The 144,179-nt window shown below is 46.6% G+C and overlaps 1 long non-coding RNA gene and 1 other non-coding gene across 2 annotated transcripts; both read left to right on the forward strand.

Annotated features, from left to right (window-relative positions):
* The first annotated feature begins 2,619 nt into the window (after window positions 1-2,619).
* LOC148773056 (uncharacterized) lies at window positions 2,620-104,820 on the forward strand. The gene is made up of 3 exons (XR_016036990.1): window positions 2,620-2,923; window positions 8,453-8,641; window positions 104,634-104,820. It is a non-coding gene; the product is annotated as an uncharacterized LOC148773056 (long non-coding RNA).
* An 8,976-nt stretch (window positions 104,821-113,796) lies between these two features.
* LOC148773057 (U6 spliceosomal RNA) lies at window positions 113,797-113,901 on the forward strand. The gene has a single exon (XR_016037020.1). It is a non-coding gene; the product is annotated as a U6 spliceosomal RNA (small nuclear RNA).
* The last annotated feature ends 30,278 nt before the right edge of the window (window positions 113,902-144,179 follow it).

Genomic DNA, 144,179 nt, shown 5'->3' on the forward strand with positions numbered 1-144,179 from the left:
AGGCTCCGTCAGCCGGGTGTGTGATGCTCAGATGACACACGCTGCGGTCCCGATAACCACCCCCACCCCACCTCAACTTTCTCTCTTGCCTCGCGTGTGAATCTTTAGTTACTCCAGCATGGCAATAGGAGCCTAGATTTTACAGACCCACGTACCAAAGGTGTCTGTATAGTTATGGCTGTGGTCTTCCCAGTAGGCGTGTACGGATATGAGAGCTGGACCATGAGGAAGGCACAGCACCGAAGAATCGATCAAGAACTTCGAAGGCTCAGAATATGGCGCTGGAGAAGACTCTTGAGAATCCCTTGGTCTGCAAGGTGATCAAACTGGTCAGTCTTAAAGGAAATCAACCCTGAATATTCATTGAAAGGGCTGATGCTAAAGCTGAAGCTCCGCTACTTTGGCCCCTGGATGTGAACAGCCAACTCGCTGGAATAGGCCGTGATCCTGGGAGAGCTTGAAGGCAGAAGGGGAAGAGGGCATCGGAGGGTGAGATGGCTGGATGGCATCACTGACTCAGTGGACCTGCGTTTGAGCCAAGTCTGCGGGACAGTGAAGGACAGGGAAGCCTCGCATGCGACGGTCTGTGGGCTCGCAAAGAGTCGGACACGACCTGGCGACTGAACAGCATGAAAGAAGGGGTGTGCCTTCTTGGGTCTTCTTCCCGGCCCAGGGATCAAACACGGTCTCCTGCATCACAGGCAGCTTCTTTACCATCTGAGCCACCAGGGAAGCCCAGAGAAACTCATGACTCGTTGTCAAACAGATTGGAGATAAAATCAAATGCGAAGTCACTACATTAAATCTCTGTACCTTTCACGTTGCAGTGTAAGTGAAGCAGCTCTCAGTTTTAATAGTTCGAATAGACGTTTTTGGGCTTCCCTGGTGGCTCAGTGGTCAAGGATCCGTCTGCTCCTGCAGGTGACGTGAGTACGACCCCTGACCCAGGACGATCCCGCGTGCCGTGGGCATCTAAGCCCCTGTGCCACACCTCTTGAACCTGTGCTCCTCAACAGGAGAGGCCACCGCAGAGAGAAGTCCACGCACCTTGACGAAGAGTGGCCCCTGGCTCTCCGCAGCCAGAGAAAAGCCCTCCCCGGCAACGAAGACCCGGCACAGCCAAAAATAAATAACATAAATGAATAGCTTTTTTCAAGTGGACTTTCTACGAGCCCGAAAGTTACACAACAGTACTTTCAACAACAGAGGTGATTTGGCTCCGCGTATATTTTGCTCAAGAGAAATTCTTTACAAATTAAGTTAAAAAAAAAAATATAATGTGAAAGGGCATGTGACTTGGAAATGGACGTCTTGGGTGTGGGTGCTGGGTTTACCTTTGAACTGTTGGTCTTCAGCAAGTTCACTGTGACACGTGACTTTCAGCCAAACCACTGGCGAAGAGGTAGCGGGAAAAGCGCTGCTTCCTTGGGAGAGCTGGTGTGTGTGTGTGTGTGTGAGCTGGTGTGTGTGTGTGTGTGAGCTGGTGTGTGTGTCTGAAAGAAAGTAGCCAGCTACAGAGTTCTGTGTGAATTTAGAGACGTCATAAAAGTGTATCGCCCTTGCTTTAAGTCTCAATACATACACATTTCTCTTTTGGAACTTTATTCATGAGGCATTAATGTGAATAGTAATAGCGATTCTATGACTCCAATAGTAATTATCATTCCTTGAGTAGTAAAACCGCCTGTAGTTTTTTTTTCACGGGTATGCCATTTGATGGAAGACAATGTTGAAGGCTTTCATAGATTTTATAGATGACGGAGGTTAGAACTCTTTTAAAAAATGATTATGTTTGTCCTTGAATAATAAAAAGGCGCTGTAGTCAAATTAGTATTCAGTTGAATTTTTTTTTTTTTAATCCCAACTTTCTGAGCTGTTTTCCTAAAGAATCATTGAATATTTGTCACCTCTTTTGAAACCCACAAAATGATACTTAGGGAAGGATTCTGTTTCAGAAGGACACTCAAGGTAAGTACCAGTGAATGAGTGTCTGTAGAGTGCAGACTGTCTAGGAAATATAACGCATCTGGACTTGTGATGGAGCTCAGATTGAGAATACGGTGGAACTTTCTGGAGAAGCGAGGTAAAGTTGAGACTTTGCCTTCCCGTGCAGGGGCTTCCGGCTCAATCCCTGCTCAGGGAGTTAAGATTCTAGATGCCTCATGGCCAAGAAACCAAAACATGAAACGGAAGCAGCATTGTAACAAATTCAAACAAGTCCACATCAAAAAAAACAAAAAAACCAAAACTTAAAAAAATGCACGCAAGCAGTCTTTCTTCCTTGAGGATAGTTTGTGTGCATGCTCAGTCACTTCAGTCATGTCAGACTCATTGAAGGCCCAGCACAGCCAAAATTGAAGGAAGAAAAAAGGATCAGTTCAGTTCATTCGTGTCTGATTCTTTTCAACCCCATGGATGACAGCACACCAGGCTTCCCTGTCCATCACCAACTCCCTGAGCTTGCTCACACTCATGTGATTGAGTCGGTGATGCCATCCAACCATCTCATCCTCTGTCGTCCCCTTCTCCTCCCGCCCTCAATCTTTCCTGGCATCAGGGTCTCTTCCAATGAGTCAGCTCTTTGCATCAGGTGGCCAAAGGATTGGAGCTGCAGTTTCAGCATCAGTGTTCATACGTTGACTATTCAGGACTGATTTCCTTTACGATTAACTCGTTCAAAAAACTTTTATTTTTTAATTTGCTATTGCAGTACATAATAAATGAGCGCTGTCTCTTCTGGGCCTCTTTATGGATCACTGCCTGGTCATGGCAAAGCGTGTGTGACTAAATGAAGCCCTGAGCCATGCCGTGTGGGACCACCCAAGACGGACAAGCCATAGAGGAGAGTTCTGCCAAACTGTGATCCACTGGAGGACGGAATGGCGAACCACTCCAGTATTCTTGCCTGGAGACCCATGATGGGGTGAGGAGGGAAAAAGAGACGACACTGGAAGATGAGCCCCTCGCGTCAGAAGGTGTCCAGTCAGGTCGGGGGGTGGGAACCTGATATTTTCTTTAGCTTAGCTCCTGTCTTTCTGTCATGGTGCTCAGAGGCATTCTGCAAGGGTCTACAGGTCGTTCTTTCCATAAAGGAATCCTGGAAAGAAACTGTGTAACTTTATTTTCACTCAATGGTTCAGAAGACATCTGCTCTATCAGTTCAGTTCAGTCACCCAGTTGTGTCCGACTCTTTACGACGCCATGGACTGCAGCACCCCAGGCCTCCCTGTGCATCACCCACTCCCGGAGCTCACTCAAACTCATGTCCATTGAGTCGGTGATGCCATCCAACCATGTCATTCTCTGTCGTCCCCTTCTCCTCCCACCCTCAATCTTTCCCAGCATCAGAGTCTTCGCCAGTGAGTCAACTCATCGCATGAGGTGGCCAAAGTATTGGAGTTTCAGCTTCAGCATCAGTCCTTCCAATGAACACCCAGGATTGATCTCCTTTAGAATGGACTGGTTGGATCTCCTGTTGTGTCCGATTCTCTAAGATCCCTTTGACTGTCGCTCACTAGGCTCCTCTGCCCACAGGATTTCCCAGGCAGGAATACTGGAACGGCTAGCCTTTCCCTTCTCCAGGGGAATCTTCCCAACCCAGGGATCGAACCCAAGTCTCTGCACTGCAGGCAGTTGTTTACCAGCTGAGCCACAAGGGAAGCTCAAGAATACTGGAGTGGGTATCCTGTCCCTTCTCTAGGGGATCTTCGGGACCCAGGAATCAAACTGGGGGTCTCCTGCATTGCAGGTGGATTCTTTACCAACTGAGCCACCAGGGAGGTCCTAAGTGGGAATTAGAGGGGGCTGCCAAAAAAAAAAAACAACCCTCAAAAAACAGAACTGTTAAAGACACAAGGGTTCACAGAGCACCTAGCTCTGAAAGAGCAGAGTGTGAGGGGAAAACGAGACAGGAAGAGGCTGTCCCGATGTTCGGGGTGCCCTCTCGCCGAGCTCAGGAAGAGGCTGTCCCGATGCTCGGGGTGCCCTCTCGCCGAGCCCTCTCTTCATGGCCTCTCCTTTCTGTTTGTGTGTTGTGAGATAGGGTGTCATTAAGTTTCTTGGGCTTCTCTCACGTGCTGCCTGCAGGCAGTTAAATCTGAGCACCTTGGTTGCAAGGCGTATGGCATCCCCTTTAGCAGGTGGACAGAATGCATCTGGAGTGATTGAAACATTGGTTCATCTGCTTCAGAACATGGGGGAAGAGTAACCACTTGCCTTTTTAAAAAAAAATTTAAAACACCTGCAAAATTTACACTCGCCATAAACTGTAACAGCTGGGAGGAACCGTGCTTGCCATCAACCTTTACCACTAATGAGTTCATCAAGGTTCTGTGAATTTGCAATGACTTTTTTTTTTTTAACTGCTTGCATTTAAGGGGTCACTGTGTTTTTGGTCCTTCGCAGGATCTCCTAGTCTGCAGATCGCGTCCGGCCCCTGGAGGAACGACATGAGCTTCACCCCTCACCCCTGCCTCTCGCTTCTGAGACTTTCGCTTCCATTATTTTTTTGGGGTGGGGGTGGGGCTACGCCTTTTCCTCCTGTCTCCCCTCCCCACCGTCCTCGTCAGCCTTGGGAAGCCGTGTTCAGCCCCTCCGTTATTCCCGGCTCCTTAAGCCCCACCGCCCCTGCTCTGTTGACCGTGTTATGTTCCTCCCTGTCCGTCACGGCATCATTTGTGTTTGCACCGAACGTGATGGTTGATGAAAAATAGCCCTGTTGCTCTTGCTTGTCCTTGGGCTCAGCCTCCCCACCCCCACCCCAACCCCCTCCAGGGAGCCGGAATCATCCATTATCTAAAATGCCCGATAAAGATTTCTAAAGCAGGAGTGGAAAGAAGAAATAATGAGGTCATCGTTCACTTCCACCCCCAAAGCCCGCTGTCTTTTTGAGAGCCTGCAGTGAAGCTGGTGATCCTGAAAGGCAGGCTTTCTCGGGGAGAAAGGGGATTTTTGTTCACCTCCACTCCCGAAGCCCACTGTCTTTTGCAGAGCCTTCGGTGAAGCTGGGGATCCTGAAAGGCAGGCTTTCTGGAGAAAGGGAATTTGCGGCCAGCTTTGCATATCAAAAGGAAAGTTGGGCGGCCAGCCGGTCAAGTCTTACTTAGGTCCTAGAATATAGAGAGACTGGAAGGTTACCTTTGAGGCTGGGATCAGCGGGCTTTTCCTGTTCTGTAGTAAATACTTTACTCTTTGCAACCACTGCACTCTGCACTGTGCTGCAGAAGCTTCCGCCGAACCCATGAGGGTGTCCGAGTGCTTGTAAAATGGTGGTTGAGGACTGAAATTTCAATGTCAATAATTTGCGTGTGTCACCAAGTCTGCTTTTGATTTTCTTCAACGATGAAAAAAAATTTTTTTTAAATATTCTTTATCTCTTGGGCCATAAAAAACAAATGAAATAGCAGGGACTGGCCTGGGTCTGCTCCTCCTTAGGCTAGTTTGCCGACCCCGTGGTTTCACTGAAGAGTCTCCCTGCATAAAAACTTTAGGCAGGCAGAGGAGGCAGGGAAGGAAACAGCAGTTTATTCTATTTTTAATTTTTTTTTGTTTCTAAATACTTTATTTCACTTTTTTTTTTTTTATAATGTTCTTTCTTTATTGGAGGCTGTGCTGCGTCTGCGTTGCTGCTGAGGCTTCTCTGTAGTGGCGGCAAGCTTTGGCTCATTTCGGGGGTTCTCTGGTTCTCTCGTTGTGGAGCACGGGCCCTAGGGCTCCTGGGCTTCGGTAGTGGCAGTTGCCAGGCTCCAGAGACAGACTCACAAGTTGCGGCACGCAGGCTCAGTTGCTTCGAGGCATGTGGGATCTTCCCCGGACCAGGAATCGAACCCACGTCATTCTGCTTTGGCAGGCAGATTCTTTACCACTGAGCCACCAGAGAAACCCGTAGTTCATTTTGTTTTAGGTTGGCATATGATTGGAAGAAATGATGTTGAAGCTCCAATCCTTTGGCCACCTGATGCAAAAAACTGACTCCTTGGAAAAGACCCTGATGCTGGGAAAGATTGAAGGCGGGAGGAGAAGGGGACGACAGAGGATGAGGTGGTTGGATGGCATCACTGACTTAATGGACATGAGGTTGAGTAAACTCAGGGAGTCGGTGATGGACAGGGAGGCCTGGTGTGCTGCTGTCCATGGGGTCGCAGAGAGTTGGACACAACTGAGTGACTGAACAACTAGTTTATGCCAGATGTCAGGGGTGCTGTGACGAGCTCAGCATGTCATGGATGGCGTGCATACATGCTGAGGGCTGTGACTAAGGATGTGCAGTGACTCGCAGGGTGAAGAGTCTGGGGGCAGGGGAGGGACTTCCCGGCTGGTCCACTAGTAAAGACTTTGCCTTCCAATGTGTGAGATGCAGCTTCCATTCCTGACGGGCGAACTAGGATTCCACACGCCCTGGGACCAAAAGTCCAAACCAGAACACAGAAGCAGTATTGTAACAGATTCATAGAGACTTTAAAAGTGGTCCACGTCAAAAAAAAAAAAAAAAAATCTGAAAGAGATGGGAAAAAAGACTGGCAGTCGGTTTTATTGGGATTGCAATAGTTGTCAGTCACTAGAACCATGGATTTGTGGAGACTGCACTCACCAGAAGATCTCTAGTGCACCTTTAGCTATGAGGGGGAGAGACAGAGGGGTGGGGGGACCCCCCCCCCACCCAGAGGGAGAGACAGAGGGGCAGGGGGACCCCCCACCCGGAGCTCCCACAGTTCCCAGCACATGTGTGGGAAGAAGAATTGCACAGCAAAGAGGTGAGCCCTCCGAGAAAGTGCTCTATTTTCTCAGAGGGTGTTTACAGCATTGGAAATGAGGACTCCATGGCCAAGATGACAGGGTCTCCCCTAGCTTATTTGGAAAGAGATCCCCTGTTAGGTACAGATGCATTGGACCATCCTGCAATGTGGGACAGCCGGGTTCGATCCCTGGGTCGGGAAGATCCCCTGGAGGATGGCATGTCAACCCACTCCGGCATTCTTGCCTGGAGACTCCCCTGGTCAGAGGAGCCTGGAGGGCTCCGGTCCATGGGGTCGCAAAGAGTCACACACACTTCCGCGGCTTTGCGGCGCTTTCCTGTGGGTTGGGGCCTCTCTGGGGACCTTTCAGGAGGTGGCCTACAGTCAGTTTCCAAGGGAACACACAGAGATGTGTGGGACCTCTTATTCTCAGCAGTCTCTCTCCTGGACCTCTGTTGCTGCCCGCCAGGTGTCTGCCCTGGACACCTGCAGAGCGTCCTGTGTCTTAGCTGGGACGGAGCTGTAGAGGACAGGCCACCCTCACTGCTTGCCTGCTCTGAGTTACCTGGGGATGCTGGTCGTTGTTTAGTTGCTAGGTCGTGTCCAATTCTTTTTCAACCCCATGGACTATAGGCTGCCGGGAGCCTCAGCCCATGGGAGTTCCCCCAGACAAGAACAGTGCATTGGTTTGCCATTTCCTCCTCCAGGGGATCTTCCGGACCCAGGGATCAAACCCACATCTCCTGAATTGGCGGGTGGATTCGTTACCACTGAGCCACCTGGGAAGCCCTACTCACTTAAATACACATTAGTTAATATTTTCCTCCCCCAAACCTTGACTGGAAGCGATGTTTTAGGGGGAAGAAAATGGAGTTGATGTGGCTGCTTCTTAAAATGTCTGTTTTTAGAGACAGTATTCTGGACTTGCTACTCATTGGAAAAAGGAAAAAGCAACTTGTGTTCAATTTTTCATTCCCAGTTACCCACTCACTTGTTACGGATGTTGAAATCATTCCTGGGTAGACTTCCCTGATAGCTCGGGTGGTAAAGAATCTGCCTGCAAGGTAGGAGACCTGGGTTCGATCACTGGGTCGGAATGATTCCCTGGAGAAGGGAATGGCAACCCACTCCAGTACTCTTGCCTGGAAAATCCCATCGACAGAGTAGCCCGGTGGGCTACGGTCCATGGGGTCACAAAGAGTCAGGCACGACTGAGTGACTAACAGTTTTACTTTTCCCCATAAGTAACACCCTTAGACTTTTCAAAAACTGTTCTAGAGCTAGCCAAGCTCTGAGCTGGTGGAAACCATCTGTCTGTAACTGAGAAGGAATGCACCACACTTGCCTGAATCTTTGGGGACTTGCAGCTGATGAACCATTGATTAGAACCTCTATTAAGAGATAGACACATACACACACAAAAAAAAAAAAAAAAAGAGAGAGGAAGAGAGATGGCTACATGCAAGGACTTTTTGCAAACATCCTTTCAAATATAGAGAATGTGGATGCTCCATTGGGGAGGTGACAAATAGACTCACATTATACAGAAGCGAGATAATTGAGTTTGTGAAATTGGCCGTGGCAAGGATTTAATAGGCAAAATGTTCCTTCCAGGGTTCTTCTTAACCTCTTCTATTATGTTCAAGCTTTTTGAAACTTAAGATCAGGAGAAAAAAGATCCCAGACCCTCGAACCCATCTTTCTGTTTGCCCCGCCAGGCACAGTCTCCACCGTACCCTCTCAAAAGTCCTGGTGCGCCAGAGAATCTTCATTGAAAGGGTGGTCTGCTACCCCTGACCTTCGCCTGGGACTCTTCCCCGAAAGCCGTGGTTGACGGTGACCTAGTGACAGTGAGACAGAACTGGAAACGGACGTCTGGAGCTTGCAACGCCTTCTCTGCAATGCAGGTCAGTTTTCTTCCTAGGACAGAAATCGCCTCTGTGCATCAGAAGAATGACTTCAGGGCCTGAGACTTCACGGATGCCAAGCCTAGCTTCTCAAGCCGTGTCTTAAATCATGAAACGCAGCTCGGGGACTTGAGTATAGATGGCCTGTCTCAGCAGAATGAGCTTTGGCAAACAAGGGAACGCTCAAGAGTCAGTAACTGCTCAAGTGCCTTCTCCTGACTGCGGAGGCTGTCAGATCCTGGCATTAATGGGAAACCACTGTGTCTCTCTCTCTTGCCCTAATACCGTGTATGGTTTTTCACGTGGTCTGTCTGTCTCACCTCTCGCTTTCCTAGTGTGTGTAGATTTGCAAAGTTCTCTAAACAAACACCCGCAAATCCTTGGGCTGCCGTCTGTGGGGTCACGTAGAGTTGGACACGACTGAGTGACTGAACTGAACTGAACTGAACAGAGTAAAGCGTGCAAAGGCATCTCACTTTCATCGAGGTTAGAGACCTTCCGTCGAGGTCCACAGAGGTTTCAGAGTGAGAGTGTGGTAATTTGGTGAGGGCGTGGTGGAACACACCCGGGGTTGATGTCCTCAGCCTCCTGCAGGATGATCCTGCTGTTCCCGCTCTCAAAAATACAGCAAGGCAAGGGGAGGGCCATAAAAATTGCAGCGTACTGTGTATACAATAATAAGCTACACAGAGATATTGTCCAGCACAAGAAATATAGCTAATATTTTTTTTAATAGCTATAAATGGAGTATGGGCTTGCATGGTGGCTCAGATGGTAAAGAATCTGCCTGCAACGCAGGAGACCCAGGTTCGATCCCTAGGTTGGAAAGATTTCCTGGAGGGGAGGGTATCACTACCCATTCCAGTATTCTTGCCTGGAAAATCCCATGGACAGAGGAGCCTGGTGGTCTACAGTCCATGGGGTGGCAAAGAGCTGGGCACAACAGAAGTCACTTAGCACACACATAGCCCTGACATGGCCCATCAAGGCTGCGCAATCAAATTTTCTGTATTTTCCGGCACACAAGTGCCTGAATACAATGTGAATGGTTATTAGAGTTTTTAAACCAGATTTTAACGGGGGAAAATATTTGGGGCAAATACTTCACTCATTTTATGAGACAGGAATAGATAACAGTTTTGGGAATTGATTGATCCAGTCAAGAAGCATAGAAGAGTTGGAGAAAGGCAACAATCTGTCGAAAGTCAGAGTGAAAAGTGTAACATCAACAACATTGTTGTTAGTCTGAGTTTTTTTTTTTAAATAAGTAGGCCAGCTCTGCGCAGAGGTTTCCCTTCTTGGTGTTATTGTGTGATGCCCATAAACCCTGTGTAAAGTATAATTACATACAATAATTATACTCATGCTAGAGCGTACAGAGTGTCCCTTAGGGTGCAGCTTTGCATAAAGCCCTGCCACTAGTAAGTGGTCAGCGCCCAGGCTTTGAACCCAGACGTAACGCGTGTTCTACTTCACCCTGGCTACCAAGTTCTAAAACCCATGGAAATCTTCCCGAAACTATGCATGGCCTTTAGGGAGGTCGTGAGCATCTGCAAACCGCACGTGCCTGTCCTATGGCTGCATTTTTCTCAGGGAAGACACCTCAATATTTCAAATTTCTCGAAGGTTTTATAAGCCGTACGAGCCACCTAAGAGAAAAAGCAGAGGAAATGGAAACCTTGTAAAACTTAGCAGAGAGGCAGTTTCCCGTCTTTCCCGTTTAAAAAATGTACTCTCAGAGAATGACCTTCAGAAAACTGCTTTTTTTTTTTTCACACTAGTAGCCTATTGATTTTATTTTTTTTCTTAATGATGGCTATGGAGATAATGGTAATTAAATGTGGTGGTGTTTCTTTACCATATGAATGATTTCTTTCTCTTGTGCAGTCATGTGAGTGATTTATAATTTGTATAGCATTTCCAGCAGTCGAATATTAGATACTAGTTTGTCCTGATGGAGATTACTGGTGATGTTCCTTTCTTTCTCTCCAACGCCAACCCTGAATACTAAAGAGCATCTCTGAGCCTCTGTGATGGACTTAGCCTGTGAGCACATGTCTGACTTTCTGTAACCCCAGAGACTGTAGCCCACGAGGCTCCTCTGTCCATGGGAGTCTGCAGGCAAGGATACTGGAGTGGGTCGCAGTGCACTCCTCCAGGGGATCTTCCCCACCCAGGATCGAACCCCGAGTTTCTTATGTCTCCTGCATTGGCAGGCGGGTTCTTCACTACTAGTGGCCCCAGGAAGCCCGTGATGGACTTGGAGATGGTTTTATTCGGGAGAGATGCTCCTGGGCTGTGTTCTGAAAAAACGGCACCCACGGCTCACATAGATAATCCTTTACAGAGTGCGCCCCCTGGTGCTGGACACCGTGGAATTGCACGTCTTTCTGCCATTACCCCGTTTCTATGAGCAGAAATGGAACACGGTGTTAGGGCCAGAATCTAAGAATAGACAGACTCGGGAATAAGAAGCTAAAGCCTGGCCCCGCGTCACATGGAAGCCGGACGATACCCCGGTGTCAGAGCAGAAGATAAATGAATGACTGAGAACTAAGGAGCCCTGGGTCTGGGAAAGACTCTGATGCTGGGAAAGGTCGGGGGCGGGAGGAGAAGGGGACGACAGAGAATGAGATGGCTGGATGGCGTCACCGACTCTGTGGACATGAGTTTGAGTGTACTCCGGGAGTTGGTGATGCACAGGGAGGCCTGGCGTGCTGTGATTCATGGGGTCGCGGAGAGTCGGACACGACTGAGCGACTGAACTGAACTGAGGCTGGGAAGATTTGCTGCTGTCCTTCAGGGTATGGCTTGTCATTCGGTCGCTCAGTTGTGTCCAACTCTTTGCCACCCCGTGGACTGCAGCCCGCCAGGCCTCGAAAGGGGGAGGTGAGGAAACCGCGGAAAGCGGCCATTGGTCTTGCCAGTGTCTCCTGCAGGGGCAAGCCTCGGGCAAGGGGGGGTGTTAATTCCTTCCTTCCTGCCGTCCCCAGGGGGACAGGGCTCTGAACAAAGGTGCTTGCTTTGGTTTAAGGGCCAGGCAGAGCAGCAGGATGCTCTGAGGCAGGCCGTTTATGTACAAAAAGCAACGAAAAGTCAAGGAAAGGGTTCCAACAGGGACTCAGAACTCACCTTTCCCTGCAGCAAGATGACCTGGGTCCCGGAAAGCCCGACTCAAGGCGGGAAGGTCTTGTTTCAGAAAGAGGGATCCCCCGTCGCCCAGGACCCCCGAGAGTGGGCTCTCGTCTAACCCTCGGAAATGAATTGTCTGAGGAGACACACACATGCTGATCATCCTTGTTTAATGATGTGGGCAAGAAAGGAATGGACTTGGGAGATGCGAGCTACAGCGAGAAGTGAGGCTTTCATGATAGTCTTTGCAAGATCAGCTGCCTGGTGGGAGGCTCACCCAGAGTCGTTACAACGGGGGTTTTTATCCACTTGGCACGCAAAGTCCCCCCCGAATTTTTTTATTGGGATGCCACAGGGTTAGGAATCTCCCCGAGAGGGTCACCTGGATTTTTTTTTTTTTACTCTCCCTGAGCCCTTCTCGTTTTTTTATGTTTTGAATTTACCCGTAGAATGAAAATCCTCGGCATTTCACTCTCTCCCTTGGCCTGGCTTTTCCTGTGCAAGGATCCTAAAAGTCTGTTCCATCAGCAGGCTGTCCCTCTAGGCTGGTTGTCCCTGAAAAAGGACCCCATGATGTTTTTTGGTGTCACTTGATAACGGTGGCTGATACTGTGTTCTCCAAGGAAGAGGTGCCTCAAGGCTGCACGCACCAGAGGGTAGCGTTCGGGGCTCTGGCCTCGGTGAGGAGGATGTGTGTGGCTCCATCAGGGAAGCCAAGCGGCCGGCAGAGGTGACCCCTGAGGTTCAGAGGTCGGACGGTAGACGGGTGGGGGGTGTGTAGTGTGAGATGTGCTGCTGGGAGCCGAGGTTTCACCTCCTGACTTAGTGCTGAATTCCCCTCCTGGAGCAGAGGCCAGGTTCTAGAAGAGACGGACTCGATCCCTAAACAGGGACGGAGAACAGAGGTGGACTGGGCTGCCCCTTCCGGGTGCCCATTGTGGGTGGGTGGGTGCGTGGGGCACGGTTAGAGTAAGGTATAGTTCGGGCCGAAGCAGAAAAGGAGGAGAGACAACCTCGGTGGAGGTAGGTGACCTTTATTCAGGCAGGGAGGGGCGACAGTCAGCCTGACGAGAGGGATGGGGAGGGCTTCGTGTTTAAAGGGAGGTTTGTGGAAGCGATACGGGAAACGGTAGGCAAGCAGGACGTTTTGGGTAATCTTTCGTTGAGATGGCATTTGTCGTTGAACAGGGGGTGGGACGTTTCTGGGCCGGCGGTGATAAGTCCCAGGTAGATGCATCAGGGCAGGACTTAAAGTTGGGTTTGGTTTTCCCCAAAGTGCGATGATGCAGCAAGGGCCTTTGAGACCCTTGTTTTCTTTTCTAGGTCCAGGGACTCGGTCAGTTAGGAGTTGCTTCAGCTGCAGGGCGTCCCTCTGCCCAAGGCTTTGTCTCTGCTGGGGTGACCCGCATCTAAAGAGCACTTGTGGTCGGGGGAGGCACAGCCCTGCCATGCCAGCCAGCGTGAAGCAGGAGAGGACTCTCAAAGGCTCCCTGCTCTCCAGTTGCCTCCCCGATTCCCTCAGGCTGGGCCAGAGCGCAGTCTGTTCAGCCTTCCCCATGGACCATCCTTCCTGGGTCTTCTCCCTCCCTTCCACCCATGTTGATAGAAGTCTTTCGGATACTCATCTATTTTTTTTTTTTTAATTATCAACTGGATAGACAAAATATCTATGTTTAAATTTAATATCTTGACATTTTAATTCTTAATTTCTTATCCCCCCCCCTTCGGAATTGAATTATGCTTACTCAGAATACACTAGATTTGTGGAATTATTTTATGTACCATCAATAGAATGTTGGGGTAAACCTGTAACTTTAGAGAAACCGATATCCTGGTGGCTCAGATAGTTAAGAATCTGCCTGCAACCCAGGGTGCGATCCCTGGGTTGGGAAGATCCCCTGGAGGAGGAAATGGCAACTCACTCCAGTATTCTTGCCTGGAGACTCCCATGGACAGAGGAGCCTGGTGGGCTACAGTCCATAGGGTCGCAAAGAGTGGGATACGACTGAGCGACTAACATTTTCACTTTCTTTTCAAACTGACATTTTAAAGCAAAAGCAAATATGCAGAAATACGCTATGATGAATACACTATGATGTATTTTAATTTATTCTCTGACTGGGATTCATTTCATCATTGCAAAATGAAGAGACGTGGCATGTGGTAGTGAACTTTAGTTTGTATTTTTTATTGCTTTAAAGTAGATTTATGTCTGTCTGTTATATATGGTTGGCAGACAGCTTCCCTTTGTGGAAATTTTTTTATCATGTGGTTTAATATTTTCTTCTGGAGAAGAAACTAAAGATTTATTTTTGCCCATTGTCTGTAATCTGAACGAATGTTCCAAACAAAGTATGATTTCAAAATGAAATCTCCTAGCCGACTTTTAACTACCTGCTACTTTACTACGTAACCAAACCAAATGTGACACGGGAAATTGATCTGGCTGAAAATGTAGCCTCTTTGAAATAGAGAACATTCCTTGTTCCTGCAGGGGGCGCTGTGTCACAGTATAAAAGACCCATCTCTGCTTGGATAGCTGGGCTTTGCCCTACCCTCTGGTAGTTTAATACCGGGCTTCTTAAGTTAATTAAATAACGTTATTTTTCTTACTGTGGTAACAGGCACGTTTGTTTGTGGAAATTACACTAGCAGCTGATCTCAGTTCTTTATTAAAAAAGGAGATATGTATATGTATGGCTGAGTCACTTCTCTGTATTCAGCTTGAAACACTCACAAAATTGTTAATTGGCTATATACCCCAATAGAAAAGAAAAAAATTATAATAAAAGTAAAGAGCAAGTTTCTCCGGAAAAAAAAAATAGGAATAGTGTGATTGTCACAAATGTGATGGTTAGATGGAGTTTTGATTTTCTATAATGTTGCTTGTCTCCATTTATTAAATGTTTCAGTGCAGTTCAGTCGCTCAGTCGTGTCCGACTCTTTGTGACCCCATGGACTGCAGCGCGCCAGGCTTCCCTGTCCATCTCTGACTCGCGGAGTTTACTCAAACTCCTGTCCATCGAGTCGGTGATGCCATCCACCCATCTCATCCCCTGTCGTCCCCTTCTCCTCCCGCCCTGAATCTTTCCCAGCATCAGGCTCTTTTCAAATTAACTGTTTATACTTTGAAAAAAATATATATAGTTTGAACTTAGAACATCGGTATATATTTTAAAAAAGGAATCCAGATGGTAAAATACTGTTTCAGCTTTCTGGGATTCATTTATTATGATTGTTACAAAATTGACAAGTCAAAAGTGTTAGGGAGTCACGTCGGTAAATTGCTGGTCTCTAGAGGAAGATGCTGGAGAGGGCGCCTTGGTGCTCCTGTGGTTCTCAGGGAGTTGCTCATTAGGGCTTTTCTCCAATCTGCTGGAAGACTCAATGTCTTGGCAAGTGCTTCTCTCTGTAGCACCTCAGAGGACTGAGGAACTTAATCCTACGCCTGAAGCCTTGGAGTCTGTCCCTTTGGCAAGACCAAAGTGGGAATATTGTTACCGGCTTGAATTTCCACTTCAAGAGAAAAAAGAATGCTTGTCTGTTTTCAGCCTCCCGTGCTGAGATTCAAATGCAGATCTGACTTGGCCTGCCCGACCACAGTGAGGGGAGCTGAGGTTCCGAGAACTGGGCGGAGGCCCTCATTTTATCTCCCTTTTTTCATTTTTTTTTTCTCCATTTAATCGTCTTTTCTTTTTTTTCAGACCTGCCTCAATATATAGAACTCACGGTTCCCTGGTGGCTCAGCAGGAAAAGAATCAGCCTGCAATGCAGGAGACCTGGGTCTTGATCCCTGGGTTGGGAAAATCCCCTGGAGGAGGGCGTGGCAACACACTCCAGTATTCTTGCCTGGAGAATCCCATGGACAGAGAGGAGCCGGGCGTGCTGCAGTCCATGGGATCATAAAGAGTAGGACATGACTGAGCGATTGAACAGAACACGAGACAAGTATCCACTGAGGCTTGTTAGGGCTGGATCTTTTTTTTTTTTTTTTTACTTATTTACTGTTTTATTTTTGGCTGGGTCTTGGGTGGCGTGCACAGGCTCCCTCTCGTTTCAGCGAGTAGGGTCTATCCTCTAACCGGTTGTGGTGAGCAGGCTTCTGATGGCAGAGGCTTCCCTTCTTGTGGAGCACAGGTTTCCGCGGTTGCGTTTCTCAGGCCCTAGAGTGCGGGCCTCAGTTGTGGCTCAGCATGGCCTTAGTAGCCCCGAGGCATGTGGGATCTTCCCAGACCAGGGATGGAACCAGCGTCCCCTGCATTACAAGGCAGACTGCCAACCACTGGACCAGCAGGGAAGCCCGCTTTGACGTTCCTCATCTTGGCACAGTAGACGTTTACAAGCCAGTCGTTGTGTGGAATGCCCCAGAGTTTACCTGGGATTTCCTCGTCAACCTGTGCGGGCTGCCCGTCTTTGCCGGAAGGGTGACACAGAAGTGATGCTGTGTTCTTTTCATAGTATTCGCTCGCAGACCATAGTGTTTGGCGCGTTCCCATAGCTGCTGGCGATTTGACGAAGTGAAGGTGAAAGGCACTCAGTCGTGTCCGACTTTTTGCGACCCCCACGAACTGTATACTCCATGGAATTCTCCAGGCGAGAATATTGGAGTGATACTGGAGTGGGTAGCTTTTTCCCTTCTCCAGGGGATCTTCGCACCCCAGGGATCAAACCCAGGTCTCCCACATTGCCGGTGGATTCTTTACCAGCTGAGCCACCGGGGAAGCCCAAGAATGCTGGAGTGGGTAGCCTATCCCTTCTCCAGCGGATCTTCTAGACCCAGGGATGGAAACGGGGTCTCCTGCATTGGAGGTGGATTCTTTACCAACTGAGCTAAGGTGGTCCTCAGTTTTAGCACTTTAATTTTTAAAGGATGCTCACTCAGCCAGCAGATTAGATTTCTGTGATGAAATCATGCTGTGAGAGTTGTGGAGATGAGAAGCAGCAGTTCCTTCCTTTGACAGGGACCCTGATATCTAGAAGGCAGAATGAGTGCTTACCCGTTTGTTTTGTTCACTTCACTTTTAATCTTGTCCGTGTGGCTTATTAAAAGAAACTGAACAGAGGTTGAATGTTTCTGATTTCATTTCACTTAAGGTTTGAATCTTTTTTTTTTTCTGGAAAATTCATCAAACTGAGATGTTTTTGGAGTAAGAACTTCCTAAGTGCTCCTTTAGGAAACTAGGAAATCATAATTTGGGAAAGGGGATTTAAAGAATTTTACTGTCCAGAAGACTATTTCCTATCCCGTGTCTAGTTTGCTTGTATTTCTGTACAGACCCTCAGAATACATAATATTTAAAGAATATATTTTCTCATGTTTTAGACCTTACTTATTGAGAAAGGATAAATGCTGAAAGTAAACCGTGGTTTCTCACCTTTAGCATGATGATCATTAGGGCTAGATAATTGTGGTTTTTTATTTATTTTTTTATCGGAATTTAGTTGCTTTACAGTGTTCTGTTAGTTTCTGCTGTACAGCGGAGTGAATCAGTTATTTGTACACACATATCCGCTCTCTTTTTTTGGATGTCCTTCCCACTGAGGTCACCCCAGGGCACTGAGTAGAGGCCCCCGAGCTACACAGTGGGTTCTCATAGTTACCTGTTTTATGTGTGTGTGTCTGAGTCTGCAACCCCATGGACTGCAGCCCACCAGGTCTGTGGATTTCCCAGGCAGGAATTCTGAAGGGAGTTGCCATTTCCTCCTCCAGGGGATCTTCCTGGACCGGGGCTCTGTTTTACACATGGCATCAATAGCGTGTGTATGTCAGTCCCATCTCCCGTTTCACCCTATCAGCAGCCCTCCCCACCTTGGTATCCATGCGTTTGTTTACTGCAATCTGCTTCTCGATTTCTTTGGCTGTGTGTCTGTAGTGGGTCCGCTCTCTGAATTACAGGCCATTTAGCAGTTTCCCTGGCCCCTGCCCACTAGATCCAGAGGTTCCTCCCAGTTCTGACAACCAGAAATATCTCCAAATACTACAAACTGTCCCTTTCTAGGTAACAGAAGCATGGACAAACAAACTCGCCTCTGCTTGAGAACTCCTGAAGCAGATCATATAATTGTTATGTAATTTTTAAACTTTCTCATATAGAAACTGTGGGTGGAATTATAGACTTATAATTCAGGTTTTTATTCAAGTAGAATTTTCAGCATTTCCATTATTGAGTGTAGGGAATTTTAAGTATAAGTTTCAAGAAGAAAGTAGACCAGATAAGGTTGAATTTTAAGTGTTTCTAGAGATATATCTTTGCAATATAATATCAATATATATTAAACTATAATATCTATATAAAATATTAAAGTGAATATATATTAAAATTAATGTGTGTTCTCAAGGCGGGCTCAGTTGCTCAGTTGTGTCTGATTCTCTGCGACCCCATGAATTATAGCCCGCCAGGTTCCTCTGTCCGTGGGATTCTTTAGGCAAGAATACTGGAGTGGGTTGCCATGCCCTCCTCCAGGGGATCTTCCTGATCCGGTGATTGAACTCATGTCTGCCTGCATCTCCTGTACTGTAGGCAGATTCCCTACCCACTGAGCCACAGCAAGGTCTGCAGCATTAAAATTAGTATATGTTAAAGTATCAACATATATTAAAACATTACAATTTTAAGTATTTCTGGAGATAGGTTTTTGCCCCATAATATATATTAAAATAGGTGCTGTGGGGAGGACATTTATTTTTTGCTAAATTTCGTCAGCGTTTAGACAGCAAATTCACCTTTTTCACATCAGTTTCGCCAGTTTGGGTTTCCCTGACTAGACTTTGATAGAATTTCTTGTCCCACAGAAGGAGGAATTCTCCGCTGCTGCGTTCACCGGACTGACTGTGTGCTGGTGCTAACTGCCAAGAAAGCACAGCGTCGAGTCCTGATGAGGGAACTTCGGTGGGAATGTTTCCACCCGGGGCGCTTCCCCGTCAAATCGAGACCTGCTGTAATTGCTTTTCAGTGGTGCCAAGTTTTAGTTCTTTTTCGGTCCTTTTCTGTCAGATTGCCGCCGGGAGGACTGAATTGGAAGGACCTGCACATAATTTGAACTGGGTGTGTGTTCGCTACAAAAATCCTCTTGGCAGACGAAAGACTTTTTACTGCCTTCACTGTGTGCTGTAGGAAGGAATGAACAAATACTTTCCCACAGTATCTCCTGAGTCTTTGGACAGGTCAGACATGAAGCTTGAGTAGCCACAGGTGCCCAGAGAAGGAATGCAAAAATTTTTCTGATGTGTTGTTTGCCCGTTATGTGAATATTTGCTTTATTACAGCTATTGAAATACCTTCGCACATATTTTCTGGCACAGCGAGCATTTATTTTGGAAACATTTACTTGGCTTTGAAGGTTGCTCTTACTCAATTGTTTGCTCAATAGAGGGGAAAAAAAAAAAATGGGAAATGCTTTCGACTTAGTTGTTACCTGTGGGTCCTCTAGTCCCCTCATGAATAAATCTTTGGGGTTAGGCTAGTGTTAAAATGGTTCAGGAGTCAAACGCCTGAAGAAGTGAGACAGAAGCCAATCTGATGGCTCCAGGAAGATGTCAACTCGGTAGAGACTTAAGAATTTTTAAAAAAAAAAAGCAGAAGAGCTGCGAAGATGAAAACGGGAGAAAAAGCACAGGCAGATATGACAGTAATGGCAATTAGCAACAGAGGGAGCTTCACGGGGACAAGGGATTTCACTTTGTTCTAAGATTCCTTGTGTTCACGGTTCCTTCCTCGGGTGTCAGAGAGGATCATGGAAATTGAGTAGGTAAAGAGGATGAGGCTGGCTTTGGGTGAATTGAACATAACTTTCCACTAAACTGGATTTATGAACGAAGGAGAATGCATGCGTCGACTGGAAAAAAAAAACGGACAATGTGAGAGTTGTGAGTTAGGTTTTATTGGAGTCAGTGAGGACTGTGGCCTGGGATACAGCCTCTCAGGTAGCTCTGAGGAGCTGCTCCCGAGAGGGCAGGCGGAGGTCACTGTGTATCTTGGCAGAATGTGGTTTTGGTGAAGGGGGATTTGTGTAATGAAGCGCACACGTTTGGCAGAAGGTGGTGGCCGGTCACAGAGTTTTGCTGGTAGCCACAAGGAGCTGCTAACTCCGCCAGTGATTTTAGGGCCTTTCTAGAGCTGAGAGGACTGGGCACGTTAAGCCTTTTCCTTCGGACTTCCCTGGTGGTACAGTGGTGAAGACTCTGCACTTGCGCAGCAGGGGACATGCGTTCTGTCCCTGGTTGGGAAACTAAGGTCCCATATGCCACACGGTCAAAAGAAATAAATCAATAAATACCAGGAACAAAGCTTCATTATAGAAACTAGGTAGCCACTGAAAGATCTGTTCACCGAGCGGCAGTGGGGACGCAGACATCGAAAACAGACTTACGGACAAAGAGGCAGGTAAACGGAAACTGTTCGTCGCTCAGTCGTGTCCGACTCTTTGTGACCCCGTGGACTGCAGCCCTCCAGGCTCCTCTGTCCGTGGGATTCTCCAGGCAAGAATCCTGGAGTGGGTTGCCGCTTCCTCAAGAGGGAGAGGGTGCGATAAATAGAGTAGAATGGATGCATGTACACTAAGATATGTGAATAGAGAGCCAATGGGACTTTGCTCTCTGACTCAGGAACTCAAACTGGGCTCTGTAATAATTCTAATTAGAGTTCTAATTCTCTGTGCGTCCTAAGTCGCTCCAGTCGTGTCTGACTCTCTGCGACCCTGTGGACTGTAGCCCTCCAGGCTCCTCTGTCCCTGGGATTCTCCAGCCAGGAATGCTGGAGTGGCTTGCCCTTCCCGTCTCCACTAATTCTCTATAATAATCTGTAATAATTCCCACCCTAGAGGGGTGGGAATGGGCGGGAGGTGGGAGGGAGATTCAAGAGGGAGGGGACATATGTACACCTCTGGTTCATTCATGTTGATGTATGACTGAAACCAAACCAATATTGTAAAGCCATCATCAATCAATTAAAAATAAATGCATTTTAAAAGTATTAATAAAAACAAATACTTAACAGGACAAAAATTAAAAAAAAAAAAAAAAGAAACTAGGTATCCCGGCCCAGTCCCCAACATGTTTAAAAAAAGAAAAAATGTTTTCCTGAAAATATCTAACTATCTGCAGACCTGGTCTGCCTGTCTTTCCAGAGCACAGATGGCTCAGTTCCTGACCTCCACCCTGAACTCCTTTCAGCGGGGCATGGAGGTGACTGCAGTGGCCAGGGACCTCATCCTAAAAGAAGCAGACGACAAGGGCTGGTTTTCAGTTGGCAGTCCTAAAGACAAGAGCACAATGTTTTTAACCTGGGTCTCCTGCATCGCAGGCAGACGCTTTACCATCTGAGCCACCAGGGAAGCTGCTGCCGCTGCTGCTAAGTCACTTCAGTCGTGTCCGACTCTGTGCGACCCCACAGACGGCAGCCCACCAGGCTCTCCCGTCCCTGGGATTCTCCAGGCAAGAACACTGGAGTGGGTTGCCATTTCCTTCTCCAACCAGGGAAGCTAACATGTATTTATTCATTTGGCTTTGTGAGGTCTTTGCTGTAGCCTGCAGGGTGTTAAGTTGCTACACATGGGGTCTAGTGTAGGGATCGAACCCAGGCCACCTGCATTGGGAGCTTGGGGTGTTAGCCACTGGACTGCCAGGGAGGTCCCCCACATCAGTTTGATCATGGGATCCCATGGAATGTCTTGGCTAAAGGAAAAGAAACGGTCATTCAGCGGATGCTATCAGTCAAGAAGACTTGGTGAGCTGAGGTGAGCTGACTCATTAGAAAAGACCCTGATGCTGGGAAAGATCGAAGGGAGGAGGAGAAGGGGATGACAGAGGATGAGATGGTTCGATGGCATCACCGACTCCATGGACATGAGTTTGAGCAAACTTCGAGAGTTGGTGAAGGACAGGGAAGCCTGGCGTGCTGCAGTCCATGGGGTCGCAGGGAGCCGGAACACGACAGAGCCACTGAGTAATAGTGACCAGCTCACTCTAGAAAGGACTCATTTCTTTGATCCTGAGGAGGGAAAATCCTTTGATGGGTAATAACCAAATAGCACCTCATAAACTACAAAACGCACGATCCTTTTATGTCTACTTATGCATTTCCGGGAACTTTGCGCATGGAAAGCTCTTAATAAACGTACACCGAAATGAACCAATTTACGTTGAAACTGCTGTCTCTAAAGCTCCAGTACTCTTGCCTAGAAAATCCCATGGACGGAGGAGCCTGGTAGGCTGCAGTCCGTGGGGTCGCTAAAGGTCGGACACGACTGAGCAACTTCACTTTCATTTTTCACTTTCACACATTGGAGAATGAAATGGCAACCCACTCCAGTGTTCTTGCCTGGAGAATCCCAGGGACAGGGGAGCCTGGTGGGCTTCATCTATGGGGTCGCACAGAGTCGGACACGACTGAAGTGACTTAGCAGCAGCAGCAAAGCTCACGGTAGAGCGACAGTTTGGGCTACGAGAGCCCCAGGCGGCATCTGTCATCATGCAGATAAGCATTCCTAATAAAGTTTAAATGCTGGAGGCATTTGCCTTCATTCCAAGCCTTCTGTGAGGGCTCATTTGAGGGTCCGGAGAAGCTGAGACGTCTTGTCAACACCACATCAGTGGGGACACACATGAGTTCCTTCCGCCCTGAAATGTTATCCGTGGCCACGACTGCCCCTGAATAGGAGCTTTTGAAACCCAGGCTTCGAGCTACCCAGTACAGCATCGATACCATCAGAGCTTATTATCGAATTTCCATCCCCCCCAGAAGTGACACCCCCAGGCCAGTCATAACAGCAACAGCCTGTTTCTTGGATGAAGGAGAACACGTTCATTAATCGGAGGTGCAGAGTGCCTTCTGCAAGGGGAACGCGAAATGCCAGTGCTTTCAATTGCATTTAACTTCTCTAATGTGATGATTGAATGTTCTGGCCATTCTGACATATCAAAGTATTCACTTGTGTATTGTGACACTTAAGATTTGAAACGTGTTATCTTTGTTTAACGCCGTTTCACATTAAATAAGTGAAATAGATCAGCCTAACAGTTTATATCTAAGTTTCCTTCAGCTGAATTTCCTTGAATTCTCACAAAACATTTCCCACTAAATTTGTTTTGTCGATGAGTCGCTCACACTCGTGTCCGACTCTTTGCGACCCCATGGACTGCAGCATGGCAGGCCTCCCTGTCCTTCACCATCTCCCAGAGTTCATTCGTATTAACCTGGATAATAAAAATATAACCTATAGGGACTTCCCTGGAGGGGCAGTGGTTAAGATTTTGCCTTCTGATGCAAGGGTTGTGGGTTCAGTCCCTGGTCAGGAGCTGAGATCACACATTCGCCATGGCCAAAAAACCCAAATGGAAAACAGATGCTTTTGTAACAGATTCAGCAGAGTTTAAAAAATGGTCTACATGAAAAAAAAAATCTTAAAAAAAAATCACCTGTATTTCTTGCTGAGGAAATGTACCTGTGTGTGTTACTAAAAACAGTGTCCCTTGGAAAATGTCATGGATTATCCATACAAAGGTAAACGCAGGGGTGGATGAAGGACTTAATGAAAGGAGGAAAAAGTGAAGAATATGAACAGATTGTGTTTCAAGAAGATACAGATAAACAGAAAGATCAGGAAAAGAAACAGCATTCTAGTGCTCAAAGGTGATGGTCAGAAAGGCTAGAAATGGGTGGAAAGAGAATCAGGGGTTTTCATGTGGGAGACCACTGCTTCCCAAGGTGGGGGTGAAATTTGGAGGGTAGGGGTCATGCTTTTGGAGAAGGGCATGGCAACCCACTCACGTATTCTTGCCTGGAGAGTCCCCATGGACAGAGGAGCCTGGCGGTCCACAGTCCACGGGGTCGCAAAGAGTCGGACACAAGTGAAGCGAGTTAGCACGCAGCATGTCATGGTTTAGTTGCCACAGGTCTTAGGGGAATTCCACAGCCACTGAGATGCCCCAGGACACGGGCCTCAGACTCATACGACTTCTGAGTGACCCATAGGGTCCACTTGTGTATGAGTCTCCAAAACCCACAGCTGGCTTTATGATACGTAGATACCCAAGGCTTGCTGTTTGTGGTTCTGCTCTGTACTGAGGATGGCAGGCCCGCAGCCTGCAGGTGGTTCGAAGAAACATTTTACTTTCTTTTGCTGAGACTATCCCTGGGCGTCCTTGTGCAGTGCTTGAGGAAAATCTCTCCGTTTTTGACAACGCCCCTTGTTATCTGAGTTGTGAGTGGATAACTCGTGTATCAGCTGCTCCTGATATCATGTATTTATGGTAGATTTATAACGAGGCACCAAACTCATCTGATTTCAGAATGTCAGTGTTTTTCAGAAGTATCATTATTCATTTAACAGCATCTTACTCCTCCTGTATCTAAGTTGTTCTTTAGAAACAGGAACAAACATACAACCTCATTCTGCATGCTATTGTCGCTGTGCCCAAATATTTACATGTTTAAAAACAAAATCGTAAGAGATTATAGTGTCTTGCTTTCTGCTTTAAATTGCAATGGGCATTGTTTCCTATAAAGCTGATAACAATATCTGTGAAAGTGAAAGTTGCTCGAAAAGTCGAAAGTGAAGTCGCTCAGTTGTGTCCGACTCTTTGCGACCCCGTGGACTGTACAGTTCATGGAATTCTCCAGGGCAGAAGACTGGAGTGGGTAGCCTTTCCCTTCTCCAGGGGATCTTCCCAACCCAGGAATCGAACCCAGGTCTCCTGCATTGCAGGTGGATTCTTTACCAGCTGAGCTACCAGGGAAGCCCAAGAAGACTGGAGTGGGTAGCCTATCCCTTCTCCAGTGGATATTCCCAACCCAGGGATTGAAGCGGGGTGTGAATTTTATTTCAGGAGAGTTAAGATAGTGTGATGAAACATTTATGGTACAGAGGAGGGGTGGTCCTGAGAAAAGAAGGATGCAACGAGTTCGTAACTCCAACAGCCTAACACAGTCAGCTATATAGTACTGTTATTGGAATGAGTTTGTAATGAAAGTCAAAGTGTTAGTCGCTCAGTCGAGTCTGACTCTTTACAACCCCAAGGACTGTAGCCCCCCAGGCTCCTCTGTCCATGGGATTCTCCAGGCAAGAAACTGGAGTGGGTTGCCATTCCCTTCTCCAGGGGATCTTCCCAACCCAGGAATCAAACTTGGGTCTTCCACATTGCAGGCTGATTCTTTACTGTTGAGCTACCAGGGAAGCCCTACTTTTCACACAAATATTTAATACATAAAAAACAAGCACAGAAAATAAATACAAAAGTTTGTAATCTTATAGTACAGCACCTTGAAAGTACAGTACTACCAGCTCTATCACCACTGGTTTTATATGAGCTTCCAGACATCCTGGGCTTGAAATAAAGATACTGTATTACTGTACTCTATACAGTCCTGCCTAAAGGAAATCAGCCCTGAATATTCACTGGAAAGACTGATGCTGAAGCTGAAACTCCAGTACTTTGGTCACCTGATGCAAAGAACGGACTCAGTGGAAAAGACCCTGATGCTGGGGAAGATTGAGAGCAGGAGGAGAAGGGGACGCCAGAGGATGAAATGGTTGGATGGCCTTACCGATTCAATGGACGTGGGTTTGGGTGGACTCCGGGAGTTGGTGATGGACAGGGAGGCCTGGTGTGCTGCAGTCCATGGGATTGCAAAGAGACGGACATGACCGAGCGACTGAACAGCGACAACAATGAGAATATGGTAACCATACAGTAAAGCACAGCCTTTTGTAGAGGATGCTCGCCTGTGACTATGTACGCCAGACGTGTAAACTAACTGATGTGGCTGGACACTCGAGCGCATGTTCGTGTCTTTCAAAGATTGAGGCTTGAAGGTTTCTATGTAGGGGACTTATTTGATACAGCGTTTTTGTTTTTTTTTTGTAATCCTAAGTAAAAATCACCTATTATTTACAAAGTTGTGCCCTGTGGTGTAGACACAGGTGACTAAGAGTCCTCCTACTTAGGAGGAGTTCACATGTTGTTTCTGGTGAAAATGTGTAAAGACTGATATAGGGGCATACGGTTAGCTTAAATGTTTAAGAGTGGAATTCACATTTGTAAGAAATATGACGGGTAATGTTGCTAAATGCGCTGATTCTCAAAGGGAGTAAAGAAATAAAGAAATCTTTATAAGTTTCTAAAATCTTCTGACCTAATTTACATTGTTGTTGTTTAGTCACTAAATTATGTCTGACTCTTTGCAACCCCATGGACTGCAGCGTACCGGGCCTCCCTGTCCATCACCAACTCCCGGAGCTTGCTCAAACTCAGGTGCATCAAGTCAGTGATGCCATGCAACCATCTCATCCTCTGTTGTCCCCTTCTCCTCCTGCCTTGTATCCTTCCCAGCATCAGGGTCTTTTCCAGTGAGTTGGCAGTTCACGTCAGGTGGCCAAAGGATTTGGCCGGATTTATATATAATTATACATAGCAGCAGCAGCAACATACATATATGTGGGCTTCCCTGGTGGCTCAGCTGGTAGAGAATCCACCTGCAGTGCGGGAGACCTGGGTTCAATCCTTGGGTTGGGAAGATCCCCTGGAGAAGGGAAAGACTACCCACCCCAGTATTCTGGCCTGGAAAATCCCATCGACAGAGGAGGCTGGTGTGCTCTAGTCCATGGGGTCGCAAAGGGTTGGACGCGACTAAGCACACACACACACACATACATATATTTACACTTGCTATGTGTCATTATAATAGAAAATGAATCTTTTCCCCCACTTGTTGAAAGATGAAAAACCCTTCACCTTGAAGACATCAGACACCCATCTGTGCTTTCTTCTTGACATTTTTTTATTTTTAATTAAATTCTCCAAGGCATTCAGGATTCAAGTTAGTGTTTGCTATGCTGTAAACCTCTGAATCTTTTATTTTACTGAGATAGCTATCCAGTTGTCCTGATAACATTGATTGCACAGTTCTTTCTCTCTTAATAAGATAGTTCTGGGTCATTAATCCTCCTCTGCCTGTCCTGCCAAGGAGTTGTTTTATGCATTTGACCAGTTTCAGCTAAGGAACATACTGATGAAAGCCTGACTAAAGTCCTGACAGTGGAATACGTATGGGCTTGTTGGCATGCTCTGTCTCATTCCCTGGTCATTCACTTTTATTAATGCTTCTTGAATTTGATAGATGAGAAATACCTCATTATATTGGTTAATAATGTTGAGATTAAATTGTTTTAAATTTAGCTACGGAACCTTGTTAAAAGCTATTTTTCAAAGATTTATTATTTTATTGTCTTATTTTTGGCTGCCCTGGATCTTCAATGCCACGTGGGCTTTTTTTTTTTTTTTCTCTAGTTTCGGTGAGTCGTGGCTGCTCTCTAGTTGCAGTGTATGAGCTTCTCAGTGCTGTAGCTTCTCTTACCGTGAAGCACAGATTCTAGAGCACAGGCTCAGTACCTTTGGCACATGGCCTTAGTTGCATGTGGGATCTTCCCGGTCAAGGGATTGAACCCGTGTCTCCTGCACTGGGAGGCAGATTCTGAGCCTCCCAGAATTCTGAGCCACCAAGGAAGCCTAGGCACATATTTTTTGCTGTACACAATTTGACAGCACGTTCCTGGTGATTTTTTGGAATATTCTTAGCTTATTTAAAGGTATATGAACTTCTCTCTTAGCTTGGGCTGCCGTAAGAAGACACTGTAGGCTAGACAGTCTTAACAATAAATTTATTTCTCACAGTTTTGGACTCTGGAAGCTATAGATCAGGGTGCCAGCATGTTCAGGTTCTTTGTGGGTGAACTCTTCTTAGCTCAAATTTTATTGTTCCAAAATGTATCAGTGAATACTATAGTTTTCTTGGAGTCATTATCTTTAGTGGGATGCTTGAACCTTGACCCTTTGTAAGGAGATTAGCCATTTGTGCCATTAATATTGAAAATACTCCTTTGAATCTGTGTATTTTATTGTTATCATTAGTTTTGTGTTTATTTGCCTATTAGGTGAAATAGGAAATTATATATGTATTTTCCTATCTGTGACTTTTAAATAGATGAACTTCAGGGTTTTTGAGCCTAATATAATAACTTATATGGGCTTCCCTGGTGACCCAGATGGTAAAGAATCAGCCTGCAGTGCCGGAGACCCGAGTTCAATTCCTGGGTCGGGAAGATCCCCCTGGAGAAGGGAATGGCTACCCACTCCAGTATTCTTGCTTGGACAGTTCCTTGGATGGAAGAGCCTGGCGGGCTATAGTCCGTGGGCTCACAAAGAGTCAGAACAGGACTGAGGTACTAGCACCCACATAATGGCTTACACATGCACAGTCTTAATTCTGCCATGTTTTTGCACGTATTACTTTACTTGTGACAGTTTCTTGTGTGTGTGTTTGTGTTCCCATTCCCCCACATATACTCTTTTTTTTTTTTTATGTCGTTCTTCCCGTAGAATTCTAGAACGCTTATGGTTCTTGTGGTCTTTCTACTGAAGGTCACCTTCATATTTTAAAGAGTACACTTCTGTCATCACCATCATTAACAAAACTTTACTTTTCAGTGTTCTTGTGTGTCGTCAGTCTTCCCAAGAGTCAGGGATCATGTGTGTCCTGTAGAATTTTGCATCTGAATTCTTACTAAATGGCTGTGTTACGTTGATTTTCCACAATTATTTGTATATTTCTGTGAAGGTTTATGTCCATAGAAATAACACGTGTGTGGTGCTTCTTCTACTACAAGGTTTTTGACTTGGCACGACTCTTTTCATTTCTACTTTCCTGTTCTTGAGTTCAGGTTTATTGGTACGTGGGTGGTTAGTGTAGTTTAGTTTCCATGGACGGTGTGCTCCCAATCTCCTTCATGTCCTGAAATGATCTCTCCTTGTTCCTTTCCCTGAATGACAAGTGAAAAAATTCTTGGATTGTGGGGCAGAAAATTCTCGGATCGTGAGCTGTTTCCTCAAGAGCTTGGTAACTTGGCTCGAATGTCTTTGGTACTTAATATGTAGGGAGAGAGTTTTGAGTCAGTCTGAGTTGGTTCTTTTGATATACATTTTTTTTTTTTACCATTTTTAAATCTTTAAAATGTAGATGAGGTCTGTCACCTTTGGAAGACATGCATTTTGTCACGTTGGGTTGGGGTCTGGGTCGAACACTCATTGTGTTCTGCAGGAAACGATCTCCACACCATTCTGAATTCCAGCTCAGGAAAATCCCCACCTCAGCCCTCTTCTCTTCTCTGTGTACTCCTTCTTTTTGGAGACGTTCTGTATACTTGTCATATCCCCTCTTTGCTGTGTGGGCGTGTGTGTGTGCGTGCATGCTAAGTTGCTTCAGTCATGTCCGACTCTGCGACCCCATGGACTGACTGTAGCCTGCCAGGTTCCTCTGTCCATGGGATTTCCCAGTCAAGAATATGGGAGTGGCATTGCCATGCCCTCCTCCAGGGGATCTTCCAGACCCAGGGATCGAACCTGCAACTCTTCAGTCTCCCGCATTGGCAGGCGGGTTCTTTACCACTGGGGTGCCTGGGAAGCCCTCTCTCTCTCCTAGAGGGTGCTAAGGTTTGTCCTTTCTCTCAGGATCGTCTTTCTTTGCGTCATTTTTCCTCTGTGTGTTTTGTTCTTCTGTCTTTTTTATTTTTCTCATCCTGTTTTTTGGCATTGTTATTGATAATTCTGCTTTGTGTTTGGGTGTCACAATCCCGGATGGATATGGAAGCACTTGGCAGGGGGAGTGGAGTGGACCAGCACACTGGTATCTCAGAGCCTGCTTCCTGTGAGTATTTCTTCCTCGAGGAATAGTCGCAGTGGACTCTGAACTACACATAATTCAGCCAGTTGCAGGGTTTTTTTGATTTATGACTTGTCTCCAGGAATTCTGAGAATTGAGTGAAGCCGAAGACCAGCCAGCAAACTCCCCAGAATACCAGCTCCTGAGCCAAAAAAATTAGATTGGAGGAAGGTAGTCAGTTAATGCCCTTTTTTTTTTTTTTTACACAACCTTCTGAAGTGACTGAAGAAGTGTAATTGGTCTCCCCCTTGAAGCAGAAGCAGTGTCTTCAAGTGGAGACATACTGAAAAAAAAAACACTCTTTCTGTTAAACAAAGACTTCTGGCTGACCCTCAAGCTCTGCTGCAGTTGACAGTCAGCTGAAATATTCTCTTTCAGTCATGTGAAATCCTGCAGATTCATAATGCATGGGACAGCTCGGCAAACTCAAGATAGACTGTGTAATTCTATCCACAAGGCTAAAACTCTGTCCTTACCAAGGATGAGTGGTTACTTAACCTAGTACCAGTCTACCCAATCAGCTAGGATATTATGTTGCATGCGGGGAATACATTTCTTACATCAAACACAGAAGAATATGCACGTGACTGTTTGTACTAACATACTTTTCCTTCATGTTGGAAAGAAAAAAATAAGAAAATATAACATAGGTAGCTTCTCCATTGTATTTTAATGTCATTCAATCAATAATATGCCCTGGTACTGATTCTAAGCCTGTTTAGAGCTTCATCTTTGCTTATTGGTAACAGAGGTATAAGACTTTTTGTGTATTTGTAGCATAGTTTATGCAGCCACTTTGCCATGTATGGGCGTTTAAGTTTCAGATATTTTGCAGTTACAAGTGATGATGCAGTGAATAACTTTGTTCCATCTATATTTTTGTTTCCTTGGAAGAATCTTCAGAGTAGATTCCTAGAAGTAGGATCTATGAGATATCTTTTTATTTGTTTATTTGGCTGCATCCAGGCTTAGTTGTAATATGCAGGATCCAGTTCCCCAACCAGGGATCAAACCCAGGCCCCCTTCTTTGGGAGGTGGAGTCTTAACCACTGGACCGCCAGAGAAGTCCCTTTAATGGGCTTATCTTTGCTGTATTGCTGTTGTCCAGTCACAGAGTCGCGTCTGACTCTTTTCGACCCCACGAACTGTGTTACACCAGGCTCTCGTGTCCTTCACCATCTCATGGAGTTTGCTCAAATTCATGCCCATTGAGTCGGAGATGCTGTCTAACCGTCTCATCCTCTGTATGGTCTCTTTTAAATGTGATAAGCTCTGTTTTTTAAAGTGACATATATGGATTTATTTCTTCTCCATTTAATAAACAGTGCACACACATAGATATTTAGGGAATAAATTTTATGCCACATGTGTGCTAAGTCGCCAATTCTGCGACTCTGTGGACTGCAGCCCACCAGGCTCTTCTGTCCGTGGGAGTCTCCAGGCAAGACTACTAGAGTGGGTTGCCATGCCCTTCTCCAGGGGATCTTCGCAACCCAGGCGTCGAACCTGCATCTCATTTTGTCTCCTGCACGGACAGGCGGGTTCTTTACCACTAGTGTCAACTGGCAAGTCCTGAATATGTTATCAGTTCAGTTCAGTCGCTCAGTCCTGGCTGACTCTTTGCGACCCCGTGAATCCTATTTTTACATTATGAATAATGGCCGTATTACTTGATTTGGCTTTAGGTAGCTACTTACTGTTTTTTGCTGTTGCCTCTGGAGAGTCTTGTTGCCTCTTCTGATAGCAGTTTGCTGAGAGGGCTTTCAGCAGTAGTGAGACAAATTTTTTTTTTTTTTTTTTGCTCAAGGGTATTTCAGCGAGAAGTTAGAAATTCCAGGAGTCAATGTTGGCAGGCCCGGCTGCGGTCTCGGAAGAGCTCTGTGATCTGGGGCTCGGTCGTTTCTTAACCTTGTTTCCGTGAGCATGCTTAGGAAGTCCCGGTGTCCGCCTCCGATGGTCGTTAGCCCTGGCTCCAGCGCTTGTGAGCGTTTGGTGACTGGTAACCGCCGTGGGCATTCGCCGAGTAGGGAAAGGCGTTTCAGAGACGACACGGCAGCTGACGGCTTGTGCAGGAGCGGTTCCGTAAACAGTGTGGAAGCGTGATCTGTGGATGCTGAGGGGTCTGCTTACTAAGGAAACAGTAGAGCTAGGGGAGGGATAGACGTGGCTGGACCACACCTCCCCGCTTCCGCCCGGCCGTCACTCACCTCTCCTATGGGTCTTGCAGCTTCTCACCCACAAAGATGAGCTTCAAATGTGCAGGCTTCCAAAAGCCGCATAATCTGGGTGGTCCCTCCGCATCACCATTGGTTTTCCTCTGAACTTTTCTCCACCACATCTTGACCCCCTGGTCCCCAAACTGCCTGCCTTGTTTGCACCCAAGGTGAGTCTTCAGATGCCGAATTTTTGCAGGCCCGTGTCTGTATCCTCAGTCCAGTTTTCCCCTGAGGTTCTTGACTTGGGTTCAGTTCCCCGTGGTTCTCCATGACCTGAAACACAGTATTCGTTTCCACTGAAACGTCTGAGATCTGATCTGTTTCAGGGGAGCAATGTTTCCAAGGTACTTTGGATATACAGATGCTGATTGTAAGTGCAAGAATGGTAGTATATAAGAAAAAGGAATTTTATTAGTAGTGGTGGTTTAAAAACCTGTTATTTCATGCAAATGGAAGGTAGAAATCAAGTGGTGGTGGTGATTTTGTCACTCAGTCGTGTCCGACTCTAGTGACCCCATGGACTGTAGCCCACCAGGCTCCTCTGTCCGTGGGACTCCCCAGGCAAGAATACTAGAGTGAGTTGCCATTTAAGCATAATACATCAGTTTGCATCAAGGAAAAAGAGCTGAAGTTGCCTGAAAATGGGGAAAACTCATATATTTTTTAAAAAATTCTGCTTACTGAGAGATACGTAAATAAATTTGCTTGTTGTTTTAAAACTTGATTGCGGATAAGCCCCACTTTAGAGAAACTTGGTCAGAACCCCACTCACTGTCACAGTTAGGAGTGGTCCTAGACCATTATACGGCCCCACGTGGTTCCCTTTTTATTTATTTTTTTCTATTTTTAAATTAAAAAACCACTTTAAAGTCATCATTGGTTTAAACTTGTAAGCAAAGCAGTAGGAATGGGCTTCAAGCAGCAGTTACCGGAACACTGTGAAGATGAAAGGGAATACGTGCACACCTTTGTTTTGAGATGGTAACTTAACTTTTTGAGACTGACGTGGCGAAGATCAGTAAACAGTTACAAGGCCTCCTAGGTGGCCCAGGGGCTAAGACGCTGTGCGCCCAATGCAGGGCGCCCAGGTTCGATCCCTGCTCAGGGAACTAGATCCCACATGCCCCAGCTAGGACCCTGCATGCCCTAACTAAAGCTCCCAGAGGCTGCCACCAGGATCACAGGTCCTGCCTGCTGCGATTAAGACCCAATGCACCCATATAAATAAACATTTCAAATAGATAGCTGTACAAATGCTGTTAAAAATTATAGAGAAATCTACCTTTATTCTGAATTTTCATTTTCGCAAAGTTGAGAGTCTGACTCGAAGAGCAGAGAGCTTCTCTGTATCACTGAACAAAAAGAACTTTTTTTTCATAACTCCAAAGATCAGTAACCTATAACCTGTAGTCTAGAATATGTTTCTTATGGACAGACGCTTGTCAGACTATTGGCTTCAGAAAATGTTTTGTTTGCCTAAGTTTTCAAAACATGTTTGGTAAAAGAGGTTGGCCACTAGCTTTGCAGACGGTCTTTCTCGATGACCTCACTGATGTAGTTAAACTTAACCAATTTTTTTTTTTAAATATGTTTTCAGTATAGTTTTATTGAAAGTTTTATAAGGCTACTTTCACATGTAATCAAATGCAGAATCTCACTTTTTCACGTTAAGTCCCAGTAAGACATGTTTTTGTTCAGTCACAAAGTTGTGTCTGGCTCATTGTGACCCCAGGGACTGTAGCCGCCAGGCTCCTCTGTCCGTGGCATTCTGCAGACGAGGATACTGGAGTGGGTTGCCACGCCCTGCTCCAGGGGTTCTTCGCGACCCAGGGATCGAACCTGGGTCTCTTACGTCTCCTGCATGGGCAGGAGGGTTCTTTACCACTGGTGTCCCCTGGGAAGCCCACTTTTCATGGTAAAGTCCCCTTTTAAGATTAAAAATATATATGCCTCTAATACATTTCTCTTCCTTTTCAAGCCGTCGGTAGAGTTATGGGACGCCCTATGTCTCCCAAGCACAATAGCAAATAAATCCTAGGAGCAGAGTCATTCAATTATTTAACACACGATCAGAAATTTGGTTTTCAGAGTCAAGCTTTCAAGGGTTTGGGGAAATGTTCTGTGGAGTAATGTCAGTTCTCAGACTGGCATTTAGGAAATGCCATTTCCTATTTTTTGATAGGTATTGGCAGAGATGCCTGGGGTGAGTTATAAATTTATTCAAACCATGATTTGGGGAAACTCTTGTGATTGCTGTCAAGTGTTATTTCGATAAAATTTTTCGTGTTTATATATGTGATGTATGTAATAATATATTATTATCTATATTATATAATGTGATATAGATAATTGCACATTGGTGTCATACGTATATAATTATATATAATATATAGTGTAATATATATTATATAATATATATTTCATGTTTATGCATATAATTATATATATATGTATATAAAATTGAATTAGCAGTCATTACCACATCTGCCAGACTCTCTGTGCCCAGAATGATTTTTGGCTGTGTATCATCAAATCCATCATAAAATATTACGCCACTGATAATATTCTAAAAATCTTCTATACAGGGACACGATAAAAGAGGAGAGAATCCCAAAGTGATTGAGGGAGGGGAAGTGCGTTTAGCTAAGTGACGTGTTAAAGAGGAGTGTTCCCTAGGATGTGAGTGAATTTGGTGTCAGTTCAGCGTGTTGCCAAAAACCTGCTGGCTTGGAGGGACACCCTGCAAGTGGTTTAATATCCTGGGTCTTCCTTACGTAGTCCTGGGGGCCTCAGGCTCCTCAGTTAAAGGCAGAGGTGCTGTTGGCCGTTTTCCTGGATGGCAGTCTCCCCATCCTGGTCTCGGGTGCCGACCCAGCTCTCTGCAGGAGCACCCGTTTGGCTCCATGCTATCCTATGTCGTCCCCAGGCGGGAAGACCCTTAAATGCGTGCTCGAAGGAAACACATGAGCCTTTGTTGGCTTGGAGAGGTGTCTATTTAAATGATTTTCAGGTAAGTTAGCTTTGGAACATTCTAGCTGGGCGGTGTAGAGATTCCCTACCTCAGCATAACAAACATAAAAATTACGGTGTGATTCATATGGTGCCTTTCAGTCAGGTGTTTAGAACTTGCATTTGGCATCATGAAATTTGGACTTTTTATGATCGTCGTTACAGTAGGAAATTTCAAGGGAATCATTTTACGATATGTATTTTAGTTCTTACAGCTTGGCTGCTAAGCCTGTAACGTCCACTTACGTTTAACTCTGTGAATCAAGTTCAAATATTTTCAAAACCCTCTTTGTGTTCTAATTGTTTCTGGCTTCCACCGCTTCTACCAAAGCCAAGTAGAATAGAAAAAGGAGTGTCAAAGAAAAATGAGAAAATACTCGATTAGCCAAATGGTTTCTCCTCCGTTGAGCTGAGAAATACTCTTATGTTTTGCCAAAAGTTGAAACAGAATTCCTTTGTCCTTTAATACATCTCTTTTTGGTCACTTGATTAAATGTTAAACGTTCTTCCTATGCATTAGAAGAGAGGGAAGTGTTTCCATGAGAAAAGCAGGGATCCATGCCCCAGTTTCCACATTTTCAGAGAGCTATAGCAACACATTTCTGGAGAAAGGGCATGGCAACCCGCTCCAGTATTCTTGCCTGGGAAATCCTCTGGACAAGGGAGCCTAGCGGGCTACAGTCCACGAGGTTGCAAAGAGTAGGGCATGACTGAGCAACTAAGCCACCACGGCCGCCAGCACCACAGCAACAAATTCTAGAATGATCTAAGGAAGAAAGTCATAGATTCCCCTGGCTCATGAGGCCCTGGTACTCATTTTCACAGACTTCAGTGGGAGAGTAGGCGGAAGAGAGAAGGAGAATAGCACGTAGATGTCATTTTTAATTTCTGGAAATCTGTATCTCATCAGAGTAGAGATCACAGAATGTTGTATCTGGAAGGAATTTAATTTTTCCAATCCAGCTGTCTACGCAATTCATAGATTCTCTCATCAAAAACCCGCGACAGGCCTTCATTAACGATTAAGGAACTCATTGCCTTCTGAGACATTCCCTTCTAGCTTTGCACAGATTGAAAGTTCCTGCTTGTTCTGAAACAGAAGATCTCTCTGAAGTGTCTCTGCCTGATTTCTCAGGGAGTCTTTGGCAGCAACGCCGAACAGCTTTTAATAAAGCAACTTGTGTGATTCGGGGTCTTCCCTGGTGGCTCAGATGGTAAAGACTCTGCCTGCAATGCGGGAGACTCGAGTTCCATCCCTGGGTTGGGGAGATCCCCTGGAAGAGGGCATGGCTACCCACTGCAGTGTTCTTGCCTGGAGAATCCCATGGACAGAGGAGCGTAACGGGCTACAGTCACAAAGAGTCGGACACGGCTGAGCGAAGAACACAACCCCACAGCCGTGTGTTTCGAGGACTGTTGGTGTGTCTCTCCACTCCAGGTCTGGGCTCCGTGTTTCCAAGCTCTTTTCCAATGGAGGACTTTCTGTACTCCAGCTGTGAAGGTCACCCTTTCCAACATCTGTCCACATTCTTAATAACCGTGTTGAATGCGTCAGATGGCTCAGAATCGAGAATAGCGCCCTCGGGGCAGTCTAAACGTGAGGAGTGGAGCTATTCCTTATTTATTGTCCTCGTGTTCATGGATTCGTTAATGAAGTCAGAATTGCACTAGCGTTTGATAGATTTACACTGTTGATTTATACTGAACTCATAGTGAAGTAACTTTTTTTAAAAATAATTTTTATATACTACTCTCCCACATATAATATTTATGGATTTGTTTTTCTTTTTTAATCATGAATTCGAGGCTTTATATATTTCATCGTTATGTTAAAGTAATATCCGTGAGTAAAATAATGTTTAGGAAAACCGAGTCAAAAATATATACAAGGGTGCAGGATTGATGGCAGAGTCTTTTTTAATGTTTGTTGTTATTTTTTAAACTAATTAATTTTTATTGGAGAGTAATTATTGTGATTTTTTGTTTTTGCCATACAGCAACTTAAATCGGCCATAGGTATACATGTGTCACGCCATCCTTTTTTATTGTTACTTTTTAACTTATTTTAATTGGAAGATTATTACTTTATAGTATTGTGATGGTTTTTACCATACGTCGATATAAATATTCATTGAAGGAATGATGCTAAAGCTGAAATTCCAATACTTTGGCAATATGATGCGAAGAGCTGACTCATTGGAAAAGACCCTGATGCTGGGAAAGATTGAAGGCGGGAGGAGAAGGGGACGACAGAGGATGAGATGGTTGGACGGCATCACCGACTCCACGGGCATGAGTTTGAGCAAGCTCCGGGAGTCGGTGATGGACAGGGAGGCCTGGCGTGCTGCGGTCCATGGGGTTGCAAAGAGTCGGACACGACTGAGCGACTGAACTGACTTGACAGTATGAATCGGCCACAGGCATACATGTGTCCCTCTCCATCCTGAGCCCCGCCCCCCACCCAGACTTCCCTCCCCATCCCACCCCTCCAGGTTGGCACAGAGCACCAGCTTTGGGTTCCCTGCATCATATAGCCGACTCCCCCTGGCTCTCTGTTTTCCGTTTGTCATTGCGTTTGTTTCAGTGCTATTTTTTATTTTTGAGTCTCTGTTAGTGTCGATATAATATCTGTGCCCTCTCAAAAAAGTTAACATCTTGTGCCTCTTAGGGGCTTGTTCCAAAGGGTTGAGATATGAATCCTCTTTTTTTTTTTTTTTTAATTAATTAATTTATAGCAGTGTCCCACCTTGGTTGCCACACTCGGGATCCTTACTGTGGCTTTCGGGCTCAGTAGCTGCAGCTCTTGGGCTCTAGAGGGCAGGCTCAGTAGCTGAGGTGCCAGAGCTTGGTTGCCTCCACTACATGTAGAATCTTAGTTCCCCGACCAGGGATCGAACCCGCACGCCTTGCATTGGAACGTGGATTCTTAACCACCGGAGCTCCAGGGAAATCCCTGTTTTATCCTTTTTGCTAACTCATTGTCTGTTCTTTCCAAATGACATCCTCTGGAACAACCATATCGTCACCCAGGTAACCAAAGATACTGTCACACAAGCTGGAGTTGAGGAATGTATTCATGGCCACCAGGCCCCGTATCTCTACAAGTTCAGCATCGGCTATAACGCTGGCCTGTTAATCAGCCATCCGTTTGTGGAGTCAGTTACATGTCCACCAAGGGCTTCCCTGATGGCTCAGCTGGTAAACAATCCGCCTGCAATGCGGGAGACCCTGGTTCAATTCCTGGGTCGGGAGGATCCCTTGGAGAAGGGAAAGCCTACCTACTCCAGGATTCTTGGGCTCCCCTGGTGGCTCAGCTGGTAAAAAAAAAAAAAAAAAAAGCTGCCTGCAATGCAGGAAACCTGGGTTGGATGCCTGGGTTGGGAAGATGCCCTGGAGCAGGGAATGGCTCCCCGCTCCAGTATTCTGGCCTGGAGAATTCCGTGGACTGTGTAGTCCATGGGGTCACAAAGAGTCGGACACGACTGAGCAACTTTCATGCACTGTCTACGGGAATGGAAATTATGGCAGCCACTACAGAAAACGGTATAGAGGATCCTCAAAAAAAAATTTACAAAGAGAACTACTGTGGGATCCAGCAATTCCACTTCTGGATATGGATCTATAGGCATGGAAATCAGGATTTCAGAGCGATCACTGCATCCCCGTGGGCCCAGATTCAATCCCTGGTCACGTAACCAGATTGCACATGCTGCAACCAAGAGTTTGCTTGCAGAAACTCAGAGATTCCATGTGTCTCAGCTAAGACCCAGCACAGCCAAGTCAACAGATAAATAGAGACTTCCCCGATGCTTCAGTGGTTAAGAATCTGCCTGCCAGTGCAGGGGACACAGGTTTGATCGCTGCTCTGGGACGATTCCATATGACACGGAGCAACTAAGCCATTCGCCAGAACTGCTGAGCCCCCATACCTACTCTGTGCAACAGTAGAAGCCTCTGTAATGAGAAACCTAGGAAAGTCAGCTAGAGAGTAACCCCTGCTCGCTGCAACTAGAGAAAACCCAGGTGCAGCCACAGAGCCCTAGAGAAGCCAGAAATAAAATAAATTTAAAAAATGAATAAAATTAAACAAATAAATATACATGGGCTAAACAGGCTATATATAAATTCTCCATCACTACCCAAATTCTTGTTACCTGAATGCTCGCCCTCCAGATTCATGAACAGAGTGGATTCAGAGCTGCTTTGGAAGACAGAAAGCCCCTGTCTTTCTGTCCTTCATAAATGGAGTCTTGTGGGTTTTTAAATTTTTCTCCAGAACCAGTGACCAGTTAAGAGATAAGCCTTGCAAGACGGGAGTGTATCAAATAAAGGAGGACCTCAAATAGAAAAAAACAAAAGGAAAGCAGTGTGCCTTGGACAAAAGCAGTCATTTCAGAATATAGCTTTTTAAAACTGTCACAATTTCTGTGGCTGATTCAGGTCGGGGTTTGGTTGAACCCAGTCATCCTTCAATTAAAAATAAATAAACGTTAAAAGCAAAGCTGTAAGAATTTATCAAAATCATTAGTGTACAAGCAGTTTACTACATAATACTGAGGTGAGCCGAAAGATTAGCTGTAAAATGTAAGCCTGCAGGTTCTTCACGTGGACGGGTCTGCACTGCACGCTAGCCGAGTCTAGTTCAGTAATCCTAAGCTGAGCGCCAGAGTTCCCTAGTGTCTGTGAAATAAACCAACCCCTGTGTAGTAGGGCAATATAGTCACACTCCATAAAAGGCGTTTCTTGGATTTAAGGATCTGGAGATGTGTCACTCTTGATTTTCACGCACGCTGGCAGGAGAGATTCTGCCAATGTCTCAAGAAGCGATTTCAGGATTTGATCGACGTTGGTTTTGGCACAAGCTTTGGTATGTCTTCAAAAGTGTCTTTTTTTGGACATTCTCCTCCTCCTTTGTTTCCAAGTCTGTCTTTGGTTTGGTTGAGTTACAAAGAATTGTATTAATGAGGTTGTGACAGTCGTCGTCGAGAGGCCCTGTACCTTAAAGCATCCATTGGGCAAAGATTTCACTCATCTTCCTGCCCGCCTCTCCTGTTATTCCTGACGGCGCTGTTGGTGCGCTCTCTGCGGCTTTGCTTTTACTACCACCAACTGGGATAACAGAAGCATTTCTGGGAAGGGTTTACTCAGTGAAGAGTGCAGTAGCTAGGAAATCCTGTTAATCCCGTGAAATTTTGGGAATGTGATTTTCTAAAAGAAGTTCGTTATCAGGACCATTGTACCAGGGCCTCTTGAAGTGAAAACAGTATATTGATACCGCCTGTGACTTTGGCCTCAAGTGATGGAGCATGTGCCTTTGAGGTCTGTTGCTGTCGAGATTTGCGAGTAACGTATTGTTTAGTTGCTTCAGTCCTGTCCGACTCTCTGCGACCCCATAGACGGTAGCCCGCCAGGGTCCTCTGTCCATGGGATTTCCCAGGCAAGAATACTGGAGTAGGTTGCCATGTCCTTCTCCTGCAGGTAACGTAAGACGCCTCTAGAAACATTAAACTGATCCTGCTCCTGGGGAAAGCAAACTGACAGAGTGTTTCATTGTATGTGGATCCATGATGAACACAGGTTGAGTCAGAACTCACTGAGCACCGCTCCTCTGTCCGAGCCACACCTCAAAAGCATTTTTGATTCATCTCAGAGGTAAATGCCTAGATTTTTTTTTCCCCCCAGATACAAATGGTTCAGATTTTTGAAATGACATGTCAGAAAACATCCCTTCAGTGTTCCAGTGGAGGCATGTAAGTGCATGTAAAACCGTATTTTTCTTTTTTCTTGTAATTAAAGCAGGCACCTGGGAAAGCATAGAAGACTTTATATTATTACGAAACTCTTTATACTGCGATTAAAAATAAAGCAAAAGCCAAAAATAAAGCAAGCGTCTTTGACAGAGGCTTCCCGTGTGTGTGAATTTCATCGAAAACAGAAGCCTCTGAAGACAGGTGTGTTTTTAAAAGCATGTTATCCATTTTTGCAGAAGGAAAAATACTTATAAAATGTTTCTGTTTTAGAGGACAGCCTGGACACTGAGGTGTCCAGAGCGCCAGCATCCCGGCCGTGAGCCTTTGGTCCTGTTTGAGCCCGTTTTTCGGAGGGTGTCCTCCCGGTAGGCGTGGCTGCCGCAGACTGTTGGCCTTCATGTTCCATGGCCCCCAGACGCCTTGTGTGCCGGCTTATGGCTCTCAATTTATAATTCTCCTGTCTCCTTCTTCTCCTTCACTCCAACATCGGCTGTGTTTTTGCAGCTGATGGAAACTGCAAGCCCGTGAGACGTCTCCATGTTTTGTTTTGTTTTGTTTTCTGCTGTTTTATCTGAAATGCACGTTTAACTGTGAGCCCTATAGTTTACCTGGCACCTTTATCACACCCTTTTCCAGGAAACCCTAAAGGTAGGAAGCCTGCTTCTTCCGTAGGTCCTAAGGGAGATAGCAGGCAGCATAGGGCCCCAGGGACTCCCAGAAAAGAGTCCCATGCCTAGCGCAGACAATACTTAGAGTTCCTGTGATTCTCTGCCTTTTCTTCTTTTAATATAGTTTTGTTTCTCTTTGAGCGGAGGGTGGCTGCAACTCTTCTTTTTTTGGCACAGAGTTGAAGATGACTGAGCGGCTAAGCACGCGTGCACATTTCCTTTCTCCGTCCCCGTCTCTGCTACCCTCTTCCTTCTTCTCTTAGGTTGTGTCACATCCTCGAAGAGAAAGGCTTGTCAAGGGCAGAAATATTAAGGAAGTCTGGGAGCAGAGATACTTAAGACGTCTGGGGGCAGAGATACTTACAAAGTCCAGGGCCTGGTCTTTTGAAGTTTGGGGTTGTACTTTATTTTCTTCTGTAGAGAAGTCAACAATCCAAATGCTCGACTAGGGTGTCGTCGTTTAGTTGTTCTGTCATCTCTACCTCTCTGCGAGCCCGTAGACCTTACGTAGCCCTCCAGGCTCCTCCTGAGCCACCGGGGAAGCCCAGGCTAGGATGCCTGGTATCAAACTCTCAGGCTTTTCCCTGTGTTCCATCAGTAACAAGGGACAGCAGCTATCACTTGCTAAAGGACGTCCATTCGACAGAGAAGTTGGTTACTTAAAGTAGGGCAGTTACCAGGAAATACGGGGAGAAGAACAGTAGAATCTCTGGGTACCAGATTGGACTTAAAGAAGGCGAACTAATGTAGTGGATGTAGTCTTTCAAAATACAGGGTTTAATCTCCTGCTTTAAAGTACAGGTCCCAGGACTTTACTGGTGGTGAAGTGGTTAAGAATCCACCTGTCAATGCACAGGACACGTGGATCCGGAAAGATCCCACGTGCCACAGGGCAACTAAGCCCATGTGCCACAACTCTGCAGCCTGTGCTCCAAAACAAGACAAGTCACCCCAGGGAGAAGCCCGCATACCACGGCTGGAGGGTAGCCCCCACTCAGTGCAACTAGGGAAAGTTGGCACACCTCAATCGAAACCCAGCACAGCCAAAACCAACCAGCCAACAAACTAAAAGTACGGACCCCAAACTTATCTGTAAATTTTTCAATATGCTCAATTTTAAAAAGTGAGCTGACGTCTATACACAGTGTGAGCATAGTAGATGGCATTTGTGATTTGAGATTCGGATATCTGCTGTGAACAGCCGACTCTGGAAAAGGCCCGATGCTGGGAAAGATTGCAGGCAGGAGGAGAAGGGGACGACAGAGGAGGAGATGCTTGGATGGCATCACCGACTCAACGGACAGGAACTTGGGCCAACTCCGGGAGATGGTGAAGAACAGGGAAGCCTGGCGTGCTGCTGTCCACGGGGTCACGAAGAGTTGGACGCAACTTGGCAACTGAACGACGACATCTACTATGAAAATGGCTTTTCGACACCAGCCCCCTAAGCACCCTACAAGACCCGTGCTGAAGTGAAAATTTGAGTCCCAGACAGGTTTAACGTGGACCAAACACCAACCAGGGTGCATCGTGAAAGCAGGAAAAGACCTCTAATAATCAGCTTCAGTACCGTACATTTTTTTTTTTATATATAGATCCAAGGGTTCTGATCACTTCACTTGCCCAGTTGTGTTCAACTCTTTGCGACCCCATTGACTGCAGCACACAAGCTTCCCTGTTCATCACCAACTCCCGGAGCTTACTCAAACTCATGTCCGTCAAGTCGGTGATGCCACCCAACCATCTCATCCTCTGTTGTCCCCTTCTCCTCCTGCCCCCAATCCCTCCCAGCATCAGAGTCTTTTCCAGTGAGCCATCTCGTCCCATGAGGTGGCCAAAGGATTGGAGTTTCAGCTTCAGCATGTCTTTCCAATGAACACCCAGGACTGATCTCCTTTCGGATGGACTGGTTGGATCTCCTTGCAGTCCAAGGGACTCTCAAGAGTCTTCTCCAGCACCACAGTTCAAAAGCATCAATTCTTCGGTGCTTAGCTTTATTTATGGTCCAACTCTCACATCCAGGCATGACTACTGGGAAACCCATAGCTTTGACTAGATGGATCTTTGTCGGCAAAGTCATGTCTCTGCTTTTTAATTTGCTGTCTAGCTTTATATATGTAAACATTTATTTACTTGGCTGCCTCGGGTCTTAGCTGTGGCAGGCAGGACCTTCGTTGTGTCATGAAGAATCTTTCTTTCCGTCACTCAGGCTATCTAGTTGTGGTGTGTGGGCTCAGTAGGTGCGGAGTATGGGCTGTCTACTTGTGGCGCTGGAGGGCTTAGTTGCCCCGAGGCATGTGGGATCTTCATTCTCCGACCAGGGGTCAAACCTGCCTCCCCTGCACTGCACGGTGGAGTCTTAACCTCTGGACCACCAGGGAAGTCCCAGTACCTCATGTTTTAACGGCAAACCAAAACTATGGCTCAGATGTTCCCACGTGGGAATTGTCCAGGAAAAGGGAGTTTCTCTGCTTCTGTTTGGAACTTATCTTGCAAGGCATAACACATCTGTACACCATAAGATTTATAAAATTGCCTTGGAGCTCTGGGGAGTTATGGCTAATTGTGCAGTATTTGGAAGAATAATGCTTGAAAGTTAGTTCCCTTACTACCTAGTTAATTATTGTTGTTGTTGTTTAGTTGCTAAGTCGTGTCCACCTCTCCTGTGACCCCGTGGAGTGTAGCCCGCCAGGCTCCTCTGTCCATGGGATTCTCCAGGCAAGAATCCTGGAGTGGGTTGACATTACTTTCTCCAGGGGATCTTCCCTACCCAGGGATCTAAGCTGCATCTCCTTTTTGGCAGGCAGGTTCTTTACCACTGAACCAGCAGGGAAGCCCACCTAGTTAATTAATCCAGGGTTAAATAGGCACTTTACATTTGTATTTGCGCGTCCCAGGTGGCAATCGTGGTCAAGAATTTGCCTGCCCATGTAGGAGACACAAGAGATATGGGTTTGATTCCTCGGTTGGGAAGATCCCTTGGAGGAGGGCATGGCAACCCACTCCAGTATTCTTGCCTGGAGAATCCTGTGCACAGAGGAGCTTGGTGGGCTGCACAGTCCATGGGGTCGCAAAGAGTCGAACACAACTGAAGTGACTTAGCACTCCCATTTGTATTATTTTTTACATTTATAGTTTTAAGTATCGACTTGCGTTTTACCTTCTCACCCCTCTTTCTGCAAATAGAACCAGATCATTTGAATACAAATATCTTTCTGTTTTTCCTTTTTTCTTTACATTATTATTCTGGGTAGTTTGAATGAAGTTTAACATAATTTGGAAAGAGTAAATATATATGATGCAATTAGCGTTATTCCCTCGTGGCTACATGAACCACAGGTTTACGCCTCCACTAAGGGCTTCCCTGGTGGCCGCAGGCTGTCAAGAGTCTGCCTGCAACGTGGGAGACCTGGCTTTGATCTCTGGATCGGGATGATCCCCTGGAGGAGGGTATGGCAACCCTCTCCAGTATTCTTGCCCAGGGAATCCCGTGGACAGAGGAGCCTGGTGGGCTCCAGTCCGTGGGGTCACAAAGAGTCGGACAGGACTGAGCAGCTAACACACAGGGCGTTATTTACATTGGGCGGGCCCCGTGGTTTGTGATCATCCTGTCATTTTCCAAGCAGGCTGATGGTATCTGGGGGGCTGCGGGGAGCAGGTGTTCCCCACTGCGGGGTGGGCGTGCGCATCTGAGTTTGTCTTGCTGGCTCCGCGGTGCCTATTCTGGTTCTCCAGCATGCCAGCTTGCTCCCTCTCTCAGAAGCTTCCTGCACGGCTGGCAGCCGCAGACTGAGGCTGACACGGGCCGCTGCGCCCACTGAGCGGGTCATGCTTCCTGGACAGGTCCCACCCTGGCAGGGACCGCTGCTGACAGGTGCGTGGCCGAGACTGCGGCTTCCTCAGCAGACCCCCCACAAGCAGGGCTCCTGTCTTGATGGCCCTTATCACCGAGCCATCAGTAACAGGGCGGATTCCATGGGCTGAGCCAGACAGATTAAAGGTTCCGTTTGAAGGTGACCGATGACACTCGCCCTCAAAGAGCCCTGCTTTGAAAGATGACACAGGGATTGCGTTTCAGAGGTCGGAATCTCCTCGGGCTGTCTTTCATCTCTCCCAGGGACTCCCGTCTGTGACACTCAGCCCTTGTTGACTGCTGAGAGAGAAACCGCTGGACACGATCAGACCAAAGAGCCCGAGGCCCTCCTGTTCCATCCTGCCTTGCCCTTGGGGCCATCCCAAAGCTCCCTGTCTGGATCTCATTCGTGGTGGCTTTCTCCTTAGGGAGCTGCCTAGAGGTTATGTCACAGCCCCGTGAAGAGCAGCGTTTGCAGATTTGCTGTCGTTCAGTCGCTAAGTCGTGTCCGACTCTTTGCCCGCCAGGCTTCACTGTCCTTGGGATTTCCCAGGTAAGCGTCCTGGAGTGGGTTGGCATTTCCTTCTCCAAAGGAACTTCCGGGCCCAGGCATCAAACCCGCGTCTCCTGCACCGGCAGGTGGATCCTTTGTGAGTGTGCCACCTGGGAAGCCCACAGAGCAGCAGAGTCACCTACAGACACCTAGCTGCTGTAATTTGCACATAGCGTGACACCTGCTCTAGCTTGACGCCTGGTCGGCACGGTTTCTTGTCCAAAGACCAAGTCAGAGAGGAACCACGTGGCACCTCGTGCCTTCGGCAAAAGGGGCTGAAATGGAGACGCTTCACTTGATGGCCCAAAGTACTGAGAGTACTTTATTCCTCACTGTCCGATGATGACCCATGAGGTTAACTTGTACGTTTTCCCACATACCCCGGCAAAAGTTTGCAGTTTCTAAAGTCAGGCAAAGGGAGATGCTTAATTTAATGACTCCTGCTATTTGTAGAAGCCATTCATAGCCTCTGAACTCTCAGTTGTTGGGCAATTCATGTAACTGGAAAAGCAAGTTCGACAGTTAATGGGTGAAATCGGCCTAAAAGGAACTAGCTAGCCATTTGGGTTTAGGCAGAGTATACATTTTTAGCTTCTTTTTACTTGCTAAGTTCTTATAACATTGGGCTTCCCTTGTGGCTCAGGTGGTAAAGAATCTGCCTGCAATGCTGGAGACCTGGGTTCGATCTCTGGGTTGGGAAGGTCCCCTGGAGAAGGGAAAGGCTACCCAGTCCAGTATTCTGGCCTTGAGAATTCCTATAATCCATGGGGTCACAAAGAGTCAGACACGACTGAGCGACTTTCACTTCACTTGTTATAACATAGTTGGGAATTCAGTGTATAAAATATATGATGTTGGCAGTGATACGCAGGATTGTTTTGCAGTGCCAGAATATGCCAGCTGTAACAGCAAATGAGGTCAAAGAGATGTCATAAAGTAGGAACTGTTAAAGATTATTTCATATTTAATAATATTTGAATTGAATATTTAAATTAAAATATTAAATTTTTTTCCCTAAGAACAAGAACATAGGTAGTTCAGGACTGCTTTGCAGATGCATGACTTGGGAATTTAGACTCTGGGAATCTTCCTGCTCTGAAATAAGGAGTCTTTCCTGTTGACTAAGGAGAAAAGAATTGGCTGTTGAGATAAACAGAGGAAGGAATAAATCAAGAGAATATTCCAAAAAAAAAATCTTGCCCAATACTTTGTGTTAATAGGTATGCAGCGAACTTGTGCCAACAGAAGTGAAAGGAAATAGAACCATCGAAGATAAGCGTACGTTCTAAGTATCCTACTAACCGGCAGAACTGTGGTGTGACCAGCAAGAAAGTTGGCAGGAAGAAACACACGGTGGAGGAGGGCAGGGAAGCACGTTCGGGGCAAGCTGATCATGATCGATTTGGCGAAGACGAGCAGTGTGCTCAAGCTGAGAAATAAGCAGGCAGGCAGTCGACACCAAGATCGTAAGGGCAGAGCAGAGCTGAGAGTTGGGGTCTGGGACGATCAGATGAGATTTAGCAGCAGCAGAAGCAAGACCAAACTTGAGTCACTGTTTATTTATTTTTTTCAGATTTATATGTATATTTTTATTTGGCTGTGTGGATCTTCGTTGCTGCACAGTGACTTTCTTTATTTGTGGCGAGTGGTGCCTGCTGTCTCGTTGAGGTGCAGGGGCTTGTCGCTGGGGTGGCTTCTCTTGTTGCAGGCTCTAAGGCACGCAGGCTTCAGGAGTTGTGGGGCGCAAGCTTGGTTGCTCCACGGCATGCGGAATCTTCCCTGAGCAGGGATTGAACCTGCGTCTCCTGCGCAGGCAGGCGGATTCTTAACCACTGGACCACCAGAGAAGCCCCTGTTTTGCATCCTTGACGGATATTAGGGCTTTTAATACCAGAACATACTAAAGAACGAAGGGAAATATCTTGTCACAAAATACACGTTCTTTTTGAACGTAGTTGGTTACCACGGAGAGGAAAGATAGATTCATTTCTTAAGCAATAGAAGTGCCATGTAGTTAGTTTCTGTCTGAGCTTCCCAGATCCTCAGTAATGTTGCACAGTTTGCTTGCTGAAAGTTTTAGTTTAATGGGACCAGGACATTTGACTCTGAAGGTTGACCTCTGCACCTTCATGAAGAATGTAAGCTTCTGTGGGACCTGGAGAAAAATAACAACAGTAATAAAGCTTTTGGTTTATTGATTGATGCTTTTAAATTGTGGTGCTGGAGACGACTCCTGAGAGTCCCTTGGACTGCAAGGAGATCAAACCAGTCCATTCTAAAGGAGATCAACCTTGAATATTCATTGGAAGGATTGATGTTGAAGCTGAAACTCCCAATATTTTGGCCACCTGATGTGAAGAACTGACTCATTGGAAAAGACCCTGATGCTGGGAAAGATTGAAGGTGGGAGAAGGGGCCGACAGAGGATGAGATGATTGGATGGCTTCACTGACTCGATGGACATGAATTTGAGCAAACTCCAGGAATAGTGAAGGAGAGGAGAGCCTGGTGTGGTGCAGTCCATGGGGTTGACAAGAGTCGGACGCGACTTAGCAACTGAACAACAGCAGCAAGATAAAGCTTAGAAAGTCTTAGGAGAGTTGCTCGTTGGCCAACCAGTGGCTTCCCTCTTACATTCGGAACTGACATTAGAGCTGATTGTGAATGCTTGCAACACACGCGTCTCCCCAAATGCAAAGCTGACTGAAAGGACAATTAAGTTACCTTTTAATGTAGCTTCCCTGGTGGCTCAGATGGTAAAGCATCTGCCTCCAATGCGGGAGACCCGGGTTCGATCCCTGGGTTGGGAAGATCTCCTGGAGAAGGAAACGGCAACCCACTCCAGTACTCTTGCCTGGAGAATCTCATGGACGGAGGAGCCTGGTAGGCTGCAGTCCATGGGGTCGCAAAGAGTTGGGCACGACTGAGCGACTTCACTTTCACTTTCTAATGTAGCAGCTAAAGCTAGCAGATCAGAGTTATACATGTAGACAAATTCAGAAGAGAGTATATTGTATCCATCTGACTGTGCTTGTCCGCCATCTGCAGATACAGAGGCACTGCTGACTCATTGAAAAGATTGGGAAAGTGGCCAGGAACATTCTTATCTCGACATTAAAAAAGGTGATGGATTGAGAGAAGAAACAGCAGGAAAAGTCACCTGTGCTGAATGTGGGTAGGGGCCAGGCTTAGAGGTGCAGAGACATGTTGAAGCAACAGAGACAGGCAAGGATGGGGATGTGGGCAGTGCCTTGCTGCTCCTCCCATCCTGGGAGCCACCCCGTTTAAATTCATCAGGAGGACGTCCCTGGTGGCTTGGCAGTAAGGAATCCGCCTGCCAGTGCAGGAGACACGGGCTCCATCCCTGGACCGGGAAGATCCCCACTTGCCTCAAAGGCAACTCAGCCACAGCCGCTGAGCCGATGCTCTGGAGCCTGGGACCTTCCACTTTGGAAGCCCTTGCACCCTAGAGCCCGTGCTTTGAAACAAGAGAGTCCACTGCAATGAGAAGACCGAGCATTGCAGCAAAGAGTAGCGCCCACAGCTCTCTGCCGCAGCAATGAAGACCCAGCACAGCCAAAACGGAATAAATATAAGATCAGTTCATCGGGCATAGAGTGGGGCGAGTCCTGGGTGACCCAGGATTCCCAGCCACCTGCTTTGTATTCCTTTTCTCCAACACATTTGCGTGTACGACTTCTCCTGAGCCTCTCCTCAAGATGTAAAGATCAACCTATACCTACTCTAAATAAATCGATGAAACCCTTAAAAGACAGCTCTTTCCGTGCTGGATGTTTTCCGTTCCTGATGCATCTCAAATTTTGAGAGCATCTGACCTTGACTTGATGTGAAAAGAAGGAAGTCTTTGCCAAAAAATGAATATGTGTCTGTGTATACGCATATATTCACACATACATGTAAGTGTGTATATATTTACACACGCATATAGGTACTGTGTACGCGTGCATACTCAGTCACTTCGGGCGTGTCTGACCCTGCAGTTCCATCGACTGTAGCCTGCCAGGCTCCTCTGTCCGTGGGATTCTATCCAGGCAAGAATGCTGGAGTGGAAATGCCATTCGCTCCTCCAGAGGATTTTCCCGACCTAGGGCTCAAACCAGGGTCTCCTGTGTCTTAGGCGTTGCAGGCAGATTCTTTGCCACTAAGCCACCTGTGAAGTCCCATGTATTATGGTGGTGGCATTTAAAAATATATCTATTTATTTGTCTGTGCCAGGTTAGTCTCAGCGTGTGGGATCTCGCTGCCCAACCAAGGATCGAACCCAGGCCCCCTGCATTGGGAGCTTGGAGTCTTAGCTACTAGACCAGCAGGGAAGTCTCCTCATGGTAGAGTTTTTATGTAGAAGCAATTCATAGCCCTAAGCTGTCTCATCTGAATATAATATATCCTGTAAGAACTGATAATGGTACGTAAGTTCCAAGCAAGTAACAGGTTAGGTATACAACCCATTTCCTTCCTAGCTAGCGTGATCCGATTCCATTTTAACTTCTGTGAGCTTCAAATTCTTTATCTGGACAACTGAAAAATAGATTATAGACAGGGACTCTGAGACTTTGCAGCGTTCAGTAAGGGCTTCCCTGGTGGCTCAGTAGTAAAGAACCTGCCTGCCACTGCAGGAGACGTCGGTTCGACCCCTGGATCAGGAAGATTTCCATGGAGGAGGAAATGGAAGCCCACTCCAGTGTTCTTGACAGGAGAATCCCAAGGATAGAGGAGCCTGGTGGGCTCCCGTCCGTGGGGTCACAGAGTCAGATGTGACTGAGCGACTAAACAACAACAATGTTCAATAAATTTTCATTTATTTTATTCCTGTCTATCATTTATGTGTGTGTGTGTCTATCATGTCTACAGTGTTTATATGGGTATTTATCATCTATCTTTGTGTGTGTGTATATATCCATATATATATATATGGATAGATAGATAGTGTTCTTGGGCTTCCCTTGTGGCTCAGCTGGTAAAGAATCTACCTGCAATGCAGGAGACCTGGGTTCGATCCCTGGGTTGGGAAGATGCCCTGGAGAAGGGAAAGGCTACCCACTCCAGTATTCTGGCCTGGAGAATTCCATGGACTGTATAGTCCATGGGGTCGCAAAGAGTTGGACACAACTGAGTGGCTTTCACATAGATATGCATAATGTATATATGTTTGTATTTAAGGCATTTCTGAAGATTCAGTATGTGGTTAAGAGACACCCGGTAACACAGGCACAGTCAGATGGAAATGTCAGTTGGAAGGTTATGGCTTCAGCAGTTATAACTTTGCACAAAGCTCGTAGCAGAGGTTGCTAAATACTACCCCCAATTTTTGAAGAATTTTAGTGCACATTTCCTAAATCTCTGCACCCAGAAAGCAGTCCAGATGTTGTCCTTCTTACCCTTAGCTTTTCTCTGCACGCATAGATTTTTTTCTTCGTTAACGAGCCGCTGGGAAAACTCATGTACGTGGCGGCAGGTGTAGCAGTTACAGTGAAGACAGTGTCACAGGCTTTCCTGGTGGCTCAGTGATTAAAAAAAAAAAGAGAAATATCCACCTGTCAATGCAGGAGACACCGGTTCGATCCCTGATTTGGGAAGATCCCACACGCTGCGGAGCAACTAAGCCTGTGGTCTAGAGCCTGGGAGCCGCAGTTACTGAGCCCCCGAGCTGCAAATACTGAACCTTGCGAACCCTTACCCACAGCAAGGGAAACCCCACAAGGAGAAGTCCACAGACCACAACGAACAATAGCACCGGCCCCTGGCAACTCGAGAAACGCCTGCGAGCAGCAACAGACACAGGGCAGCCAAAAATTAATAAAATGAAAAAAAAAAACCAAAAAAGCAGCAACACAGTTTCATGCTGTTTTTATAGGGAAACCCATGCCTGACACCCGGCCCTACACGTGAATGAAATTCCCGTGGTTCAGAATTTTTTTTCTCAGTAAACATGAGCTTTGTCTGTGTCATGTTGGTGTTGTGTTCATGTTTGCTGAGCGGTGAGCAGTTTTCCGCTCACGTACCTGCAAGCCCTGCTGTTGGTAAAGGGTCCAGAGCCTCAAGTGTTTCTATGTCTGGGTCGGGGGTGGGGGGCAGCCCTAAGGTTCTGCTAAATTAATCTCTTTGAGGCTGGCCTGGGGGAGGCTTGTGAAATCTGTTCGCCCTGAGCTCTGAGTTAAAGCCTTTCCAGACAGTGTCTTTGTGCCAGTCGAGAGGGAAGGGAGCTTTTATTTCTCGTTGGAGTGAGGGACACGTGGAGAGCACACGACCAGAGACGGCAGGAGGCTCGTTATAAGACGCGGAAGGCAGGCGTCAAGGGTTTCTGCCTAACAAGCTGCTGAAGCATCTCCAACAGGGCTGCCCAGTGCCAGCCTCGGATCACCGCTGCTCGTCTCTCAGGAGCCCCTCTTCCGTCCGAAAAATGTGTGTTTAAGGGACGTGACCTTCCCCAGGTGGCTTCTGATTCAAGCCAACCTCGGTGCATGCGATCGCTGTGCATTCTTGAATGCAGTCTGTGAAGTGCAGCACCGCGGAAAGAGATGATCAGCATCAGAGCCGGCCTTACTCACATTTCGAGGGCAGGACAGCTTTTGTGGGAGAGAGAGAAAAAAATGTCCCGGTCTGATGATTTTTTCTTTTTCGTTGAATATGTTGTGTTTCGGCAAGTACTATGGGGAAAGTGAAAGTGAAGTCGCTCAGTTGTGTCTGAGCCTTTGCGACCCCATGGACTGTAGCCAGGCTCCTCCATCCATGGGAGTTTTCCAGGCAAGAGTATTGGAGTGGGTTGCCACTTCCTTCTCTAGGGGATCTTCCCGACCCAGGGATCGAACCCGGGTCTCCCACATTGTAGGCAGACGCTTTACCTCTCAACCACCAGGGAATTGCTATGGAGGGTGGGGGGTAAAATATTAATTTACTGTGATGCAGTCTTTTTCTCTTATTAGCCGAAGAGCAGTCCGAGGAAATGAGAAAACACTGTGCTCGTTGAGTGCCCATCCTGCTATTGTGGGCGTTGGCACACCACAGCCTCTGGGATGAGTCTGGCCCCCTGCCTGTACTGTCAATAAAGTTTTATTGGAAGACAGTCACGGACACTCCTGGGCAAGCTGTCTATGGCGACTTTTGTAAGACAAAAGACTTAAAAAAAGACGTTTGTTAGACAGCAGTGTTGAGCTGTGAAAAAAAAAGATTCTTTGGCCTACAGAGCGTACAATATTGACTCTCTAAATCTACAGAAGAGTTGGCTGACCTCCTGAAAGACCCTTATGCTACTCAGGGTCTCCCTTTGACTGTCTTCCTGTGAATTTCTCCGCGATGGATTCTAGTCCAGCAACTCTTTCCCAAAATACCTTTCACCAGCTGCGTGTGGAAAGGAGAGTATTTGAACTGTGCCTGCCATGACTCAGGAACTGAGCTTTCAATTTTATTTAATTGTATGTGATGAATTAAGAATCTTTTTTTTTTGTAATTTGTTTACTTGTGTTTTGGCTGTGCTGGGTCTTCATTGCTGCATGCTTGGTCTTTCTCTGGTTTTGCCGTGAGTGGGGGGCTGCTCTCCACTTGTCTGCGGGCTGCTCATTATGGTGGATTCTCTTGTAACTCACGGGCTTCAGTCATTGCCGAGCACTGGCTTTGTTGCCCCTCGGCACGTGGGATCTGCCCGGAGCAGGAATGGAACCCACGTTTCCCTGCATTGGAAGGTGAATTCTTAACCACTGGCCCACCAGGGAAGCCTAATTTTAATTAATATCAGTGCCTGTGTGGGACTTGCTGTGGCTCAGACTCTGGGTAAACAATCTGCCTGCGATACCGCAGACCCAGGTTTGAGCCCTGGGTCAGGAAGATTCCCTGGAGAAGGAAATGGTCACCCACTGCAGTATTCTTGCCTAGAGAATCCCAGGGACAGAGGAGCCCTGGCGGGCTGCAGTCCATGGGGTAGCAAAGAGTTGGACATGACCGAGAAAGATTGAAGGCAGGAGGAGAAGGGGATGGCAGAGGATGAACTGGTTGGATGGCATCACGGACTCAGTGGGCGTGAGTTTGAGCAAGCTCCAGGAGATGGTAAAGGACAGGGAAGCGTGGCGTGCTGCGGTCCATGGCATCACAAAGAGTCAGACACGACCGAGCGACTGAACAGCAAGAACAGAAAGCGCCTGTATATGGCTGTTGGCTCCTCTGTTGGGTGCATGGAAGGGTTTTTTGATTGCATCACAAACCAAGGGAAGAAGAAACCTAGCAACCTCTGGTCACACTGTGACATTTCTTTTCTGCGTATTTTCTGTTTTGGTGCAATTCCAAACTGTATCATTTTTTTCTGCATTCCATTTCTTATATTTCATTATTAAAGAAATTAGTTGACTTCTGTGTATTAATCTTGTATCCTTCTACCTTGCTGTAATAATTATTTTCTGTTTTTTTTTTCTTGTGAGTATAACACATGCACGCTTTATACAGAAACATGGTTATACCATTTTTATTTAATGTATATCTAATAATGTAGGATTTCAGTTTCTCTTTTAGTTTGCGTTAATGTCTTTAAAGGAATGTGTATGATTTAAATTTTGAAATATTGAGTATAATGTTATCTTCCCAGTTCATTTCCATCATCAATTATGTGTGCTTCGTTTTTTTTTTTTTTTTCTTTTTTTCTGGGACAGTTTTCCAGTTGATTTTTAATTTTACGTTTCTGTTAAAAAATTGAACACTCAGCTCTGTTCTAACTCTGTTTCACGTGTTTTTCTCTGTCGGTTGGTGCTATCTTTATTATTACCATCTTTTCGCTTTCTTTGAATAGTTTTCTTGAGTTGGTTTTATGTCTTCAACTGCTTTGAGTTCTTAACACAGGAATCATGAACTTTTTTTCTTTCTATTACTTGCATTTTACGGTCAAAATTTCTGTCTCCTTGTGTTTGATATTACCAATTTGGCTAGCATATGATTAGACTTTCTTTTTAATCTTGCAGCTTAAAACTGGTTGGTCTTGGATTCTAAAGATTTTTGTCTTTCACCAAAGCTGCAGAGTTGTCCACCATTTTCTTTTAATATTGCCTCTTCTGTATTTAAAAAAAAATCCATTTAAATATATTTTGGATCTTTTTATATATTTACTTAGTTGAATCTAAAACTTGCGCTTAATTTTCCGACTTCATTTTTCTGTAGCTCACTCTGCATTGTTTGTATACATCTATATTATAATCCATTAGCATTCTCTTCAGCTACCTTAGTCTGGAATTCTTCCATTTAGTTTTTTTTTTTTAAGTTTGAACTATCTCTTTTTTTCACTTAAAATTTTTGCTTGCTAATCTCTCAAAAATCTTCCTGGCTATTTCTATGATATTTTGTTTCTTATGTTGTTAATTCTATTTTTTTTAGACATTTAATGCATATTTATTTTGCATCCTGCATTGACAGTTTTAATGCCTGATGTCTTTGGGCATGATAGCCTACTGTTTAATGCTAATGACTATCAATCTTGGTAGGGGGGGACATCATATACTTTGTGATTTTTTTATTGTAATATTTTGGATCTATCTCTATGAGGGAGAGACACTTTATGAACATGGTGTCTCTGAACCTTCAAAACGTGAAATCAATAAACTATATGCATGGTTGGGACGAGGGCTCAGAGGTAGAGACTACAAGAAAAGCTCTTGACCGCTTTTGAGCGTAGCCTAGTATCCAGAATCGTTTAAATGTTGATAGTGTTAGTCTGGAGCACATTCACCATCTTCTATCCTGACAGTTTTTCTCTAATCGAATGGCCTTGTCTTCTTAGAATAAAGAAGGTGACTTTGCTTTTCTGACAAAAGCGAATTTTCTTAAAGGTAATTGGGCAGTCAAAAAAGATTTTTTTTTTAATTTTTAATTGAAGGATAATTGCTTTACAATGTTGTGTTGGCTTCTGCTGTACAGCAAGGTGAATCAGCCATCAGTATAAATATATCCCCTCCGTCCAGTGGAAACTTCTTATCGTCTTCAAACTTAGGAAGGTTTCACAGAGTTATCTTTTTGCTTACATAGTTCAGGTCAAGATCTGGATGGAAAGTTTTTACAAAATCATCTATATGCCTGGGGGATTTTTTTCCCCCTCCTTTTAAGCAGTCAAGTTACAAAATTAATATATTTGGTTGTTGGAAATTTGCTAAATTGCAGATGCAATATATTGATGGACAGATGTCTGTTTCTCTCTTTTTTAAATATTTTTGGTGAAAGCAACTGAGGGACCATAGACTAATACGACACTGTGTGTTTTTTTTAATTTATTATTGTTTGTCCTTGTTTTTGTGTGTGCCTTTCTCTACTTGTCCTGAATCAACAGGGATTAGTCAACTGATAGACTAAGCAAAGCAGGAATGTGATTCTCAAAGACACTTAGCTTTGCTGTTCCCAGGCTTGATATCCAAAGATCAGTACTTTTTACAAGTGCCCCAAAGTGCTTCTTATCATCAGACAAGTCAGGGAAGCACTGATTTAGGGAATTCGCTCTCCATTAACCACACACTCAATTTACAAAATGACCCAAGTGCTCGTCAAATGATTTTTTTTTTCCTGTTAAGCACCAACGTCAAGATACAAGCTGTGATAGCTTACGATGAATGGTGTCGGATTCGAGATCTCTGAAGAAGAAGATTTAGCTTCAGGACCAGAGACCAGGCTTGACCACTCAGGGCTCTTGAGTGGTGGAAGTTTCATTACAGTGAAAAGGGTCAGAGAAAGCTTCTGACATAGACATCAGAAGGGGGCAGAGAGTGCGCCCCTCCCTAGTGTCTGACAAGGGAATTATATACTTTTTTAATTAGCTATTACAATAAGTCAAAAGAATGTCTCAGGGTTGTAAAAATTTTACCAAATGCACTCCCATAATATCCATTCTAAGATATCAGGATTAGTCAGAAGGTTCCCTGTCCATCTCTCAAACTTTGAGCAGGTTTCGGCTTGCTCAAACTCATGTCCATTGAGTCGGTGATGCCATCCAACCGTCTCGTCCTCTGTCGTCCCCTTCTCCTCCCGCCTTCAATCTTTCCCAGCATCAGGGTCTTTTCTAATGAGTTGGCTCTTTGCATCAGGTGGCAAAGTATTGGACTTTCAGCTTCAACATCAGTCCTTCCAATGAATATTCTGGACTGATTTCCTTTAGGATGGACTGGTTGGATTTCCTTGCAGTCCAAGGGACTCTCAAGAGTCTTCTCCAGCACCACAGTTCAAAAGCATCAATTCTTCGGCGCTCAGCTTTCTTCACAGTCCAACTCTCACATCCATACATGACCACAGGAAAAACCATAGCCTTGACTACACGGACCTTGGTTGGCAAAGTAATGTCTCTGCTTTTTAACATGCTGTCTAGGTTGGTCATAACTTTCCTTCCAAGGAGTCAGCATCTTTTAATTTCATGGCTGCAGTCACCATCTGCAGTGATTTTGGAGCCCCCCAAAATAAAGTCTGACACTGTTTCCCCATCTATTTCCCATGAAGTCATGGGACCAGGTGCCATGATCTTGGTTTCTGAATGTTGAGCTTTAAGCCAACTCTTTCACTCTGCTCTTTCATTTTCATCAAGAGGCTTTTTAGTTCTTCTTCACCGTCTGCCATAAGGGAGGTGTCATCAGCATGTATATTCTGACCTATATTGTGTGTGTGTATATATGTATAAGTGCAGTCAGATATGTGTAGTTCCTGTATGTACCTCAGGTATTTATAGCCATACACGTATATATGTAGTTGTGAGAGAGTCAATTCCTAGGCAGATTGATAAGAAGTACAGGATCCCGGAGGAGGAGATAGGGGTCTGAGGTTCTTGAGGAGATAGGGGTCTGGGATTCTCAAGGAGGAGGAAGGGACAAACATCTTTTTTTTCCTTCTTCCTCTGCATTCCTTAGTCTTAGTCACATAAAATGTTTTTTTCTTTAAGCCTGAACTGATTATTACACAACAAACAGCTCAGTTTAAACTCTGTACTAAGGATTATAAAACAGCAATGTATACTCCATGAAACTTGCTCAGTCGTGTCTGACTCTTTGCTACCCCATGAACTATACAGTCCACGGAATTCTCTAGGCCAGAATACTGGAGTGGGTAGCCTTTCCCTTCTCCAGAGGATCTTCCCAACCCAGGGATCAAACCCAGGTCTCCTGCATTGCAGGCAGATTCTTTACCAGCTGAGCCGAAGACTCTTGAGAGTCCCTTGGACTGCAAAGAGATCCAAGCAGTACATTCTAAAGGAGATCAGTCTTAGGTGTTCATTGGACGGACTGATGCTAAAGCTGAAACTCCAATACTTTGGCCACCTCATGCGAAGAGTTGACTCACTGGAAAAGAGTCTGATGCTGGGAGGGATTGGGGGCAGGAGGAGAAGGGGACGACAGAGAATGAGATGGCTGGATGGCATCACCGAGTCGATGGACGTGAGTTTGAGTGAACTCCGGGAGTTGGTGATGGACAGGGAGGCCTGGCATGCTGTGATTCATGGGGTTGCAAAGAGTCGGACAGGACTCAGCGACTGAACTGAGCTGAACTGATACTCCATGAGGATGGTTTCTCCTTCCTGAAAACCTTCTGAATAATCCTCATATCTTAGAATGTATATTATGGGAGTGGGTCTGGTGGGATCTTTCTAGTGATAAGTTCTAATCCTGTTATCCTAAAATGTAAATTGTGGGTCTGCTAAAATTTTCACAAATGTGAGACATTCTTTTGATTTATTGTAATAACTCATTAAAAAAGTATGTAACTCCCTTGCTAACACTAGCGAGGGGGGCATTCTCTGTCCCCCTTCTGATGTTTGTGTCAGAACATTTCTCTGTCCCTTTTTCTTACTTTAGTGAAACTCTGCTACACAAAAGCTCTTGAGGGATCAAGCCTGGTCCCTGGTCTGGAAGCTAAATCTTCTTCTTGGAGAGCAGGAATCTGACATTGTTTACTGTCCTAAGCTATCAGTTGTAGACACACACACACACACACACACACACACACACACAGAGGATCCAAAAGGTGCATTGCAGGGACACAGGAAAGAGAAGGAATCAGCCCCTTCAGTTCTGTTGCTGGAAGTAGATCACTTTAATGTAGAATTTTGTCATGTGAATTTTTTAACTGCAGCCCAAATATTTTCTGCCAGTATCCCTCTACCAACTGTTAACTAAAAATGGATGATCAATGTAACAGTTGTGAGTTCACTTCTATTTGGGGCAATGTGAGGACTGCAGCCTGGGAGACAGCACCTCAGCTGTTCTGAGAGCCTGCTTCAAAGAGGCAGTGGGGGAAGGCCCCTATATAAGGTTTTGGTGAAGGGGGAGTTCGTGCAATTAAGTGTTCATTTTACAAAAGGTTTTCTGCCAGTCAGAGGAGCCGATGTCACCAGGAAGAGATCTAGTGCTTCTCTAGATGTGAGAAGATCCTGAAATCACCTCCTGAACATGTCTGACTATCTCGAGACCTGTCCCACCAGATTCCCTGGAGCTCAGAGTGCTTCACTGGGCCCTGAGCTTCCCTCAGAGGGCGTTGAAGCTCCACAACTGCAGAGCACAGGGTTCCCTCTCGCCAGAAAAAGTGAAGGAAATTGAAGTCGCTCAGTTGTGTCAGACTCTTTGCAGCCCCACGGACTGTAGCCCACCAGGCTCCTCGGTCCATGGGGTTCTCCAGGCAAGAATACTGGAGTGGTTTGCCATTTCCTCCTCCAGGGGATCCTCCCGACCCAGGGATCAAACCTGAGTCTCCCGCATTGCAGGCGGATTCTTTACCATCTGAGACACCAGGGAAGCCCTGGCAAATGCTCTTATCAAGCGCCAATTTGTAGTTGACACAATACTCATCCAGAACAATAAAATAATTATAAACAAAGTTCCGCTTATATGGACAATGTGGTGAAGATCGTCTGTAACTCAGTAAGGCTGTATTTCTGTTCTTGTATGCTGGGTACATTCTTTGTACTCGCAGCATCCTTTGCTTGGATATTTTTTTCTTGTTGAGTTAGGTCTGGGAAGACAATGGGGGTGGTGGGGGTTGGTCAATTTTCTACTTAATAAAACAACAGGTGATTGAAATATATTTGAATTCGCTTGGAAGAATCAGTGAGATCTGTTAGTATTCACCCCTGGACCAGAAAACATACAATTAGAGTCTTCTTCCTCCTAGCTTTGGCTGCAGGGATAGAGCAGGGTAGATGGGGAGTGCAAAGATTTAAGATAAGAAGACACTCTGGGATCATGCTAAGTTGCCTGATCACGTCAACTGTGGCCATATAAAATGGCAGAAATCAAGGCCATAGGATAGTTCAGCTAGCTGTCTGTGCGGGGCCATTCGGTTGAAAGGCTGAGGGACTGATTGTGGTCAGACAGGAGCAGTGAATCTTTGTCAACCAGGAGAGTGAGTCTGTGAAGCCAGGGGGTGACGGGATCAGGCAGATTGTTGACATCCATCAAGTGAGGCTGGGCGATACTAAGAAAAAAAAAAATCCATAGTGAAAAGCAGGGGATGTGCCTGCAGTATTTCATTATGATACATGCTCTAAGGTGAAAGTGATCTAAGATGTTGAGAAGACACATTTGTAATTTTAAGTACAGGAGATAATCCTTTAGGGAGAGTATAATGAGAGTATAATTCATGAAAATCAAGGACTAGAAAAACTTTTTTTTCCCCCAGATTCCAGTGAATATTCCATATACCACATTAGTTCTTGTTTATCTTTTTAAAAATAATTGAATAATTGTTAAGAAAAGCTGTGACAAGCCTGCTGCTGCTAAGTCGCGTCAGTCGTGTCCGAGTCTGTGCGACCCCATAGACGGCAGCCCACCAGGCTCCCCCGTCCCTGGGATTCTCCAGGCAAGAACACTGGAGTGGGTTGCTATTTCCTTCTCCAATGCAGGGAAGTGGAAAGTGAAAGTGAAGTCGCTCAGTCGTGTCCGACTCTGTGTGACCCCATGGAATGCAGCCCACCAGGCTCCCCCGTCCCTGGGATTCTCCAGGCAAGAACACTGGAGTGGGTTGCTATTTCCTTCTCCAATGCAGGGAAGTGGAAAGTGAAAGTGAAGTCGCTCAGTCGTGTCCGACTCTGTGTGACCCCATGGAATGCAGCCCACCAGGCTCCCCCCGTCCTTGGGATTTTCCAGGCAAGAACACTGGAGCGGGGGGTGACAAGTCTCGACAGCATATTAAAAAGTAGAGACATCCCTTTGCTGACAGAGGTCCATCTAGTCAAAGCTAGGGTTTTGCCAGTAGTCATGTACACATGTGAGAGGTGGACTATAAAGAAGGCTGAGCGCCAAAGAATTGACGCTTTCACATTATGGTGCTTGAGCGTCCCTTGGACTGCAAGGAGATCCAACCGATCCATCCTAAAGGAAATCAGTCCTGAATATTCATTGGAAGGACTGATGCTGAAGCTGAAGCTCCAATCCTCTGGCCACCTGATGCGAAGAGCTGACTCATTGGAAAAGACCCTGATGCTGGGAAAGCCTGGAGGCAGAAGGAGAAGGGGACGGCAGAGGAGGAGACGGTTGGATGGCATCACCGACTCAATAGACATGAGTCTGAGCAAGCTCCGGGGGTTGGTGATGGACAGGGAGGCCTGGCGCGCTGCAGTCTGTGGGGTGGCCAAGCATCAGACACGACTTAGCGGCTGACAGCAACAGCTAAACTTTAAAGCAACCCAAGGAATAGCCATCTAGCATGTGTTAAATTTTCCCCATTGATTTTAAACACTCAAGTATATGTAAAGTATACGTGGGAAAAAAAAAGTATTATTTTGAGCATGCTACCACTCAGTGAGGGCTTCCTTATGCACGTCGCCGTGACAAATGGTGTGGTCCATCCAGTTCTCCATCAAATAATGATCCCTTTAAACGTCTGGCCTTGCTCCTTAGGGTAATGAATTGAGATGCGTTGCAAAGGTCCATCTCATGCGCTTAGCACGTGCCCTCTTCACGTCATTGTTTAAAGCAATAACAGCTTTCCCAGTACACAGGTTTTTCCTCCTCTCATTCCAGACAGTTTATTCATCTGATCTGGCTACCGCTGGTGTTCGTGACGTGACTTTATTGCACTTTCTGAAAGTGTTTTTGGCTCCTAGCATTCATTCCCACCCGTGTTCAGGTGAAAATATGGTCTGTTAGTGAGTTTCAGCAGTCAGCAATCTCTTATTGTACACCTATAGAAGTTTGTTTCATTTCAGCGTTGGGCCCTTTAAGTCACCAGTCCCCAAGCTTCTTGGCACCAGGGACCAGTTTCGTCTCGGGTATACACTAAGTCAAGCTACCCAGAAAGGCTCAAAACCCATAACCCCCTTGCTTGTATAAAAGAGACGTATGGATTTGAACCTTATATATATATATTTTTTGAGACATCATTGAATTGTACACTGTAAGTTTTTTGTCTTAACCCTGTTTGTGGTCCAACTCTCACATGTGTATGTGACTCCTGGAAAAACCATAGCTTTGGCTATACAGACCTTTGTCGGCAAAGTGGTGTCTCTGCTTTTTAATATGCTATCTAGGTTTATCATAGCTTTCCTCCCAAGGCGCAAGTGTCTCTTCATGTCATGGCTGAAGTCGCCCTCTGCAGTGATTTTGGAGCCCAAGAAAATAAAGTCTGTAACCGTTTCCACTTTACTCTCTTCTTTATAGCCATGAAGTTACAGGACTGGATGCCACGCTCTTGGTGTTTTTTTTTTTTTTTTTTTTGATGTTGAATTTCAAGTCAGCATCTCCACTCTCCTGAACAGGGGAGAATAGAACTGTTTATTGATTTTAGTACATTGGCCAGTCGCAGTGCTGGACACTTACCTGTTATCTCTTAAATGTATTTATTTGAGAGAAGCTCGATACACACGTAGGGAATAGAACAGACTCCCAGTTTGTCCTGTGTTTTTTCATGACTGTTGAAACATCTTTGGTTTTAGATAATGAATTTATAGTTACATATGAAGTCAAAATATGTTAATTTTTTTACAATGGAGCATTGAAAGAATAAACGTAAAAAATAACAGATGAAAGTTCTAAACAATAGCACAGCGTTAAGGGGGGACATTTATCATTGTGTCAGGAAGAGAAAGCATTGGGTAAGCAAGGAGTAAGTCCCTTCATCTGTGCTAACGATACTCCATGACAAGCATTTCAAGTGTGGGAGAAGCAAACAAAAGTTACTTTAGAACCTCATCGTACCAGCGTATACAGAGGTTCACCAGGCTGCCATGTCACCCGAGTCAGCCTCGGTTGCTGTCGCCGTGGATGACATATTAATATGTCCTGGCTCGCTGCGGGGAGATTTATACGGTTACGTCATCCGTACCCTCTCTTGCCAGCGTCCTGCCTCAGATTAAAATAGAAACACTGCCTCGCGCCCGCCCCCTGGTTTTAAAGCATCATTTACTTTGTCTGAGGGCACATTTGGTTATGAGCTAGTAAAATCCTTACGCGTGATATTTAAACAAGATGGCACTGACGTATGACGTTCAGTTCACTCCTTTTATCTCACTCTTTAAGTTGGACAAGCTCAACTCTTAAGAGTCTGGGCTTGGCCAGATCAAAGCTTGGTCTCCTGTAGATTAAAAGGATGTGTCTGTTCCCTGCATCCTTCCCCCTTAAGTGGGAACCTTAAGTTAGTTCTTGTAAGTTTGTGAATCTGTTTCTGAATTTGTTTGTAGATAAGTTCATTTGTACCATTGCTTTTTAGATTCTGCTTATAAAGGTTGTCATACTATAGTTAGGGAGTTTGGGATGGACACGTACACACCGCTGTATTTAACATGGAGAACCAGCAAGGACCTGCTAGACAGCACAGGGGACTCTGCTCAACACTCTGTGATAACCTTATGGTTCCCAGGGGGAAGGATGGGGGAAGGAATAGTCAGGGAGTTTGGGGTGGACATGGACACAGGGCTGTATTTCACATGGAGAACCAACAAGGACCTACTGGACAGCACAGGGAACTCTGCTTAGTGCCATGTGGCTGCCTGGATGGGAGGGGACTTTGGGGGAGAATGGGTACATCTGTGTGTATGGCTGAGCCCCTTTGTTGTTTGCCTGAAATTATGACAAGACTGTTAATCAGCTATCAGTTCAGTTCAGTCGCTCAGTCGTGTCCGACTCTCCGCAACCCCATGAATCACAGCACGCCAGGCCTCCCTGTCCATCACCAACTCCCGCAGTACACTCAAACTCATGTCCACAGAGTCGGTGATGCCATCCAGCCATCTCATTCTCCGTCGTCCCCTTCTCCCACCGCCCCCAACCTTTCCCAGCATCAGAGTCTTTTCCAGTGAGTCAACTCGTTGCATGAGGTGGCCAAAGTATTGCAGTTTCAGCTTTAGCATCAGTCCCTCCAATGAACATCCAGGATTGATCTCCCTTAGAATGGACTGGTTGGATCTCCTTGCAGTATAAGGGACTCTCAAGTCCAGCACCACAGTTCAAAAGCATCGATTCTTCGGCAATCAGCCTTCTTCACAGTCCAACTCTCACATCCATACATGACCACGGGAAAAACCATTGCCTTGATTAGACGGACCTTGGTTGGCAAAGTAATGTCTCTGCTTTTTAATATACTATCAAGGTTGGTCATAACTTTCCTTCCAAGGAGCAAGCGTCTTTTAATTTCATGGCTGCAGTCAGCATCTGCAGTGATTTTGGAGCCCAAAAAAATAAGGTCTGACACTATTTCCACTGTTTTTCCATCTATTTCCCATGAAGTGATGGGACCAGATGCCATGATCTTTGTTTTCTGAATGTTGAGCTTCAAGCCAACCTTTTCACTCTCCTCTTTCACTTTCATCAAGAGGCTTTTGAGTTCCTCTTCACTTTCTGCCATAAGGGTGGTGTCATCTGCATATCTGAGGTTATTGATATTTCTCCCAGCAATCTTGATTCCAGCTTGTGCTTCTTCCAGCCCAGCGTACCTCAATACAAAATAAAAAGTTTAACTTGCAGTAAAATAGAGGAGTATTTCGGGAGGCAATAAAGAAAGAAAGGGGAAAAAAAAAAGGTGTGTCTCTGCTCTAACCACTTACATCTCAGCAGCTAACCTCTCTTTCAAAACTGCCTCTTCTCCACTGCTCCCTTTAAGCTCTGTGAGTCTTGCAGTGGCCACCTGGCTGGTCAGTGTCTCCCCAGAGCTCTACTTCCTCTTTTTTTCCAGTTTGAATTGCTTACTTTGCCACTGGCCCGTCTCAAAACCTCAGAACTATCTCCACTCTCCTCTCCCACTTCTTAGGGTCTCGTATGAACCGCTCCTAGTTGGTTTAACCATGTCCCAGCTCAGACTTACACCCTCTCTCCAGAAGAGCTGCACTGACTTTCTGACAGCTGTCTTTGCCTCCAGTCTCTGCTAATGAAATCTTTCCTGAATAGGCCAGAAGATTTACCTTCATACTTCTGCCTAGTTGCTTCAGTCATGTCTGACTCTTTGCAACCCCATGGACTGTAGCCCGCCAGGATCCTCTGTTCAAGGGATTCTCTAGGCAAGAATATTGGAGTAGGTTGCCATTTCCTTCTCTAGGGGATCTTCCCAAACCAGGGATCCAACCTGTGTCTCTGAATTGAATTGGCAGGTGGATTCTTTACTGCTGAGCTATCAGGGAAGGTGTGTGTGTGTGTGTGTGTGTCTGTGTGTCTGTGTGTGTGTGTGTGTTTACAGACTGCATCTTAAAAGAGTATTATCAAAGTAACTGAATATTTTAAGCCTTAATGAAAGGGAGATAGAAACAAACTTACGGAACGACAAAAGGTTACTCTCCAAAGTCATGCTAACTCAAACTACCAGTAACGTGGTCCTTCCATGATAAATTTTTTTTTTGTTTGTGTTAAGAAGGGTTGACTATTCATCATTAGATACAGACATTTCACAGGAATGCATCGCATTAATGTAAATGAAACCACCAAGGAGTTTTTTTTTTTATTTCGAGTTCACTGCATCCAGCCATAACAAATCCATGGAAAATTCTTACTTAGAATAGCTCTCTTTAGTCTGACACTCCATTTATGGGTAGAGGATTTCAGACGAGATTCAAACGTGGATGGAAATGTGAGATCATGTATATATGTTTGCCATGTTTTATTCAACGTACATTATCAAACAGAAATAGCAATGTTTTCTGTGTCTTTGCTGTGGTCAGAATGAAACCCGTCACCTCCGGGGCTGTTTGTACACCATTTCAACGTGTCCAGAGTTTCTCAGGCATAGCTGTTTCCCAGTGAGAAACCATTGCTGGCACCTTTCCCCTCACCCACGTCTTACTCATGTGATTCTCTCCCGGTTGCCTTTTCTCCTCCAGCTGCTTTTTCTTTGTTTTCTTCACGGACACGTATTCCTTCTCCATCCTGCAGATTCATCCCCAAGACAGTTTTCAGTCCCCTCATTGTGCTGGAAAACCCCAGCTTCGCGTTCTGGCCTCTACGCTGTGGAGTGTCAAATCTGTCGAAACCCTCGCAGCTATCCCTTTTGGTCGTGTGTGACTCTTTGCGACCCCATGGACTGTAACCCACCAGGCTCCTCTGTCCATGGGATTCTCCAGGGAAGAATACTGGAGTGGGTGGCCATGCCCTTCGCCAGGGGATCTTCCCCACCCAGGGAATCGAACCCAGGTCTCCCGCATTTCAGGCGGTTTCTTTACCATCTGAGCCACCAGGGAAGCCCGCACAGAGAGGATGTAATAATAATGGAAATAAAGAAATAAATGTAATATGCTTGATTCATTCTCAAACCATCCCCCTGACGACTGCCCCCAGTCTGTGGGAAAATTATCTTTCGTGAAACCCATCCCAGGTGCCAAAAAGGTTGGGGACCACTGCTGTAGAGGGTGGTCTTCCCAGATGACGCTAGTGGTAAAGAACCCACCTGCCAATGCAGGAGATGTTAGAGATGCAGGTTCGATCCCTGGGTTGGGAAGATCCGCTGGAGGAGGAGGGCATGGCAACCCAGTCCAGTATTCTTGCCTGGAGAATCCCCATGGACAGAGGAGCCTGGAGAGCTACAGTCCATCGGGTTGCAAAAGAGTCAGGCCCGACAAAAGGGGCTTAGCCTGCACACGCACTTGTAGAAGGCAGAATAAAAGGCCTACCCCTCAAAGATGTCTCCCTTGTAATTCCTGGAGTCTCTGAACTTGTGGCTTTCCATGGCAACACTGCAGATGGAATTAAGGCTCCCCATCTGCTGACACAACGTAGATTATTCAGACGGATCCAGTGTCATCCCAGGGATCCTGACTGGTGGAGGAGGCAGGCAAGGATGTAGTGTGAGAAGCACTGGATCAGCCCAGGCTGGCTTTGAAGGTGGCGGGAGGGGCTGGGGCTCAAGGACTGTGGGCTCCTCAAGGATTCTTACCTGAGCTTCCGGAAGGTACTGGATTCTTGCAGACATCGTCACGTTGGCCTCGTGAAACCCATCTTGGACTTTCAGCCTTCAGAACTGTCAGGTGATAAATTTGACTTGTGTGAAGCCGCTGAGTCTGTGATGACTTCCTGCCGCAGCCCTGGAGATGAGTGCGTAGGTGAGCTTCCTGAGGAACACGAGTTTACTTGAATAGATTGCAGACTTCCAGCTGAATTCTCCGGGTGCCTGAATCAAAGGCACCCCCATGCCTTCTGTGCCTAATCAGGAAACCACGGTTCTTTTCCTGTCCTCTGAGCCCAGTTGTTTATTCCAGATCCGCATCTGGCTCAGTTCCCTCCCAGCGTTGCTTTCCTTCAAGCCTTTGTCATTTCTCACGTGCAGGAGGCTATTTTTGTAGTAACTGGTGTCACTGAATAGACTCTCTTCTTCGTGTTCTTCTAAAGTCGCTCAGTCGTGTCCGACTCTTTGTGACCCCATGGACTATACCTAGTCCATGGGATTCTCCAGGCCAGAATACTGCAGTGGGTAGCCTTTCCCTTCTCCAAGGGATCTTCCCAACCCAGGGAGCGAACCCAGGTCTCCCGCATTGCAGGCGGATTCTTTACCAGCTGAGCCACCAGGGAAGCCCAAGAATACTGGAGTGGGTAGCCTCTCCCTGCTGCAGGGGAACTTCCTAACCCAGGAATCAAACCGTGGTCTCCTGCATTGCAGGCGGATTCTTTACCAACTGCACCATATACTTTGGACTTCCCTTTGGACCTCCCTAAACCCATGACCTACTTGTGAGTAGTTGTTGGTGGCTTAGTTGCTGAGTTGTGTCTGACTCTGTGATCTTGTGGACTGTATAGCCCGCTAGGCTCCTCCGTCCATGGGATTCTCCAGGCAAGAATACTGGAGTGGGTTGCCATTTCCTTCTCCAGCGGATCTTCCTGACCCAGCAGTCGAACCTGCATCTTCTGTATTGGAGGCAGATTCTTTACCACTGAGTGAACCTTTATTTTTTCTAGTTTTTTGAGCTTAGAATGAATTTTATTATTCATTTCACTACTATTTTCCATTAAAATGAATGAAAGTCAGTAATATTCTAAAAATCTTTTAGACTGACTACACCAAAAATCTTTGTTTTTCTATTTGATCGTGGAAAATGTGAGGCAGTTTAGAATTTTAGTATTTTTTTAGTGCTGCGATTATTTTCAGATTAGTGCTTTTTGTCACAATAAACCAGTGTGTTTCAACTACTGACATACGTTTATCCCAGAATCGGGAATTGTGGATTTTAAAATAGTATGCAAGTATTTAGGGGTTCCCAGGTGGAAAAGACTCTGATGCTGGGAAAGGCTGGGGGCGGGAGGAGAAGGGGACGATGGAGAATGAGATGGCTGGATGGCATCACCGACTCTGTGGACATGAGTTTGAGTGAACTCCGGGAGTTGGTGATGGACAGGGAGGCCTGGCGTGCTGTGATTCATGGGGTCGTGGAGAGTCGGACACGACTGAGCGACTGAACTGAACTGAACTGAACTGGGGTGGCTCAGTGGTAAAGAATCTGCCTGCCCATGCAGCAAGCATGGGTTCCCTGGGTCGGGAAGATCCCCTGAAGGAGGAAATGGCAACCCACTCCAGTATTCTTGCCTGGGAAATCTCACGGACAGAGGAGCCTGGCGGGCTACAGTGCGTGGGGTCACGAAAGAGTCGGGCACCAGTGAATGACTAAGCATGCATGCACGCATCCATGTCTTTATATACAGAAATACTCCATAAAATTGTTTGCCAGAACTGTAACTTGTTTTTATGGCCCAAATTTATAAATCTTGGAAGAACTCAATGCTTGAAATAAAATAAACACAAGTCAAATATTGGCCCATTAAAATACTTTTTAAATAAAATATTTATTCCCACAAAGGATAAGTGAACCATAATTTACTGTCGGTTATATACTGCTTTTTATCCTTATAGCTGTTCACAATAGATTGGTGGGATCAATATATATTATATACATAAAATATATATACATGCAGCCATAATTCACAGAAGTGTATGTTCATACAGATTTTATAGATACTAAATTACACAATTATACACATAAAATCTAATTTGGGAACAATACGCTCAGGCCAAAACAGCTTTGCTTGCTTTAGTTTCCAGTATTCCTGTCACTTGTATGGATTTTATTTAAAACCTACTGGAAGGACTGAAGCTGACGCTGAATCTCCAGTACGTTGGCCACCTGATGTGAAGAACTGATGCATTTGAAAAGACGCTGACACTGGGAAAGATTGAAGGCTGGAGGAGAAGGGGACGACAGAGGATGAGATGGCTGGATGGCATCACCGACTCGATGGACATGAGTTTGAGTGAACTCCGGGAGTTGGTGATGGACAGGGAGGCCTGGCGTGCTGTGATACGTGGGGTCGCAAAGAGTCGGACACGACTGAGTGGCTGAACTGGGTTGTGAAAGCGTTTAATTTGCAGCTGAATATTGATTAACAGAGCCAAATTAATACTAATGCAAAACAGCCATCTTTCTTTTAGAACAGGCACTAAACTTTTCGACCTCAGACTTAGAAGAAACAAACAAAGAGCAGGAGGGGAGAGGAGAGAAAACCTTTTTTTTTTTTAAATTAATTTAATTGGAGGCTAATTACTTTACAGTATTGTACCTTTCAACTTCTAGATGTACAGGAAGGGATCTTGAAAACCACTTCAGACGTGACCTGTTTATTAGCGTGAAAAACTTGTTGCTGCTTCTCTGGGTACAGAAACATCCACTTTGCAAAGATAACAGCTTCCCAGTCTTGCGACCAGGGGGAGAATCGCCCCACCCTCCCTGTCCAGTTTTATGAACTGTTTGTTAACAGCTGTTCTTAGGACGCTCACCCCAGTCTCATGTTTGACATTTTCTAATTCAAAGATGATGGTAGTTGTGTCTTTTTTTTTTAATGTATTTATTTCTGATGGGAGGATCATTGCATTACAGTATTGTCTCTGCCATACATCGACGTGAATCAGCCACAGGTATACGTGTGTCTCCTCCGTCTGGAACCTCCCTTCCACCTCCCAGCCTCCCAGCCCATCGCACCCTGTGGGTTGTCACAGAGTTCCCTGTGCCGTCCATCAGATTTCCACTGGCTATCTTACCCCGGAGGCTCAGACGATAAAGAATCCGCCGCAATGTGGGAGACCGGGGTTCAGCTGCTGGGTGGGGAAGATCCCCTGGAGAAGGCAACAATGGCTACCTCATCCAGGATTCTTGCCTGGACAATCGCATGGACAGAGGAGCCTGGCGGCTACAGTCCACGGAGTCACAAACAGTCGGACACAACTGAGCAACTGAGCAGACATCCATCTAAGGCAGTGTGTGTGCTTAAATGCTACTGTCTCCCTTTGTTCCACCCTGTCCTTCCCCCTCTCTGTCCACAATGGCCTGTTCTGGAAGAAATCCTTCTCTTGGCTTTCAGGCAGCCAATCAGCGCACCTGTAGACCTCAACTTTGATCGTTACTGTAGAGAAGTCTGAGACTTGATAGTTGAGACCGTGTGTCTCTCGTACACACACACACACACACACACACTTAGTGTCTTTTCGGGTGGAGATTCTCTTAAGTCAACTTTTGAGCAAATGGAAAGGACTGCTAGTGAACGCATCCTAGTAATTTCCAGAGCAAAGAAAGCGCACGAACACACCCGGCCAGCCTTGTAATCGGATGGTTCCGACGGTTCCTGTGACTTGAGGCCATACAGCCTTTTCAGCTGGACGTGTGCTTCTTTCCTTTTTCCTTCAGGAGCGTCAGTTCCCTTCATGCTGGGGATCTCTTGCTGTCTGCCAGGGAGTGTGTCCCCACGGTATGGATCGCTGATGTGGAAAGTGTTGGAAACGCAAACCTCTACCAGGGTGACTTTACCTAGATCGGGGGTCCCCAGCTTATAGGATCTTCAGCTAGATTGGGGGTCTCCAGCCTCCAGAATCTGATGCCTGATGACCTGAGGTGGACCTCATGTCATAATAAGAGAAATAAAGTGAAGTCTGTCAGTCATGTCCGACTCCTTGTGACCCCATGGACTGTAGAGTTCCAGGCAAGAATACTGGTGTGGGTTGCCGTTTCCTCTTCAAGGGGATCTTCATGACCCAGGGATTGATAAATGCAACATGCTCGAATCATCCCAAACCCATCCGCAGACCCCAGTCCGTGGAAAAGCTGTCTTCCACAAAACTGGTGTCTGGTGCCCAAAACGTTGGAAACCGCTGCCCTTGATGACCTCCCGATGCCTTAGAACAGGAGTGACCACCCTTGGTTATGAGTGTGTCTCAGGAGGAACACTGTCTGTCACTCCTAGTTTTCACGAATGAGGGAGTTTTGTCTGAGAACGGATGTTCCTTTTGGTCTGGTCCTGAGTGCAGTGATGAGCAGCTCTGAACATGTGCCTGATTCATTGGCCCTCCCTCCTGACACGTGAGTGTCAATATTCTTGTTATTCATCACTAAGTCATGTTAGGCTGTCTGTGACCCCATGGACTGCAGCACGCCAGGATCCTCCCAGAGTTGGCTCAAATTCAAGCCCACTGAGTCGGTGATGCCATCCAACCATCTCATCCTGTGTCATCCCCTTCTCTTCCCGCCTTCAATCTTTCCCAGCATCAGGGTCTTTCCAGTGAGTCAGCTCTTTGCATCAGGTGGCCAAAGGATTGGGGCTTCAGCTTCATCATCAGTCCTTCCAATGAATAGTCAGCATTGATTTCCTTTAGGATGGACTGGTTTGATGTCTTTGCTGTCCAAGTGACTCTCAAGAGTCTTCTCCAGCACCACAGTTTGAATGCATCAATTGTTTGGCTGTCAGTTTTCTTTTTCTTTTATTTTTTTAACTGTATCAATGAAGAGGCAAAAAATATATATATCAATATAAGTAGCATCTTTTTTCGTGTCTAGGCTGATTCGGGATTGAGTTTGCATGTCCTGCGAATCCCCTACTATCATGAAAAATAATCCTTTGGGCCGAATATGCACCAAATTCTGGAGAGCTGAGATTTTCTTTTGGTGACTTTGCTGGTATGTCAAAGACGCAGATTAATGTAATTAGAAAGTGAAACTGAAAGTTGTTCAGTCGTGTCCAACTCTCTGCGACCCCATGGACTATACATTCCGTGAAATTCTCCAGGCCAGAATACTGGAGTGGGTAGCCTTTCCCTTTTCCAGCGCTTCTTCCCAACCCAGGGATCAAACCCAGGTCTCCCACATTACAGGCAGATTTTTTACCAGCTGAGCCACAGGGGTAGCCCAAGACATCCTTACATACCTAGGCCAGGTGGATTCATGTCTCAAGTCATTGGCAGTCAGATGAGACAAATGTCAACTGTGATCATAGTCAGCCAACATTTAAAAATAAGTCTGCCATTTCTGTGTCCTTGTTTTCTTTGAGAATGTTATGGTTTAATTCAAGTACGAGTTAGGAATGAGAGAGAACCTGCAGGGTTTTTTTTTCCCCCTCCAAACTCCTGAAGATTTGCCCGAAGTTAATCTTCTCAAGAGGAAACCAAGAGTGGCTCCCTGCAGGTAATTCAGTGTGTGGAGCAGAAGTGAAAAGGTGAGTTGAAATGAAGCACAAAATAAGAAACCGTGGATTCCCAAAAACCAAGCCTCGGGTGAGACCCTCAGGACACCCTGCGTCCCCAGGCCTGCTGGAGTTCTCTGCTTAATTTATTTCTGGGGTCTAGTTTTGTACCAGACTCCACATGAATTCTTCCTCTGAAGTGTGATTACCAAGATGTGAAAAAACGATGGAATTCACCAAAATGATCAGATAGCATCTGTCAACATAACTTTTTGGCAAGGTTCCCAGCTTTTCATTACTGAAGAGAAGGAATGATGTGTTAGCCACTGCGGAAAAGAGAAAACTCTGAGAAAATGTTAATCATGACTGAAGTGTAACACCATCATGTACATCTGAGAATACCCCATGACTAATTTTTTTTTGGCCTTTACAGCTATTTCTCTTCCCTCTGAGATACAACTTTATGGTGGGGAAAAATACTTTTTTTTTTAAACCTCCCAAGTTCGTATTAGCCAGTAAATTTCCTTTATGGTTGATTCTGTATCATGTAAGGATAGAGTTCATTGAGGGAGTAAATAAAAAGAAACAAACTTGGCAAAATGATGCATTTTTTTTTTTTTTAATGTGGACCATTTTAAAGTTTTTATTGAGTTGGTTAACAATATTATTTCTGTCTTGTGGTTTGCTTTTTGTTATAGTATTATTTCTGGTTTGGTTTTTGGCTAAGAGGCATCTGGGATCTTAACTCCCAGATCAGGGGTTGAACCCACACCCTCTACATTGGAAGGTGAAGTGTTAACCACTGGACAACCAGGGAAGTCCCTCAGAATAATGTACAACATATACCTGATGGGGTAGCTACAAGTCAAACACGACTGAGCGACTTCACTCTTACTTTCACACATTGGAGAAGGAAATGGCAACCCACTCCAGCGTTCTTGCCTGGAGAATCCCAGGGACGGGGGGCTTGGTGGACTGCCGTCTGTGGGGTCGCACAGAGTCGGACACGACTGAAGTGACTTAGCAGCAGCAGCAGCATACCTGACGGATGGCTTCCCAGGCGGTACTAGTGGTGAAGAATTCACCTGCCAATGCAGGACATTCAAGAGACGTAGGTTCAAGCCCCGGAAGTTCCCTGGAAGAGGGGACAGCAACCCACTCCAGTACTCTTGGCTGGACAATCATCAACAACGCCACCAACTCAGGTTACGCTGTTCGCATTACTCTTGCGAAATGCCAGAGCTCTGCCATCCTTGTCTTCTGTCATATTTAGCAGTGCCAGATGAAACACACAACACCCAGAGAAATCTGAATTTCAGCTCAACGGGTTTTTATTTGAGCGTGAGGCATACATATGCTAAACAATTTACTGCGATTTATCTGAGTCTTGAATTTAACGTTCTATCTTCCTTTTTTTTTTTTTTTTCGTAACTGACAACCCCTGAAGTGCAGTGCCTGTTTTCACGTACCTGGAATTATTTGGTCAATAAAAACAAAGTTGATTTGACAGCGTAGCATAGAGGCTGCTCGATATGAAGGAATGCATAGCACCCAGTCCTGTCCTCTAACTGTGGGAAATGGAGCATACTGTAATTCATTCTTTTTTTTGAAATTTTATTTTAATTCATTTCTGTGTGGCTGTGCTGAGCCTTCCTTGCTGCATGTGGGCTTTCTCTAGTTGCAGCGAGTGGGGGCTCCTCTCTGCTTGAGGTGCACAGGCTTCACACTGCAGTGCTTTCCTTTCATTTGGAGCACCAGCTCTAGGGTGCATGGGCTTCAGTACTTGTGGCAGCATGTGGAATCTTACTTCCCGGAGCAGGGATTGAACCCGTATCCTCGGCATTGCAACATGGATTCCTAACCACTGGACGACCAGGGAAATGCCCAGTTTCACTTTTTTTGACCTCAGTTCAGTCCAGTCGCTCAGTCGAGTCTGCCTCTTTGCAGCCTCGTGGACTTCAGCACGCCAGGCCTCCGTATCCGTCACCCACTCCCGGAGTTTACTCAAACTCATGTCCATCGGGTCGGTGATGCCATCCAACCATCTCGTCCTCTGCTGTCCCCCTCTCCTCCCGCCTTCAACCTTTCTCAGCATCAGGGTCTTTTCCAGTGAATCAGTTCTTCGCATCAGGTGGCCAAAGGATTGGAGCTTCAGCTTCAGCATCAGTCCTTCCAATGAATATTCAGGACCGATTTCCTTTAGGATGGACTGGTTGGATCTCCTTGCAGTCCAAGGGGCAGGGGGTCGTTAGGTAATTAAAGCATAGCAAACATTTATATGTGAGGTATGTAAGTTAGCCGTCAGAACGCCAACACTTTTGAAGAAGCCCTTGAAAAAGGACGGAAGCCGTTTTACACCTGTAGCGGCTTTGAGAAGTAAAACCGAGCCAAACACGTTAAGGATGTTGAAGGGCGTACACATTGGGTACGCAGACAGGACACACTCGGTCCATTTCCAGGAAGTATGCCGTGTATATTTGGACGTCTCCCTGGTTGCTGGACACAGTTTCCTAGTCTCTAGATCATTCCATGCCCCTGGGGTGGGTGGGTCAGTTAATCCTCTGTGTTGAGTTCAGCCTCCTTCCAGCTGTATGGACCGTTGTGGTACATAGCGTCAGGCCCCTGTCTGCTAGTCTAACCCTGGTTTGGCCCAAACGACACAGTAACCAGATTCCTTTTTGCCCCTCTCTTGTGACATGCCCCCTCTCCTGCCCTTTTCTTGTTCTGGTGACCAGATGCATGCTCTGTGACCTCACTGTCCTTCCTGGAACCCTGGTGGCTCAGGGGGTAAAGAATCTGCCTGCAGTACAGGAGAACCAGGTCGGGAAGATTCCCTGGAGAAGGGAGTGGCAGGCCACTCCAGGATTCTTGCCTGGAGAATCCCACGGACAGAGGAGCCTGGCGGGCTGCAGTCCATGGGGTCGCAGAGACTTGGACCAAACGGAGTGAGCGTGGGATCTCACGTGGGTGCAGTTGTACACCGTCCGTCTCTCTGTTCGGCTTATCGCACTTAGCGTAACCGTCCCTTTGGAGGCTGTCTGTGCTGAGCGTGCGTGTGAGAAGGTCTGTAGCCCGTGAAGCACTTTCACCTGGCCCTTCTCCCTGCCTTCTGTTAGACACTCACAGCCCGACATGATTGCCAGAGATAGAGGACCGCATTGCAGCACACAGAGATGCTTTTTGATACGCTGCTGTGATCTTGTGGGGAGACAGTGGGTGACCAGCGGCCCCTGCTGTTTTATTCATTTAATTTAGCCCGAGAGACGTGGCTCCTGCGACCTACCCGCCAGCCAGCCCGCCAGCCAGCCGGGGTGTGCTGTCACGAGGTCAGATCGCATGCCCCGAGGTGCATTGCTCAGCCGCGGCTGGGGTTGGCACCTGACTGTTGGTTGCCGGCAGATGGTCTACGTCTGGTGCCAAGGCTGGGCGGGCTCCCTTCTGCTGAGCCCAAGTGCGGGCTTGTTGGGAGAATCCTCCAGCAGTGTATTTGGATAAGGAAATGGCAACCCACTCCAGTGTTCCTGCCTGGAGAATCCCAGGGACAGAGGAGCCTGGTGGGCTACAGTCCACGGGGTCACACAGAGTCGAACACGAGTGAAGTGACTTAGCAGCAGCAGCAGCCCCCAGCAGTCCATTACTAAAGGGATTGGAGAGCTGACTGAGGGCAGTGATTGCATCCAGAGGGCATCCTTTCTGGCTGACTCCAGACTCGCGTGTTCCCTGAGCCTTGATCACAGACGATCGCAGAGATGGCCATGCAGCAGTGATGGCTTCCGTTTTCTAGAAGCAGGGATACCCCCGACCAGAGATGCACACTGTCCTCCATGGACCGCAAGAAGGCTTATCTCTGTGGTGCTTCTGAAGTGATGGCAAGCATGACTGGAACCGTCCGGGGCCGTCTCCACTGATAACAATGACCAGAGCCAGTAGAAGCCACGTAGAAGTTAAGCTGTGAAAGTGAAGGTGATAGTCGCTCAGTCAAGGCTGACTCTTGGCGACCCCATGGACTGTAGCCCGCCAGGCTCCCCTGCCCGTGGGATTCTCGGGCAAGAACACTGGAGCAGGTTGCCATTTCCTCCTCCAGGGGATCTTCCCGCGTCTCTTGAATTAGCAGGTGGGTTCTTTACTGATGAGCTACCTGGGAAGCCTAATTGGAACCCAATCGTTGGAATGGGAAAGAATTAGTTGCTCAGTCTTGTCTGACTCTGCGACTCCATGGACTTTAGCCCACCTGGCTCCTCTCCAGGCAAGAATACTGGGGTGGGTTGCCATTTCCTTCTCCAGCAGATCTTCCCGCATCTCCTGAATTAGCAGATGGGTTCTTTACTGGTAAGCTACCTGGGAAGCCTAATTGAAACCAAATCCTTGGAATGGGAAAGAATTAGTTTCGCAGTCTTGTCTGACTCCGTGACTCCATGGACTGTAGCCCGCCAGGCTCCTCTGTCCATGGGATTCTCCAGGCCAGAATACTGGAGTGGGTTGTCATTCCCTTCCTCAGGCGATCTTCCTGACCCAGGGATCGAACTCAGGTCTCCTCCGTTGTAGGCAGAATCTTTACCATCTGAGCCACTAGGGGCGCTCATAGCAATTAAGATACCTCCGTATAAATGTTTCCAGTTTATGGACTGTTTTACATCTTTCCTGACTATTAGTGCGTGAGGGTAAAAGCTGAGTATCTATAACAGAGATGGGATATGTCACTGGATCAAAAAGGACAGATACGCGTTTCTCTCCCACCTGGACTGTGCAGGCAGATCCAGCTCCCAATGGGCATTCGAGATCCCAGGAGAGCAGGAGACCCTTCCCATCGTCACATGACTGCCAGTGCCAACTCTCGGTGCCATAAACTTTAGCCAGCCACAAGGAAGGGGAGAGAGGCCTGCAGAAGCACTCATGAGGACCCAGATGTTTTATGTGACAGTTCTGTTCACAGGCCACTTCAGAGGACTAACGGCGGACCGCATCTGTGCTTGGAGAGCACGAATAAAGTATGCTGTGCCCATTAACACAGAACAACACCAGAACACAGAGGGAAGGCTAGGGACACATCCAGAAGTCAGCCGAAGTCCAGTCTTTTAGGCACCGAAAACGTGCGTACATGCTTCCCCATTGCTGCAAGCAACGACAAATCTGCCTGTGATGGAAGAGACACAGGAGACCCGGATTAGATCCCTGGGGGGCGAAGATCCCCTGGAGGAGGAAATGGCAGCCCACTCCAGTACTCTTGTCTGGGGAATCCCGTGGACAGTGGAGCCTGGCAGGTTGCGGTCCATGGGGGTCACAAAGAGTCTGACGCGACTGAGCACGCGGGCACACATATGCTTGCTGCTCGCTCTGTATGCATAGAAGGCAACTTCCTGGACCGCATTCTCAGGGGAGTCCTAAGAGAAGAACCGCCAAGTCCCATGCAGTGAGAGCGCTTCCGGCTCAAAGTATGGTCTTGAGAGAGTTGTGGTTTGCTGCTTCTTCTTTGGGTGACTCACCGTCATCCACTTTTTTGATTTAAAAAGAGTAAAGCCCGGGACTTCCCTGGCTGGCCCAGTGGCTAAAACTCTTGAGCTCCCAGAGCAGGAGAACCCTGGCTCCACCCCTAGTTGGGAAACTGGATCCCACATGCTGTACAACTAAGAGTTCACCTGCTGCAGAGATTGAATATCCTGTGTGCCACCGCTAAGACCTGGCATAGGCAAATACATAAAAATAAATATTAAAAAAAAAAGTTGCGTGCCCTTTTGCACATAAAATGTCTATGTGGTAACAGTGTGTGTGTGAATATCTTTGATCAGAAAATGAGAACACGAGAAGCAAGTATAACAAGCAGATGACAACTGTGAAATCTCAGCGGACACCAGTCCTTCTGGTTCTGGCTTTGTTGCTTGGGTCTCCAAGCTTGGTTGGGGGGCACATATCCTTGTTCGTTAACTCTTTTTGGCCATGTGTAAGTTGAACATTGGGCAGCACGCCCTGCCTGGCTTAGACTGGAGACCTTGAGAAACGTCCTCTTTTTTTCATATCTGTACGGGAGCTTCTGATGGTCTTCCTTTCCAGGCCAAGCTTGTCGTTTCACGGAGAATCTAAATCCCTGAGATCCGTTGCAGGTTTCCGGTGTAGTTACCACCCGGGAGGTTTGTGTGTCTGTTCTCTCTTTTTCCCAGAGTTCTTTTCTGGAAAACGGTCCCCACAGTGGACGGACCTGTGGACGCAGGGCGGGTTAAGGGGAGGGGCGGGTGGATTGAGACAGTAGCTTTGACATATGTAGACGACAGTGTGTAAAATGAACAGCGAGTCGGGAGCTGCTGTATAACACAGGGAGCTCAGCTCGGTGCCCTGTGATGACCTCGAGGGCTGGGATGGGATGCGCAGGCAAGCTCCAGACGGAGGGGTCTGTGTTTACAGCTGACTCAGGCTGTGTATAGCAGAAACCAGCACATTATGAAGCAATTATATTCCAATTTAAACTAAATTTTAAAAAGCTTTATTTATATTAAAGAAAAAAAAAAGGTCTCGAATCTGCCTTACATATTTGACTTCTTGAACCACAAGTCTTTCTCTCTTAACTCTTTCTACCATGAGGTCATCTGATACCTTAGATGACACTGTCAATCAGATCATTGTCTTAGGGCTTAATTTTTTTTATTTTATTTTTTTGCCTGAAGTGACTAACTATGGCATTTGAGAAAGCGTTCACTCAACATTTGAAGCTTCTGTGATGGATGGAAGCAGTTTTCTTTTTCTTAGTGTTCCGAATTTCTGACCTCCCCCTGTTTTCCTTACATCTCTGCCTACATGACAAATTAGCCAATTACTGCCTCAGTTAATTTCCTTTTTTTTTTTTCTTTTGTAATGCCTTAGTAAAAGCAATAAGGGATAGCAAGCAAACTGGCTTTTTCCATTCATGCCATGCAAAAATCACATACTGCACCTTTTAAATTTATCATTTGAATTTATCATTTGTTACACATTTACCAAATATTTTAAAGGTTTGTTCAAGGTCATCAGCTTTCTCTTCTAAAATATGAGTTTCCTTGCTACCGAAACAATAACCAGTGCCATTCTGTGGTAATAGTTTTTGTTCTTTACTGCTACACTTGGTGTACCAGTTTCCAAGTGGGATAGTTTTATTAACTTGTCTTAGCGTCACATGCTCAGTGGACACAATGGAATCTAAGCGTTTTAAAGAAAGTTCCCACGCACTTCAGTTGGTGAAGAATCTTCCTGCCAGTGCAGGAGACGGTGGAGACTTGGGTTCGATCCCTGGGTCGGAAAAATCCCCTGGAACAGTAGGCAATGGCAATCCGCTCCGTAATTCTTGCCTGGAGAATCCCATGGACAAAGGAGCCTGGTGGGCTGCTGCCCAGGGGGTTGCAAAGAGTCAGGCACAGCTGAGCAACTGAGCTTACAAAAATTAGGATACTGGAAAAGTTGCTGAGGAAAGTTGGAAACTCTTGCCAGGCCCATCAAATGCTATTGACCTTCAGCAAGTAACTGAATCCATTTATGTTTGAACCATCCTGCCGAGGCTGCTTTCTGTTGAAACAAGCCAGTACTTCTGGCCCAAGACTCAGAGGCCACTAGTAAATCAGAAATGGAATGCAGGGTCTAAGAGTTAGTTCCAAATGGCCAGCATCAGTGCTGCCCAAATTGTAGAAGCCATGCAAAGTTGGCCAGACAGTCACCATCTTGATCTCGTAAGTAGTTTAGTTGGTGTGTCAAGGCATGGGGACCACTTTTTCGGTGTTGGGGAACATATCTATACAGGGCCTTTTTTTTTTTTTTTTTTTACAAATTCCCTGTTCCCATGTACTGAGATTCTGGGATTACTTGGGGAAAAGTGGATGATTCCTCTATACATGACTGTGGGAAGACCCACCCTTTGTGGTGAATGTCACTTCTCTGAAATCTTTCCTGTTGAGATTCCATGGAAGATTTTTCACTTCTGGCTGTTGACGGAGAAAGTAATAGCCGGCAAATGTTTCGCAATGTCAATTTAAACTAATTCTCAAGATGATTCACAAAAGGAATTTATCATCATTATATTACTTTGCGGTCACTGGCATTATCCAAAAAACAGGCAAATATTTTCTAAATGAAAAATGCATTTCTTTACAGTTTTTCCAAAGGCAGTCATTTATGTATGCTTTAAGAAAGAGTACTGCTTTCCTTCTTTTTTACTTGTAATATTGAGCTCGTATTTTTTTTCTTTTTCATGTTGAAGGTTCTTAAGAATTGACCACAATATATTTTTTAAAAATTTATTTTTTTTATTATAGTTGGAGGTTAATAACTTTACAATATTGTGGTGGCTTTTGCCATACATTGACGTGAATCAGCCATGGGTATACACACGTCCCCCTGTCCCAAACCCCACTCCCACCTCCCTCCCCATCCCATGCCTCTGGGTTGTCCCAGAGCACTCCCTTTGAGTGCTTCGAACTTGCACTGGCCATCTGTTTCACATATGGTGATATACTTGTGTCAATGCTGTGCTCTCAAACCATCCCACCCTCGCCCTCTCTTACAGAGTCCAAAAGACTGTTCTATACATCTGTGTCTCTTTTGCTGTCTCGCATACAGGGTTATCCAGAGAAGGCAATGACAAACCACTCCAGTACTCTTGCCTAGAAAATCCCATGGACGGAGGAGCCTGGTAGGCTGCAGTCCGTGGGATCGCTAACGGTCGGACATGACTGAGCGACTTCACTTTCACTTTTCACTTTCACACATTGGAGAAGGAAATGGCAACCCACTCCAGTGTTCTTGCCTGGAGAATCCCAGGGACGGGGGAGCCTGGTGGGCTTCCGTCTAAGGGGTCACACAGAGTCGGACACGACTGAAGTGACTCAGCAGCAGCAGCAGCAGCAGCAGCAGCATACAGGGTTATCGTTACCATCTTTCTAAATTCCATATATATGCGTTAGTATACTGTATTGGTGTTTTTCTTTCTGGCTTACTTCACTCTGTATAATAGGCTCCAGTTTCATCCACCTCATTAGAACGGATTCAAATGCGTTCTTTTTAATAGCTGAGTAATATTCCAGTGTGTATATGTACCACAGCTTTCTCATCCATTCGTCTGCTCATGGGCATCTAGGTTTCTTCCAGGTCCTGCCTATTATAAACAGTGCTGCGATGAACATTGGGGTCCACGTGTCTCTTTCAATTCTGGTTTCCTCGGTGTGTATGCCCAGCAGTGCAATTGCTGGGTCGTATGGCAGTTCTATTTCCAGTTTTTGAAGGAATCTCCACCCTGTTCTCCATAGTGGCTGTACTAGTTTGCATTCCCACCAACAGTGTAAGAGGGTTCCCTTTTCTCCACACCCTCTCCAGCATTTATTGCTTGTAGATTTTCTGATAGCAACCACTGTGACCGGCGTGAGATGGTACCTCATTGTGGTTTTGATTTGCATTTCTCTGATAATGAGTGATGTTGAGCATCTTTTCATGTGTTTGTTAGCCATCAGTATATCTTCTTTTGAGAAATGTTTGTTTAGTTCTTTGGCCCATTTTTTCATTGGGTCGTTTATTTTTCTGGAATTGAGCTGCAGGAGCTGCTTGTATATTTTTGAGATTAATCCTTTGTCAGTTGCTTCATTTGTTATTATTTTCTGCCATTCTGAAGGCTGTCTTTTCACCTTGCTTATAGTTTCCTTCGTTGTGCAAAAGCTTTTAAGTGTAATTAAGTCCCACTTGTTTATTTTTGCTTTTATTTCCATTAGTCTGTGGGATGGGCAGAATTGACTGTAATATTTATTTCAAAGGTCGCTGTGGCAGCTGTCCAGGCTGTCTCATTGGTCTTCTTTCTTGGATGTTCCCAGTTGACTCTATGATGCAAATTTATGGGTTAGTTTGTTTTGGACACAGTTTTATAACAACAGGAACACAGCTTATTTTTAAGTATGATTTTTGATTTGGGGATTTTCCATTCACTCTTGACATTTAGAGATGGATGTTAATCACTTACATGTGTAAACAGTAAAATATATATATTATATTAATATATTAATATTTTATTTATATATATATATATATATATATATATATATATGTATGGCTTCCCTGGTGGTTCAGCTGGTAAAGAAACAGCATGCAATGGAAGAGACCTGGGTTTGATTCCTGGGTCCGGAAGATCCCCTCAAGAAGGAAATGGCAACCCACTCCAGTGTTCTTGCCTGGAGAATTTCATGGAGAGAGGAACCAGGTGGGCTACCATCCACAGGGTTGCAAAGAGTTGGACATGACTGAGCAATTAACATGCTATATATACATACATATATATATATATATATAACATATAAATATATATTCCTCAATCCTAAAGGAAATCAACCCTGAATATTCATTGTTAGGACTGATGCTGAAGCTGAAGCTCCAATACTTTGGCCAGTTGACACTAAGAGTCAACTTATTGAAAAAGACCCTGATGCTGGGAAAGATTGAAGGCAGGAGGAGAAGGGGACGACAGAGGATGAGACGGTTGGAGGCATCACTGACTCGAGGGACATGAGTTTGGGCAAACTGCGGGAGATGGTGGAGGACAGGGAAGCCCGGCGTGCTGCAGTCCACGGGGTGTCAAAGAGTCAGACAGGACTTGGCGACTGAACAGCAGTGACACTGCAGAAAAACTGCTGGTACGAATGCAGTTCCTTTCTACTGTCTGTCTCTCTTTGCATCTCCACCAGGTTAGCACAAGATTCACGGTCTCTCTGTGCCTCACTGTCTTCTCCCGTGGGGGAAAGGGACCAGTACCTGTTGTGACTTTGGGATGGAGGATCAGCATCAATAGCTCTGCTTCTTCCCTCTGCGCTTCTCCTCTGAGAGGCAGGCAGCCTACCTGGTGGATGAGATCACGTGTTCCCATCTGAGTCTGTGGTTTCAGTCCCCACATGTCCATACATGGCTGGGGTGTGGCTGCAATCGTTTGCCACCGCCCTTCCGTAAGTGGGAAAATGGAATCTTCTGGGATTCGATTTTTTTTTATTTTTTAAAAATTAATTGGTTAATTTTAATTGGGGCTAATGACTTTCCAAGATTGTAGTGGTTTTTTTTGGCCATACATTGACATGAATCAGCTGTGGGTGTACATGTGTCCCCCATCCCGACCCTCCCTCCCACCTCCCTCCCCAAGGGATCCGATTTTAGCCCGTTGTTGATAAACATAAGATACATACCTTCAAATCTAGCTCTTCTCAGTAATAAAGGTGGAAGTTAGCTACGCTTCCCTGGTGGCTCAGATAGTAAAGAATCTACCTGCAATGCAAGAGACCTGGGTTTGATCTTTGGGTTGGGAAGATCCCCTGGAGAAGGGAATGGCAACCCACTCCAGTATTCTTGCCAGGAGAATTCCACAGACCAGAGCAGCCTGGTGGGCTCTAGTCCAAGGGGTCGCAGAGAGTCGGACACGACTGAGCAACTGACACTTTTCACTTTTCAGCCATCCACCTTGCAGACGACTTTGTCTGTGAAAAAGCGAAATGATCTGAGAATACCCAAGTACTAAGCCCAGGGCCTTGGTTGGGAACCTTGAGAACTAGACATAGATTTCAAATTCGGGAACCACTCCAGTAGCAAGTTGACTGAATCTTCAGATGGGGCTTGGGCTCAAAGCTTCTGGCCTTGGCCTAAGCAACTGGCTCTGCTCAAGTTGGAATTTTCCCTTCAGTGAGTCATTCCAGCTTGGGCCATATTGACAACAGTCCCGAAAATGTTTTCAGAGGTCAAAAGCAGCCCCAGGAAGCATGCTGGCTGAGCGTGCTCGTGTGGGACTGAACAAAATGTGGGCCTCAAGGTACAGGGTGACATGACTTGACCTTGAGTCACAGAGGCCCTGGACATGTGAAGACCCTCACGGCTACTGCACAGCTTACAGACTTCTAAGGCATCACGAGAGAGGAAGGCACTTGTCCGAAGGAAAATGTCTTATTTTCATTGTCATATGTATGATTTATAGATATTATGGAGCCAGGAATTAGCAATCATCTGCTTTTTTTAATTGTCTATGACAATGTATTAACAAGTATTATTTTTAAATGTACTTACATGAACCTTGAAATTCACAAAGATTAAAAAATACCAAAACAGTTGAAAGAAAAGTAGAAGCGTGTAAGGTAATTTCATAGCCAGAATTTCTTGGATTCATATCAGGATTTTATTTTATTTCTTTATTAATATTTTTTGGCGGAGAGGCATGTGGGATCTTAGTTCCCCAACCAGGGATCGAACTGGTACCCCCTGCATTTGAAGCATGGAGTCTTAACCACTGGACCACCAGTGAAGTCCTCAGTTCAGTTCAGTCGCTCAGTCGTGTCCGGCTCTTTGCAACCCCATGAACTGTAGCACGCCAGGCTTCGCTGTCCATCACCAATTCCTGAAGCTTGCTCAGTGAGGTCCTGAGTGCCAGGATTTTAAGTTGTCCCTAAGCTCCCTGCTTGTGAGGGAGCATTAGAATGTGAAGTTGGAGATCTTAAAAAGCCATTGACACCATGTTGACTCCCCCATCCCCACCCCTACTGGCTTAGACAGTAAAGAATATGCCCGCAATGCAGGAGGGTTTGATCCTTGGATTGGGAAGATCTCCTGGAGAAGGGAATGGCAACCCACTCCAGTATCCTTGCCTGCAGAATTCCATGAACAGAGGAGCCTGTCGGGACACGACTGAGCGACTCACAGTTCACACGACGCTGATACTGGCACAGGGGAAAAATTGTGTGGAGCCAGTTCTGTTGCATTTAAAGTTGTTCTTAAGCTTCGTCACCTGAGTAAAGTGTGGAAGCACATCTTTTGGATTCAGGTCTTCATGTTATGAAGAATCTCTTAGCATCCAGTGGACTAGGTTGGCTTTGAATTGGAACGTGGTTTAATGTCATAAAATGGCCCCAGGGGTCAGAACTCAGTGGGATTGGATTTGAATTCCTGAGGTGTAAAAGCGTTAGTCACTTAGTCGTGTCCGACTCCTTGTGACCCCATGGACTGTAGCCTGCCAGGTTCCTCTGTCCATGGGATTCTCCAGGCAGGAATACTGGTTGTGTTGCCATTTCCCACTCCAGGGGTTTTTCCCCACCTAAGGATTGAACTCATGTCTCTCTCTCTCGTCTCCTGCATTGGCAGAATCTTTACACAGCTCTAGCGGCACCAGGGAAGCCCATAGAGACCATAAGTGATGGCAGAAAAAGTGTGTGTCTTCAGCAGGTGACAGTTACAAACCGTCCTGTGAACTGTATATGTTTTCAGGGCCAGGATCCCCGTGAGCCACTCAAGTCCAAGGTCCAATCCGTCCTCATTGAATATCTCAACATTTTGTTCCTTGTGGGATTTTTTTTTTCCCATTTAGATTAAAAAATTACTTTTTCACTTTGTCGATTTTGATGGGAGGATAATTACAATCTTGTGATTTTTTTTTTTGCCATACATCAATATTGATTTAGATTTTTAAAAATAACGTATTAAAATATTGTCTGAGCTGATTAGTTACTTTTGTGGCCCTCACTTTGATTGTGGGCCCAGAGTGCCTTGTTGCACGTGTTTTAGGCATGAAGGCAGAGTTCCAGACTCGCCTCGCAGAAGGCCGCACCCACGGTACCCGCAGGCCCCCGGGTGGAGTGGTTTGCAGACCCCAGCGTTTCTGCTTTCAGAGGCCATTACCGCAGCCACTGGGACCGAAGCCTGCACGGGATGGACTCTGCCAAAGGCAGCCTTGGCCTCAGAAGCATGGGGCTCCGAGGAATTAAAAAAGTTGGGGAGGGTGTTGGCCAAGGAAGGGTTAGGGTCTGGCTTGGCGCTTCTGTTTCTTTCACAAGATTTTACAAGAGGTGGCTAGAGAAAAGACCACTGTGTCAAGGTTTGGCACGTGATGAGAAGATCTGGGGGGGCATCGGGCAGTCTAGGAAAGAGACCAGGCAGTGGTGCTGTTCCATGCACCTCCCGTGTGCGTGGTTGCCTCCCGCAGCGTCCGCCCTGGCTCTGAACTGCGCGCGGGGGGTGATCCCTCCTGCCCAGGGGACCGCTGTGTGGATGTCGCTCCCACGTGAGCTGATGGGTCCTGTGTGTTCCGGCGAGGCAGGCCCCAACCCCACTGGCTCCATCACCAACCTCAGTCTGGTGCCTGGTGGTCTCTGCTCAGATAGTAGCACAGTCTCTGGCCCAATAAGCAGCCTAGCCCCGTCTTCCCAGCACAGAGGAGAGGGTGGCTGTGCCCTCGGTGGGCCTGGAATGAAGTGGGTGTGCCCGGCCTTCGCCCTGCACTCCACTTCCTTCCTGATTGGAGAAGCCTCCCTGGGAGAGCGGGCGGGCGTCTGGTCTTCCCATGCCGGCCACCGGGACACAGGGTCACACCTTCCCAGGGATGTGGGGATGGAAGGCTAGCTGCGGAGGCTGACCCAGACCTGGAGGGTCTCCCGTGGTTCTAACCTACACCTTCCTCATCAGCTTGCATCGAGCACAGATGCTGTGTTTTATTGATTGATTTGATATTTGACTGCGTTGGGTCTTAATTGTGGCCCGAGGGCTCAGAAGTTTCTTGAGGCAGCTTGAGGGCTTCGTTGCCCTGAGGCGTGTGCATCTTATATTTCCTGACCAGGGGATGGAACCCACGTCCCCTGTGTTGGAAGGTGGCGTCTTAACCACTGGACCACCAGAGAAGTCCCACAAATGAGACTTTTTAATTCCAGTGGTCTGATTTCTCTCTCTTAGCTCAGTTGTTTCCAAATTCGGCTTAGGAAAAAGCTGGTGTTAATTTAACAGGTCCTCTTAATCCCCACACAGTAGATAATCAGTAAATCTTTGCCGAATGAGTAAGCACCCTCAGTTTTATGATTGGTCTCAAGTTTATGTGTTTGCAGAATTTCAGGAAAATATGAATCGTTTAGCCAAGATTCCCGCAGGGGAGAAAAGATAGTCTGTGTATATTGCTAGTCTCAACTATCTTTTGCATCCAAATCTGATTAACTTTATTTTTGGTGAATACAGTGGAGTGATTTATACATGCTCTCCCTTTTCTTAAGAAATATAGTAACTTTTTCATGCATCCTATGGTGGTTTGTGAGTGTGTACTTGTGTATGTGTGTGTTGGTGGAGGCAGAAGCTGGGCTGTGTGTATGTATATGTAACTATGGCTTTAGCATGCTCTTTATTTGGTTTGATTTGATCTGTTTTAAGTTCAGGGTGAAAAGTAAAATCCAACTTTGACAAAACCAAAAACATCATGAAGATTATATAGTTTCAGACACATCGGTCATTTGGACATAAGCTCACTCCCAACAGTGATTCAAGCAGACAGGTCTCCGTTGGTTGGTCTGGTTTTAGATTCCACCAGATCTCCCAGACTTGGAGTCCTTTGCTTGTCAGGCGGCCTGTGTGCTAATTGGTCAGGGTATCAGATATGAGATATCCCAAACCAGAAATCTTTTCACACTGCCTGGTTCAATCAGTGTAATAAATCTCTCTTCCACACGTTCAGGTCAATAGTTTTCACCTCGCCTCTGTGGCTAAAATTGGAGCCCAAGACCCAGGTGTTTCTCCGGAATGCATTTCTACTTCGTATCTTGAACATTCTCTTCTTTGAGTCAGTCCACTGCAGTGCTTCCAGCCACTCAGAGCCCTTTCCCAAACCATATGTAAAGATCCTGTATGGCATCTGTTTGTCACTCTCAATTCAGAGTCCTAAAGAACATTCAGAAACTTGAAATGGGTTGTGCACCATCTATGACAAAACTAGACAACATATTAAAAAGCAGAGACATCACTTTGCCAGCAAAGGTGCATATTGTCAAAGCTGTGGTTTTTCCAGTAGTCATGTGTGGATATGACAGTTTGATTGTAAAGAAGGCTGAGTGCCAAAGAATTGGTGTTTTTGAACTGTGGTTCTGGAGAAGACTCTTGAGAGTCCCTTGGACTCCTAGGACATCAAACCAGTCCAATCTGAAAGGAAACCAACCCTGAAGATTCATCGGAAAGACTGATGCTAAAGCTGAAGCTCCAGTACTTTGGGCACCTGATGCGAAGATCTGCCTCACTGGAAAAGACCCTGGGAATGATTGAGGGCAGGAGGAAAAGGGGTGACAGATGATGAGATGGTTGGATGGCATCATCGACTCGATGGGCATGAATTTGAGCAAATTCTGGGAGATAGTGGAGGACAGGGAAGCCTGGTGTCCATGGGGTTGCAAAGAGTTGGACATGACTTAGCGACTGAACAGCAGCAACAATATAACCATCTAAATAACATCATCATTCCTTTGAAAAGGTGCAGTTAGATAATATTGAGCACCCCTGTAAAATCTGTGTGTGCTGCTGCTGCTACTAAGTCGCTTCACTCGTGTCTGGCTCTGTGCGACCCCGTAGACAGCAGCCCACCAGGCTCCCCCGTCCCTCGGATTCTCCAGGCAAGAACACTGGAGTGGGGTGCCATTTCCTTCTCCAGTGCATGAAAGTGAAAAGTGAAAGTGAAGTCACTCAGTCCTGTCCGACTGTTTGCGACCCAATGGACTGCAGCCTACCAGGCTCCTCTGTCCATGGAATTTTCCAGGCAAGAGTACTGGAATGGGGTGCCATTGCCTTCTCCAGGGGATCATCCTGATCCAGGGATTGAACCCTGGTCTCCTGGAGTTGTGGGCAGATTTCCTAGCATCTGAGTCACCAGGGAAACTCAAAAGTGGTACTGTTTTAATTTTTGTGTGACACCTCTTTCTGTCCCACTGCCTTGGGAGACACGCAGAAGTTTTTAGCAAGGAGAGGATACAGGTTTGCAGTGTGTATCCCACTATGTCCAGGTGGGAGTCAGACTTGTGACCAGCCTAGATTCACACCATACTCCACGCTCTTCCAGAATCCCAGTGCCAGCCTCTTTTGGTCCATACCAGAGCTTCCAGAAAACAGGTAAGACTAGAATATCCAGGCCCACACACCCAAAGTGTTAGGGGCACCAGATAAAAGCCAGCGGAGAGGGCTGCTGGATGGTGTTAGAGATGTGTTTGCCTCTGATGTGTTAATACCTGATGCCAGGTGAGTGTCACGGTCCCCAGTGGCGCATGTTTGGCTTCTTGGCCCCAGTCTGCACTCTACTCTCAGGAGCAGGGCGACTCTTTTGAGTTGCTACAGCTGCCTTCCAGGTCTTCCCTCACCAGGTGTTTTTTTTTTTTTTTTTAATTAAGTTTTATTGAATACAGTTGTTTTACAATCTTGTGTTACTTTGTGCTGTGCAGCCAAGTGAGTCAGTTATACACATAAATTTATCCTCTCCTTTTTCATACTGAGGTTACCACAGAGCATCGCGTTCCCCAGGCTGTACAGGAGGTTGTCGCTGGTTATCTATTTTGTGCGTAGTATCAGTAGTGTACGTATTGTCAATCCCAGTCTCCCAGTTCTTCCCACCTCCTCCCTCGGCCGTTAGCATCCACACATTTGTTTTCTATACTGGGCATGTACCCAGAGAAAACCATAATTCAAAGATACGTGCAACGCAGTGTTCACTGCAGCAGTGTTTACAACAGCCAGGACAGGGAAACAGCCTTAATGTCCATCAACAGAAGAATGAATCCAGAAATTGTGGTAAGAGCTGACTCGTTTGAAAAGACCCTGGTGCTGGGAAAGACTGAAGGTGGGAGGAGAAGGGGGACGACAGAGGATGAGACGGCTGGATGGCATCACCGACTCGACGCACCTGAGTTCCAGCAAGCTCCGGGAGTTGGTGATGGACAGGGAGGCCTGGCGTGCTGTGGTCCATGGGGGTCGCAAAGAGTCGGACACGACTGAGCGAATGAAATGACCTGAACGAGCACATCTGTACAAAGGAATATGACTCAGCCGTAAAAAGGCAGCAAATGGGGTCATTTGCAGAGACGTGGATGGATCTAGAGATGATCATACTGAGTGAATTAAGGCAGAAAGAGAAAAGCAAATGTGGGATCCCAAGAGCAGTCCTGTATACCCTCTTTCTCTGTGCTGTATGAGTTGTGTGCCTCATCTCAGAGGGTCCAGCACACGACCTCCAGAGAATGTGGGGACCGTCCAGAGAATGTGGGAACCGTCCAGAGAATGTGGGGACCGTCCAGAGAATGTGGGGACCGTCCAGAGAATGTGAGAACCGTCCAGAGAATGTGGGGACCGTCCAGAGAATGTGGGGACCACAACCTCCTTCGGACGGAAGGCTTCCGAGTAACCTGCTGCCGTGTTTCCACTCTTGTCCTGTCGCCGTTGGGAGTGCTGAGACGCAGGCGGCTTATATCACGTCCCGGCGTGTTCTGGATGCCCGCCTGGGTCACCTTTCCCTGTGTTGAGTAAAAAGATGCACAGCGTGAGAGGTGCGAGTTCAATTTTTTATTTGGGGCAACTCAGGGCTGTAGCCCAGGAGACAGCACCTCAGCGAGCTCCGAGGGACTGCTCCAAACAAGCAGTGGGGGAAGACGGATATGTAAGATTTTGATGGGGATCATGTAAAGAAGCGCTTAGTTTGCAGAAGGTTTTCTGCCAGTCACGAGGAGCTGATGTCACCACGAAGGGATTTAGTGCTTTTCTAGATGTGAGGAGATGCCAAGGATTGGGCGGGAGGAGAAGGGGATGACAGAGGGCGAGATGGTTGGATGGCGTCATTGACTCGATCGATTTGAGTTTGAGCGAGCTCTGGGAGTTGGTGATGGACGGGGAGGCTTGGTGTGCCGCTGTCCACGGGGTCGCAAAGAGTCGGACACGACTGAGCGACTGAACTGAGCCAAATTGAAGGATTGGGATCATGAAATCAGTTCCTGAGACACCTGTCTAAAAGATCTCTTCCATCAGTTTCCCTGGAGCACAGAGCGCCTCACGCTTCACCCTGACCTTCGTCAGGGGCTGTCAAAGGTCTACAGCTACAGCAGCATGGGGTTCAGCCTCCGCAGAGGCAGATGGCAGATGGCCTTGTCGTTGACAGAAAGTTAAATCGCTGTCACGTCCGACTCTCTGCGACCCCACGGACTGTAGCCCGCCAGGATCCTTCATCCGTGGAATGTTCCAGGCAAGAGTACTGGAATGGGTTGCCGTTTCCTTCTCCAGGGCATCTTCCCAACCCAGGGATCGAACCTGTGTCTCCTGTGCTGCAGGCAGACTCTTTACCATCTGAGCCACCAGGGAGGCCCTCATGTTGTGATTGAGTCGCTGGCAGATGCTCTTGGCAGGTGCCTGTTTGCAGATGACAGGCAAGTGCCGGGGTGGAGCTGACACCTTGTCGGTTGGGAAAGGGCATGTTTTCTGTACTCCCCTGCGGACCTGGGTTTCATCGTACACTGTACCCCACCTCATGCATGTCCTGGCTGCTTTAGTCACTCGGCAGGGGCTGGGAGGAGCTTCCAGGATATGTGTTACTAACCTCTGAGCCACCTCCCCTCTCTTCTCTGAGCTTCTTCCGAGCCTCCTACCCGTTTGTAAACGGTTCATTTGCAGTAAATTCCCACAGACTGCTAGCGTCTAGCCCTCAGACGCTGGCAGACACAGCAAGTGAAATCTCACTTTCTTCCCATCCCAGGACAAAGAATCAAATTACTAAGGGAAATTTTAGGCAGACAAGTGGTTTTAAGAGCCTTTGTGTGTTTAGTCTCTGAGTTGTGTCCGACTCTTTAGCACAACCCCATGGACTGTAGCCCTCCAGGCTCTTCTTTCTGCCCATGGGATTCTCAAGGCAAGAATACTGGAGTGAGTTGTCATTTCCTACTACAGGTGACTTTCACAACCCAGGGATGGCACCCACGACTCCTACCTTGGCAGGTGGGTTCTTTACCACTGAGCCACCAGAAGGAAAAAGTGAAAGTCTTTCAGTTGTGTCTGACCATTTACCACAGCTTCATGGACTGTAGCCCACCAGGCTCCTCTGTCCATGGGATTTTCCAGGCAAAAATACTGTAATGGGTTGCCATTTCTTTCTCCTGGGGATCTTCCCGGACCAGGGATCGAATGCTCACCTCCTGCATTGCAGGTGGATTCCATACCGCTGAGATACTTGGGAAACCCCAAGACCCTTTGCTGCTGCTGCTAAGTCACTTCAGTCGTGTCCGACTCTGTGTGACCCCATAGACGAAAGCCCACCAGGCTCCCCCGTCCCTGGGATTCTCCAGGCAAGAACACTGGAGTGGGTTGCCATTTCCTTCTCCAATGTGTGAAAGTGAAAAGTGAAAGTAAAGTCGCTCAGTCGTGTCCGACCCTTAGCGACCCCACGGACTGCAGCCCACCAGGCTCCTCCATCCATGGAATTTTCTAGGCAAGAGTCCTGGAGTGGCTTGCCATTGCCTTCTCCGCCAAGATCCTTTACTATGGTTTAAACAGTTCCTAAAATAATTTTCTTCTCTTTAAGGAACTTCTTTGAGCCAAGGACCAAACACGGCAAGAATTATGCTCACCTAAGGGACTCTAATTTCCCTGAGAATTTTTGGGTGAAGGCATTTTTATGTTCCCAAATGCTGAAACATTTTCTAAGCTTCACTGATCGAACCGTCTAACAACCCAGTGAATTATATCTACATCTGAAGTGGAACGTAGGGAATGCCCCAAAGGTTCTCAGAGACGTTTCGTAATGATTTAAGAGTAGAAACCGTGTCTAATGGACATGACAGGCATAATTCATTTATGAAAGCTGAAATGAGATTCAACCTTGACTGCACATGGGTGTTTTTCCACCATGCCGTGGAACTCTACTGCTTGTGATGTAGATAAAATTGTGGGTTTTGACTTGTTCAAAAACACTGTGTGTGTGTGTGTGTGCGTGCTCAGCCATGTCCAACTCTTTGTGAACCCAAGAACTGTAGCCCGCCAGGTTCCTCTGTCCGTGGGATTTCCCAGGCAAGAATACTGGCGTGGGTTGACATTTCCTACTGCAGGGGATCTTCCTGACGCAGGGATGGAACCCATGTCTCCTGCATTTCAGGCAGATTCTGTCCTACTGAGCCACCAGAGAAGCACTTTACATGACTTTATTCAACACCAAACCCCGACTGTCAAAGAGGATGGCTAAAAAGCCAGTAATACGATTATGTGTTTTGCTTGATGATTTTAGTTCTAGGTTCTGGTTGATAGTTTCTCTGAAAAGCAGAGCAGAATCTGACTTTTTCTTTTTACTTTTTGACCTCACTGCACAGCATGTGGGAACTTAGTTCCTTGACCAGGGATCAAAGTTGCAGTCCCTGCAATGAAAGCTTGGAGTCCTAGCTGCTAGACCACCGGGGAGTCCCCCAAGGACACGTTACTAATATTCCATTTCATGTGTTTTTTTTTGGTTACTTTTTTTAAAAAATTAAATTTATGTCTTTTTATTGAAGGATAATTGCTTTACAATATTGTGTGTGTTTCTGCCAAACATCAGCGTGAGTCAGCCATAGGGATACATGTGTCCCCTTCCTTTTGAGCTTCCCTCCCACCTCCCTATCCATCCCAGCCCTGTAGGCCACCACAAGGCACTGGTTTGAGCTCCCTGAGTCATACACCAAATTCCCACTGGCTGCTATCGGCTAACTATTTTATGTGTGGTAATATCTTCCGTGATAGCTCAGTTGGTAAAGAATCTGCCTGCAGTGCAGGGGACCCCAGTTCGATTCCTGGGTCAAGACTCTTTTGGCAGCCTTTTGCTGGCTTTTTTGTTGCACAATATCTCACATTTTAGTGTGACAAAGAACAAGAGCCGTGAGTAGGACTTTCCCACTGCCATGAGGAAGACACGTAGCTGTGTGTGTGAGTGCCTCGGGCATTCGGACAGTTTGAGGGCGAGCCTGACTGTATGTGAACGAGATTCTACCAGCAGAGTTCTGCCTACCCAGCAATTGTCTCACTATCCCTTATACGTGCGTTCCATCTTAAGAGCAAGTCGGTTCCATCAACACCTTAGGCATCATTGGAAAAATGGTATAGTCTACATCATTGCAAATCGTATCTTGTCCAAACTCAGGCATGTTATCCCTGTAAGAATTTCTGTGTGAAAAGATTTAAAACCTAGAGAGGCAAGTTCCCCAAATTTCCTTCTCCTCCTCCAGACTCATAAGTACTTAACTGATTCATAACTACAGTTCTAGCAATTGAAGAAATACTTTTTTTTTTTTTTTAATGACAGATACAGAGGTTCTTCTTCCTGGCACAGTTATTTCTTTTTTGTTTTAAAATAGCCATTTATTTTCTTTTAAATATTTGTTTACTTTTAATTGGAGGATAATTGGTTTACAGTATGGTGTTGATTTCTGCCGTACATCGACATGAATCAATCATAGGTGTATACATGCCCTCTCCCCCCAGTCATTTCTAAACTAAAATAAGCCAGAGGTTTTTTTGTTTTTGGTTTTTTCAGTATGAAGCCCTTTTAGGTTTGGGCTTCCCTTGTGGCTCAGCTGGTAGAGAATCTGCCTGCAATGGTGGAGACCTGGGTTCAATCCCTAAGTTGGGAAGATGCCCTGGAGAAGGAAATGGCAACCCACTCCAGTATTCTGGCCTGGAGAATCCCATGGCCTGTATAGTCCATGAGGTCGCAAAGAGTCAGACACAACTGACCAACTTTCAGTTCACTTCACTTCCTTTTATGATGTTTGGCGTCCTTGCTACATTGATACGGTTCACGGTATCTCAGAGGTCAGAACTGGAGACCGTGCCTTGCTGCAAGGCCCACGTCTCTAATGTACCTCTCTAAAGCTTGAACTTCGAAACTGTGCCAGACCTTGGTTACCCCCACGGGAGGGCTGAAATTTGCAAAAGCAGTCTACACTGGTGAAAACATCAGGAAATCTCAAAGCGGAAAGATTTTCAAAGCCTTATTCTGTTTTTATGAATGATGAGAAGTGTGAGATATTGAAAACATCAAGGATCATGCGTGAGGCAGTTAAAAAAAAAAAACCTTCCTTCAGAGACTTTGCAGTGATCCTGAGGGACCAATCCGTGAGCCAGCAGGCGATCGAGGCTGTTTACTGCAGGAATGCTAACGCATGTTACTATTCCCAGTACACTTGTTATTGTTCAAATCAGCAAGTGCTGACCCCATTTTCTGTCTCCACAGACCCCCCTGGATCTTGATGGTCATACATGCTCTAGATCTAGAAGGTCTTTAACGTGGCCTTGAGTGATTTGACCAGTTGGGTCTGGAAGACGCTGCTGCCTCATTTTGGAATCTGTGATAGCATTTGTTTGTACGTATTAGCTTAATTTCATGCCTCTCCTCTCAACAGTCCAAGGTGCTCTTGACAGAGGCTGCCCGTAAGGAGTGCAAAGTGCCTCTTAAACCGAAAGGAAGAGGCCGTGAAGGAGAAAGGCAAGGAAATGACCTGGAGATGAGAGTGAGTGAGATCGGGTCAGGTGATGGATGCCACAAACTTGGTTTGACCCGCGCACTCTCTGCAGAAACAGAAAACATTTGTGAGCTGGGCATTGGCTGTTTCAGGAAGCCGAGAAGGTGACGGGCAGAGAATACCAGGCCTCTGTGGCTTTTTTTGTTTGTTTGTTTTTGGAGTTCAGGAGACACCCTGCCTGCAAGTGAAGGGAGTGTTGTGGATGATGCCATCATTCTCCTCAAGTATTAAAACCTGGTGCTCCGTCTTGGCTGTTGTAAACTCTCTAGATCACCCCATTTTATTTTTGGCGCAGACAACTGTTCCTTTCATTTCACGTGTCCACCCAGGGCCCCAGCTTTGCGTGCAGCCTGGCACCCAGTTTGTGACCCACACTCTCCACGAGCGTGCTTCTCTGTCACTGGTTGCTTCTGATCCGTGCAGTGTCTCCCATCTGCACTCTCAGTGCGAGATCTTTCTCGTCTCTTTCTTCCCCGAGCCTGTGCCCTCAGCGCTGTTCCGAGGCTGCCTTCTCCTCCCCATCACACTTGTTCTCCACAACAGCGTGCGTTTCGCTGTGCTTTGTGTGTGACTGCAGCCATGAAATTAAAAGACGCTTGCTCCTTGGAGGAAAAGCTATGACCAACCTCGACAGCGTATTAAAAAGCAGAGGCGTTCCTTTACCAACAAAGGTCCATCGAGACGAAGCTATGGTTTTTCCCGTGGTCATGTGTGGATGTGAGACGTGGACCATAAAGAAAGCTGAGCGCCGGAGAACTGATGCTTTTGAACTGTGGTGCTGGAGAAGACTCTTGAGAGTCCCTTGGACTGCAAGGAGATCCAACTTGTCCATTCTAAAGGAGATCAGTCCTGGGTGTTCATTGGAAGGACTGATGCTAAAGCTGAAACTGCAATACTTTGGCCACCTCATGCGACGAGTTGACTCACTGGAAAAGAGTCTGGTGCTGGGAAAGGTTGGGGGCGGGAGGAGAAGGGGACGACAGAGAATGAGATGGCTGGATGGCATCACTGACTTGATGGACCTGAGTTTGAGTGAACTCCGGGAGTTGGTGATGGACAGGGAGGCCTGGCTTGCTGCAGTCCCTGGGGTTGCACAGAGTCGGACACGGCTGAGCGACTGGACTGCACTGAACTGAGCAGGCCTCTCATTGTCCGTGCCCTGCACTGGAGCCCGTTACTCCTCCGTGTCTGCATCAGAAAGGGTATTATCACCGCCAGGCGGTCATTTCCTTCCTTTGTGCTTTCCCCGTCTTCCACGTCTGCATGCTGGTCCCACTCTCTTGCTGCCACCCTTCTCCGTGGTAGGACCCTCTCCTGAAGGTGCCAGCTTCGTTCCCCTAACCCCTGTGGCCATGATGCTTGTCCACAAAGGGGCAGGACCATGGCTGCCGAGGTCTGTGGTTCAGAGCCGCTGAGCACGCCGTATGCTTGGCACGCTTCTCTCTTCTCTTAGGACCCTGTTTTCCAATTGGGAACAAGGAGTGGGGGCGACGATGCTGCCAGGGGCTGAGCTGTGTCCCCCAAGTTTCTGTCTGGAAGCCCCAACCCCCACCGGTGGGATTTGGAGCTGGCGAGCGCTCGGTGCTGTCATAGCCCTTATGGTAAGGTTAGCCTCGCTCTAAGAGGAGGAAGACAGCGATGCAGGCTTGGCCTCGTCAGCCTGCAGGCCAGTGAGAGAAAAGTTGCTGCTGTTTAAGCCCCTGTGCGTGCTGAGTCGCCGCAGTCATGTCCAACTCTTTGTGACCCCATGGACTGTAGCCCACCAGGCTCCCCTGCGCATGGGATTCTCCGGGAAAGAGTACTGGAGTGGGTTGCCATTTCCTCCTCCAGGGGATCTTCCAGCCCCAGGGATTGAACCCGAGTCTCCTGTGTTGGCTGGCGGATTCTTTACCGCTGAGCCACCGGGGACGGTCCCATTACATTGGTTTGTCTGTGGTGTTTTGTTACAGTGGCCTAAGCCCACGAAAGCAGGACCTTGAAGCCTCTGTGCCCACCCACTTCCGTGGCAGCGCGGGGTCCCAGTTTCATCTCCTAGTGACCATCCTTCCCAGAAAACCTCTCAGCTTGCCCACTTGGTGTTTCTGAGTCTTTAAACTGCAGACATATCTGGCCCTTCTTCCTTTTCAGAATGTTCTAAAGACTGTGTGGGTATGTTCTCAAATTATTTCTGGCCAAAAGGGAGGAAAGAAAAAAAAAGGAGGTAGTGTGTATTCCAAAGGATAGGCATCCCACCCTGGAGGTTTACAGAGTTAAGTTTTGGGAAGCGTTTTGGTTGTTATTTCATAGATTTTTGTAAACTTGTAACTAAATAGCAGAATAAGAACAGCGTCAGTGGTAAATATTGACTGGTACTACAGGCTCCAAGAAAACAGATTTTGTGAAAATACTTTCCCGCATTTTCCAGTTCTGTCTTAAATTTGGTTAAACATGTAGAATTCTCTAATTAGCTTTTTGCTCATCTGATGAAACAGAGCACCTCAGGCCTGGCGCTGCAGGGAATGGAACCTTTCCGTGGTAATAGCTTGTTTAAAAAAAAAGAGAGAGAGTTGCTTTGCATTTAAACAACATATATACCTCAATTGTGTGGTTTTATGGTTGACTAGAGGTTGCAAAGAGGTGATTGTCATGTCTGCGCCTAGTATTTTTTTAAAATTACTTTTAATATAAATTAAAGTGAGATCAAGGATCTAGCTTTTTCCAAGCAGAATGATACTTTGTTTTTCATCGATTTCAATTGCCTTCAGCCAGTTAAGCCTGGCAGACAGATGAGGCCAGGCCAGGAGTTACTGATTAAACAGGAGCACCCGCAGAATGGAAAGTTCAATGAATCCAGCCCATGTTACAGGCTATCATCACATTTTTGTCCATAATCACTTAGAATCTCGTAGAAAGCTTGGCATTCCTGACTGTCTCTCAAAATATAAATTCATAAAACTTCCTGTTGATTTTAGAACAGGAAGACTGAATCCTAAAGACTGTTTGATTTCAGTCATTGTAATTGTCTGCAAAATACAGAAGAATTTCCTTGACTTTTATTTCAGCTAAACGGGCATGAAACATAGCTTAGTGTAATCCTTTGTTATTATTAGTCCAAGTTTGGTTCAACTGTGAAAAGGTTAAGAAAATGATGTCTTACAATTAAGACTTAAAAAAATGTATTTATTATTTTTATTTCAGTTAAATGGGCATGAAATAGAACTTAGTGTTCAGTTCAGTTCAGTCGCTCAGTCGTGTCCGACTCTTTGCGACCCCGTGAATCACAGCACGCCAGGCCTTCCTGTCCATCACCAGCTCCCGGAATTCACTCAAACTCATGTCCACAGAGTCGGTGATGCCATCCAGCCATCTCATTCTTAGTCGTCCCCTTCTCCTCCCACCCCCAACCTTTCCCAGCATCAGAGTCTTTTCCAGTAGTCCTTTGTTATTATTAGTCTGAGTTTGGTTCAAACTGTGAACAGGTTAAGAAAGAAATAGGTCTTAAAATTAAGGAGGGGGTTCTTTATTTAAAAGTGTATTCATTTAGTATTTTTTGCTGTGCTGCGTTTTCATTTCTGCTCACAGGCTTTGTCTGCTTGCCGAGAGCAGGGGCTACGCTTTGTTGTGGGCTTCTCATTGTGCTAACTTTTCTTGCTGCTTCCCTGGTGGCTCAGCTGGTAAAGAATCTGCCTGCAATGCGGGAGACCTGGGTTCAATGCCTGGGTCGGGACGATCCCCTGGAGAAGGGAAAGGCTCCCCACTCCAGTATTCTGGCCTGGAGAATCCCATGGACTGTATAGTCCATGGGGTCGCAAAGAGTCGGACACGGCTGAGCGAGTTTCACTTCCTCTTGTTGCGGAGCACGGGGTCTGGGAATACAGGCTTCAGTAGTTGCAGCAAGCGGGCCTGGTTATTGTGGTGCACGGGCTTAGTTGCTCCAAGCCACGCAGAATCCTCCGTGACCAGGGCTTGAACCCACACACCTTGCATTGGCAGGCGGATTCTTAACTACTGCACCACCAGGGAAGCCCCAGGAGGGGAATCCTGGTGGCACACCAAATGAGATCTCTTTGAAAGCCGTTTTAAAAACTTGAGCAAGCATTGTGAAGGGCTCTTCAAAAAGAGCTTGTTGCACCCACTTTCCCTGAGTCATAGAAAGTGAGGAAAACCCCAGTAAGCTCTTACTGGTTCGTGACTCATGCCGTGTGAATGCAGATTTCTGACTCATGTCAGCCGGTGTCGAAGCAGCCTTTGAAGTTTCTAGCGCTTCGCAGATGCATAAGGAGCTTCAGATAGAACATGCGGGGCAGACCAAGTGTCTGGGTGAGTCCACGTGCGTAGTCGAGGTCTCCGAGGTCCTAGCATCCGGGATGGTAAAAGAAAACACGTACATTTCTTCTGACACCTCTGCGGTTGGCAGACAGCTGACCCGAATAATTTCCAAAGACGTTCCCTCTGTCCCACCTGGAAACCTGACTGCGGAGGAGACCGTCAGTACATTAGAGACAAGGTGAGCTCACTCCCATGAGTCAGCGTCGCCGTGCTCCAGGAAAAGACAGGTGACGCAACAGATGAGGGCATCATCTGGCCTCTTTTTTCTTTTTTTATTGAAGGAGAATCGCCTTACAAGTTTGTGTTGGTTTCTGCCATACAGCCACAGGTCAGTCCCAGGTATACATATACCCCTCCCTCCTTAACCACCTGCCATCCCGACCCACCCCTCTACGTTGCCACAGAGCACCAGGCTGAGTTCCCTGCCTCGTACCGCAAAGTCTCACTGGCTGGCTGTTTTACGTGGAGTTCCCTGGTGGCTCAGATGGGCAAGAATCCGCTGTATGTTTCAGTGTTACTGAAGAAGGAAACAGACAGAACAGGCTCTGTCTTGATAGCAGGACTCCTGCTTTCTTGGACTGGCCTGTGGGCTTTGAGCTCCATGCCCAGTATCTATGGGAACGACATACCAACGGGAAAACCAGACCCTGCTGGAGGGAAAAACCCCACAAGTCATACCTAGACTCTCTGGCACCTAAAAGAATACCCTAATTATCTGTGTAATCGAATGGAATCATACATTCTATTCTGCTTTTTGGGGTATGACCACAGGCCTCTTGATAATTGTCCACTGTTAACTACCTATGCCTAAGGAGATCCAACCAGTCCATTCTAAAGGAGATCAGTCCTAGGTGTTCATTGGAAGGACTGATGCTAAAGCTGAAACTGCAATACTTTGGCCACCTCATGAGACGAGCTGACTCACTGGAAAAGATTCTGATGTTGGGAAGGATTGGGGGCAGGAAGAGAAGGAGATGACAGAGAATGAGATGGCTGGATGGCATCACCGACTCTGTGGACATGAGTCTGAGTGAACTCCGGGAGTTGGTGATGGACAGGGAGGCCTGGCGTGCTGTGATTCATGGGGTGGCAAAGAGTCGGACACGACTGAGCGACTGAACTGAACTGAAGGCATACGAATCGTATGTATCTTTCTTTTCCTTTGTTCAGGGAGTTTGGGGAGGTGGTTTTGGACACGTCCACTTAGGCTATATAAGATTTTCACAAAACCTGGCCGGGGTCCTTGGAAAAGAGGAGACTCTGCCTTGGGCCCGCCGGTGTAATCAACTGCACGCCACTGTCTGCATTGTCCTTTTGAGTGAGTTTGTTTCCCAGAATGTGTGGCTGCCACACTACCTCATACCACAGATTCTCACTGGCTGTCTGTTTTACGTGGGGTTCCCTGGTGGCTCAGATGTTCAAGAATCCGCTGTATGTTTCAGTGTGACTCTTTTAGTTTATCTCTCTGTCTCTGGATCTGTTATTTTTTAAGTTGTTCTTGATGTGTTTTTGGAGCACGTGGCCCTGTTTTTGGAGAGTAATAACTGTCATAGCAACCAGCTTCATTGGGCCTGACAGCCTTGTCCACTACCCTTCTTAAAAGGAATTGGGAAGAGAGGTCACATGGCTTTGGGACCGTGGTTGTCAGTGGCCGTGCTAGTGGCCGGTTGGTGTCCATGCAGACAGAATGGCCCCTGTGGCAGCCAGGGCCGTGGAAGCATGACCAGTCAAGCAGCCTGAACCCCGACTCTGCCCTTTCCTGCTCGGGGGGACGGGCGTGAAAGGTTGCTGCTGAACCACGGAAGACACTGTGATCCCTGGCCTCCGGAGGAGAAAAATTCAATTCAGAGGTGAGGCTTGATCGCTCAGAGCTTTTGTGTCATTAAGTTTTATTAAAGCGTGAGAGAGAGAGAGAGAGAGAAAGCTTCTGATGTAGATACCAGAAGCAGGCAGAGAGAGTTCCCCACTGCTGGTCTTTAGCCGGATGTTATATAGCTACAGAAAAGTGAAAGGGAAGTCAGTTGTGTCACACTCTTTGCAACCCCATGGACTGTAGCCTACGAGGCTCCCCCATCCATGGAATTTTCCAGGCTCGAGTACTGGAGTGGGTTGCCATTTCCTTCTCCGGGGAATCTTCCTGACCCAGGGATTGAACCTGGGTCTCCGCCACTGCAAGCAGATGCTTTTACCATCTAAGCCACCAGGTGGCATGTCCCTGAAAGGTCCCTATAGGCAGGTCCCTAGAGCTACTCAGTTCAGTTCAGTCGCTCAGTCGTGTCCGACTCTTCGCGACCCCATGAACCACAGCACGCCAGGCCTGCCTGTCCATCACCAACTCCCGGAGTTCACTCAGACTCATGTCCACAGAGTCGGTGATGCCATCCAGCCATCCCATTCACTGTCGTCCCCTTCTCCTCCCGCCCCCAATCCCTCCCAGCATCAGACTCTTTTCCAGTGAGTCAACTCGTCGCATGAGGTGGCCAAAGTATTGCAGTTTCAGCTTTAGCATCAGTCCTTCCAATGAACACCCAGGACTGATCTCCTTTATCCTTTAGAATGGACTGGTTGGATCTCCTTGCAGTCCAAGGGACTCTCAAGAGTCTTCTCCAGCACCACAGTTCAAAAGGATCAATTCTTCGGTGATCAGCTTTCTTCACAGTCCAACTCTCACATCCATACATGACCACGGGAAAAACCATAGCCTTGATTAGACGGACCTTGGTTGGCAAAGTATTGTCTCTGCTTTTTAACATGCTGTCTAGGTTGGTCATAACTTTCAAGGAGTAAGCGTCTTTTAATTTCATAGCTGCAGTCAGCATCCGCAGTGATTTTAGAGCCCAAAATAATGAAGTTTGACACTGTTTCCACTGTGTCCCCATCTGTTTGCAGGAGAGCTATTCCATGAAGCCAGATTCTACATATAGAAACTGTGAGTGAGTGTAGTGGATACAACTCTGCAAAACTCGACAAAGAAAAGCTTTGAGTGCCCGCTTACAGCCCCAGTGTTTAAAATGCAACAGTTCAAAGTGCAGACCCTGATTGGTCAGTGAGACCAGATACCACTGATCTCTTTACTGCCTGAGGAAATAACAAAGTCAGTCATTTTCTTTTTTTTTTTTTGCCTCCCATTTTCCAGTGCTATCTGGGAACTATAGATTGAAAGTTACTGATACACTCAACTAAACAGATAGTTTCTCGCAGTTACTAAATTCGATTTTCTTTATAGAAGTCCCGTGCAGACACATGCAGGGACAATTGCATGCAATTTGATGTTATAATAATTAGGCAAGACAAGTTGAAAGAAGCCAATGGTTCTTTGTGTCTCTAATATCCAAGGGCATTTTCCCCTAGTTAAACAGAAGGAGATGTGTGGGCTTATAACTTTCATGTTTTATTTCTGAAAGAGGTGAAAACCTGAAGAGTTATCCTTAAAGCCTGTAATGAGTTTTGTATCAGTGAGTATCAGTGTTATCTGTTTTGTGGTCTTTTGCACCATGAAATTCCTGCAAAACATTGCCATCATTCCTTGTTCTTATTGCCCCTATCTAGGAATTTTCTTCCTAGATTGGGGGAAAAAAGAAAAATATTTCCCCCAAGTCCTTTTTTAAGGACAGCAAACACTCATGCTTCTTAAATGGAAACCATGCTCTTCACAAGGGTGTTTTCTTGGAGCAGCAAATTTTGATTAGACACTGAGGTCATCTCGACCAATCATTTAGCACAGGTTCACTGCGGAAATTACAATCATCACCTCGCAAGGCAGTGAGAGGACAGGATAGCGTCTCTTAATAAGCCAATAAAGAGATAACACGCTCCTATACTAGATGATCGTTCCAGGCAAGGGGGTGACGAAAGGAATGGCTGAGGTGTACCTTTCTACAAGTTGATTCTCTGAAGAGTTGTCCTGGTGAACCGAGAGTCACGTGTTGGCGCCGGTGATGGGGGCGCATTGACAACAGCTTGTTGCTGGAAACCCTTCCCCGGGGAGTGAAGGTTCCAGTGTTTTTGTGGGGGACGTTATCTCCTTTCTGAGTCTGTGTGTGCCAAGTTGCTTCAGTCGTGTCTGATTCTGAAACCCTGTTGACTGTAGCCCGCCAGGCTCCTCTGTCCATGGGATTCTCCAGGCAAGAACACTGGAGTGCGTTGCCATTTCTTCCTCTAGGGGATCTTCCTGACCTGGGGATCGAACCTGCATCTCTTACGTCTCTTGCATCGAGGCGGGCTCTTCAGCACTGATACCACCTGGGAAGCGTGGTTTTCCACCCACTGCTGGCAAAGTGGCACCTTGCCCAGTGTGGAGCTAAATGGTCCAGGGTTTCCAGAGGCCATTTAGATGAACATAGAGGCACCTTGCCCAGACGGAACACTCTGGGGACAGTTCTCTCAACCCCTGGGGGTGTGTGTGCAGTCTCAGGGGCCCCTGCCAGACCTGCTCGCACCTCACACATTCCTCTGCCTTAACTGTGGGTGTGCATGACGACGTCCCTGCCACAGTTGCACTTGTCTGTCAAAACAGCTGTGCACGTAAACACAACTTTGCTGCCGCCACGTACAAGTGGGCTGGAAATCATATCAGACCGATCCACAGCAAAGGGGTTGATTCAGCATGCTGAGGGAGCGGTATTCTGATCAGGAACCTCTGCTTTCAGGTGAGTGAAACCCGGCTCCAGCGACCTGCAGAAAGACGCGGCTTTGACTTCTGTCTTGTTGAGAGGCACAGGTCCATCGGAAGCTCCAATGACACCCCTAAGATAAGCGTTCCTCTCTGCTCTGGATGTGTGCCTGTTGGCCTGATGCGTTCATGCCCGTTTTGCGCAGACTGCTTATTCGTGGGCACCTCCCCTCACAGCGTTGAGTGGTTCCACGTGAACCATCACCACTTCCTTGGTCTCTCTGCTCAATCATTCCTGTACCTCATTAAGCAGACTCTGCGTGTAATTCATCCACCTTGAACACGGACATGGCCTCTACTTGGCTCGCTGTTGTGTTGCAACCTTTTTATTAGAAAGAAACAAATTTAAAAATTAGGATGGTGCATATGCATAGTGATTAAATGCTTAACATTCTGCACATGTTGCTGCTGCGGCTGCTAAGTCGCTTCAGTCGTGTCTGACTCTGTGCGACCCCAGAGACGGCAGCCCACCAGGCTCCCCCGTCCCTGGGATTCTCCAGGCAAGAACACTGGAGTGGGTCGCCATTTCCTTCTCCAATGCGGAAAAGTGAAAGCGAAGTCACTCAGTAGTGTCTGACTCGTAGCGACCCCATGGACTGCAGCCCACCAGGCTCCTCCGTCCATGGGATTCTCCAGTCAAGAGTACTGGAGTGGGCTGCCATTGCCTTCTCCGTTCTGCCCATCTTGGAGTAGATCTAAAAGCTAAACTGAATATCTGCCTGCCACTCATCTTGGCAAAAGCAGAGGTGGTGTCTGATGATTTTGTCCTGTATGCACAGAGGACATGTAGTTGCTACGTTTGTTTAATAAAAACTATGTTTCCTGTATGACAGAGGAAAGAAAGCCCTCCTCATTTCTCATCCCTAAAAAAGAGAGTCAATCAAGTTGTTTATTTCTGATTAGGCTCAGAATAAGGTGAAAAGTTTTCAAGGTGTCCAGAACGGTGTTTCAGTACATTCAGCAAATTATCAAGCCACATTAGTTCATTTTGGACTCCTCTGAAATTTAAGGCGTGTTAACTTACCCTGTAAGGTTTATTTCAGTTGTAATCTTAGTTTTGAAACGAAGAAGTTCATCGTGTGTCTTGAAACGGTTGTCATTAATTTCACCTTGTCTGTGAGTCAGAAAATTATGAATGCGTTTTCCTGTACGTTTTCCCCATTTCTCATTTAGATGAGTCAGTGATGAAACACTGAATTTATGTAGTTTGACTGTTAATGCCTATTAAAAAACCACTCCAAGATGCTCAGAGAATGCAGAATTAGTGCTGGCATGTGTGATTGCTCCTGCAGAGGTATTCTGTATTCATCCTTAATGCAGCATGCCCAGGCATAACTGTGTCTTATCGCTGGACTGTGTTATCAGGCTCCTGTCAGCGATGGGTTCTTGAATTCAGTCCCTTGAACTGGATCGCACAGAGCTGCTTTCCTGAGCTCGCTGCAGAGCGTCCACGCTGGTGGGTATAAAGGGCATCCGGGCAAGGTCTGTGGATCTTCCGCGTTCCTAGCTGTTTCAGATGCCCTGTCGGGCCCATTCGTTACTCATCCTCCAAGTCATGCTCTCTTTGTTCTCTCCGTGTTGGAGAATTTAGCAATCTTGCTACTGTCCTACCGGACCTGTGCCCAGGAAGCCCCAGTAGGAATGGTAACCAGAAGCTAGCTTGAGCGTTAGCAGTAGTCTCGGTTCCTCAGTGAACCCCAAGACTTCGGCACGGCAAGAGGAGCCGTGCCGCGGAGACCAGGTCCCCGAGACGATGCTCAGGTATGAACTGCGGTCTCCCTCCACCCTTCCTCCGGCGGCGGGGGGGGCTGGTGGTCCTTCCCTGCGTGCCGGAAACAGCACAAGTATCACCTGTCTTGCATCTTAGTTTGTGCCTGACACTGCCTCGGAGCTGATTCTGACCGCTGGGTCCCGGAGTGCAAATGATTCCCCCAAGTCGGGGTGGCGGAGAAGGCAATGGCACCCCACTCCAGTGTTCTTGCCTGGAGAATCCCAGGGACAGGGGAGCCTGGTGGACTGCCGTCGGTGGGGTCGCACAGAGTCGGGCACGACTGAAGTGACTTAGCAGCAGCAGCAGTCGGAGTGGGAGATTCTGAGAGGCGGGTGAACGTAGAATTGGGGGCAGTTGGGGGCAGTGAGCTTAGTTCCCTGAGACCTGAGGGCACGGTTGGAAGAAAAACGAGAGGCAACTGTGAGAAGCTCCACCTGTGTCTCCGTGGTCCACGGAGTGAAGATTCCTATGGTAGAAAGAATCGGAGTCTGGAGAACTGGTTTCCTTATTACCGAAGCACTGGAACCCAAAGCTGGTGTTGCATTCCGGGGAGAGTGACAGAGAGGAGGGCCACCATCCGAGCTGGAGAATTTCAGGCGCTTTGTTTTCTGTCTCAGCTCCGATGGACTGACCTGTTTGAGCGGACTTGGAGAAACGTGTCCACGGGTCAACTGAACAGGACGCCCGTGGTATCTGCAGCTTTCCCGTAGATGCCATCTTTCTCTTTGAACAAATGGCAAGCCACCTGACTCCAGATATGGAGTTAAAGATGTGCTCCTTTTTTTTTTTTAATAACTATTATTTAATCTTTTTCACAATCCCATGAAATAAGTCTCGTCATTATCCGCACTTTTAAACTGAAGAAACCGAGGCACAGAGAAATTGTCTATCAAAGTTTTGATAGACAGCTTTTCAGTTTGCTGAATGTATGCATGTATGTGTTTTTCTTTGAAACCAAATTAGATTAATACAGTTGATATTCTTTTTCCATACGCTTCACTATGTTCTGTTTACTCAACAAAATAGCATGAACATTTTCCCATATTATTAACTATTCTTCTGCCATATAATTTTAGTACATAATATTACATAAATGAAGAATACAGATATCTCAGTGTGAGCCACTCAGTTGTGTCCGACTCTTTGTGACCCCCGTAGACTATAGCCAGCCAGATTCCCCTGTCCATGGGATTCTTCAGGCAAGAATACTGGAGTGGGTTGCCATTTCCTTCTCTAGGAAGACCTGCTCCTTTTAACCAGTTTATTCTCCCCTGATTCATTCTCTTCTAGATACTTTTTGCACATAAACCTCAGCTAGTCTTAGCGAGCAGACAGGCATCCAGTTAGATCCGATTCATACACTGCCTACCTACTGTGTGGCTTGGTACGGGGCCCCGTGTTAACTAAGGTCAGGCCAGTGGAATAGAATGGTAACCATGTGAACAGTTTCTGCCGCCGGTTCTTGAGAAAGGAGGGCAGATCCCTTCCATTCTTCTTTCCTTCCCGTTGACAAATGGTGGTCCAGGTGACCTTAACTCACAGATATTAAGGCAAATGCACCAGGGGACCGGAACTCACAGGTGTGGAGTCACGTGTGGAGGATTGCAAAGTTCGCCTTCCAGCCCTTACCCACCCAGCCGTATCCCTGGGGTGTTCCAGGAGAGAGCCGCAAACGTCTAGCCTATCAAGTGTGTTTCGAGTCTCTGTGTGGCAGTAACTGAACTTGCTTCCCAAACAATGAGCGTATTGTCCTGTCTGTCCGCTCAGGTTCCCGTTTCCATGTTCGGTGAGGGATACTTGTTCAACCTCAGATGCTTGTGTCCTCTGGGCCCCTCGAAAGCCCCTGTTCTTTGGATCACTGGGTCCTCTCTGTGTCCCTACCCGCCTCACCGTGCCTGTCTGTCTCTGTACAGAATCGAGGTGATCGTCCGCAAAGGACCGGTCACACACGCCTGTAGGTGTGACCACATTTGATGGTGATGTTGATACTCTGAAGTTAAATACTTGAATCTTTTATGCTTAAAACTATTCCTCACAACTAAAAGATGATGAGTAATTTTGCAGTGGGGAAACCTGAAACGCTTGCTTAGCCCAGTGATCGAGGTCCGTATCAACGGGGTTATGTCTTATTGACAGCGTGTGACCTTGATATGATGTGGGTTTGAAGACCACTTGACCTCTGTGGTCTTTCTCCGAAATGCCTGTAACCCCAGTATAATCGTGAGAACAACACTGGGGCAAACAAAATTGAAAGATATTCTACAAAATAACCTGCCTAGCATCCTTCAAAGCTGTCAAGGTCATCAAAACCAGGGAAAGTCTGAGAAACCGTCAGAGCCTCAAGGAGACCAAGAAGCTGTGACTCCTAAAAAGTTTATGTGATACCCCGGTTAGGATCCTGGTGCAAAGCATGGACCTTTAGGGGAAAGCTAAGGAAAGACAAATAAAGTACAGACACCAGTGAGGCATAGTGGGTCAGTATCAGTTCATTAGTTATGACGAAGTACCAGGTAAATGGAAGACTTTAAAATGGGAGGAGACTCTCTAACATTCTTGCAGCTTTCCTGTAAATCTAAAGCTACGCTATAACAAGAGGTTTCAGTTCAGTTCAGTTGCTCAGTTGTGTCCGACTCTTTGCGACCCCAGGCCTCCCTGTCCATCACCAACTCCTGGAGTCCACCCAAATCCATGTCCATTGAGTCAGTGATGCCATCCAACCATCTCATCCTCTGTCGTCCCCTTCTCCTCCTGCCTTCAATCTTTCCCAAAATCAGGGTCTTTTCAAATGAGTCAGCTCTTTGCATCAGGTGGCCAAAGGATTGGAGTTTCAGCTTCAACATCAGTCCTTCCAGTGAATACCCAGGACTGATCTCCGTTAGGATGGACTGGTTGTATCTCCTTGCAGTCCAAGGGACTCTCAAGAGTCTTCTCCAACACCTCAGTTCAAAAGCATCAATTCTTCCGGCTCTCAGCTTTCTTTATGGTCCAGCTCTCACATCCACACGTGACCACTGGAAAAACCATAGCTGGCTTGATTGGGCACTAACTTGTGTTTCCTCTCTATGCATGTGTGCTCAGTCATGTCTGACTCTTTGCGACCCCATGGACGGCAGCCTGCCAGGCTCCTCTGTCAATCGGATTTTCCAGGCAAGAATAGGGGAGTGGGTTGCCATGCCCTCCTCCAGGAGATCTCTCCCGACCCAGGGATAAAACCCACGTCTCCTGCATCGCAGGCAGATTTATTTACCACCTAAGTCACCTAAGAAGCCCCGATAAAGTCAAGTCCATCGAGTCGGTGATCTGTGACCCCACGGACTGCAGCACTCTAGGCCTCCCTGTCCATCACCCACTCCGGAGCTCGCTCAAACTCCTGTCCATCTTGTCGGTGATCTGTGACCCCACAAACTGCAGCACGCCAGGCCTCCCTGTCTATCACCCACTCCCAGAGCTTGCTCAGACTCATGTCTGTTGGGTTGGTGATGGCATCCAACCATCTCATCCTCTGTCGTCCCCTCCTCCTCCCGCCTTCCATCTTTTCCCAGCAGACCGAAGCAAAGACGGGGGCTGTGTGGAGTGGGTGGTTTGGGGACATCCAGACGGCAGAGTCCCAGTGGCTTCTCAGTTCCTAAAGGGACATGTTCATAAAGGCAGGAAGGTGGAAAAAGGAGCAAAGCTCTGGGTGTCACAGACAGGACCACAGACAGATGAACCAGGGTGGAAGGGGCAGGGTCAGCGGACAGTGGCCGGTACGCAGAGAGGTCCCCTAATACCATCGAGCAACTGACGCTGTAATCAGCACAGCGTTCACAGATCTTCACAAGAGTTAAAGAGAAATGAAATTTACTTAATATGACACCATAGTAAGTCCTGGAGAAGGAAAGGGTAACCCACTCCAGTATTCTTGCCTGGAGAATCCCATGGACAGAGGAGCCTGGTGGGCTACAGTCCATGGGTTTGCAAAGAGTCAGACACGGCTCAGTGACTACCAGTCACTCACTCCGTACTAAGTTCATTCCTTTTTCTGACTTGGTTTGGTTCCAGGTTGCCCATCACAGTAATATATAAATGTATGTATTCCTCTTAAGCGATAACATCCAGGCTTTGAATGGGTTTCCCTGGTGGCTCAATACATGGTATTACATTTGCTTTTGCTGATGGGTCCTGTGAACAGTCAGCTGTGGGTTTCTGAAGGTCAGTGGACTGCATGTGAAGGTCGCTGTTCTCATCATCTGTTGGGTGCTGGATTACAGCCTCGAACCGTGTCATGATTCGGAGGGGTCTTCCTGTTCTCTCTCATCCGTGCTGGGTTCTCTGTTGTGAAAGAGGCCAAACCATCAGGAAAAAGGTCATGTTTTATAGGGGCCAGAGGTAGTTGCCAAAGCAAGACGATTGTAATCGAATTGTGATTCTTTCTCTCGTAACTTGAGCAGTCCCGTTCTGCACGCAGAAGAAGATAAAATCTGAAACCTTCCTCAAGCACTGGCTGGCTTCAAGGATCACATGTCCCATGACATTTTTAACCTTTAATTGCGTCCTCAATTGTTACTTCTAGCTAACTGGGAACTTGACCTCAGAACTACCGTTGTTTTCCTTTTCATCATTTTAAAATGACTAACCAAATGTGACTTTCTTTTAAGGGCTATCTGTGTCAAGAATTTTGAAGGTGACTAATCTCAGCGGCTCTGGAATTAAAAGTGAGCTTGGATTTTTGACTGGATGTGACCTTCATCAAGAGACCTCTTATATTGTCCCGGATTGCAAAACTAGTACACAATAGGATTGATTCAAGATTGTGTCTTTAAAAGCCTAGCTCCTTACTGCAAATGTAAGATTCTGGATCACACTGGCATTGAATATTCTTTTCCGTACAAAGGAATATAATCACAGAAAACAAAATCACCACTTGATTGCCAGAGAGGTTTTTTTTTTTTTTTTTCCTTTTCCTCAAGGTCATTTTACCCTTGTTGAACTCTGTTGAAACTGAGCAGATGGCACCTAGATTTTGCTGGGAGCTCTGACCTTGAACATGGACAGCAAGTTGCTCTGTCTTGTTTCTCTGTGGCTGGAGAATGGTAGTGAAGACCCCAAGTAGCTGGGAAATCCTGTGTCTGCCCAGGGCTTACAGGCAAGGCAAGTGACAAGTTGAGCTCTGGTTCTTTTTTCTGTCGTGCGAGTCTAGAATTCCTGTACAAACACCGCGTGACCTGGAGAGCTCAGTAAAATTGCTCAAGAAATGCAGGCTCTCTGTCACCTGCTACTACTGTTCACTTTGGGTCTGTTCCAGGACCAGCCGTTTAACCCCTGTGATGACCTGAGCCCCTCATCAGTCCAGTGAGGGAGGCTGGGCAGTGAGCACGCACATGCTTCTGAGCTATCAATGAGAACAGTTCACGGTGGACGACGCTCAGATGGAAGGTGCGGTGTAACAGTGGCTGCTTCAAGCAGCGTATCATCACAGCCCTTTAACGGTGTCATCACTTAAGCAGAAGCTAAGGTGGATACTGTTCTGTCTTCACTAGGGGATCTTTTTTTTTTTCTCTTTTAAGTGGCACTGGGTCCTTTTGTTTGCAAGAACTTGACTGAGGTATAATTGGCAGAGAATAAACTGCACACCATAGGGACAGTCGCTCAGTCGTATCCGACTCTCTGCGACCCCATGGACTATACAACCCATGGGATTCTCCAGGCCAGAATACTAGAGTGGGTAGCCTTTCCCTCCTCCAGGGAATCTTCCCAACCCAGGGATCGAACCCAGGTCTCCTGCACTGGGGGCAGATTCTCTACCACAGCTGAGCCACCAGGGAAGCCCTAAACTGCACATGTTAAGAGTATGTAACATGAAACATTTTGAGACATGATACGCCTTTCGAACCTTCACCTCAGTCAAAGCAATGAACATTCCTATAACTTTCAAAGGTTTCTTTAAGGCCCTTATACAGTAACTCATCTCTCCTCCTCCTTGCTCCATGGGTTTTACATAAGATCATGCAGTGTGTAATCTTTTGTCTAGTTTCTCCCTTTCAGCATTTTCTTTTTTGAGATGCACCCATTTCACTGTGTGTATGAACACTTCATTCCTTTTTAATTACTATTTATTACTGTTTATTACTCTTCGTTACTCACAAGCTGTTTCTTACTCTGTGTTACTATTTGTTAACTATTTATTGCTATGGGTTGCTGTTTATTACTGTTAATTGCTATTTATTACTCTGTCACTCTGTTTCTATTTGCAACTGTTTCTTCATTACTGTTGATCAATGCTTGTTACTGTTTATTACTATTAATTGCTGTTTGTTACTATCTATTAGTATGTATTACTATTGTAAATTCCTGTTTATTAATGTGTAGTATTCTGTTGTATCAGAGAAGGCGATGGCACCCCACTCCCATACTCTTGCCTGGAAAATCCCTTGGATGGAGGAGCCTGGTGTGCTGCAGTCCATGGGGTCGCTGTGTCAGACACGACTGAGCGACTTCGCTTTCACTTTTCACTTTCATGCATTGGAGAAGGAAATGACAACCCACTTCAGTCCTCTTGCCTGGAGAATCCCAGGGACGTTGTAGCCTGGGTGGCTACCGCCTATGGGGTCGCACAGAGTCGGACACGACTGAGGCAACTTAGCAGCAGCAGTAGCATTCTGCTGTATGGATGTAAGACTGTATCTTTTATCTGTTCACTTGTTGTTGGACCTCACTAGGGGCTTTCAAAGGGCTTCCCGCGCAGCTCAGCTGGTAAAGAAGCCGCCTGCCATGACGCTGGTTTGATTCCTGGCTCGTGAAAATCCCCTGGAGAAGGGGCAGGCTACCCACTCCAGTGTTCTTGGCCTTCCCTTGTGGCTCAGCTGGTAAAGAATCACACATGGTGTGACAATCTCTAGGTCCATCTGTGGTGCTGTAGCTGACATTATTTCTGTCTTTCTGATGGCTGAGTCATATCCCAATGAATCAACACCCCTGGTGGTTCAGACAGTAAAGAATCTGCCTTCAATGCAGGAGACATGGGTTCGATCTCTGGGTTGGGAAGATCCCCTGGAGAAGGGAATGGCTATCTGCTCCAGTATTCTTGCCTGGAGAATCCCTTGGACAGAGGAGCCTGGCGGACTGCTGTCCATGAGGTTGTACAGAGTCAGAGATGGCTGACTAAACAGCGACGAAGACCACTATCTCAGACCATAGACAAAAATGGACTCAAAGTGATTCTAAGACTTAAATGTAAAACCGGAAGCTATGAAGCTCCTCATAGAAAACAGGGACAGTATGCTCTTTGACATCAATCTCAGCAGTACCTTTTTGAATCTGTCTCTTCAGGCAGGGGAAACAAAAGCAAAAATAAACCAAGGAGGCGAGGTCAGGCTGAAACGCTTTTTCAGCTCTTCCTTTGGCAGCACATATACAAGACTGGAGTGATACAGGGAAGATGAGCCTGGACCCCGGGCAAGATGGCATGGAAATCTGTGAAGCATTCCATATTTTAAAAGATTAAAAAAAAATTAAGAAACGTTTTTTGCACAGTTAAGCAAACCATCAACAAAACAAAAAGGCAGCCTACTGAATGGGAGAAGATATTTGCAAGTGTTACGCTTGAAAGGGTTAACATTTGTGTGTGTGTAGACAGAGAAGGGAGGGAGGAGAGGAAACTCATACAACTCAATATTAAAAAAATAAAACAGTCCGGTGAATAAATGGGCCGAAGGTATGAATACCACATGCCAGTGGTCGGTAGGCACACGTCAAGGGGTTGGACATGACTAATTATCAGGAAAATGCAAGTCAAAATCCCAATGAGGTATCATCTCACACCACTCAGAATGGCCAAAAAGAAAAGTGTTGCTGAGGATGTGGAGAAAAGATACCCCTCTGGCACTGTTGGTAGGAGTGTTAATTGGCAAAGCTGCTGTGGAAAGCAGTTTGGAAGGTCCTCAGAAACATTAAAAGAAGTACTGTATGATCTCGATTTTCACTCATGGGTTTTCATCTACAGAAAGTGAAAGCACTACTTTCAGAAATTACATGCACCCCAGTGTTCTTAGCAACGCTAGTTAACAGTAGCCTGTACATGGAGGCCACCTAAGTGTCCATCAGCAGATGAATGGATACGGAAGATGCGGTGGATATGTGCAATGGAATATTACTCGGCCGTCAAAAAGAATGAAATGTTCACATCTGAAACAACATGGGTGGACTTGGAAGGTGTTATGCTTAGCGAGATAAATGAGAGAAAAATTACTAGTGTATTTTTTTTCGCTTACATGTGGAATGTAAAAGACAGAACAAGTGAACAGTGCAACAAAACAGAAATAGACTCACAGATACAGAGAGCTCTCGAATAGTTGCCAGAAACGAAGGGTTGGGAGGACGGGGAAACTAGGGGAACGGGAGTGAGAGGCACAACACGCCAGTTATAAAATAAGGGAGAGAATGTGTAGTGGAGGGAATATAGTCCATAATAGGATAATAACTTTGGTCCATAAATATCCCTTATTTCAAATAAAAACACTGTAATTTCAGGTGCTTACTTGGTGGCTCAGGATGGTAAAGAATCTGCCTGCAATGCAGGAGACCTGGGTTCCATGCCTGGGTCAGGAAGGTTCCCCTGGAGAAGGGAGTGGCAACCCACTCCAGTATTCTTGCCTGGAAAATTCCATGGTGGGCTACAGTCCCATGGTGGCTCACAAAGAGTCGGACACGAGTGAGCAACACCCACCCACCCACACACACAAACACACCTACACACACACCTACACACACACACACACACACACATTTCAGGGGCTTCAGGAACACGGTCCAAGTCCTGGATCAGTTTTGTGATAAGGTTGGAATCTGGAACTTTTCCTAAAGAACTACTACTAATAGACCTTCTTAGGCTTACATACGTAAACATCCGGGAGGAAAAATAGTAAATGAAACTGGCCAAGAAAAGAGCAAACGTAAAAATAAATTTACTCATCCAAAGGCCCCCTTTTTATCATGTAATGCTCTGTTCCATATACACATAAGCCTTGCTGCTTTTATGGCTTCACCATGGGAAATAGATGGGGAAACAGTGTCAGACTTTATCTTTTTGGGCTCCAGAATCACTGCGGATGCTGATTGCAGCCATGAAATTAAAAGACGCTTACTCCTTGAAAGGAAAGTTATCACCAACCGAGACAGCATATTAAAAAGCAGAGACATTACTTTGCCAACAAAGGTCCGTCTAGTCAAGGCTATGGTTTTTCCCGTGGTCATGTATGGATGTGAGAGTTGGACTGTGAAGAAAGCTGATCGCCGAAGAATCGATGCTTTTGAACTGTGGTGTTGGAGAAGACTCTTGAGAGTCCCTTTTACTGCAGGGAGATCCAACCAGTCCATCCTAAAGGAAATCAGTCTTGAATATTGATTGCAAGGACTGAGGCTGAAGCTGAAACTCCAATACTTTGGCCACCTCATGCGACGAGTTGACTCACTGGAAAAGACTCTGATGCTGGGAGAGATTGGGGACGGGAGGAGAAGGGGACGACAGAGAATGAGTTGGCTGGATGGCATCACCGACTCAGTGGACATGAGTTTGAGTGAACTCCGGGAGTTGGTGATGGACAGGGAGGCCTGGCGTGCTGTGATTCATGGGGTAGCGGAGAGTCGGACACGACCGAGCGACTGAACTGAAGTGAAGTGATTCATTTCACTTTCCTCTGAGGGCTTTTTTTTCCCCCAAAAAAATAAAAAGTGGGCCAGCACAGAATGAATTCTGATTATGAGTGAAGATTAGGGGGCTTTTTGCTAGGGGTGTATGTACTTGAGGCACACACTTATAGAGTTTCATTGATGAAGATACCATACAGGTATACATTTGCATTCGCGCTTTTTCAGATAAAAAGGATAATTTTTATGCATGCGTGTGAAAATACAGAATTGTTTACGAGTGTACTGCCTATGTCCAGATAATGAATTTCATTCTATGTATAGATGTCTATGTGAGTTGCTAGATGGATGATGGATGGCTGGATGAAGGACTAGTGAAGGGGGGACACAGAGCCATTCATGCAGCATCGAGAGTCTTTGGCCGCTGTGTGTCATGGTTTTCCCCGTAATGGTTGACCCACCACAAGTATATGAGGGAGCTCCTGTATTCCTGGTGCAGGAGTTGGCAGTGTGTGTGGCAAATTTGACTAAACCACACCACCATCCTTTTTCAGTTTGCTGTGCTGTCTTTAAAACACATTGTCAGTGTTATTTTTCTGCCTAAAACTAGCTGATGAAGATTAAACCTACAAATACTGTTTTTTTAATGTCTGAATATTTTAATGTCCCGAAATTACATAACTGTGTTGGTCATATTTAGGTTTTATTGTATCAAAGTAAAATCTGAACAATTTGTGCGGTGCTTTTATGCACGTGCTTGGGTATGTTTGTAATGAACTCTTTGCTCTACGGAATTTCTATAGTACAAAAACGAAGCAATTATTAGATATTGCCGTTCAGTTGCTCAGTCGTGTCCGACTCTTTGCAACCCATGGACTGCAGCATGCCAGGCTCCTCTGTCCTCCACTTATCTCCCAGAGCTTGCTCAAACTCATGTCCATTGAGTCGGTGATGCCATCCAACCATCTCATCCTCTGTCGTCCCTTTCTCCTCCTGCCTTTAATCTTTCCCAGCATCACGGTCTTTTCCAGTGACTCGACTCTTTGCATCAGGTAGTCAGAGTATCGGAGCTTTGGCTTCACCGTCAGTTCTGCCGATAATTCTTAGATGTGGTGATCACATTTGAGCATCTGCTTACTGTTACCGGGGTGCCGTGGCCAGAGGCATGTGTGTTGGCTGACATATCACGAGAGTGAGCGTACCATTAATTTGAAGCAGACGGCCGTAATTCTCCCTTGTAGAATTGATTCACCCTGCCAGGTCCGATGGCAGTGAGTGGTTGTGACAATTAAAAGCAGTTGTGCTCATTCCATCACAGAAATGCTACTGAGTTTGTTTTTAAAAAAAAAAAAAAAATTGTCAAGATAGAATGTGCCAGATGGGACGATTTGGCCACATGCTCCAAGGACACCGTGGAAAGTGTTCTTGTGTTTTTCTCACTCTGAAGACTAGTTATCGCCAGAATTGCTAAGGTGAATCTGATGAAGAGGCTGCCTAGTTTAGAAGCCCCAGTATGATGGGATATGTGTGGGGAAATTGTTGGAAAGGTGACAAGGAGCTTGCCTTGTCACTAGACTGTTGTCAACAGGGTCTGTTTTATTTTTCTTGGTTCTGTTTGACTCTCGAAAACGTGCCACTTGTGCTTCAGTGGCACAGCACTGAATCTTGGAAGAATCTTTAAATGACAGTGTTTGCATATTCTGGTTGTCATGGATATTTTCCGCTTGTGAGTCGGGTTGACATCTTTAGTCTCCACACAAAGAGTCTGATGGTGGCGTCGTGATTCTCACTTAAAGTTACTGGGAGAGATAGCAACAGTTAACAGTTTGCAAAACGGATGGGTTCATGGAAAGTCTGCTTTTGTTTGAATGAAAGGATCTTTTTTTCTCCCCCCATTCAAATGGGGAAGAACACAGCCAATGCCCAGTAGTTTCAAACCCATGTTGAATGTGGCTTATGGATGGTGCCAGAGGAGGAATCAGAAATCAGCAAGAAAATGGGGAGGTGCTGTCCTCGGTTACAGCTGTCAACAGGGGAAAAAAAAATTGAACGAGATAAAAACGAAGAAAAATTCAATAGGAAAGAAAAAATTTGATGAGATAAAAATGAAGAAAAATTCAAAAGCTCTCATTAAACATCTTCAGGCACTTACTACTTGAATAAGCCTGAAGTTCCCCTTCAACAAAACCCATGCCCTTAGGGAACTGTCAAACCATCCAGTAGTCAGGTACTAAACAAATATTCACAGAGATACCTCGTTAAAAACATGAGAAGTTCTGTTAGTAGCCCTGTGTGGTTTTGGGTGTGCAGAGGAGGTTTCCCTGATGAATGGACGTGTTGGTTCATCAGGCCGGTGGGGATCAAGTTTTGTGAATTATTTGAGCTCAGCAAGGGCATTCTGTTGAATCCTGAACTGGAATCGTGATCTGAAGCTGAAGCTCCAATCCTTTGGCCACCTGATGCGAAGAACCGACCCGTGGGAAAAGAAACCCTGTTGCTGGGAAAGATTGAAGGCGGGAGGAGAAGGGGACACCAGAGAATGGGATGATGGATGGCATCACGACTTGATGGAAGTGAGTTTGAGCAAACTCTGGGAGTTGGTGATGGACAGGGAGGCCTGGCGTGCTGTGGTCCTTGGGGTTGCAAAGAGTCGGACACGACTGAGCGACTGAACTGAACTGCACAGATCTGTCTGATGGAGGAAAGCTCGTACTAAGTAGAGACTGAACACATCTGGAAATTTCTGTAGCTGAGTCGTGTGAGGAGGTTGGCAAGGGGGGTCCTCAAGGGCGCACCTGAGGTCTGTGGTTGGATCGGTGGATGTGGGAAGGATCCCAGCCTCAGGAAGAAGGTGAGGAATCTTACCTGGCAGGCAGCTGCGTTTACCACGGGCCTGCTCACGCTGTACATGAGTTCTATCTGGAGTGGGTGAGCTAGCCGTGTCCTTGAAACCTTGGTGGAGATGAGTATCGAGAGACGTTTGGTCACTGCTCTGAATCTCCAAAGAGAAACACGAGTTAGGGACGAGTAATGGTGAATTTTGTTTGTCAGCTTTCCTGGCCCACGATGGTGTGTGGGTACATGTGCTGTTCCCACAAATTCCTGCTGTCATCTGAGTCAGTTACTTAGGACCTACCTACAGATGAACGACCAAAAAAAATAAAAAATGACATCAGTAAAGAAATTATCCTCCAATTAAAAATTTTTAAAAAACGACATCCCAGTGGAGCTCAGTTTTCGCAGGGTGGCAGTGGGTTGGCATCAACCCTTCCCTGTGGGTTGACGTCATTGAAGGCTTCATGCTTGTGGACTCACACCTTGAACTAGGCTGAAACGTGAACGTGGTGTCTTGCTCGCCAGGATGGTGGTTGGAGAGGCAGGGTTGATGCCGGAAGCCGGGGTTGCACAGCTTGGCTCTCCTGCATGATTTATCATGGCAGATCTTTTTCTTTGGTATTTGTTTTGTTTTTTTTTTTCCTAACGTCTGTTTAGGCAAAATGAAAACCGTCAAAAGTCACTGTCTTTACTTAACCGAGTCTGCCTGAAGTGAACTCACACACCCCAATTTGTGTGCACTCTGTGGCTTCAGGCGTGCCTGACTCTTTGCAACCCCGTGGACTGCAGCCTGCCAGGCTTCTCTGTCCGTGGAATGCCGCAGGCCAGAATACTGGAGTGGGTTGCCGTTCCCTTCTCCACGGGAATCTTCCCGACCCAGGGATCGAATTCGCGTCTCCTGTGTGTCCTCCATTCTACACAGATTCTTTATGGCTGAGCCACCATTGAGAACCACTCCCCGATTTATTTGGCCTTAATAAATGATTTGTCAGTTAAAATCTATTTTCAAAATATATAATGTTAACATAAAATCTCGTGTGTCTGCTAAAAACTTCTCTCCATAGGTTAAACTTCTCCAGGCAAAAATTCTGGAGTGGGTAGTGGGTTGCCATTCCCTTCTCCAGGGGATCTTCCCAACCCAGGGATGGAACCCGGGTCTTCTGCACTGCAGGTGGATTCTTTACCATCTGAGACACCAGGGAAGCCCATTGCAAGCACAAGTGTCAGTCATTTTCTCCTTTCAAAACACTGCCCATTCCAACACTGTGGGACTGTCTAGAGCCTATGAGATAGTGTCATCCCGCTGGGTCCTGCAGGTGCGTTTGGAGCGTCAAGCTGAGAAATAAGCTAAGCAGCCCGTTTCTCTAGACTCGTATCCTACAGATGGGTCAGAAGTAAAGACCCTGATATCTTCTGTGTCCTCTTGGGGTCTGTCTTCCCAAGGGCAGTTGTCACGTGTCAGAAAGCACACTGTGGTGGTGTCTCTGCTAGGGGTGCGTGTCCCCTGTAGCAGGGCAAAGGCAGCGGTCCTCCCAGAAACGACTGCAATGACTCGCTGATTCTTGAGTTCCTTTATAGCAGTGCTCACGGTGGATGGACATAAAAGCTGAGTGGTATGTAGCATGGAGCTGCAAAGCTCTTTGGATCACCTCAAGAGCAAATTGAATTTGATTGTGTGTCAGCAGTGAGGGTCTGCTGCGTCATTGATTGTTACCACATGAATTTATAAAACTGAGCCTGACGGTATCAGTCTAAGTGATCAGCAGATGTTTTAGAGCTGAATACACTGCATCTCAGGTTCAGTTCAGTTGAGTTGCTCAGTCGTGTCCGACACTTTGCGACCCCATGGGCTGCAGCACGCCAGGCCTCCCTGTCCATCACCAGTTCCTGGAACTCACTCAAACTCATGTCCATCCAGTCGGTGATGCCATCCAACCATCTCATCCTCTGTCGTCCCCGTCTCCTCCCACCCCTAATCCCTCCTAGCATCAGGGTCTTTTCAAATGAGTCAGCTCTTCGCATCAGGTGGCCAAAGGATTGGAGCTTCAGCTTCAGTCCTTCCAATGAATATTCAGGACTGATCTCCTTTAGGATGGACTGGCTTGGATCTCCTTGCAGTCCAAGGGACTCTCAAGAGTTTTCTCCAACACCACAGTTCTAAAGCATCCATTCTTTGGTGCTCAGCCTTCTTCATGGTCCAGCTCTCACATCCATACCTGACTACTGGAAAAGTCACAGCTGACTTGATCGGACACTAACTTGAGGGGACATCATCAAGGCTCACCCCCCAGAGCAGACATGCAAGCCCTGAGATTGATCCTCACACACAGTATATGTTTGTAACAGAGCTGTCCAGTGGAATTTCCCATGCTGACCCAGAGTTCCTGGACCTGTGCTGTCCAGTATGGTGACCACTGGCCACATGTGACTTTGACCCCTTGACATGTGCCCACGATGACTGAGAAGCTGTAATTTTTATTTTTGGCTGCGCTGCGTCTTCCTTGCTGTGCGTGCTTTCTTTCGCTGTGGTGTGAAGTGAAAGTCGCTCAGTCGTGTCCGACTCTTTTTGTCCCCATGGACTATACAGTCCATGGAGTTCTCCAGACCGGAATCCTGGAGTGGGTAGCCTTTCCCTTCTCCAGGGGATCTTCCCAACCCCGGGATTGAGCCCAGGTCTCTCGCACTGCAGGCAGATTCTTTACCGGTTGAGCCACCAGGGAAACCCAAGAATACTGGAGTGGGTAACCCATTCCTTCTGCAGGGGATCTTCCCAACCCAGGAATTGAACTGCATCGCAGGCAGATTCTTTACCAGCTGAGCCACCAGGGAAGCCCTTTGTTGTGGTGAGTGGGGGCTAATCTATGGTGTTGGTGTGTGGGCTTCTCACTGCAGTGGCTCATCTTAATTGCAAAGCACAGGCTCTAGGGCGAGTGGGCTTCAGTACTTCCAGCACACAGACTTAGTTGGTCTGTGGCATTTGGGATCTTCCCGGACCAGGGATCGAACTCCTGTTTCCTGTGTTGGCAGGCAGATACATCACCATTGGACCACCAGCAAAGTCCCTCATTTAATTTTAATGTCTCTTAAATATTAATGTCAGGGCTATGGTTTTTCCCGTGGTCATGTATGGATGTGAGAGTTGGACTGTGAAGAAAGCGGATCGCCGAAGAATTGATGCTTTTGATCTGTGGTGCTGGAGAAGACTCTTGAGAGTCCCTTGGACTACGAGGAGATCCAATCAGTCCATTCTAAAGGAGATCAATCCTGGGTGTTCATTGGAAGGACTGATGCTAACGCTGAAACTGCAATACTTTGGCCACCGCATGCGACGAGTTGACTCACTGGAAAAGACTGATGCTGGGATGGGTTGGGGGCAGGAGAAGGGGGCGACAGAGAATGAGATGGCTGGATGGCATCACCAGCTCGATGGACATGAGTTTGAACTCCAGGAGTTGGTGATGGACAGGGAGGCCTGGCGTGCTGTGATTCATGGGGTCGCAAAGAGTCGGACACGACTGAGCGACTGAACTGAACTGAAATATTAATATAATAGCCAGATAGCTACTGGGCAATAGTATTAGCCTAACTGGATAAGACTGTAGAGTGAAAAAAAAAAAAAGCTTGTACAACATATTGAAAGATACAAAAAACATTTTGACTGTTTGAGGTTAAGTAGAAGGCAGTGGCAACCCACTCCAGAACTCTTGCCTGGAACATCCCATGGGTGGAGGAGCCTGGTGGGCTGCAGTCCATGGGGTCGCTACGAGTCAGACACGACTGAGCGACTTGACTTTCACTTTTCACTTTCCTGCATTGGAGAAGGAAGTGGCAACCCACTCCAGTGTTCTTGCCTGGAGAATCCCAGGGACGGGGGAGCCTGGTGGGCGGCCGTCTATGAGGTCGCACAGGGTCGGACACGACTGAAGCGAGCGACTTAGCAGCAGCAGGTTAAGGAATTTCTCCCGTTTCTGTTTCGCATACTCTTCTCAAGGTCACTGTTAGTAGGTTCCTGCCTTATTATGATGCTTGCTGTTCAGAGCATCACCAAGGACACCCTGGAGGGCGCGTAATGAACCGGCAGCCTAGGGCCTGATCTAATTTTTAATGACTCAGGCTTTCTCTTCTGTTACAGTTACTTGACCAATTTTAATTGAACATTTTCGCGTCGCGCTTATCGAATGACCTCAACCTTTTAAAATGCGTTGCTTGGTGGCAGCTCATTCCTGGGACCGTGGATTTCTGCCGCCGGCTGAGAGAAACGCCCCCTCGAGAAAGTCATTTCACGCTCAGAGATTTCCTGCGGTTGTGGATGTCGGTGTTGGGCCAAACAGTCGAGACAGGAGAAGCAGGCATAACAGGCGTGGAGCAACAGGTTTGGGTGGGAAAGGAAGACCCGACCCAGCCCAGGGATTGCTGCTGCTGCTAAGTCACTTCAGTCGTGTCCGACTCTGTGTGACCCCATAGACGGAAGCCCACCAGGCTCCCCCTTCCCTGGGATTCTCCAGGCAAGAACACTGGAGTGGGTTGCCATTTCCTTCTCCAATGTGTGAAAGTGAAAAGTGAAAGTGAAGTCGCTCAGTCGTGTCCGACCCTTAGCGACCCCACGGACTGCAGCCTACCAGGCTCCTCCATCCATGGGATTTTCTAGGCAAGAGTACTGGAGTGGCTTGCCATTGGCTTTTCCGAGCCGGACTGCAGACCGGGAAATGAGGACTGGTAGCTTACTAGTCATCGCTGGGATGGCTCAGCGGTCTGCCTGCCAACCCAGGAGGTGCATGTTGGATCCACGTTTGGGGAAGATCCCCTGGAGGAGGACAGGGCAACCCACTCCAGTAGTCTTGCCTGGGAAATCCCATGGACAGAGGAGCCTGGCGGGCTATAGTCCACGGAGTCACAAAGAGCCGGACACGCCTGAGGGACTGAACAACAGCAGCAGTGTCTTAAGATGAGACCTCCTCTTCCTGTGACTGTGACGCGGAGGGAGAGACACATTTGACCACAGTCCCACTCGGTGTCGACCTTCAGGCACGTCCATGGGGCCTGCGGTCTACGGATAGCAGAGCTAGAGAAAATAGTGATCTAAATGAGAAGAAAGGAGCTCAGTGCTGTGCTGGAAGAAGTGATTCCGACCCTCACCAGGGTTACCAAGAATAGTGAAGGACAGACAAGGGCCGGTGAAAGGTGGTGAGGCCAAAAAACCCAGGGGATGAAACCCCAACCCTCAGCTTATGGAGGAGAATGCAGACGTATGCAGTCTGAGATATTCATGGTTTAGATTAGCGTTTGATGTGGACTTCCCTGGTGGCACTAACTGGAAAAGAACCCGTCTGCCAGCATAGGAGATGCAGTACAGTTGGGTTCCATCCCTGTGTGGGGAAGATCCCCTGGAGGAGGGCGTGGCAACCCACTCCAGTACCCTTGCCTGGAGAATCCCATGGACAGAGGAGCCTGGCAGGGCTGCGGTCCATGGGGTCACAGAGAGCTGGACATGGCTGAGCATGCATGCACAGCATTTGAGAAGAAAACTGGTCATTTGTTTCCATGTACTGCAGTTGCAAGTGAAAAAACAAATTGAGATCTCATAGATGCCATGACAATAAGAATTTCTATGGAAATGACCTTGATCTATCAATACAGAATTTTATATCTTAGGAATATGTAGTAGATGGCAAGCCAGTCCAGTACTCTTGCCTAGAAAATCCCATGGATGGAGGAGCCTGGTAGGCTGCAGTCCGTGGGGTCGCTAAGGGTCGGACACGACTGAGTGATTTCACTTTTCACTTTCACACATTGGAGAAGGAAATGGCAACCCACTCCAGTGTTCTTGCCTGGAGAATCCCAGGGACGGGGGAGCCTGGTGGGCTTCCATCTATGTGGTCACACAGAGTCGGACACGACTGAAGTGACTTAGCAGCAGCAGCAGCAGCAGTGTTAGTCGCTCAGACGTGTCCGACTCTGCAATCCCATGGACTGTATCCCTTCCAAGCTCCTCTGTCCATGGGATTCTCCAGACAAGAATCCTGGAGAGGGTTGCCATTTCCTTCTCCAGAGGATCTTCCCAACCCCGGGATCAAACCTGGGTCTCCTGTGTTGCAGGCAGATGCTTCACCATTTGAGCTACAGGGAAGACCTTAGGAAGAGAAGAATTCAAGAAAAAGCAAACAACAGCCCACCATGTTTCTAATCTCATTTCACACATCTGAGTATCACAGATAGGGCCTGAAGTCGGACCTGTGGGGTTTCTATTTGTGACGTGACTCAGATTCCAAGACGCCCACTGAGGGAACCCATTATGAGTTTTTTTTAAATTAATTAATTTTAATTGGAGGCTAATTAATTTACGATATTGTAGTGGATTCTGCCCTCGGTCTTTCTGCTGGTTTTGTAGAGGCACACGGAGAATCAAAGGACCACTCCTCCGAACCTGGTAGTTTCCATGTTGTGGTTTCTCAGAAAAAGGCAGTTTTTGTTTGGAAAAGGTTTTTGGATGTTGACTGCCGTGGATGAGGCCTAGAGCCCAGTTGGCCTTGGCCTGCTTGGTGGGGAGAGTGTGCAGAGCGGCGGGACTTTGTGCCTAGCCCGGGCAGAAAGGAGAAAGGCAGTGGCTGTCCCAGGGTCCTGCTTAAGGGGCCTGCCTCAGCACATCCCCAGGGGATCTGTGCGCTTCAGCCTGAGTGGATCGCGGGGCATCCTGAGCCTGGCGCTTTTGCAGGCACTGGGCCTGCTTCCTGGTTTCCTGTAGCCTTTTGTCTGTCGTCTGGGGTACCCTGGAGCATCTAGCCTCTAGCTGCCCTTCCTGGTGGAAGTCCTAATTAAGTCAGACTCATAAAGAAAGCTGAGCACCGAAGAATGGATGCTTTGGAACTGTGGTGTTGGAGAAGACTCTTGAGAGTCCCTTGGACGGCAGGGAGATCCAACCAGTCCATCCTAAAGGAGATCAGTCCTGAATGTTCACTGGAAGGACTGATGCTGAAGCTGAAACTCTAATACTTTGGCCACCTGACGTGAAGAGCTGACTCACTGGAAAAGACCCTGAAGCTGGGAAAGATGGAAGGAGGGAGGAGAAGGGGCGACAGAGGATGAGGTGGTTGGATGGCATTACCGACTGGATGGACAGGAGTTTGAGTAAGCTCTGGGAGATGGTGATGGACAGGGCGGCCTGGCGTGTTGCCGTCCATGGGGTCGCAAAGAGTCAGACATGACTGAGCGACTGAACTGAACTGAACATGCCTGAGGCAGGAGTTGTTCACTCTCCCGTGGAGTCCGGGGCTGAGTGTCTCTCTGGGAGACAGTTGAACACGAGGAGGAATGGGACTCGGGAGGAGACCCGCAGGCAGGTCAGGGATGGGCTGATCGAGACGCTGGCTGAAGTCTTTTCCTCGGGTGCCTAGCTGAGTCACAGTTCTATCTTCATTTCCACGTAAAATGTAGCTGTGGTCATATAGTGCCTCTTGAAGCATTAATTAGCCAGCTGTCCTCTTAGAATGCAGACATCGCGAAGCAGCATCGTTGTGTACACGAATTACATGTTGCTGGCATGTACGAACATGTTAGTGAGGAGGAAACAGAAGGTGAATTGAGAAACAGCTGCTGTCTTTGGTAATTTAGCTGATGTGCGTGTTAGTCGCATTGTCGTGTCCGACTCTCTGTGACCCCGTGGACTGTAGCTCACCAGGCTCCTCTCTGTCCATGGGATTTTCCAGGCAAGGATACTGGAGCGGGTGGCCATTCCTTTCTCCAGGGGAATCTTCCCGACCCAGGGATCACACCCAGGTCTCCTGAACTGCAGGCGGATTCTTTACCATCTGAGCCACCAGGAAAGCTGATAACTTAGCTGATAAACATTCAGTAACATTGGACTTAAAACGTCACATGCTGTTTAAGGACATTTTGGAAAGGATAATTTTTAATACATATGAATTGCTATCATGTAGGACTTTTTCAGTAATTTGAGGCATTTCTTACTTTGAAACTGTTCATTTCTACTTTATTTAGTAAAATGTCTTAGTTTTATACCACAAAATGCTTGGTGGTCACAATTAACGTGGAATTAAGAATTTTTGCTTAAGGAGCCCGATACCTATCTTTGCCTGAAGTCTTCTAGAAATCTTTTTAGTTTATAAGGAAACACAAGACCTCCACCGTTCTTAACTCACATAGTCATTAACATGTGTATGAAAACAACCCGAGTGTTTTCTTAAGCTCCGTTGGATAACAGCATAATTGTTCTACCTGGATACAGGATTATATCAGTACATGTTGCAGACAGATCATTTTCTAGAAACACACAAAAAATGAGCAGAGGTGAATTTCACGGCCACTGCACTCATCGTCAGAGACCGAAATGGCAGTACCTCAAACTCTCGGAGTCAAGTAAAAAATGTCTGCTCACGTGCTGCAAGAGTTATTTGTTCTAGATTTAATCTCACAGCTATTTAGGCGGGGAAGATTGAACTTCAAGGTAAAATGTCACTAGATGTATTTTCAGATCTTTCTCAAAGCTTGATTACTCTGCTTATGGAGAATAAAGTTTTAATGCTTGCCTTGTGTTCGCTGAAATCTCGTGGCACATTTTTTTTTTCTGAGATTAGTATCCTGGGAGGAGGGAGGAACATCTCTGTACTGAAGCTGGAAGTTTAGCACTGGACAGGCAGAGAGCAGAGGTTGGGGCTGACACTTGCTCCTTTGGACATCAGTTTGTGATGAATCGGTCATGTATTTATCAGCAGACCTTCCAGGAATCTGCAGTACCCTACGTGTGGTCGGCTTGACTCAGGAGAACCATGAATGTAGAAAAAAAAAATAAAAAACAGGGACAGACAGTTAAGTAACTGCAGAAACAGGACCGGCATAATTTAAACCAGCGAATCGGGGCTTGCCTGACCGTCGAGTGGTTAAGAATCCGCCTTTCAGCGCAGAGGACCTGAGTTCGATCCCTGGTCCGGGAAGGAAAAATCCCACCCGCCTTATGGCTACTAAGAACGAGTGCCCCAGCTGGAGAGCCCGCAGGCTGCAACCAAAGATCACGCCGGCCGCAACTGAGATCCAACACGGCCCGGTAAATAATTCATGATCAAATTATTATTTTATTGAATTAACTTAATTTTAAAAAATGGGCTTCCCTGATAACTCAGTTGGTAAAGAACCCACCTGCAATGCAGGAGACCCCACTTTGATTGCTGGGTCAGGAAGAGCCACTGGAGAAAAGGGATAGGCTACCCACTCCAGTATTGTTGGGCTTCCCTGGTGGCTCAGCTGGTGAAGAATCCGCCTGCATTGCAGGAGACCTAGGTTTGATCCCTGGGTTGGGAAGATCCCCTGGAGAAGGGAAAGGCTACCCACTCCAGTATTCTGGCCTGGACAATTCCATGGAATGTATAGTCCTTGGGGTTTCAAAGGGTTGGACACGACTGAGAGACTTTAACTTTCTTTCACTTTCACTTTAAAAACGCTTTATAAAAATAAAGCAGTGAACGTCGCTAACAAGACAAGGACATGGAGGTTGCTGGGAGATCCTTCCAGACAGAGTCCAGGTCATCTGTTTTGAAGGGCATTTGAGAAACAGTCTTCTCCCCAACCTCTAGTAAAACTCCATTTTGTGATTAACACAGCGCTCCATATTATGTTTCCCTTTGAGTTGAATTGGGTATCTTGCCTCTTGGTAAGTTTCTGTGCAAGGATGGTAAAATAGCGATGGAACACATTTTACGATCTTAAGGAGAATGCAGTTAGGAACACGCAGACGGTATTCATGTGGGAAAAGAGGCGACTGCATGGGCTGCCTCGTGATACCGCCAAACCAGTGGAGTCCTAAGCGCTGTGCACAGCAAGTCCCCTGCTTATGCACCTCCAAGCCGTGAACCTTCAGAGATACGAGCGTGCGTTCACACGTCCAGTCGCCTAAGTTGGGTCACGGGCCCAATGCACGTTGTCAGGTGCCTCTGCCCTCTGCAAGTGGCTGTGTTTTTTCTGTACCTCGCTATTCAGGGCTGCGTAGAGTACCGCAGACAGCGTCTTTATTTCACGCCCGGGATATCCGGAAGCAGTCGTCCGAGCAGCAGTGATGTAGCCTGGTACTGCTCAAAAGCGCCAGCTGTTGTACTGTGCTACTGTTTGCTAAGGTTTGCATTTGCTTTTCTAAAACTTTTTCCAAATTTTAATTTAATTTTTTTTTTTTGTCTGTACAAGATCTTCACTGTTTCACACGGGCTTTCTCTAGTTGTGGCTTTTGACCTTAGTTGCCCTGAGGAATGTGGGATCTCCCCCCAGTCAGGGGTTCAACCCGTGTCCCTGGCATTGCAAGGCAGATTCTTAGCCACTTGACCACTGGAGAAGTCCCTGTGTTTTTTTTTTTTAAATGTATTATTTGTGTGAAAAGTATTATAAACCTATTAACACTACACCACTCTAGGTGGCTCAGATGGTAAAGAATCTGCCTGCAATGCAGGAACCCGGGTTCGATCCCTGGGTTGGCAAGATTCCCCTGGAGGAGGGAAAGGCAACCCACTCCGGTCTTCTTGCCTGCAGAGTCCCACGGACAGAGGAGCCTGGCGGGCTACAGTCCATGGGGTTGCAGAGAGTCGGACAGGACTGAGTGGCTAACACACCCTCTTTAGCTTGATGATGTTAGCTGGGTGCGTAGGCCAAGTCTGTTGTACTTTTTGGACCAATTGGACTTGGGAAGATGCTCTCTGAAGGGCATTTGTTTGTATGTCAGAGACTAACTGTTCTTGAGAGACAGGAGCTACCACTTGGGGGGTGTAATTGAGCCTTCAGGGGAGCGGAGAGCCAGGTGAGAACGGAAAGAATCAGCGCATGCATAGGAATAAAGCAGTTCATGGTTGGGGTTAAGGTGGGCAGAGCTCAGTGCTGTTTCCTCCAGCTGCATTGTGGTATACTTGGCATATAACGTGGTGTAAGTTTAAGGCGCAAGAAGTGTCGATTTGATAACCACTGTTGGTTGCAAAACAATCGCCGGCGTAGGTGAGCTCACACTCACCTAATAACATAAGGTCACCTAATAAAAGAAAATACGCGTCATGTGACCTAATTCCACTTCTGTCTCGTGGTGGGAACATGGGCCATCAACTCTGTTGGCGCCATTCAAGTGTATGGTAGGGAGTTAACCATGTTCGTGGCCCTGTGTCTTACAAAGCAGAGGAGGGCACTGCTGTTTTGTCTCCAAGTGGTTCCCACGGGAACTGGACTAGTTCTTTTTTTTTTTTTTTTTTAACCAAAGGGCTTTTTCTGCCCTAGTTCTCACCCGAGGGCAGACGTCTAGGTACACAGAGGTATAAAGCAAGGCTCCGAATGGTGTTTTTAGCTACAGTCTCTCTTCTTGGAGAAGGAAATGGCAACCCACTCCAGTACTCTTGCCTGGAAAAATCCCATGGACAGAGGAGCCTGGTAGGCTGCGGTCCATGGTTGCAAAGAGTCAGACACGACTGAGAGAGTTCACTTTCACTTTTTCACTTCCTCTTCTTGGAATGGCAGCGTCTTATGTGCTCTTCTGCAGCTTAGTTCATCTTTGCATACCGTAGATGAAGCCTGCATGGACTCTTCCCATGTTAGGAAGAGAAGCTTCCCAAATCCATGGCATCTCCAAGGGGCTTCCAGACAACTCGGGGGAGCGTGAGGGGGTCATTGAGAAACAAGAGTCGTTTTAAAGTAGGTTTGAAACAGATTTTCAGAGGAAGGCGTTGCTTCATGAGATGACCAGGAACACGAGGGTGTTGAGGTTTCAGAACCGCTACCCATATGACCGATAAATATTATGGTCATGAGACTGGTCTGGGCAGGTGCCTTCTGCAGTTCCCCAGTGGCTCGGATGGTAAAGAATCTGTCCCCAAGTCGGGAGACCTGGGTTCTATCCCTGGGTCAGGGAGATGCCCTGGAGAAGGAAATGGCAAGCCACTCCAGTATCCTTGCCTGGAAATCCCACAGACAGAGGAGCCTGGCGGGCTACAGTCCATGGGGTCGCAAAGAGTCAGACACGACCAAGTGACTAACACTTTGACTTTCACATTTTCTTCTGCATTAGGAAGTCTGTTCCTGTTGCAGATTAAAATGGCAAGAATTGGAAATAACCACTGGTTGCAGGCATGCACAGTACGAATGACGACATATGCCCTTTGTCGGCAGCCTGTGGTTAAATGGGGTCGGTGCCATGTGCAGAATTAGGTTTCTGGGGCTCTGAATTCTTTGGTGTCTTCAGAATTAATCTCGTAACCATCTTTTATCAGGTATTCATTTCTCCCAGCAATTATAAGATGCTGAGGAATACCTTGAGGTCAGTCAGTTGAAGCCAGTGCTTGAGTTTGTTTGATAAAATGGTACAAAGAAAGCAAGTCCCCATCTCCCCTAAGGAGGGGGAAAAATTCATTCTACAGCACTCTTATTTGTACAGGTATTTTCAAAACCTGAACGTAGCGTGACCTTGGCACTTAGCAGATAATGTGAACCATTATGTAACTGAGAAGATATTATACAAACATACAGGAGACAGGCGAGTCCTAACTGCTGCAAACGCCAACTGTTTCCTGAGGAACAGTGTCTTTCTCATTATTTGCTGGAGTAAAGAAATGCGGAGTCCAAGAATAACGAACTTCTTTAACATTAGTCAGATGGCCGCCTCCCCCCAGCTAATAACGGCTGACAATGGGGAGTGAGGTTGAGAATGCTGCATCGCAGTAGAAAGCTCAAGTTTGCCCTCAGCTAAAGCTAGTGTGAATTGTCATTTTGGTCTCCTAGTGGTTGGAGCGCCCCCGTTTCTCTCTTGGAGATCACGTCTTTGCGGCCAGGGGCCTCGTTGCCTCTCTGTCCCTTGGCAGACGGGTGAGTTCGATGGGTGAGAGGCTGAGGGACGTGCTGGGATTGTCTCTGGGGGTGAGTCGGGGGGACACAGCAGCCCCCCACCCCCACCCACCCAGAATTTCTGCACAGGGTCACGGGGTGGCTGAGAGACCTCCCTGGAACCCCCTACACTTACCTGCAGAAAATGCCGCTGTCGCTATCGGGGTTAGACCTCCAGTCCGCTGGCACTCATAGCTTTGGGGACTCAGGCTGGGTATTTAGGGGAGCCTTGGGGTTTACCCTGCCTTTGGAGGTTACTGTTTGGGAAAGTCCAGTGGTCTGCAAGGCAGGGTATCCTCACTTTAAGATGAAGACCAAATTTGTCCTGAAAGGAGAATGTGCATGCATTAAAAAAATTTTATTCACCATGTATATTTTCAGTTCAGTCGCTCAGTCGTGTCTGACTAGACAACCCCATGGACTGCAGCACGCCAGGCTTCCCTGTCCATCACCAGCTCCCAGAGTTTACTCAAACTCATGTCCATCGAGTCGGTGATGCCATCCAACCATCTCGTCCTCTGTCGTCCCCTTCTCCTCCGCCCTCAATCTTTCCCAGCATCAGGGTCTTTTCCAGTGAGTCAGTTCTTTGCATCAGGTGGCCAAAGGATTGGCTTTTCAGCTTCAGCATCAGTCCTTCCAATGAATATTCAGGACTGATCTCCTTTAGGAGGGACTGGTTGGATCTCCTTGCAGTCCAAGGGACTCTCGAGAATCCTCTCTAACACCACAGTTCCAGAGCATCCATTCTTTGCTGCTCAGCTTTCTTTATGGTCCAACTCTCACTTCCATGTAGATTTTACTTAATTTGTTTCAGGTTTAAATTTATTTTTTACTGAGCTGACTGGTTGTCACAGTCTGTGTTTCATGGGTGCAACTCTGTATCTCTACTCTGTATACACTAGAGTGTGCTGACCACCAAAACTGTTTCCACGTGTCACCGTGCAGCTGATCCCCCGATGCCCATTTCCTGCGCTCCGTGCCCCTTGGACTTCTTGTAACCACTGCTCTGTTCTCTGTATCAAGATGTTTTTGTTTGGGTTGTTCATGCGTATCTCTTTCGTATTCCATACATGTCTTAAATCCAAGATACTTGTGTTTCTGTGTTTGACTAATTTCACTAAGATAAGAACCTAAAGGTGCATGTATGTTGTCACACATGGCAAAATTCCATCTTTTTTATGGCTGAGTATATATTCCAGTATGTTTGGGCTTCCCTGGTGGCTCAGATGGTAAAGAATCCACTTGCAATGCAGGAGACGTGGGTTTGATCCCTGGGTAGGGAAGATCCCCTGGAGGAGGGCATGGCGACCCATTCCAGTATTCTTGCCTGGAGACTGCCATGGACAGAGGAGCCTGGCGGGCGACAGTCCACGGGGTCGCAGAGAGTCAGACACGGCCGAGTGAGCATCAGGGTGTGAAACGGTGTATACTAATGGAAGTGAGAAAAGGATTACTGGGTCTCTCTGAGGTACTCATGTGACATGGCTCGTATCAATGGAGCTTCTTAGAGTTGAGTGTTACTGAGAGCTTGTGAGGGGACGCTAAGGTCAGATACAGCTGTGCAGAGCATCTCACAGGGGCTCGAGTTCATTTGTCAGAACGACCCTACGAGGCAGGTACCAGTAGTAACTCCCGAGGCCTGGGAAGGCTAAAGAACCAACCCAGAGAAGGTGAGTGATGGAGAGAAACCATGAGAGCAAGCTGGCCCTGGTACCTGTATTCTGTAATCAAGAAATATTTCTTGGGCCTTCCCTGGCGGGGGCCAGTGGTTAAGACGTTGCCTTCCAGTACATAGGGTGTAGGTTTGATCTCTGGTTGGCGAGCTAAGATCCCTCATGTCTCCTGGCCAAAAAAAAAAAATAACAAAAAACCAAGAAACACAGAGGCAGTATTGTAACAAATTCAATAAAAGTCTTAAAAAAAAAAAAAATGGTCCACATCAGTTTCTCAGAGCTATCTGAGGTCCTGTCTCCCGGGATGCAGTCATCATTTTGGTCCAAATAAAACTTCACTCGCAACTCTGAAAAAAAAAAAAATCCATGTAAATGATTTTTTTAAAAAAAGAGATAACTTCTTGAATCCAGAATAGAGTCTAGCTACAGCAAGTGTCCATAAGATTCTTAAAATGGGTCCATGGATGAGGCCGACGGCTTCCTGCTTTGCAGTTGAACTAAGAAGGTGGTGTCTTCAGTTGAGAATAGGTTTAGCGGAGCTTTGGAGACAGATTGTTTCAAGGGATTCCAAGAGCGTGTGAAAGAGTTACACCACAGAGGGCAAAACACATGGGGGCAACTTTGAAAAGTCAGAGTTGATGTCCCAATCTCAGCGTGATCTTGTCAAGAAATATGGCTCTTTGAGAGGTCCTGCAGGAGACATAAGAGATGTGAGTTCAACCCCTGGGTCGGGAAGATGCCCTGGAAAAGGCAACCCACCCTGGCACTTGTGCCTGGAGAATCCCATGAACAGAGGGCCCTGGTGGGCTACCGTCCACGTGGTTGCAGAGAGTCGGACACGACTGAGCAACTGAGCACAAACATAAATACACTAAGTAGCTGCGGGCTTCTGTGTGTGTGCTTGGCCGCCCAGGCGCATCCGACTGATTGTGACGCCTTGGACTGGATAACCCACCAGGCTCCTCTGTCCGTGGGATTTCCCAGGCAAGGATACTGCAGTGGGTTGCCATTCCCTTCGCCAGGGGATCTTCCCGACCTAGGGATCGAACCCGCGTCTCACAGCCTTGGCAGGCAGATTCTCTACTGCTGAGCCACGGGGGAAGCTGTAGGCTTAACTCAGCTGTAGCCTCCACTCACCTCTTCCTAATGGTGGTTAAAACCAGTAATCTAATAAGCCCTCAGATTCAGGGAACGGTGGCTCTGATTTTGTGTTCTGTTTGTGTTTCCTTCTTCTAAGACGTGGCTGTTTGATCTTCGGATCATCCCAGAGTGCTCTGCAACCGTATGCTTCTTCCCCCAGATGGGAGCATCATTCTGTCTGGTTTGCTCTGGCGTCCTTGGCCCCTGGCTCACAGCTGTTTCAGTCTCTCCTTCGTTTTACAGGCTTGCCCGAAGCCTGAGCTGCACGGGGGGAGCATTGTTTCAGCTCCAGCCCCATGAATCAGGCCCTTGCCAACTTTTCACTGCTCGGGAAAGAATTTTTCACTGAATGCATTCAAAACCCGGCATCTCACGGAATTCGGCCGCGGTGAAACAGTGGGCGGCCTTGTCAGTGGCGACCGCATTCAAAGTTAATGGGCTTGAAGGAGCCTTTCGGGCGTGGTGGTGGGGTGGGTGCCCGTTGGAAGGCCTGGGAGCTGAGGCACCCCCACCCCCGGCCGCCCAGTGTTCAGCGGCGGAGGGTGCAGTTGAGATTCCCGGGGCCGGCTCACCAGCCTGCAGACAGGTCGGCGGTGTTCTCGGGCCTGCGCCGGGGAGTCGAAGGCACATCCCCACAGACTGTGATGAAGCACCCCCCCACCATCACCCCCTGATCAGATGCAGGGGTCAGCCACGAGGTGGGGGACTGTGGCCCCCGCCGTGCTTCATGCTGCCTTCACGCCGAGGTCACCCTGACCCCGATTTTCCGCCTGCCAGGGAACAGAGCCCTCCAACAAATTTATGAAGTCCCCGGGTATTTGCAATTCATGTGCCCCTTTGCAAGTCAGGAGGACATGATGAACACCACGCCCTCCTCACACAAAGGCCTCTAAGCACAGGGAAGAGTCTAGACAGCCAAGGCAGGGGGGCGGGACGGGGGTGCAGGAATCCCTTCAAAATCCTCGGGTAACCCCTTCAGGTAGCCTTTGATGAAGACCATATGGAACTTTGGTCTTGAGACTTTGGATCACTTGCTTTTTTTCCCCCCACTTTGGGAAGTTTGTTTAATTCCGAATTATATTTCACATATTGTGATGTACCGTGCCATGCGTTCAGACTGTCTCTGCAACTTGCGGATGAAGACATCACCTCAACGTCCTACCATCAGAAACATTTCATTTTGCGAACTCTGCAGATGGAAGTTTTTCTTTCTTGCTCAAAAAGTTACATATTTTATTGACACATAATTGTGAACTGGAGTCTCTAGTTTACTCTGGGCTTACTTCTTGTGCTGAGCGTGTGATGGGTTTTACCCAATACACCATGTCCCGTCTTCAAGATAACAGGATTGTCTGGAATCGTCCCACTGCCCTGAGAGCCCTCTGTTCACCCCTCCCTCCTTTCCAGCACCCGGCAACCACTAATTTTCCTACCACCTCTACCTTTTTTTTTTTTTAATTTTAAAATATGTAAAATTTAAATATCATCTGGGTATTTTTCTTTTATCAGCTTTCCTGAAGTTGACCCGACACCAAGGGATTGCAACAACACTTTTACGTTCAAATCATATATTTGTTATGTGTAACGTGTTCTTTTTTTTTTTTTTTAAAGAAATCGCACTTTCATCACATATTCATGGACTCATTTCTTTAATAATAATGAACATCATTAAATGGCCAAATGATACAAAATGTGTACCAGCATGAAAATGAAAATTGGGCGTTTGTTTGTGATTTTAAATAAAAACGTGTTCTGAAGGGCTTGGTAAAATATAGTTGAAAAATGTGTTATGAAACATTACCTAAGTGTTGTGCTTAGAAAAACTCGTATTTTTTTTAACTTTATTTTATTGGAGTGTAGCTGGTTTACAGTGCTGCGTTAGTTTCTGCTGTACAGTAAAGTGATTCAGTTATGCATATATATATATGTACATTTCTTTTTCATATTCTTTTCCATTATGGTGTGTCACAGGATATTGCATCTGCTAATCCCAAACTCCCAGTCCAGCTATCCCCCACCCTCACCCCCTTGACACCCACAAGCCAGTTCCCTGTGTCTGTGAGTCTGTTTCCATTTTGTAACGAGTTCATGGGTGTCGTGTTGCAGATTCCCGGTATCGGTGACGTCAGGTGCTGTTTGCCTTCCTCTCTCTGACTCCCTGCTCTCAGCCTGACCACCTCTGGGTCCACCCAGGTCGCGGCAGATGGCGTAACTCCATTCGTGTTTGCGGCTGAGTCGTATTCCGTGGTTTCCACCTACCACGTCGGCTTCCTCCGTTCTTGCGCCGACGGACATTGAGCTTCTTTCCCTGCCTCCCCTGTAGTGACTAGTGCTGCTGTGAACGTCGGGGTGCATGTGTCTGGGCTGGAGCTCTGTCTGGATATATGCCCCAGGAGTGGGCTTGCTGGTCGTATTGTTCTCCAGGGTGGCTGCACCTATGTACATTCCTTCAGGGAAGAGACTGGCTGACACTCCCTGAATTCTTGAGCTCCTCCTCTACCATAAACCCCTGCTTGGTGAGCAGGAATATATGCTGTTCCTGTTCTGACCCAACCCTCACACCCCTCCAGACATCCTTATCACAGATCACAGTCTCCCAATCTTGCTTTTCCCCAGAATCTGAGCAGCTGGCCAGACCACAGACACGGCCCTCCTGTGTTGTTTGAAACCCAGCCTCAGCCTGAGTTTGCTTCCACCCCGAGGGGCCAGCTGCACATACTGCTTCAAGTCTGACCAGCCGTGCTTCCTTCAACCTCTTCTTCCCCCATTTTCGTATCGCTGAGATCCTACAGGGCCTGTGCAGTGTTGGGACTGGAAGGCGGGCAGTGTCTTGAAACGTGGCTTTTCTTATTATTCCAGTGTGGTCAGAGATAGCAGCCACTGAAGACTTTCTTACTCGAGAGTTCTGAAGAATTGGGTCGTACCATGTGATGCCAGACCACATGGAGATACCCTGGAGCTGGTTACGAGGCAGAGAGGGCAAAGTGTCTAGAACAGCCCTTCCTTTGGAAAGGGGTGTGTGGGTTCGCTGTTGCAGCATCTTTAGCCGTGGGTGGTGGTTGTTGCTGTTTAGCTGCTCAGTCGTGTCCGACTCTTTGCGACCCCCATGGACTGTACAGCCCGCCAGGCTCCTCTGTCCGTGGGGTTTCCCGGGCAGGAATACTGGAGTGGGTTGCCATTCCCTTCTCCAGGGGATCTTCCCGACCCAGGGAAAATAAACTATGAATGCGCTTAGTCATCTTGGGTAAAACAGTATTACAGGGAGAAGCCGAGGCTGAGACCTCCAGGGGCCTTAAAAGAAGCAAATACAGTAGTGAGGAGGGTGTAGCGTGTATGTCTGTCTGTGTTATGCAAAGCCCAGCCAGGCAGACTGAGCCTTCCTCTCCTGGACCTGCAGAACATTTCCACATTTGACTTCATATTGGACCGCAAGGACACCCCCCAATAAATCAATAAAGGGAGTAGTAGTCGACAGCGCATTTTATGACTCAGGAAGAATAAAATTAGAACTTAATAAGCAAACAGTGTAATAAAACCCTAAGTGGGTGTGTTCTTTTCAACATACCGCTCAAAGTAATGAGGGTTATTTAAGAGGGCATTTAGAGATTAAGGACATAAAACAAGGGAACGTTTAAAATATAATTGCAAGCCATTTAAAAACTAATGCTGCTGGGCAGAGAAATGACTGGCGTGGTTAGTGGTGGGTTGGTAACTATTTAGGGCTTCCCTGCTGGCTCCAACGGTAAAGAATTTATGTAACTATTTAGCAGCTGCTTTTGTAGGCATGTTTTAAGCATCAGTGGGTTTGTATACTCATTCGTATTAATGAGTAAGACAAAAACAAAACGGAACACGTACATCAGAACTTCCCTGGTATGTGAGTAGCTGAGCACTTTCTTTGCCTTGTTGGGTAGTGAAAGAGCTTCAAATCCTAGAGATAGTTTCTGCTTTGTTGTGTGTTGGTTAATCACAGTATAATGGCTGTCCACTGGATGTTGGCTGTAAAATGGTTATTGTTGCACTGTTACCATTTTAACCAACATTTCCTTTCCTCTGGGCTTCCCTGGTGGCTCAGGGGGTAAAGAAATCTGCCTGCAATGCAGGAGACCTGGGTTCGATCCCTGGGTCGGGAAAGATCTCTTGGAGGAGGAAATGGCAACCCGCTCCAGTATTGTCGACTGGAGAATCCCGTGGACAGAGGAGCCTGGCGGGCTACAGTCCATAGGGTCGCAAAGAGTCGGACATGACTGAGCAACTCTCACATTCTTTAGTCAGGAAATCGACAAAAATTTAACTTAAGTCCCGATTCATAGCCCTTGCGTTTCTGTGGTGGAAATGCCCCTACCAGCTCCCAGTGTGGTTATTTATCGTGGAAATGGGAAGAAAAGTACGGTATTCACCAGTATGTAGCTTTCCCACCATGGGCGCGGCGTGCTCAGTTGTGTCCGACTCTCTGCAACCCCGTGAACTATAGCTCACCAGGATCCTCTGTCCATGGGGTTTCCCAGGCAAGAATCCTGGAGCAATTTGCCATCTCCTCCTCCACAGATGTGAATACCCAAATTAGCCATAATAAGTACGGAGACGATGAGAGAATTACAGCTTTTATTTATTAGTATGGCTTTAATACAGTTTTGACTGAAAGTTTATATACATTCATTTTTAATAATGACAGTGTTGAACGGCAGGGTCCCCCACCCCCCAAATTCCCAAACATTTAACAAATCAGAGTGAGCCAGCTGCAGATGTCGTTGGCAGACAGTTCAGTCCAAAATGTCCTTTGAAGAAAATTCAAAGCATATAATGTTTTCATTTCTAATCCCATAAAATAAACCTTACAGTAATTTGACTGGATAGCCCGAAAAATAGGAGGAAGGAGAAATTTTTTTTTTAGGAAAAATTAATGAAAAGAATAATAAGACTTAGGAAAACAGGGTAGGATTTATAAAGGAAGTTTCTACCAGTTTCTTTCAGGTATTGTGCAGTGTGTGCAATCTATGTATGGCAGCGCTATCCTTGTTGCTATGGACCCCAGTCCTCTTAAGAGAGAAGGTGCCAGATGCTGAAAACGGAACACATAAGGGCAGAAAAGAAGGTGTGGGAATCTTTGTGGGAGGCTCTGGGATGGATTCGGATGATGCTCTGCGGTTATCTGCTGTCCACCTGTTGTGGAACTCGAGTCAGCCTAAGCGACAAGTTGCTGTTCAGTTGCTAACTCATGCCTGATTCTTTGTGACCCGTCAGACTGCAGCCTGCCAGGCTCCCCTGTCCTCCACTGTTTCCTGGAGATCGGTCAAATTCATGTTCATTGAGTCACTGGCGCCATCTAACTATGTAATCCTCTGCCACCACCTTTCCCCGCTGTCCTCAGTCTTTCCCATCATCAGGGTCTTTTCCAGTGAGTCAGTTATTCGCATCAGGTGGCCAAAGTGTTGGAGCTTCAGCGTCAGTCCTTCCAATGAATATTCAGGGTTGATTTCCTTTAGGATGGACTGGTTGGATCTCCTTGCAGTCCAAGGGACTCTCCACAGTCTTCTCCAACACCACAGTTCAAAAGCATCAATTCTTTGGCGCTCGGCCTTCTTGAGTTTCCAACTCTCACATCCATACGTGACTATTGGAAAAACCATACCTTTGATTATATATTTGTCAGCAAAGTGATGTCTCTGCTTTTTAATACACCGTCTAGGTTTGTCGTAGCTTTTCTTCCAAGGAGCAAGTATCTTTTAATTTCATTGCAGTCACCCTCTGCAGTGATTTTGGAGCCCAAGAAAATAAAATCTGTCACTGTTTCCATCGGTTCCCCATCTATTTGCCATGAAGTGATGGGGCCAGATGCCTTGATCCTCGTGTTTTGAATGTTGAGTTTCAAGCAGCTTTTTCACTCTCCTCTTTCATGCTCATCAAGAGGCTCTTTAGTCCCTTTTCTCTTTGTGTCGTAAGGCTGGCATCATCTGCAAGTCTGAGGTTGATGAAACTTCTCCTAGCGAGTATTTGGCCTAGTTCTGAGAGCTTGGGAATGGCGGCGTTCCACTGTGGTCACAGCGTTAGGTGTGCCTTAATACAGCTTCATCTGGTCCATACTAGGGGGCTTCTTACCAAATCCAAGTCCTGAGTCTGGTTCCAAGGATGTAGAAAGTCTTGACTACAGCCGTAGTAGGACCAGTTTATACCAGTGTGGCTTGTCCGGCTCTGCAACCCAAGCTGAGCTAGTTGAGTGTTTTCAGAAACGCAGACTCCTCGGCCAGGTTGACTTAATTGGGTGCGTTAGACAAAGGAGGAGCGGAAGGACCCAGGGCCCGATCTGTAGCTCTCGGTCCCCGTCCTGGGCAGCGTCATGGCCTAGGGCTCTGGTGGGGGTGGGGGTGGCTGACCACACACGCAAGTGTCTCATTCTCTCTTGGTCGGGCTGCAGCCGGGCACCCACCACAGATCCACGCGGTGGGAGAGTTACAAGAGCAGAGTCCAGGCTCAGAGCATCCCCCAGTCGACAGACCAGCAGTGACCACTGCAGCAGCTGTGGTTCTGGGAAAACACCTGGCTGTTTTCTTGGTTCTGGTCCTTACGTTTGGGAGCTGGCTTCTCATCGTCTCAATGCAGGACAAGATGACCATGTTCCCTTTAAGTGCTGGCTTCATGCTGGTTACCATACGTTTCTCTTTGCAGTTTACGAGAAGACAAGGATTAGCAGCTTGCAGATTGATGTGTGCTCTCCTTGGGCTAGTTTATCGTCTAGGAACAAACTTGGTCATTACGCGTAGAGTCTACTTTCCTGAGGCCTGGTGCACTCTGCAGAACCTTTGGAAAAAATCCCGTGGACACTCGTTCAAGTGAGGCAAAGAAAGACGTGGGAGAGATGGAGACAGAAATATCGATGAACAGTGAGAATATAAAGTTGCGAAATATAGGGAAAGCAATAGAACGTTTGTGAGTTACGACGTGCATCTTCTTGCTGAGATGTAGGAAAGTTTAAACAGACCAGTGGTCACGGTCGCAGTTGAAAAAGGTTGTCAAAGGCTTCCTCCACTCTCTCTGCACATTTACAAAGTGACAGATAAAGGTTATCTCATAGGTAATTTTCCCCATAATACGAGGCAAGTGAAATTACTATGCGATTGAACTTTAAAGGAACAATTAATCCCTGTGGTACTAAAACTGACCAAGGCCATATAAAAAGGAGTCGTTGTATTAAATATGATCAAGGTAGATTAACTCTGATATTAAAATCTGACAGCGATCAGAGAGTAAGAAAGTTATATGCGTAATATGTGTCATCTGAATTATATAAATATTAATGGAAACTCTTTAACGGAGCATTTGATCCAGCAGTATATTAAGAAGTAATACCCCATAATGAAATAACAGCTATTTTAGGAATACCAAAATGATTCAATATTAGGAGATGGATTAATGTAATTCATGACGTTATTAAGTTAAATGAAAAAAAAAAAAACTTTGCTGTTTCAATAAGTGCCAAAGAAGAATTTGATAAAATGCAGCCACTGTTTCAGATAAAAGTCTAGGTAAAATAGAAATGAAAGTAATAAAAGTAACCACAGCCAAATGCCTAAATATATCTTGATGATGAAAGAAATATTCCACTAGCGTGAACAGGAAGGAAGGGCACCTGCTGTCATTTTTATTATTATTAATGACATCAGTGTGAGAGTACTAGCCAAGGCAATGATTTAAAATTTTGGAAATCTAAATGAGCATCTCCTTACAAGGCAGAAAAGCCAGAGGCTTCCCTGGTGGTCCGGTGGTTAAGACTTTGCCTTCCAATGCACAGGGTGTGGGTTTGATCCCTGGTGGGGGAGTTAAGATCCCACATGCATCATGGCCAAAAGGCAGAAGCATGGAGCAGAAGCAGTATTGTCACAAATTCAATAAAGACTTTAAAAACGGTCCACATTAGGAAAAAAAAAAAAACAACAAATAGGAAAGCCAAAAGAATTCATAATACTAATAACAGACGTATGTTAAATAAGGTGGCCAGTTACAAAACGGCTCTACATACATAAATCTGACATGAAGATTAAGGAGGATGATAATGATGATAATTTTAGTGGTATCTACTGTTCATTTATGGCCCCTGGTGGCTCAGAGGGTAAAGCATCTGGCTGCATTGGGGAGACCTGGGTTCGATCCCTGGGTCAGGAAGATCCGCGGGAGAAGGAAAAGGCTACCCACTCCGGTACTCTTGCCTGGAAAATCCCATGGATGGAGAAGCCTGGTAGGCTACAGTCCATGGGGTCGCAAAGAGTCAGACACGACTGAGTGACTTCACTTCCCTTTCACTGTTCTTTGAGTGCTCAGTTGTCGCAGGACTTGTTTGGGGCATGTTAAAGGCACTGCATTTTAAATAGCCTCCACAACCCCGTGAGATAAGTATCATTTTCATACTGGCCAGAGATATTCCTCACCGTATATAGTGATTGATGCCTATTGATGACAGCACTCCATGGTGATTATCAGATAAAAGTCTTGGGAAAATGGATAAATATTAGAGAATGCAAGTGATAGGCTTGGGAGATGAAAAGAATGGATTTTTTTTTTCACATCATGTTTGCGGGATGTCCTGGCGGAGGTGCCTCAGAAGCATCAGCAAAGCAGTCATGGGGCTCGCATGGGAAGTGAGAGGCAGGTCATAGATTTGGAAGTCATCACCTTACCGACAGTGAGGGATGCTCGGTTCTTATGTGCAGATTTAATGTGTGAGCTGTTTCCATTTCTAATCGATTCAGTGATTAACGTTCATATTGGCTGCTCACAATGGGCAGAGCTCAGCATTGAAATTTAACCACTTGCCTTTAACTTTGTGAAATATTTTAATATTATGACATTTTACCTCATTGATTTGTGTATGTATTTAAGTTAGAAATGTATGTGCGCTCATACTGTTGCGTGGATGGCAAGGTGTCTGTGTGGATATGGATGTATGTATGTATATGTGTGTGTATGTAAATATTCAAGTACTGGAATATATGTGCATATTCAAATACTGAATATGTGTGTGTATATATATATATATATATATATGTATGTAATGAAGAACTGGATGGTAGCTGCATTCACTAACAGATCATCCTTTTTTGACCACTGAGTGTATTTAGAAACGTAAGTTGATGATCATTTTAATGGCTAAAGAATATTTTTGTGCATATTCTTTGAAAAAAATTCAGTCTTCAACTTTGGGGCAATAAAATTGTTCATTTCCCCCCCCCCGTAAAATCAGCCATGTTATGGCAGGTATTTTTCATAAGCTTTCAATATTTGAAGTCTTTGAACAGAAGATCCTAGATTCAGAATTTCTCTTTCATGAGTTATGCCTTTTTAACAGTGACATGACTTTATTTTTTAATGTACAGAAGTACAGTGAAGAGCTAAAGTGATTCCTAGTATCAGTGTCCAGATGATGCCACTTATACTTTAAAATAGACACGTCTTTAAAAATTCATAGAGCACTAAAAATTGAAAATGACAAGTGACAGCTGTTTTATTTTCCTGCTGATGAGATACACAAATTGGCAATCTGTGCATGTGGGCATATGCCAGTCTAACTCACTGTTTCATGGCTGTGATTTACTGAAGGGCCCTTCTCCAGGAGTGGGAAGTATTCCTAGATCAA

This window comes from Moschus berezovskii, chromosome Y (genome assembly GCF_049115385.1).
Source record: "Moschus berezovskii isolate FMDL1 chromosome Y, NW_MosBer_1.0, whole genome shotgun sequence".
NCBI classification, from domain to species: domain Eukaryota; kingdom Metazoa; phylum Chordata; class Mammalia; order Artiodactyla; family Moschidae; genus Moschus; species Moschus berezovskii.